Source organism: Podarcis tiliguerta, assembly GCF_965153285.1.
Source record: "Podarcis tiliguerta genome assembly, chromosome: 17".
Classification (NCBI taxonomy): Eukaryota; Metazoa; Chordata; class Lepidosauria; order Squamata; family Lacertidae; genus Podarcis; species Podarcis tiliguerta.
The window spans coordinates 29127010-29251694 of record NC_139550.1 but is presented as its reverse complement, the minus strand read 5'-3'; the positions used below and the strand labels follow the sequence as shown (position 1 = coordinate 29251694).

General features: G+C 42.6%; 11 protein-coding genes and 2 long non-coding RNA genes across 18 annotated transcripts; 11 read left to right on the top strand and 2 right to left on the bottom strand.

Moving 5' to 3' along the window:
* Positions 1 to 4047: 4047 nt before the first annotated feature.
* On the bottom strand, positions 4048 to 77534 carry LOC310667948. 5 transcript variants are annotated; one of them, XR_014506464.1, is made up of 3 exons: positions 77414 to 77534; positions 76243 to 76329; positions 4048 to 4122 (listed from the first exon to the last, which is right to left on the bottom strand). It is a non-coding gene; the product is annotated as an uncharacterized lncRNA (long non-coding RNA). The 5 variants fall into 5 exon arrangements; XR_014506467.1 differs by having other exon boundaries at positions 77419 to 77527; XR_014506465.1 differs by lacking the exon at positions 4048 to 4122 and adding an exon at positions 52675 to 52731.
* LOC310668193 (olfactory receptor 10T2-like) lies at positions 20900 to 21896 on the top strand (the record flags this gene model as incomplete). Its single annotated transcript, XM_083421215.1, has 1 exon — positions 20900 to 21896. The coding sequence occupies one exon, from the start codon at positions 20900 to 20902 to the stop codon at positions 21842 to 21844; it is 945 nt and encodes a 314-aa protein (XP_083277341.1). The 3' UTR covers positions 21845 to 21896.
* Positions 25120 to 26461, top strand: LOC310668180 (olfactory receptor 10R2-like). Its single transcript, XM_083421197.1, has one exon. The coding sequence runs from the start codon at positions 25198 to 25200 to the stop codon at positions 26140 to 26142; it is 945 nt and encodes a 314-aa protein (XP_083277323.1). The 5' UTR covers positions 25120 to 25197; the 3' UTR covers positions 26143 to 26461.
* LOC310668181 (olfactory receptor 10T2-like) lies at positions 29106 to 30050 on the top strand (the record flags this gene model as incomplete). Its single annotated transcript, XM_083421198.1, has 1 exon — positions 29106 to 30050. One exon carries the CDS (start codon positions 29106 to 29108, stop codon positions 30048 to 30050), a length of 945 nt encoding a protein of 314 aa, XP_083277324.1.
* Positions 33821 to 35726, top strand: LOC310668224 (olfactory receptor 10T2-like). Its single transcript, XM_083421246.1, has one exon. The coding sequence runs from the start codon at positions 34654 to 34656 to the stop codon at positions 35596 to 35598; it is 945 nt and encodes a 314-aa protein (XP_083277372.1). The 5' UTR covers positions 33821 to 34653; the 3' UTR covers positions 35599 to 35726.
* LOC310668201 lies at positions 38035 to 39487 on the bottom strand. The gene is made up of 2 exons (XR_014506656.1): positions 38899 to 39487; positions 38035 to 38186 (listed from the first exon to the last, which is right to left on the bottom strand). It is a non-coding gene; the product is annotated as an uncharacterized lncRNA (long non-coding RNA).
* LOC310668185 (olfactory receptor 10R2-like) lies at positions 41316 to 42528 on the top strand. The gene has a single exon (XM_083421200.1). The coding sequence runs from the start codon at positions 41525 to 41527 to the stop codon at positions 42467 to 42469; it is 945 nt and encodes a 314-aa protein (XP_083277326.1). The 5' UTR covers positions 41316 to 41524; the 3' UTR covers positions 42470 to 42528.
* LOC310667291 (olfactory receptor 10R2-like) lies at positions 45504 to 47180 on the top strand. Its single transcript, XM_083419128.1, has one exon. The coding sequence runs from the start codon at positions 45906 to 45908 to the stop codon at positions 46848 to 46850; it is 945 nt and encodes a 314-aa protein (XP_083275254.1). The 5' UTR covers positions 45504 to 45905; the 3' UTR covers positions 46851 to 47180.
* Positions 58228 to 60489, top strand: LOC310667703 (olfactory receptor 10T2-like). The gene has a single exon (XM_083420562.1). The coding sequence runs from the start codon at positions 58812 to 58814 to the stop codon at positions 59754 to 59756; it is 945 nt and encodes a 314-aa protein (XP_083276688.1). The 5' UTR covers positions 58228 to 58811; the 3' UTR covers positions 59757 to 60489.
* Positions 64662 to 73981, top strand: LOC310667702 (olfactory receptor 10T2-like). The gene is made up of 3 exons (XM_083420561.1): positions 64662 to 65874; positions 72108 to 73271; positions 73641 to 73981. The coding sequence occupies exon 1, from the start codon at positions 64735 to 64737 to the stop codon at positions 65677 to 65679; it is 945 nt and encodes a 314-aa protein (XP_083276687.1). The 5' UTR covers positions 64662 to 64734; the 3' UTR covers positions 65680 to 65874; positions 72108 to 73271; positions 73641 to 73981.
* A 1458-nt stretch (positions 77535 to 78992) lies between the features above and the next one.
* On the top strand, positions 78993 to 81634 carry LOC310667678 (olfactory receptor 10T2-like). Of its 2 annotated transcripts, none has more exons than XM_083420519.1 (2): positions 78993 to 79065; positions 80473 to 81634. In XM_083420519.1, exon 2 carries the CDS (start codon positions 80495 to 80497, stop codon positions 81437 to 81439), a length of 945 nt encoding a protein of 314 aa, XP_083276645.1. In that variant the 5' UTR covers positions 78993 to 79065; positions 80473 to 80494; the 3' UTR covers positions 81440 to 81634. The 2 variants fall into 2 exon arrangements, with proteins under 2 accessions (XP_083276645.1, XP_083276644.1); XM_083420518.1 differs by lacking the exon at positions 78993 to 79065 and adding an exon at positions 79555 to 80257 and having other exon boundaries at positions 80484 to 81634.
* Positions 81635 to 83701: 2067 nt separating this feature from the next.
* On the top strand, positions 83702 to 93334 carry TMEM52B (transmembrane protein 52B). The gene is made up of 6 exons (XM_083420932.1): positions 83702 to 84390; positions 84755 to 85143; positions 85521 to 85564; positions 87649 to 87699; positions 91438 to 91607; positions 92509 to 93334. The coding sequence occupies exons 2-6, from the start codon at positions 85090 to 85092 to the stop codon at positions 92757 to 92759; spliced, it is 570 nt and encodes a 189-aa protein (XP_083277058.1). The 5' UTR covers positions 83702 to 84390; positions 84755 to 85089; the 3' UTR covers positions 92760 to 93334.
* A 10403-nt stretch (positions 93335 to 103737) lies between these two features.
* GABARAPL1 (GABA type A receptor associated protein like 1) lies at positions 103738 to 122001 on the top strand. Its single transcript, XM_083420904.1, has 4 exons — positions 103738 to 105833; positions 109218 to 109296; positions 113659 to 113777; positions 119828 to 122001. The coding sequence occupies exons 1-4, from the start codon at positions 105744 to 105746 to the stop codon at positions 119891 to 119893; spliced, it is 354 nt and encodes a 117-aa protein (XP_083277030.1). The 5' UTR covers positions 103738 to 105743; the 3' UTR covers positions 119894 to 122001.
* The last annotated feature ends 2684 nt before the right edge of the window (positions 122002 to 124685 follow it).

Genomic DNA, 124685 nt, shown 5'->3' with positions numbered 1-124685 from the left:
TCCCCCCTATTCACCTACATAACAATACCCCTACCAATGCCTAACTGCCAAACCGAGGAAGTTGTGGCGATTTGCTATGAGGTAGGCGAAAAAATCAAGTGTCTGGTGCCAATTTGCCAAGTGGAAAAATTCCTACCCAGGCCACTTAACGGCGACCAACCGAGGTCCATAACAAGGTCCAAGGAGAAACCTTGAAGGGTGGGTGGGTGGTAAATTCACCCAGCTGAGCGGCGTCCAAAGAGGAAGCTCCTCTGCCACGCCTGCCTTAAATGCGGCAAGCCACACACCCTGAGCTAGCCAATTGGCTGGCCAGGGGGATGACGCAGCAGAGGATTCCCCTGATCGCGCGGGGCTGGGAGCCAGCCTCCGTGCGGGTGTTGGGGGCATGAAGGCTACAACACCACCTCCTCCCGAGATCGGAAGTGGCTTTATCAAACATTGGGAAATTGTAAACATCTGTTAAATAAACTAACTACTTGGCTTAACTCTGGACATCATAGGTCCACAGCAGGCAAGGTTTAGGCCAGGGAAATCCACTTTACGCAATTGCATGGTGTTATCCCATTTAGCTGCTAAGTACATGCGGCTCCACAAAGAACGTCTCTTTGTGGCCTTCCTAGATATTATGGCTGCTTTTGACACTGTTGACAGGAGGCTGTCATGGACCAAACTGGAGACAATGGGCCTAGAACCCAGATTACTTTACTTGATCAAAAAGCTTTAGTTCTAAATATTCTAGAGGCAGCCTGCGCTACAGATGCGGTGTGGAGAGTTCAGAGAGCAAATGCATCATCTTTGAGTCTATATCCTCCTACAAGTGTCATGGAGTGAACTATAGAGGATTGCTTAAATCAGTTGTACATAAATAAAGCAAGAACAGGCATGTGAAGAACCTCTGCAGAAATCTGCCTTTAACAAGAACGAATGGATTCTTGCCCAGTGTTGCATCAGAACTGACCCGTGAGTGAGTCACAGACAGACTTTAATAGCCTTCCAGTAACGGCCTATTGACATCTAGATGCGACCAGAGATAAATGAATAGTTGGAAGTACCTTTTCTTATTGACCATGCAAACACTTTTGTTGCAACCATTTCACTCCTGGCAAAATATGTTCTGTTCCTATTGTTCTTGCTATCTGTTTGTCTCAAGAGACAGTTGACTGTGCCTCTGGGGATGAAGTCAAACTGCTGCATTAATAGCACCAAAAGTGACCTCCTGGGCAGTGTATATGGAGGTGCTGGGATGCCCAGATGACAAGACCCCCTCTCTCACCCTCACTGATGTGGTCCAAAGGAAAGCAGAGCAATACATTTGGCACCAGCTTGGAGGCAGGAGTTGCCAGAAGTAGGCATACAAGGCGCCTTCCAATTGTCTTAGGGACTCCACTCTTGACATAGGAGTCAACTCCTAGGGGCCCAGGGACCCAATAAAATATTTGATGGGCCCACGTCCCCCCAAAGCCATTGCCATTCAAATGGTTTGTGTGTACCATGCCTTGTGATCGATTATGTGGGAGACAGCTTACCTGCGGCCCTCCCCATATTTTATTCAAGTTGGCACTCCAACTTTTAATTTGTGTAGAATCATAGAATCATAGAGTTGGAAGAGACCACAAGGGCCATTGAGTCCAACCCCCTAACAAGCAGGAAACACCATCAGAGCACTCCTGACATATGGTTGTCAAGCCTCTGCTTAAAGACCTCCAAAGAAGGAGACTCCACCACACTCCTTGGCAGCAAATTCCACTGTCGAACAGCTCTTACTGTCAGGAAGTTCTTCCTAATGTTTAGGTGAAATCTTTCTTGTAGTTTGGATCCATTGCTCCGTGTCCGCTTCTTTGGAGCAGCAGAAAACAACCCTAGAGTTCAGTCCCTAGCCTTTTCCCAAATATCCTGCAAGGTAGCGGAGGTTTAGGATCAGAGCATTCCTTCTCCTAGATGGGCTACCTTCCCAGGTTGACAAGCCCCATCTGCTTTTTTGATGGCTGGAATCACTAGTGGTCTCATCTGCTCAATCCACAGAATCCCGTCTCTGCATGTAGGGAAAGTCTCTAACTCACCAAGAGTCTGAGACCCATTGATTACCCTCACCTGGTTTAGCCAGCCAGTCAAATCCATTCCTGGGATGTGGCCCCTGTTGAATGCTGACAGCTTCTAGGATGCACAGGTGAGAGCTGAGTGCAAGATGGGGACAAAGGTGGACAGACTATTTCAGAAGGAGCATGACATGCCCCCCACCAGAGGTACTACCTCTCCCCTAGCGACCCATACATCCATTTGTTTTTACAGGAGTTGACATATTAACAGTAACCTTCAACATCAGTAATGATTACAGCATACATGCTGCTGCTGTTATGTAAATGAGCTGTTTTTAAAAATAGAAATACCTAGATTGTGTGTTCAGCAACAACTAGTGGAAATGGGCAGGCTGCATTTTTTTCATCTGGACACAATGGATGGAAACAAAATGGAAGGGTTGTGGTGAAGGATAGCACCAAGAAAAATGTAGCAACATGCACTTTAAAAAACCCCCAACAAGCACACAATTTTTATTTATGTATTCATTAAAATGTATATACCACTTCAGTGTGTGTGTGTGTGTGTGTGTGTGTGTGTTGGATTTTCTCCCCGTAATGAATCAGCCACAGATTGATAAAATCTACATTTAGCTGGGGTGTGTGAGAGAGCTGCCACTTGGGTGAAGAGGACATCATAAGGACACCACACACACAAATGAAGACACAAGCTTCTTCAAATCTACATTAAACTCCGGTGTGGATGAGCCCTCTGTCATCCCAGGTTTCCTTTTCAGATGCGAGTTGGAGCAAATTGGCGGTTTGTGTTTCAGAAACAATTATTACAACAGTCACGATGACTGTTACATTATTCCTGACCACTGTAATTTACATGCATTTGTTAACATCTATTTTGATGAGATACAAGAGGCAGTTAATAAATGTTTTAAAAGGTCATTCAGAGGACTCGCCAAGCAAGTCTTCCTATAAATACTGAAATTACTTCTGAGTTAACATGCAGTGAAATCGTCAAAGAACAGACAAGGAGGCAGAACTCTCCAGTGAAGTCAAAGGGAATCTGACCAAACCTGAATCAGCACGTGATTGGATTCAGCACGTGATCGGATACAGGCCTCTCCCCACTTATGTGAGGGTTATGTTCTGGGCCCCTGCGCACATAAGTGAAATTGCGTAAACTGGGGAGGGGGGCACCCTCTAAACACCTTTAAACACCCCCCCTTGCTGCTTTCTCTCCAATCCAGACCAAAAATATAATATCCAAAAGTATCCACAACTAGAATTGAAGCGCTGGGGCCAGCTGGAGACTGGAGGACATGCAGGAAAGTGGCTGCTGCTGCTGCGCTACCTCACACCTCAGCTGTTAGGTGGGGAGGCTGAGCAGCATCTACAAAGCTCTGCTGCATCTCCAGTCTCTTCGGGGCTTCCTTCACCCTCACTGATGTTCTCTTCAGGCTCCAGGGAGGGTCCTTTCATCAGCCACAAGGACTCTCCAGCTCCTTCCTGCCATTTCCGGGTTTGGATGGATGGTTGGATTTCCCAGTGCCACACATATATGTGGCTGCATGTGAGTTGATCGTCTGTATAGATCACTCAGTATTTAAATTGCCCTTTGAGCCTGGACTGGAAGAGGGAAATAGCTACTGCACACTACGTATTGCAGAATTAAAATTAAGCACATTGAACACTCTTTGTCTCATGCCCAAATATTTGCTAATTTATCATCAGTGTTGTTGCTGCTGCTGTTGTTTTTATCCCACCCTTTTTGCAAGGCAGCTTTCACAAATTAAAATAACACAGATAAAATACTAAAAGCTAAAAACACATAAAATATAACAGTCAAGGAGTATTTGAAGTCCAGTAGAACTAAAGCAATACACACACACACCCACACACACACACACACCAGCCAGCTCCAAAAAGCCTGCTGGAACAAGGAAGCCTTCATCTGCTGGTAGGACAACAAGGAGGGAGACACTGTAGCCTAGAAAATAGGGATTTTCCCAGATGTCCCGGGGAATTTCCAAAAGGCGGCGCTTTGTCCTGGATCTTAGGCAAGTCAATTGAAAAATAGTGTTTGTTGGCGTTTCTGTAAAAAACAAAAACAAAACAAAACTCTATTTTTTGTGTGTGGCTTCCTTAAAAGCTCACTTTCAGGGGGTCTTTCCTGGTTTCTACTTTTTGAAATATGGCAGCCCCAATTGTGCCTGGAAACAGACTGGTAGCCGGTGGAGTTCTTGTAACAAGGGAGTCATGTACACTCTATAACTAGCCCTGGTCAACAATCTGCCTGTAGCTTTTTGGGCCAGCTGAAGTTTTCAAACACTTTTCAAAGGCAGCTTTATGATTATCATCTGCAGATTTTGCATGCTGAAAGGTACATTTTGTAGCTTCTGTTATTGTGAGGATACCTGCAGTTATGAGCTATTATCTTACAAACTGCAGTTTTTATTCAGACCAGTTGTGCAGATATGGACAAATATCATGTGGAATGACTTTTTTATCTGCAAGGAAACTCATAGTTGTGGGTTACAAACAACTTTTATTCTAATATATTTTTGCACTGATTATGTTGCTAGGTTGATACTCTAAATTGCATTCCACAAAAGGTGTGTCTGGGAACTGGGTAATTCTTGAATTTCAAAACAATATATACCTGCACGTCATACTGCTGCTTGTGCCCTTCAAACTTGCTCTGCAGGCTACTGAATGCAAAGACACCTATTGCCTTGTTCATTCTTCTCTGAAATGTCAGCAGTTCTTGCCTACTTACTTTAGACAGAGTTAAGTGTTCTCAGCAGATTCATTAGGCCAGCTTAGCATGTAATCATTTCCAGGGATGCATAATGGTTTGCCCTTGTCCAGCATTTGCTACATAGAATTAGAGAGCATGAAGGTCCTGTGATAAATTTATTCTTGGACCACAAAAAATAAGATTTTTCTTTCTGCCCACAGAAGTAAGTACGGTCAAACCTCGGCTCCTGAACACCTCTGTTTTGGAACGTTTCAGCTCCTGAATGCTGAAAACCGAGGAGGAAATGCTCCGTTTTTCAAATGTTTTTCGGAAGCCAAACGTCCAACGCGGCTTCCGCTTGAGTGCAGGAAGCTCCTGCTACCAATCGGAAGTGGCGCCTCAGTTGTCGAACGTTTCGGAAGCCAAAATGCAGGGTAATACACTTGTTCCTTTAAAAGTAAAGCTATCAATACCACCACCTCCTCCTTCTTTTTGGCAATACAGTGGCACCTCGGGTTAAGTATTTAATTCGTTCCGGAGGTCCGTTCTTAACCTGAAACTGTTCTTAACCTGAAGCACCACTTTAGCTAATGGGGCCTCCTGCTGCTGCTGCCCTGCCGGAGCACGATTTCTGTTCTCATCCTGAAGCAAAGTTCTTAACCTGAAGCACTATTTCTGGGTTAGCGGAGTCTGTATGCTGAAGCGTATGTAACCTGAGGTACCACTGTACCTTCTTCTAACTGTGTATGCAAGCATTCTTCCTATTCCCACCATTGCTTATCCAAGTCAGAGCTACTGAGAGATGGTGGAGGAAGAGTATAAGCCAAAACTGCAAAGTGTCATGAACTGGCAGGACTGCAGTGTCAGGCGTCAGAGGATCCAACCCTCAGGGTAGTTTGCCAGGAATAGATAAGACAAGGAAATAATATTATTAATAATAATTTATTTATACCCCGCCCATCTGGTTGGATTTCCCCAGCCACTCTTGGTGGCTCCCAACAGAATTAATGATAATAATAATAATTAAAAAATGATAAAACATCAGACGTTAAAAACTTCCCTAAACAGGGCTGCCTTCAGATGTCTTCCAAAAGTCAGGTAGTTGTTTATTTCCTTTTCATTTGATGGGAGGGCATCCCACAGGGCGGGTGCCACTACCGAAAAGACCCTCTGCCTGGTTCCCTGTAACCTCACTTCTCGCAGGGAGGGAACTGCCAGAAGGCCCTCAGAGCTGGACCTCAGTGTCCGGGCTGAATGATGGGGGTGGAGACACTCCTTCAGGTATACTGGGCTGAGGCTGACATGCAGGGAGGAGGAAGAAGATCCCAGCAAGGTGTAGCCATGAGTGGGGCACACCGGGGCAGACTAGGGGTGAAGAAGGAGAGGTTGGGGCAGAAAGTCTTCACAGGATGATGGAGGATAGGGAGGAAATGGAGGTCAGTGCCCAGGAACCAGAGCAGCAGGACCCATCGCCAGAAGGGCCGCTGTCTCCCTGAACACGATGGGCTCTGAGGGGTAAGGAACAGCAGGAGGAACGCTCTAGGAGGCTGAGTAGGCAAGGGCCCACAAAGGCATGTCAATGTGACACCTGCAGGCCTCGCATTAGTCTGGTCCACCCTGTGCTGGGCCCAGGGGTAACCCGTAAAATGCAGTCCAGGACTGGTCCAGAATCCGAAGGTTCCACTGGGAGTCAGTTAGACAGGGCCAAGGCAGGACACAAGGCAGGAAACCAGGCAAGGACAGGCACAGGATCTAGCATTCAGCAATGTTGCTCCCGCAACCTGGGGCGGGTCCAACAGCCTTTTATCTTTGTCGGGGTAGCGGCCAGTCTCACCTCCCTGTTTCACCCAAAGGTGAGCACTCCTCCTGCGAGTACTCAGGTCTCTCCTTCTCTCAGACCTTAGTCTCTGCAGCTCGGGAGATGTCAGTGGGCTACTAGACCCAGGGGCTGCCTCAGCATCCCTTAACCAAACCAGTAGTGGAGCAGCTGTAAGTGATGGCCCAGCTGAAGGCAACGAGGTAATCCCTGCATCTGGAGCCAGGGCAGGCTCAGGCCCCTGACTCGGCCCAGCTGGTGTTTGCTGCAGGGAAACCTGTACAGACTGGGACTCTTCAGGATCAGGCCCCAGACTGGGTTCAGATGATGCCTCAGGCAAAGGATCCAGTGCAGACTGAGGCTTCTCGAGTCCAAGCCTGAGTCCCAGGCCATCACACCCACCCACACCTCTTTCAGACACATCCATGGGGTGTAGAAGCTCTGGGCTGGAAGATGAGAAATGAATCTGGGGGAGGAGAGCATTTCTGCACTTCCTGATCACTAAGTAGCATGGAAGTAAGCCAGAGGAGTTGTTCAGGGAAGACAAGAAGAAGATCCTTTGCCTCCACCAAGAGCAGATAGCAGCCTTTCTTCTGCTGCAACACACACAAGCTGTCCATAGTTTGCTTTTTCTCCTCCTATGGTGTGCAAAAATAAACACAAATAGCTTAAGAGTTGTAAAATAGATACATGTTTATTATAGAAAGAAATTCACACTATCCCCTGTTCCACGCTCTCTCTCATGTGGCGAATACAATTTGCTCATACTAAGAACCACTCCTTTCTCCTGCCTCCTTGTGAAAGATGTGAAGAGAACAGCTCTGAGCATGCGCCAAACAGCCCCTGGACAAACCCAAAAGCCAGTTAATGTTAGACATGTTAGCTGGGTTGAGATAATAAAAATGAGAGGGAAGCTGCACATCAAGGTAAAATGAAAATTGGCTTTTTTCTGCTTGGAGACAGATGGGTGGGACCTCCTGGCCATAGATATACTTTGGATTGAGACTGGCTGAGTGGTGCAGAGAACTGATTGGCCAGAGAATGGAAGATTGACAGGAAAGTATCCAGAGTGCTCTCTACATCAAAATGGGTGATGGAAGGATGTGTGAGAATAGAAAAAAAATGTGGCTTTGAGATTTTGCAGGGTACTTATTTTTTAAAAAATGCAGGCCATTTCACTTGGTAGAGCTGAGCACCACTGGATCATAACAGAAGCCAAGTCATGTTTATAGTAATGGGTCCATGCCCAAGATGACATTTCAAAATATTTAAAAGCCGTAAGGAAGTGGAAGCTGAACTCTAAATCAACTCACAGTACTGCAAAAGCACAGAATTTTTGAAAAACCGAAGACATATTGTGAGAGAGCAAATTGTGCAATTGTCTCTAGGCCGCAGGCATGTTTGCAATGAGAGATTTCATATTTATATTTTCTGAGTTTTGGGATTGCTCCATCCCTAGTACACCTGTGGAGGTGACCTGCCCTTCACCAGCCTGCTGTGACCAGTTTGCAAAGCATTTTGAAGATAAAATCAGTCACTTCCGATCCAACTTGCACATGGCTGTTGTAGCAGTTCCTGAAGAGCAGGAGTGGGGAATCTTTGGCCTCCAGAGGTTGATGAACTAAAATTCCAACCAACCCTAGACACCATGCCCAATGACCATGGATGATGGGAGTTGTAGTTCAGCAAGGTTTGGAGGGCAAAAGGTTCCTCACACCTGCTGCAGATGTCCCTGAATCTTCTGCTCATCTGGTTAGTTTGGATTCTTTCCAATAGTACCTCCCAGGGAGGCAGCCAAATGGACTGGAAACTCAAATCCATGTGACCCTTACCAAATATTAGAGAGGTTTTGTTTATTGCTTAGAGTAATGATTAACTCTTCTTTTATAGATGTCTTTGACCTTAATTCCAATACCCAAATCAAACAAAAGCAACCGTATAATTGGCCTGGGCTGATGTGATTAAGCACAGGCCAGGTTTGAATGTTCCATGTTGAGGAATAGCGATCCAATGGACACAGATATTCTAACTTAGCCTTTACTAAGAAAGATTAACCAGAGTCATCCCTCTCTAGTTTCAGACAGGGTTTTGGGTTGGAGAATGTTTTTGTGGTCCTGATCAATTTTCTGTATCTAGAGGTTGGCAGAAAGTATGTGACCTGTGTTGTAACACCTTGAAAGAGAATTTTATGAAGATGATTTATAGATGGTACCTAATGCCAAGTAAATTAGCAAAAATGTATAAATCAGATTCAGGTACGTGTTGGAAGTCTCAAGAAATGGAGGGTATGTTTTATCATATGTGGTGTAAATTAGTGAAGGATTTCTGGAAGATGATATATAATGAAATGAAGAAAATGTTTTAAAATACTTTTATTAAAAGACCAGAACCCTTCTTATTAGGAATATTAGGTATAGATGTCCCCACAGATCAAAAAATCTATTTCCCTACGCAACCACGGCAGCCTGAGTGGTTTATGCTCAAAAATGGTGGGAGAAAATGACACCAACAAAAGAGGAGTGGCAGGTGAAATTGATGGAATATATGGAATTAGCAAATCTAAATAATAGAATAAGAGACCAGTCTTTAAGGAAGAATGGAAAAGTTTGCAGAATATCTGAAGAATTATGTTAAACAAGTTAAAATGTTAGCAGAGTTGGAGTAAATCTAACAGTTTCAAGTGCTGAAGAAAATAAAACATATGGAATAAATAGAATATGCAGTTGAAATGGAGAAATAAACGGAACCATGGAAGGGGGGAGGGAAGTCGATCATTATGAATGTATGGTTATATTGATTGAAATGCGAAAAGTATCCTTTTTTTATTTTTTAAGAAAGTGTGTGACCTGCTCATGATTCGTTTAACCTCTCAGCAGCTTTTGATATAATTGGTCATCAGATTCTTATGGGGCAGTTGGACAGGTTGGGAGTAAAGGGTACTGCTTTGCAGTTATTCCACCCCTTTCTGATTAAACTTGGTAGTACTGGGTGAGTTCTGCTTACTCTGTAGAACCTGACCTGGGCAGAGTGCAAGATTCAGTTTTGTTACCCCAGAGCTTAAAATGCAGCCCGTTAAGGAAGATCATCTGACATTTGGGTGTGTAGTGTCATCAGTATACTGAATCTTTTTCATCTGTTCCAAGTGCTGCAATCGGTTTCTTGTGCCAGTGTTTGGGCTCAGCTGTGGGCTAAGTGAGGCACATGAACTCAAGGTGGTGTGTTTGGCTCTTCTAGATGGAGTCATAGTTCTCCTAAAAGAGCTGACTCACAGTTTGGGTGTGTTCCTAGATTGCCTTTTGGCTGAATCACCGGTAGAAGGAAATTTTGTCATTTGTTACTGGCCATTTGCAACCTATCTTTTCAGAGATGGATGCCGTCTGTACCTAGTGACTTGCTCATTTTCAATTTCTCAGTAGCAACTTGAATTTGTCTCTTGTCTAGGGTTGGAGGAGAAATTTGATCTTCTTTGCATTTTAAGAAGAAGTCACCTAATTCACACTTCTCAAAGGTATCCTTTGAATTTTGCACTTCTCTGAATTTTGTGGTGCAGTTCTCCAGTCAAACAATATGAACAAATACTGCATATGTTCTGGGGACATGTGATTAAAAATGTATACACTGGTGAAAATAACATACAAAAATGTCTACTAAGGGAAACTGCTTGCAAAAATGTGTTAATAGGTACAAAAATGTGTTGGCTAGGAGGAATTTGCATTAGAAATCCCGATGAATATTCATGAGAACAAAGTGAAGATTACCGTATTTTTCGCTCTATAAGACGCACCAGACCACAAGACGCACCTAGTTTTTGGAGGAGGAAAACAAGAAAAAAAATATTCTGAATCTTAGAAGCCAGAACAGCAAGAGGGATCGCTGTGCAGTGAAAGCAGCAATCCCTCTTGCTGTTCTGGCTTCTGGGATAGCTGTACAGCCTGCATTCGCTCCATAAGACGCACACACATTCCCCCTTACTTTTTAGGAGGGAAAAAGTGAGTCTTATAGAGCAAAAAATACGGTATTTTAGAAGTCCATAGAACTGTAAAACTGCAGTATTCTAACCTCATTGAACTCAACAGCATTTGCTTCTGAGCAGGCATGTACAGGATTGCATTATTAATTTGCCTACATCTATCTCAATGCAAGGGAGCAATGAGATAAAACAAAACAAAAATTAAATGGCATGAAGATGATTAAGAGGGAGAGACCTGAAATGCAAAATTTCCACATTTCATTTTCTTCTGACTTAAATGTTTACAATAAGCACCTAGTAATAATTTTGGGATAACAAAATTTTTAATGGCCACCCAACATTTATAAACCAGGGCAAAGGTAAAGGTAAAGGGACCCCTGACCATTAGGTCCAGTCATGACCAACTCTGGGGTTGCGGCGCTCATCTCGCTTTATTGGCCGAGGGAGCCGGCGTACAGCTTCTGGGTCATGTGGCCAGCAGGACTAAGTCGCATCTGGTGAACCAGAGCAGTGCCTGGAAACTCTGTTTACCTTCCTGCCGAAGCGGTACCTATTTATCTACTTGCACTTTGACGTGCTTTCAAACTGCTAGGTTGGCAGGAGCAGGGACCGAGCAATTGATGCCTAAATCAGAAATAAACCTCACTGAGTTCGAAAGGACTTACCCCCAAGTAAATCTTATTGGAGGTCTTATTTTATAGATCATAAGGTAGAGAATCACCTCATGATGAGAATTATGAATGAAGGACTTTAAGAAAGTGATGCCTCTCAGTGCGATGACTAGGAGGCAGCCAAAACGGGGGGAAAGTCAGCCCTGGGCATGGGTGGAACAAATGTTTGTGAAATCTCCCTCTCTTTCTGCCATCTCTCCCCACTCGTAGAACAGGAAGCAGATTAAGACTCTGTACACACTGCAAGCTTAAAATACACAGAGGTTGTTCTTTTTCTCAATTCAGATCGAAGCCAGTTTGAGGACTAATGGGTCCAAGTACAGTATTCCCTAAAAAAACAGCAGTATAGATTTGGATTCTGGTTAACTTCATTTGCACACCATTTCTCAAACCAGCACTGGGACTGCACGTGATGCAAAGTAAACAGGAGTGTGTACACAGCCAAAAGGGACGTTTTAGTTGGTGGCAATGTGCCACGGCAGATAGGTTTTGGACGGCTGTCTTTAAAGAAACAATCTGTCAGATGATAGTTGTACATTATCCTCTCTCAGCCATGTTTGGGATTACAGATGAGTTGAGTGAACAATTGTGTTATAAAGAACTGCTTGTTTGCAAGTCGCTTTGGGTTGCCTTGGGCAAGATAAAGTGACTGAGAACTTTAGTAAATAATAAATAGTCAGAATTAATGTTTCTTCTGGTGCCAGCTCACCTAGAAATGGCCCAGCATTGGCACTCCGCTACAGGAGTCTTGATATGCTAAAGTTTGGTCTGTTGCTGTGGCTGAAAAGTTAACTTGTCAAGTACAGTGGTACCTCAGGTTAAGTACTTAATTCGTTTTGGAGGTCCATTCTTAACCTGAAACTGTTCTTAACCTGAAGCACCACTTTAGCTAATGGGGCCTCCTGCTGCCGCCGCGCCGCCAGAGCACAATTTCTGTTCTCATCCTGAAGCAAAGTTCTTATCCTGAGGTAATATTTCTGGGTTAGCGGAGTCTGTAACCTGAAGCGTATGCAACCTGAAGCGTATGTAACCCGAGGTACCACTGTAGAAGCAAATCACATCAAATCCTTTGACTTTCTATGTTGAATGGCATTTATTTTTTTTTCATATACGTACTACAAAGACAAAACAAGGAGGCTCCCTTATGGAAACCTGAGAAGAGATCTACTGGATTATGGACAGGAGTTATTACTGTGCCTCACATATGCCTATGCAAATACCCAGTTGTCCATTGTAATTCTCTAAACAAAGTGACTAATGAGCTGCTTTTGCATTGGTTCATGGTTATTTGTTGTCACATGTTTGTTACAATTTGTGATTCTTTTTTTTAAAGCGCTAGTGTTGTACATGTAGATGGAACATTCTTTCACCTTTTTGACTCTGGGTGTGGCTTATCCCTGTACTGTACACTTTTTTGATTTATTTAACAAGTTTAAATGCCACTTAATCAGAAAAACCTAATTGCAGTTTACAGAAAAACAATCTCATTGTGACATAATAAAGCCTTAACATTACATGTCTGACTATAAATCACATGTATTGCTAATTATTACTTGTAGATGTTAATAACTCCCGTTGATAATAGGATGGCTGATTTATGCTTTGAAACACCACCATCCGGGGGGGGGAGTTATAAATTTGTTTACATTGTTTCCTCCTCAACAAAAACATCATAAAAAGGACCAGGTGAGTGAATCAGAGGGAAGCCTCCAGCAACACAGTCTACTCACTGGCCCCTCCCCCAGGTTGCCACGGATTGGCCAGAATTCACGGATTGGCAGGAACCCAGCCAATGGCTGGGACAAAATGGCGGGGCTCCATGCCAGGTCACAACCGCTGCCCACCCTTGTACCGGGTAAGCGTCCATTTCCTCTTCAATAAAAACATCATAAAAAGGATATTGTGGCAAGTTGCTGTCATTTTTGGAACAGTTCAGAAATCAACCTGCTTCCATGTAGGAATTGATGTATATTTCTTCTTGGTAGAGGACTGGAAAACTTTATTTTGGCTTGAGGTTCCGCAGGTTTTAGATGCTCTTTTCTATGCAACTTTGGAGAGTTTCAAAGTACAGTACCTGACTCCTTTTGTCGTGGATACACATTTCAGATTCAGTGGTAGATTTGAAAGCAGCTACAAGTTTGAATAAACACTGAACTTATGACTTATTTAAAAGGCAGGTTAAGACTTGATCCTCAAGAAAAGATTCTGGTGGTGTTCTTTGACATGCCCTTTTCAATGTGTTTGTGGGAGGCGGGGGTTATTGCTTTGTTTTGCTTTTGCTCTTTTTATGTATTTTGTGTTTGTATTTTGTATTTTGATGCTGTGAACTGCCCTGAGATCTCTGGATGAAGGTAAATGGATGGATGGATGGGTGAATAGACCCCACCTCCTAGACATGCTTTAGGAACCAGAGCTTCCAGTAATTCTGAAGCAGAGCTGCTGTCTATGGCCTGGGCAGGCCGGGTCGTCCTCTTATATACCTGCTGGGATTGACAAAGCTGCCTCTGATTGGTTATCATTTAACACTCACAGGAAATAATTAGCATCACACGTCATGTGCATGGAAGGTGCCGAACCAATTAACCAACCAGAAGGACTACTGTTAATAGCACCAGTTTTCCTATACTGTAACTTGATATTGCTGAATATGGACAGGCCTATGGCAGCCCACAAGGCAAACACTTACGAAAACCTTCCAAATTTAATTCCTTTGTATTCTGTAGAGAAAACAGTTTTGACATTTAGATACATTTCCAATTTCTTTTAGGTGTGGGGTGGTGAGACTAAAGGGTGCATCTCAAATGTGTGTGGTGGGGCTGGCAGCCTGCTAAGTACCGTTGGTCTGAACATGATGCTTCAAAACCAATTTGGCTCTTTTTGTGTCTTATCCATACTTGCTTCTTTTTGCCCGTGAACCTAAATGAAGAAGTCATGATTTTTGCACATGTTGTAATGGACACCATCTCCCATCCTTCAGCTGGCATGATGCTGAATCCACGTTGGAATGCATTCCCCTCAAAAAAATTTGCAACGCAGTCAAGTTGTTCTGTGCTTTGATTATGCAGTCTTGCAAGTTCCATAACAAAGAAAGTAAAGGTGTTCAGAACATGGAGCTTGTGCCATGAAGAATCTAGTGATACCTCACTGTCTTATTCTTCTTTGGCGATCACTTGTAGCTGTGTAAGATTGTCTTACATGAACACGGTCTTAACATTGAGTCAGTAAGCGACTGTGGAGGCCAATTCTGGATCCACACGTCCTTCCACAGTGGGGACATAGGTTTCTGGGCAGGAGTTCATCATGGTGAGGGTTTGCCAAACATGTCTTCCTCTTAGCACATTTCTGCTTTTTGTCCTGAGTTTGAGCGTCTTCAAATTCCATGACACCTTTGGTAAAGGCTCTTCTCCAGCTGGAGCACTCACAGGCCAGTGTTTCCCAGTTGTTGGTGTTTATACCACATTTTTAAAGATTTGCCTTGAGTCTTTAAACTTCTTTTGTTGACCACCAGCATTACACTTTCCATTTTTAAGTTTGGAATAGATCATAGCTGTCAACGTTTTCCCCCTTTTAAGGGAAATTCCCTTATTCCGAATAGGATTCCTCACAAGAAAAGGGAAAAGTTGACAGCTATGGAATAGAGTAGTTGCTTTTGAAGACGATAATCGGGCATCCGAACAACACGACCAGTCCAACGAAGTTGATGTTGAAGAACCATTGCTTCAACACTGGTGATCTTTGCTTCTTCCAGTACACTGGCATTAGTTTGCTTGTCTTCCCAAGTGATGTGTACAATTTTTTGGAGACACTGTTGATGGAATCTTTTGAGGAGTTGGAGATGGCGTTTATAAGTGGTCCATGTTTCACAAGCATACTGTAAGGTTGGTAATACAACAGCTTTGTAAGCAAGCATTTTGGTTTCCCTGCAAATGTCTACCCTGCTGTCCAAGGCACAAAACCCCTGCAGGAATGACTGGGTCTCAACCACACCCTAGTGCCTTTCCCTTTTCAGATCTTTTCCATCCCAAACGTTGTGCAATGGTTTTGGCACAGTGTTGTTCCTTTGTTGCTAGGGAGGGGCAGGCAGGCAGGCAGGCATCCCTTTCCCACGCCCTAGAATGATCTGGCTTCAGAAGGCCTCAGGATAGGACCGTGAGGCGAAGCTAGCAGGGAAGTTGATGAGCCAGCAGCCTCTGTCCTCTCTTTCCGCTCAGTAAACAGGAAGGCCTCTATCTCAGGGTGCACAAATATAAAGGATACTGCTGCCAAGGGTGTATGAGGTACCGTATTTTTCGCTCTGTAAGACGCACCAGACCACAAGATGCACCTAGTTGTCGGAGGTGGAAAACAAGAAAAAAAAAATATTCTGAATCTCAGAAACCAGAACAGCAAGAGGTGAAAGCAGCAATCCCTCTTGCTGTTCTGGCTTCTGGGACAGTTGCGCAGCCTGCATTCGCTCCATAAGACGCACACACATTTCTCCTTACTTTTTAGGAGGGAAAAAGAGAGTCTTATAGAGCAAAAAATACAATAGTCAGTTGGGGGTGGGCAAAGAGGGGTAGGACCAAAGAGTGTTGTGGAGGGTGGGAGAGAATTGAGCTGCCAATTGGAGGAGACTGCCCTAAATTGCTGACATGCCCATGCAGATGTCATGCTACTGGTACTCTTCCTCACTGCTTCAAATCTTTTCTGGTGTTGGAGGTTGAACTCTGAATTTTGTTAAAGGACCACTGCTATAGCTCAAGGAACTCATGATCCTGTGGGGTCTGCTTGTTGGTTACAGTAAAGCAAGAAGCTGCAACCAGGTGTATAAAAAGCAATGCAGCTCGTAAGCCTGATCTTTAGTTTGTTGCAACAAGGTTTCTACGACTAAAATAACATCAGAAGAAGAAGCCCCAAGGAAAGGATGCAACTTCTTTAAAAGCTGTCCCCCCACTCCCTGATCCCACCTCTAAAAGTGTAATACAAACTTCACAACGTGTCACAGAAAGAGGTGGTGTTTTATGGAAATGTGAATCCTTCACAGGTCACCTGGTGTGTGTGTGTTTGTCTATATCTATATCTATATATCAGGTTTATACATTTCGATAATTTTAAAGTCATTTTAACATTTCAAAACCTGACTTCCTTCCCCCTCTTTCTGCGGTTCCTTAAATTTATTTTTAATATTTTCGGCATATCCAAATTAACTCAATTTGTTCATTTATTAATCTAAATATATACTGTTATGAAACTGCAGGTTACAGTGGTACCTCGAGTTACATACGCTTCAGGTTACAGACTCCGCCAACCCAGAAATAGTACCTCAGGTTAAGAACTTTGCTTCAGGATGAGAACAGAAATCGTGCTCCAGCAGCGCGTCAGCAGCAGGAGGCCCATTAGCTAAAGTGGTGCTTCAGGTTAAGAACAGTTTCAGGTTAAGAACGGACCTCCGGAACAAATTAAGTACTTAACACGAGGTACCACTGTATTACAATAATCCTGTCAATGTTCTTATCTGTTTACAATTTGTTTGCAAATATTCAATAAACCATTTCCATTCTTTTATAAAAAGTTTGTTATCTTGATTTCTTATTTTTCTGGTAAGTTTCGCCATTGATAGGTCACCTGTCAATCAAGATATCTGAAACTTGACAGGCCAGCTGTCAATCAAGATATCTGGCGAGTCTCCACTCATATTTCACCTTTCAGGCGTACATTAACATTTGCTTTCACATTCAATCACAGTCATTGTCATACGCTATTCACCTTATCTGTGTCAAACATTTCTTTATTTGTGCATTGATAGCTGCCCTTTTCTCCTAATAACAGTTCTGATAGCCTGTTTGGCAACTTCCCAAGACCGGATTCTGCCCACGTTATCCTGCGCCTTGGAGATCGTGGCAGTTCATGGTTTGGTCTGATCCCTGGAACCCCTTTGGTTTAGGTAGTGATCTTCGGCTTGACTTTTATTTACAATTAAACCCATGTTCATACAGTTTCCAGAGTTCCTTCATGTTTTTCCTGAGCTTTCATTCATAAAATTGGCCAAGATTAATAACTAGTACTAAACTTATTTCACGCACACGGTTTGACAGGCAGGTCTCTGCACTGGCGGAGGAAGAGGGGGCACCACAATCCTGGTGGGGTGCCATTGTGGCTGTCCCCCTGCGCGGGGCGCCACTCCCCCACATGTGACACGCCACGCCCCTGAGACACATGCGATGCCCCCTGGGATGCGCGCCAGCCACGCCCCCGCCTGCTCTCCGCCCCCGGTGCCAGAGCATGAAGCTCTGCCACTGGGTCTCTGTAGTTCTCCATTGATTTTAATAATAATAATAATAATAATAATAATAATAATAATAATAATAATAATTTTATTTATACCCCACCCTCGCCAGCCAGAGCTGGGCTCAGGAATGGGATAAATATATAATGTACTTGAAAGACCACTGTAAATACTCGAAATCTTTGGCAGGCTTTAAATAACTCTTGCAATGACACATAGACTTTGGATACAATGGAGGATGATAAACTAGACAGATTTATAATATGCAGTTTAAAAAGTTAGTTAAAGAATCCACAGAGGGGAGTAGGGGAGTCTTGAGATTCAAAAGAATATTGAGTAAAGTTTGATAATACTATTTGTGTGAAGGAATTTGTAAAAATCAAATGACAATTATTTTTTTAAATCATAGACACCACAATAAAACCTACTATTCTTCTGGTGGTAATAATTCTTATGCTTAAATAAGGAGGAAGAACCACCAATAAGAGGAAGGGAAAAGGTTAAAGGGAACAATTTATATCAAAGTTCAGTCAGGTCTGGGGGAGAAGGTTCCCCCCCTAGCGGATAGTTAAGAGAACAGCAACAAACCGGTGTAATTTTAAGAGAACAGGAAAGGGGTCCAAGCACTGTGCCCCATGCCAGGAGCAGGGCCAAAAGTGCAGCCCTACGCTTTGAAAATTGTAATATACATGGAACTCTGGTTTTGTTAGATACCAAGAGAAACAAAGCTGAATATTGCATCATTTTCCCGTCTCAAATCATCCTTCCAATTCCCCGGCACAGCAGAGAAGAGATAAGTCACCGAGGGCATCATTAGGAAATTGGCACTTTTCAAATAAGTGATTTCTGAGGGACACCTGAACTTATAATTGCATTTATCATTTTTAATTCCCTTCTGTTGTTCTCTTAGACAAACAAGACCCTTGGGGGATGGTTATTTTCTTCTGCTAAAATATGAACTTCAGGGACAGTTAGAGAGCTTGTTGCTATTAGATTCTTTTTAAAAATATACCAGTTTCATAGCAGAAATAAGAAATAAGAGGAGTGGTCCTTTTGTGGATCAGTAACTGGTTAAGTAAGAGGAAGCAGAGGGTAGGAATAAGTGGACAGTAAGACCAAGTTTAGATTCATTAAGCATAATTTTGAGGTACCAGAGGAGGTTTTCTGCCTGTTGGTCATCACTAATTACCCAGAATTTGCCATTATCTTGCACTAGCAATTTGCAGGATCCACTGATAAGGATCCCGATGGTTTTGAAAGCCAGAGTGTATTGACTGAAAGCTTTGTGGCAGGAAAGGATCCGTGGATAGAGAACCTCGAATATTTCTATTAAATCCAACCCACATTTCAGTTCATGGAAATGGAGCAATGCTTTGAAGATAGCTTCTTTAGCTTGATATCTCTAGAATCAGATGACTATGTCCCTAGGGCGGTCTGATGTGTGAGGTCCTCATACTCAACCAGCTACAAATCCACCTGACAGATACCTCATCCACCCACATTCTACCTGTTTCTCCACAAGAATATAAATGGGGGACAGAAGCCTTACTGAAATCAAGATACACTACATTCATAGCATTCTCCTGATCCACCATGCTTCTAACTCTATCAAAAAGTTAAATGGGATTCGTCTGGCATGAAACCCATGCTGGGTCTTAGTAATCACAGAATCTTTTCTATGTGCTCACAGACAAATGATTTTATTATCTGTTCTAAGACCTTTCCTGGTATCGATGTCAAGCTCACAGGTCAGTAGTTACCTGGGTCTTCTCCCCCACCATGTTTTGAAGATCGGGACAACATTTGCCTGCCTAAAGTGCACGGGGACCTCATCTGTTCTTCAATAATTCTCAAAGATTATAGATTATAGATATACAGAGGCTCTGAAATTAAATCTTTTAGTACCTTCGGGAGGAGCTCATCAGGCCCTGTAATTTTGAATGAGGTGTTCCACCTTTTCTCTGTCACTCAATAGCATTTCTCCATCATCTCCATACAGAGGACGTCCTACTTGCTTGTTCCTCCTCATGCTTTGAACATAGCCAAAGAAACCTTTATGATTTTTATATTTAATCTCTTGCAAGTAGCAGTTCATCCAGAGCTTGGGCTACCTGATCTTCTCCCTGCAACTGTCGGCTGTTCATGTACACTTTTTATTCATGATTTCTCCTTCCTTCCATTTCTTACGTATGCTCTGTTTACACCTGGGCTCATCTGTAAGCACCCTGTGCAACCAAATCCGATTCTTTAGATGATTTTGGTTCTTTAGTAGATTTTCAGTTTTCCCATACTTCGTGGAAATCATTCTGAAATCTCTCATTAATGAACCAGCCCCAAATCTTCACAATGCTTCTGAGGATATTAGAAAGTGCTAGCATTGTGCTTATGGAATGAACTTTCCTCACCTTTTAGACTTTGGGTTTTTTATTTATTAAACAATATTCACATTACCTGTGCATTTTAAGAAATCCTATTGGTAACATGATGGTTGACTTTTTCTGGTGGGATTTAGAAACTTGTTTACATTATTCCATGCTCAGAAAAAACATAGTAAAAAGGATAGTGTGGCAAACTGCTGTCATTTGGAACACCAAACCTTCTTCCTTGTAAGAATTATTTGGTATATATATATATATATATATATATATATATATATATATATATATATATTCGGGTTGATAACTGAAGAGGTTTATTGTGTTTTGAGGTTCTGCAGGTTTGATTTGAACTGCAGAATGGTTTAGTCATTCAAATGCTCTTGTCTATAACACTTTAAAGGGACAGTTTCAAAGCACCTGACTTTTTTATCTTGGGCACAAGCTTCATACTCAATGGTAGGGTTACTGCTTTGCATGCAGAAGGCTCCAGATCCAATATTTTTCTAAAAGTGTATGAGGTAGCTTAGCAGGATTAGTGAAGACTTCAACCTGAGACCCTGGAGAGCTGCTACAATTTGTAATAGACAGTGACTGCATGAAAAGGCAGGTTGGGATAGGCATGATCCCCAGGAAAAGATTCTAGTGGTGTTGAGAGTTATGTTTTGTGATGCTGTTGATTTTGCAATTGACAGGAATATGGTGAAGTCTCAAAATCTTCAGCTCACTTGCCTCTGTGTTCCTTCATCAGTTTATGGGCTGTAGCCAGACATTCATTCACAGTAGAGCTTCTCCAATTATAAGAATCCAAAATTTTAATTTACGGTGATGAACTATGCCAAGGTGTTTTCTGATTGCCAAAATTTTATTTCTCAAAGAAATGCGGTTTTGTAAACTGAAACTAATACCTCACCAACTTGAAGGCAGACATTTTATGAGTGCATTTCCCCCAAGTATTTTTTTTATAAAACATCAGCTGATAAGCACTGTTGCAATCTGTAACCCCTTTAAAGTTTATTTTCAGATGCAGCAACAATGGGAAGAGAGAATCAAACAGTGGTGACAGAATTTATCCTTGCTGGGTTTTCCAATTTCCCAGACCTGAAGATTCCATTATTTCTGGTGTTCTCTCTAATCTACCTGATAACTTTGATGGGGAATATAATCATCATCACTGCGATACGGCTTAACCGCAGCCTCCACATCCCCATGTACTTCTTCCTCTCCGTCCTCTCCTTTTCAGAAATCTGCTACACACTCGTCATTATCCCCAATATGCTTGCAAATCTTCTAAGAGAAAAGAAGACCATTTCCTTCATTGGCTGTGCTACTCAGATGTGCATTTTCCTGGGCTTTGGGTGCACAGATTGTTTTCTTCTAGCAGTGATGGGGTATGACCGATATGTCTCCATATGCAAACCTTTACGTTATCAGATTCTGATGAATCAAAGACTCTGCACCAAGCTGGTGGCTTGTTCAATATCACTTGCATTTATTTTTTCTACATCAGAGACTATAATCATATTTACCTTGCCTTTCTGTGGGCCAAATGAACTTAAGCACTACTTGTGTGATTTAGCACCATTGCTTGAATTAGCCTGTGGCCATAACTACATAGGAGAAATTGTTATTTTCATTATTTCATTTTTGGTTGTAATTTGTTCATTCTTGTTCATCATTCTCTCGTACATTTTAATTGCAAACACTGTCTTGAAAATCCCCACAATGGCTGGGAAGCGTAAAGCCTTTTCCACTTGTGCCTCCCATCTTATCGTGGTCGTAGTGCACTTTGGGTGTGCTGGCATTATCTATTTAGGGCCCAAATCCAGTTACACACTAGATGAGACGACTTTTATTTCTGTCTCTTACACAATGGTGACTCCGTTGTTGAACCCTTTAGTGTACAGCCTGAGAAACAAAGATGTTCAAATAGCACTTAAGAAATCGCTTGGCAAAAGCTCCTGCACCCAAAGAATGTGAAAATTAAGCGTTATCCACTTTGAAGAGGAATTATGAAACCCAACAAATACTGTATCTGCTGTTTAACGTACAAAGAACGCCTCAAATAGTATTGTAGCTTTTCCTCATCTTTTGAAAAAGTCATCTGTATATGGAATATTCACTTGGAAAAATGTGGCCTTGCTTCAGCATTTACAAACAACTTTGATTTTCTCTTTAGTGCATTACTGGAAAATAAATCAGGTTGTGGGAATTTTCTCATAAATGAACCTGTAATCATTCAGCCCTGCAACAAAGGAAACGTTTCTAAAGATTACTGTTGTTTTCTCCTAAATCCTAGCCCTCATTTTCACTACCAAACATTCACACAGAAATATTTCAAGGTCATAAAATGGTGAGACTGAAGTGTCAAAAATGTTCTTGTTGGGGTCAGTTTGGTGTCCATTTCTGCTTATTTGGTACATAATTATTTCTGCCCTTCTTTGTGCCCAGTAATGGCTATTTTTAAAGAGGGGATCATATATGTTGCATTTTCAAAGGTTGGAATTCATGTAACTGCTGGCTATTTGCAGTTTAGCAGCGTTGCAGAGAGCTTGCTGTGGAGACCATGCATTAAAAAGGGACTCAAAAAATAACTTAAACAAGGTTTTAATAACAAAAACAAAAACTCCTTTTACACTAAAGATAACAACAACAAACATGACCCAACCACCAACCCATCCCCCAGGGTAATGGGAGAGCTAGGTGCTGCTCCTTAGATACTATACCCAATTGCTGACAGAGGTTGATTAACACAACTCAGCAGCTATGTTTCACAGCTGTAAGACTGGGTCTCGTTATTTGCCCTGGCCCTGGCCCTTAAAGACATACACAACTTGTGAAGCAATAATGAATCTTCACATTTCAAAGTGACCATTCAACAGTAACCAGACATGAATTAGATTGAGCTAATGAGATCAATAGTGGGTCCAACAGTGAAGAAAGCAGTTTCTGCCAGAGGAGTCTACAGCTGGAAGTGTGAGGGCATGGGCCTTGCCCCCTAGGCCAGCTGGTAAAGGCTTTGTAAGGAAGCAGGCCTTGCACTCCTCACCACAGCCGACGGTGACCCTTGGGTCCTTTTCAACTCTACGATTCTATGGTTCCAACAACAACAATGGGAAAAAAGAAGCATTCATGAAATGCTGCTAAAAACGTAGATTCCCAAGACAGCTGTTTACCATATAATATCAACTATGAGTGACATAACTTCTCCATATGTTTATTTGGGCTATGGGACGGTTGATGCTTGTTAGGCTCAGCATTGGCAAAAGATAGAAAGAGCTACCAAATGGAATAGAAAAGGCCTGTTTTTGTCTCCCCGCTGCTAAGCCCTCTCTGGCATTTTAGATGTTTAGAGAGAGCAATTTCCCATAACCTTCCAAACCAACAATCCCAGGATGGGGATCTGGATTTCCAGTGACTAGCGATGGAGATTTTAGCTGCTGCTTAGAACATAAATACAAGAGGATAGCGGTCAATGGTTGGGTTGCATTGCTTTCTAGAGAAAGTAGTGCCAAATCTGGATCCATTGCCAAGGGTTGACACACAATAATTGGAATTAGATTGAACACTTGGGTCCAGAAGTCATTGAGAATGCAGACACTGCCATGAAATTATTTTGTATCCTCTGCAAAGGAAAAGGGGCTTAGCTTGGATTGTGGAGCATCAGTAATATATAGTCTGTGAAAATATTCAGTTTATGTTCATCTCCTTGAACCCTGGTGTCTTCAGTACCCTTGTGAGAACAACACCATTGTTAGGTGTTGTTCTAGCATTGTACTTGTAGATGGAAATTTCCCTGCCTATATGACGATGGGTGTGACGTACCCCAGAGCCATTTGTCCTGTACGTTATTTTTATTTATTAAACAATATTCACACACCACTTAATCAGAAAGACCTACGTGCACCTTACACAGAAACAATCTGTAATATTCATCATGATAAAATAAAAAAATGGAAAACAGGTAGATGTAACAAAATGTATCGATATAGAGATGAAGTCAACAGTTTTAGGTAAAAATACATCCAATAAAATTACATGTATTATTAATTATTACTTGTAGCTTTTAACAACTCCCTTTGATAATAAGATGGTTGATTTATTTTACGTTTTGAAACACCGTGGAGATAATATCTGGTGGGATTCATAAACTTGTTTACATTCCATGCTCAATAAAAACATCATAAAAAGGATATTGTGGCAAATTGGTGTCATTTGGAAGAGCTCAACATCCATCGTGCTTCCTTGTAAGTCTGTTGTGGTTGGAGGTTCTGCAGCTTTGGTTTGAATTCATTCATTCAGCCCTTCAGATGCTCTTGTCTTGGCCAATTTAAAGGGAAATAAGAACAATTTGAAAGCACCTGACTCTTTTTTATCTTGGCCACAAGATTTGTACTCAATAGCAGAGTTATGTTTTTCATACAGAAGGCTCCAGATCCAATATTTTTCCAAAAGGGTATGAGGTAGCTTAGCAGGACTAGTGAAGACATCAACCTGAGACCCTGGAGAGGTGCTACAATTTGGAATAGACACCGACTGCATGACTCTTTAAAAGGCAGGGTAAGATAGGCATGCTCCTCAATAAAATATTCTAGTGGTGTTCAGAGTTATGCCTTGTGATGCTATTAATTTTTCAATTGAAAGGAATATTGTGAAGCCTCAAACTCTTCAGCTCACTTGCCTCTGTGCTCCTTCATCAGTTTGTGGGCTGTAGCCAGACATTCAATCACAGTGGAATTACATCCATTAAAAGAATACAGAATTTTAATCTACGGTGATGAACTATGCCAAGATGTTGTATGATTGGTAAAATTTTAGTTCTGTGGAAAATGCAGTTTTGTAAACGCCTCACTAACTTGGGAGCAGATATTCCCAGGATTCCTTGAAAGGGAGCTATCAGACATTCAACTCTGCAGTGTAGACGTGTTGGTCAAGTGAATGTAATAATATGGCTATGGGGTGACACAACTATTTTGCTGTTGCACAATTGTTGTGCCAGCCTCTATCTACTGTGGCTCTACCATTGGGCAAATGGAGGCGGCCTTTTCTCAGGCAGCTGTATGGAGTGATTTTTAAAGCTCATAAAATCATTTGTTCTTTAATTTGATACTGTCACATTTTGCATTTTTACGGTCCTTTTATGCATTTTCTGTTTTTATATTGTAAACTGGCCTGTGATATTCAGTTGAAGGACATAAATTTAATAAATAAGAAAAATAAATAATAATTTTATGAACAAGCATTTCCCCCCAGTATTTTTGTATAAAACATCAGCTGACGAGGACTGTGGCAATCTGTAACGCTTTCAAAGTTTATTTTCAGATGCTGCATCAATGGGAAGAGAAAATCAAACAGTGGTGACAGAATTTATCCTTGCTGGATTTTCCAATTTCCCAGACCTGCAGATTCCGTTGTTTCTGGTGTTCTCGCTAATTTACCTGGTTACTTTGATGGCAAATATAATCATCATCACTACGATATGTCTTAACCGCAGCCTCCACACCCCCATGTACTTCTTCCTCTCCATCCTCTCCTTCTCAGAAATCTGCTACTCACTCGCCATTATCCCCAGTATGCTTGCAAATCTTCTAAGAGAAAAGAAGACCATTTCCTTCATTGGCTGTGCTACTCAGATGTACATTTTCCTGGGCTTTGCATTCACAAATTGTTTTCTTCTAGCAGTGATGGGGTATGACCGATATGTCTCCATATGCAAACCTTTACGTTATCAGATTCTGATGAATCAAAGACTCTGCACCAAGCTGGTGGCTTGTTCAGCAACAACTGGATTTCTTTTTTCCACCTCAGAGACTATAATCATATTTACCTTGCCTTTCTGTGGGCCAAATAAAGTTAAGCACTTCTTTTGTGAAATAGAACCTTTGCTTGAATTAGCCTGCAGCCGAAACTACATAGGTGAAATCGTCATTTTCATTATTTGTGCTTTGGTTATCATTTGTGCATTCCTGTTCATCCTTCTCTCATACATTTTAATTGCAAACACTGTCTTGAAAATCCCCACAACGGTTGGGAAGCGTAAAGCCTTTTCCACTTGTGCCTCCCATCTTATCGTGGTCGTGGTGCACTTTGGGTGTGCTGGCATTATCCATTTTGGGCCCCAAAACAGTTACACGCTAGATCAGACTATTTTTATTTCTGTCTCTTACACAATGGTGACTCCCTTGTTGAACCCCTTGGTGTACAGCCTGAGAAACAAAGATGTCCAAATAGCGCTTAAGAAATCGCTTGGCAAAAGCTCCTGCACCCAAAGAATGTGAAAATTAAGCGTTATCCAGATTGAAGAGGAATTATGAAACCCAACAAATGCTGTATCTGTAGTTTAATGGACAAAGAACGCCTCAAATAGTATTGTAGCTTTTTCTCATCTTTTAAAAAATTCATCTGTATATGGAATGTTCACTTGGAAAAATGTGGCCTTGCTTTAGCATTTACAGACAAGTTTGATTTTCTCTTTAGTACATCACTGGAAAATAAATCGGGTTGTGGGAATTTTCTCATAAATGAACCTGTAATCATTCAGCCCTGCAACAAAGGAAATGTTTCCAAAGATTACTGTTGTTTTCTCTCAAATCCTAGCCCTCATTTTCTCTACCAATCATTCACGCAGAACTGTTTCAAGCTCATATAGTGCTGAGACTGAAGTGTCAAAATTGTTCCTGTTGAATGGCTGGTACCAGTACATACCATGGCTGAGGCCACCTATTCTCCACACTTACTGGCTTAGCTCAGTCTCTTCCTTTTCTGATGAACTACCCATGTTTCTGTTCACTCCTATTTGAAACTCCTGACAGCTTTGGCTAGGTTTCCTGCTCGCGTGCAACATTATCAGTTGTCATTCCAACGGGCGGAGGAGTTGACCCTGGCCAAGGCTCCTCTTGTCTGCCATTTAACCCTCTCTCTTCGTAACTGCTTTCTTCACTGGGAGCTGGCTCATTCATGACACATCCCTTCCAACTCTAAGATTCTATGATTCCAACAACAGCAATGGAAAAAAGAACCATTCATGCAATTCTGCTGAAAACGTAGGTGCCCAAGCCAGGTGTTTACTATATAATATCAACTATATAATACCATATAATATCAACTAAACATATGGAGAAGTGACATAACTTCTATATATGTTTATTTGGGCTATGGGACGGTTGATGCTTGTTAGGCTCAGCATTGTCAAAAGATAGAAAGAGCTACCAAATGGAATAGAAACATTCTGTTTTTGTCTCCCTGCGGCTAAATCCTCTCTGGCATGTTAGGTATTCAGAGAGTGCAATTTTCCATAACCTTCCAAACCAACAATTGGGATCTCGATTTCCAGTGACTAGCAATGGAGATTTTAGCTGCTGCTAAGAAATTATATACTAGAGGTTAGTGGTGAATGGTTGGGTTGTATTGCTTTCTAGAGAAAGTAATGCCAAATCTGGATCCATTGCCGAGGTTTAATCCACAATAATAGAGATTAGATTGAACACTTGGGTCCAGAAGTCATTGAAAATGCAGATATTGCCATGAAATTATTTAGTATCCTCTGCAAAGGATAAGGGGCTTAGCTTGGATTGTGGAGCATCAGTAATATATAATCTGTGAAAATATTCAGTTTATGCTCATCTCCTTGAACCCTGATGTCTTCAGTACCCTTGTGAGATGTTAGGTTTTGTGAGATGGAACTTTCCCTGCCTTTTTTACACTGGGTGTGGCTTACCCCAGAGCCATTTGTCCTGTATGCTATTTTTATTTATTAAACAATATTAACACACCACTTAATCAGAGAGACCACACTGCTCTTTACACAGAAAAAATCTGTAATATTCATCATATAAAATAAAAAAATTGAAAACAAGTAGACATAATAAAATGTATTGCTATAGAGATGAAGTCAACAGTTTTAGGAAAAAATACACCCAATAAAATTACATGTATTGTTAATTATTACTTGTAGCTTTTAACAACTCCCTTTGATAATAAGATGGTTGATTTATTTTACGTTTTGAAACACCATGGAGATAATATCTGGTGGGATTCATAAACTTGTTTACATCATTCCATGCTCAATAAAAACATCATAAAAAGGATATTGTGGCAAATTGGTGTCATTTGGAAGAGCTCAACATCCATTGTGCTTCCTTGTAAGTCTATTGTGGTTGGAGGTTCTGCAGCTTTGATTTGAATTCATTCATTCAGTCCTTCTGATGCTCTTGTCCTTGCCACTTTGAAGGGATATAAGAACAATTTCAAAGCACCTGACTCTTTTTTATCTTGGCCACAAGATTCATACTCAATAGCAGAGTTATGTTTTTCATACAGAAGGCTCCAGATCCAATATTTTTCCAAAAGGGTATGAGGTAGCTTAGCAGGACTAGTGAAGATATCAACCTGAGACCCTGGAGAGCTGCTACAATTTGGAATAGACACCAATTATATGACTCTTTAAAAGGCAGGGTAAGATAGGCATGCTCCTCAAAAAAATATTCTAGTGGTGTTCAGAGTTATGCCTTGTGATGCTGCTAATTTTTCAATTGACAGGAATATTGTGAAGCCTCAAACTCTTCAGCTCACTTGCCTCTGTACTCCTTCATCAGTTTGTGGTCTGTAGCCAGACATTCATTCACAGTGGAATTACATCAATTAAAAGAATACAGAATTTTAATCTATGGTGATGAACTATGCCAAGATGTTGTATGATTGGTAAAATTTTAGTTCTGTGGAAAATGCAGATTTGTAAACTGGCTCTAATGCCTCACTAACTTGGGAGCAGACATTCCCAGGATTTGTCGAAAGGGAGATATCAGACATTCAACTCTGCAGTGTAGACTTGTTGGTCAAGTGAATGTAATAATATGTCTATGGGGTGACACAATTATGTTGCTGGTTGCTCAACTGTTGTGCCAGGCTCTATCTACTGAGGCCGGCTCTACCATTGGGCAAATGGAGGTGGCCTTTTCTCAGGCAGCTGTATGGAGTGATGTTTAAGGCACATCAAATGGCTTGTTTTTAAATTTATTATTATGGCATTTTTACGATCACTTTATGCATTTTCTGTTTTTATGTTGTAAAGTGGCCTGTGATAGTCAACCGAAGGGCAGTACATCAATTTAATAAAGAGCAAAACATTAAAAAATCATTTTATGAACAAGACTCTCCCCCAGTATTTTTATATTAAATATCAGCAGACTAACACTGTTGAAATCTGTAATACGTTTAAAGTTTATTTTCAGATGCTGCATCAATGGCAAGAGAAAATCAAACGGCGGTGACAGAATTTATCCTTTATGGGTTTTCCAATTTCCCAGAACTGCAGATTCCCTTGTTTCTGGTGTTCTCTCTAATTTACCTGGTTACTTTGATAGCAAATATAATCATCATCACTGCGATACGGCTTGATCGCAGCCTCCACACCCCCATGTACTTCTTCCTCTCCATCCTCTCCTTCTCAGAAATCTGCTACTCACTTGTCATTATCCCCAATATGCTTGCAAATCTTCTAAGAGAAAAGAAGACCATTTCCTTCATTGGCTGTGCTACTCAGATGTGCATTTTCCTGGGCTTTGGGTGCACTGATTGTATGCTTCTAGCAGTGATGGGGTATGACCGATATGTCTCCATATGCAAACCTTTACGTTATCAGATTCTGATGAATCAAAGACTCTGCACCAAGCTGGTGGCTTGTTCAGTATCACTTGCATTTATTTTTTCTACATCAGAGACCATTATCATATTTACCTTGCCTTTCTGTGGGCCAAATAAAGTTAAGCAATTTTTTTGCGATATGGCACCTTTGCTTCAATTAGCCTGTGGCCGAAACTACATCGGAGAAATTGTCATTTTCATTCTATGTGTTTTGGTTGTCTTTTGCTCATTCCTGTTCATCCTTCTCTCATACTTTTTAATTGTTAACACTGTCTTGAAAATCCCCACAACGGCTGGGAAGCGAAAAGCCTTTTCCACTTGTGCCTCCCATCTTATCGTGGTCGTAGTGCACTTTGGTTGTGCTTCTATTATCTACTTAAGGCCCAAATCTAGTTACACGCTAGATGAGGACACTTTTATTTCCGTCTCTTACACAATGGTGACTCCATTGTTGAACCCCTTGGTGTACAGCCTGAGAAATAAAGATGTTCAAATAGCACTAAAGAAATCGCTTAGCAAAAGCTCCTGCACCCAAAGAATGTGAAAATTAAGCATTATGCACCTTGAAGAGGAATTATGATACCCCAAAATACTGTATCTGTAGTTTAATGGACAAAGAGCACCTCAGATAGTATTGTAGCTTTGTCTCATCTTTTGAAAAAGTCATCTGTATATGGAATATTCACTTGGAAAAATGTGGCCTTGCTTCAGCATTTACAAACAACTTTGATTTTCTCTTTAGTACATCACTGGAAAATAAATCAGGTTGTGGGAATTTTCTCATAAATGAATCTGTAATCATTCAGCCCTGCAACAAAGGAAACTTTTCTAAAGATTACTATTGTTTTCTCCCAAATCCTAGCCCTCATTTTCACTACCAAACATTCACGCAGAACTATTTCAAGCTCATAAAATGCTGAGACAGAAGTGTGAAAATAGTTCTTGTTGGGGTCAGTTTGGTGTCCATTTCTGCTTATCTTTGGTACATAATTATTTCTGCCCTTGCTTGTCCCCAGTAATGGCTATTTTTAAAGAGGGGATCATATATGTTGTGTTTTCAAAGGTTGGAATTCATGTAACCAGACACTTAATTTCTGCTCTTTTGCTTTCATGTGATTTATTCTGACATTTGCTTTCTGTAACGTGTTGTCAAGGACGTAACAATATATTGTATACAAAATGGAGCATTGCAATTTTTCGATATGCATTTATCTTAGCATTCATATTTATATAATTTAAACCTTACGCTTTAATTACTTTCAGAAACATGCCGAAAGAAAGGTTATAACATTCTATTTGCCCATTACTTAATTAGATGTGTAGTTTGATATGTAATTTGCAGTGTTATCATGTCTGAGTGGACCTCTCACCCCATCAGTATATGGAAACATCAAAGCTGCAGACACCCAGATTGTTGACATCACATGATGTGCCTATCTGTGGCAAAGAAGAATTTCCCAGGACGTTCACAGGCTGGATAAGTCTTTGTGAAGAGTGTAATTTGAAACCTTCCATTTGCGCATGTTCAGGAAGTTTGTCAGACTTGCTACAAGAACTGAACTGAAAGGACGTGTTTTTTCTCTAGTGCTGTAATGTCAGAAATAAACATCATGTAAATAGATTTCTGACTTATTTTCTTTCCCCTGCCGAAGCAGGAGAGAGGGGTTGTGCATTTTACCCATGCTTGGGAAAATGTCGCCTATCAAAATCTCCCTGGTCTGTCTGAGATATCAGTCAGAGGAGGTTACCGGTAAGCAAGCTCCGAGGACAGTGAGAGGGGCCAGCCTCTATGGAGGGGGCTTGCAAACCGACACTCTCACCCCCTGATTTTCCTGCATTGGACCACAGGAGGTTGTTGTCCTTCAGCTGGCATTCTGGAATAATGTAGCTGCCAGGCTGGTTTTCCTTCTCTCAGAAAATATGCAATATCTGAAACAAGATCCAGCATGATCCAGTAGTGTGGAAGGGGTGCAACTCTACTGTATGGTGTGGTTGGGATAGGATGGTCTGAATGGTGTCCATTCTTTAGCACCTTTTCCGCAGTGAGTCTGAGCAGAGCAAGCAAGCTGTTATCTGGGGAGAATGGGAATGGCAGGCAGTATTGAAAGAAGTTACTGGATTAATTGGGGTGTGTGTGTGTGTGTGTGTGTGTGTGTGTGTAAGAGGAATTCTCCCGTATGCGAAGACAGGCTCTGGCAGATTGAGCTAATGAGATCAATAGTGGGTTCAGCAGCCAAGAAGGCAGTTTCTGCCACAGGAGTCCCTTTATAGCAGGAAGTGTGAGGGCCTGGGTCTCGCCCCCTAGGCCAGCTGGAAAGGCCTTGTAAGGTAGTAGGCCCTGTATTTATTTTATGTATGTATTTATGTATTTTAAGAGAGCCAGTGTGGTGTAGTGGTTAAGAGTGGTGGACTTGTAATCTTGTGAACCGGGTTCGATTCCCCGTTCCTTCACATGCAGCTGATGGGTGACCTTGGGCTAGTCACACTTCTTTGAAGTCTCTCAGCCCCAATCAGAGCACAGAGTGTTTGTTGTGAGGGAGGAAGGGAAGGAGATTGTTAGCCGCTTTGTAACTCCTTCGGGCAGTGATAAAGCAGGATATCAAATCCAAACTCCTCCTCCTCCTCCCCCTCCTCCTCCTCCTCCTCCTCCTCCTCTTCTTCTTCTTCTTCTTCTTCTTCTTCTTCTTCTTCTTCTTCTTCTTCTTCTTCGTCTTCTATCCTCCCCACAGCCGATGGTGACCCTTGGGTCCCTTACAAATTTATGATTCTATGATTCCAACAACAACCATGGGGGAAAAAAAACATTAATGCAATGCAGCTCAAAATGTAGATTACCAAGACAGGTGTTTACCATATAATATCAACTGTGACTGACAGAACTTCACCATAGGTTTATTTGGGCTATGGGACGGTTGATGCTTGTTAGGCTCAGCATTGCCAAAAGATGGAAAGACCTACCAAATGGAATAGAAACACTGTTTTTGTTCTCCCTGCCGCTAAGCCCTCTCTGGCATGTTAGATGTTCAGAGAGCGGAGTGTCCCATAACCTTCCTTAACCAACAATCTTGGGATGGGGATCTGGATTTCCAGTGACTAGCAATGGAGATTTTAGCTGCTGCTTAGAACATAAATACAGTGGTACCTCAGGTTAATCATGTGCCGCTGGAGCACAATTTCTGTTCTCATCCTGAAGCAAAGTTCTTAACCTGATACACTATTTCTGGGTTAGCTGACTCTGTAACCTGAAGCGTATGTAACCTGAAGTACCACTGTACAAGAGGATAGTGGTCTATGGTTGGGTTGTATTACTTTCAAGAGAAAGTGATGCCAAATCTGGATCCATTGCAGAGGTTTGATGCACGATAATAGAAATTAGATTGAACACCTGGGTCCAGAAGTCATTTAGAATGCAGATACTGCCATGAAATCATTTAGCATCCTCTGCAAAGGGAAAGGGGCTTAGCTTGGATTATGGAGCATCAGTAAAATATAGTCTGTGAAAATATTCAGTTTATGTTCATCTCCTTGAACCCTGATGTCTTCAGTGCCTTGTGAGATGTTAGGTGTTGTGCTAGCATTGTACTTGTAGATGGAAATTTCCCTGCCTTTTTGACGATGGGTGTGGCTTATCCCAGAGCCATTTGTCCTGTACGCTATTTTTATTTATTAAACAATATTCACACACCACTTAATCATAAAGATCTAACTGCGCTTTACACAGAAACAATCTGTAAATTCATCATGATAAAATAAAAAATGGAAAACAGGTAGATGTAACAAAATGTATCGATATAGAGATGAAGTCAACAGCTTTAGAAAAAAAATACACCCAATAAAATTACATGTATTGTTAATTATTACTTGTAGATTCTAACAACTCCCATTGATAATAAGAAGGTTGATTTATTTTACGTTTTGAAACACCGTGGAGAGAATATCTGGTGGGATTTACAAACTTGTTTACATCATTCCATGCTCAATAAAAACATCATAAAAAGGATATTGTGGCAAATTGGTGTCATTTGGAAGAGCTCAACATCCATCGTGCTTCCTTGTAAGTCTATTGTGGTTGGAGGTTCTGCAGCTTTGATTTGAATTCATTCATTCAGCCCTTCTGATGCTCTTGTCCTTGCCAATTTAAAGGGAAATAAGAACAATTTGAAAGAACCTGACTCTTTTTTATCTTGGCCACAAGATTCATACTCAATGGCAGAGTTACTGTTTTTCATACAGAAGGCTCCAGATCCAATATTTTTCCAAAAGGGTATGAGGTAGCAGGACTTAGCAGGACTAGTGAAGACATCAACCTGAGACCCTGGAGAGGTGCTACAATTTGGAACAGACACTGACTGTATGACTCTATAAAGGGCAGCTTAAGATAGGCATGCTCCTCAGTTTTCTAGTGGTGTTCAGAGTTATGCCTTGTGATGCTGTTAATTTTGCAATTGACAGGAATATTTTGAAGCCTCAAACTCTTCAGCTCAGTTGCCTCTGTGCTCCTTCATCAGTTTGTGGGCTGTAGCCAGACATTCATTCACAGTGGAATTACATCCATTAAAAGAATACAGAATTTTAATCTATGGTGATGAACTATGCCAAGATGTTGTCTGATTGCTAAAATTTTAGTTTGATGCAAAATGCAGTTTTGTAAACTGGCCTCACTAAGTTGGGAGCAGACATTCCCAGGATTCCTTGAAAGGGAGATATCAGACATTCAACTCTGCAGTGTAGACTTGTTGGTCAAGTGAATGTAATAATATGTCTATGGGGTGACACAATTATGTTGCTGGTTGCTCAACTGTTGTGCTAGGCTCAGTCTACTGAGGCCGACTCTACCATTGGGCAAATGGAGGAGGCCTTTTCTCAGGCAGCTGTATGGAGTGATGTTTAAGGCACATCAAATGGCGTGTTCTTTAATTTGTTATTATTGCATTTTTACGATCACGTTATGCATTTTCTGTTTTTATGTTTTAAACTGGCCTATGATAGTCAGCTGAAGGGCAGTACATAAATTTAATAAAGAAGAAAAAACAAAAAAATCATTTTATGAACAAGCATCTCCCCCAGCATTTTTGTATTAAACATCAGCTGACGAGCACTGTTGCAATCTGTAACATCTTTAAAGTTCATTTTCAGATTCTACATCAATGGGAAGAGAAAATCATACAATAGTGACAGAATTTATCCTTGTTGGGTTTTCCAATTTCCCAGACCTGCAGGTTATGTTGTTTCTGGTGTTCTCTCTTATGTTCCTGGTTACTTTGATGGCAAATATAATCATCATCACTACGATACGGCTTGACCGCAGCCTCCACACCCCCATGTACTTCTTCCTCTCCATCCTCTCATTCTCAGAAATTTGCTACTCACTGGTCATTATCCCCAATATGCTTGCAAATCTTCTAAGAGAGAAGACGACCATTTCCTTCATTGGCTGTGTTACTCAAATGTTCCTTTTCCTGGGCTTTGCATGCACAAATTGTATGCTTCTAGCAGTGATGGGGTATGACCGATATGTCTCCATATGCAAACCTTTACGTTATCAGATTCTGATGAATCAAAGACTCTGCACCAAACTGGTGGCTTGTTCAGCAACAACTGGATTTCTTTTTTCCACCTCAGAGACTGTAATCGTATTTATCTTGCCTTTCTGTGGACCAAATAAACTTAAGCACTTCTTTTGCGATTTATCACCTTTGCTTGAATTAGCCTGTGGCCGAAACTACATAGGTGAAATTGTCATTACCATTATTTGTGTTTTGGTTGTAATTTGTTCATTCTTGTTCATCCTTCTCTCATACGTTTTAATTGCAAACACTGTCTTGAAAATCCCCACAACGGCTGGGAAGCGTAAAGCCTTTTCCACTTGTGCCTCCCATCTTATCGTGGTCGTAGTGCACTTTGGGTGTGCTTCCATTATCTACTTAAGGCCCAAATCCAGTTACACGCTAGATCAGACTATTTTTATTTCTGTCTCTTACACAATGGTGACTCCCTTGTTGAACCCCTTGGTGTACAGCCTGAGAAATAAAGATGTCCAAATAGCGCTTAGGAAATCACTTGGCAAAAGCTCCTGCACCCAAAGAATGTGAAAATTAAGCGCTATCCACTTTGAAGAGCAATTATGAAACCCAACAAATATGTGTAGTTTGATGGACAAAGAACGCCTCAAATAGTATTGTAACTCTTTCTCATCTTTTTAAAAATTCATTTGTATATAGAATATTCACTTGGAAAAATGTGGCCTTGCTTTAGCAGTTACAAACAACTTTGATTTTCTCTTTAGTACTTCACTGGAAAATAAATTGGGTTGTGGGAATTTTCTCATAAATGAACCTGTAATCGTTCAGCCCTGCAACAAAGGAAACTTTTCTAAAGATTACTGTTGTTTTCTCCCAAATCCTAGCCAACATTTTCTCTACCAATCATTCACGCAGAACTATTTCAAGCTCATATAGTGCTGAAACTGAAGTGTCAAAATCTTTCTTGTTGAATAGCTGCCACCCGTATATTTTGGTTGGGTTCAGTTTGGGGTACATTTCTGTTTATCTTTGTGGAGGTGGCTTTTTCTGCCCCTCCTTGTCCCCAGTAATGGCTATTTTCAAGGAGGGAATCTGTTTTTTCAAAGTTGGAATTCTTGTAACCAAACACACTTAATTTCTGCTCTTTTGCTTTCATGTAGTATGTTCTAATATTTGCTTTCTGTAACATGTTGGCAAGGACATAACAATATATTGTATACCAAATACAGCATTGTAATTTTTTGATATGCATTTCTTTTAGCATTCATATGTGTATATATATATTATTTAAACCTGACACTTTAATTACGTTCAAACCATGCCCAAAGAAAGGCTATATCATATTATATTCCCATTACATAATCAGACATGTATTTGGATCGTTAATTTGCAGTGCTATCATGTCTGAGTGGACCCCTCACCCCCCCGATTTTCCTGCATTGGACCACATAATGTTTTTGTCCTTCAGTTGGCATTCTAGAATAATGTAGCTGCCAGTCGCAGCAGAGCAAGCAAGCTGTTACCTGGGGAGAATGGGAATGGCAGGCAGTATTGAAAGAAGTTACTGGATTAGCTCTAGTGCCTGTGTGTATCTGTGTGTCAAGGAGGAATTCTCCCGTATGCGAAGACAGGCTCTGGTGGATTGAGCTGATGAGACCAATAGTGGGTTCAGCAGCCAAGAAGGCAGTTTCTGCCACAGGAGTCCCTTTATAGCTGGAAGTGTGAGGGCCTGGTCCTTGCTCCCTAGGTCAGCTGGAAAGGCCTTTAAGGGAGCAGGCCCTGCAGTCCTCACCGCAGCCGATGGTAGCCCTTGGGTCCTGTCAGGAGTCCCAGTTTCCGACTTGATAACGCAGCCAGCGTGGTTAATTAAAAAGGAAGATTTATTGCAATAACAGTGTTCTCCAGATGACTCTACAGTGCCACCATTCTCCACTAATCATGATGACCCTTCTGACTCCTTCCTGTGAAGATATTGAACTTACTAACCCTAATTCTCTTGTTTTTCTTCCTAACAACCGCCCCTTCACCTATTCTCCACACTTATTGGCTTAGCTCAGTCTCTTCCTTTTCTGATGAACTACCCATGTTTCTGTTTGCTCCTGTTTGAAACTCCTGACAGCTTTGGCTAGGTTCCTGCTCGCATGCAACATTATCAGTTGTCATTCCAACGGGCGGAGGAGTTGACCCTGGCCAAGGCTCCTCTTGTCTGCCATTTAACCCTCTCTCTTCGTAACTGTTTCCTTCACTGGGAGCTGGCTCATTCATGACATGTCCCTTCCAACTCTAAGATTCTATGATTCCAACAACAACAATGGAAAAAAGAACCATTCATGCAATAGTCCATGAAACTTTAATTAGTTTAATGTTAAGTAAACGTCCAGTGCGCTTCCAACGCCATAAATCTTATCTCAGCAGAGAATTTCGTGCAGCGGTTGAAGAATGCAGGAGAGTCAGTACCTTTCAATGAAGAATCCTGGAGCATGCTCTTTGGAACTCAAAAAAACCCTTTATTTACAAAAGAAAAACCCTGGCGATAAAGCACACATGCTTTATCTCCCGCATAAAGAAAACTTTACTCTAAACTTAACTCGTATCAGCAAACACGCCCATGGCCACAAACTGAGTCTGCAAGTCAGGTCAAAAAGAGGGTGGGGGGAAACACACGGGTGAACTGACTATTTATACAAACAAGCTCACATTCCTGGATGCTTAATGACTTCCAGCTGCTCAGTGATTAGAGCGACTTGTTACCTCTTAACCCTCTAGTACCAACAGCAATGCTGCTAAAAACGTAGATGCCCAAGACAGGTGTTTACTATATAATATCAACTATATAATACCATATAATATCAACTAAACATACGGAGAACTTCTCCATAGGTTTATTTGGGCTATGGGACAGTTGGTGCTTGTTTGGCTCAGTATTGCCAAAGGATAGAAAGAGCTACCAAATGGAATAGAAACCGCCTGTTTTCGTCTCCCTGCCGCTAAGCCCTCTCTGGCATGTTTTTTTAAAAAAAGTTTTTTATTTATACAACAAGAAAAACACACACACACACAAATACCAAATTACACACAAATTACAAAAATAACCATAGGCACATAATTTTCTTAGCAAACAATAAAACATCTATTGGTCTTAACACTAAAGACCCAACCTCCCACCTTCTGGGAAATGATTTATAATGAAATGAAAAAGGTGTTTAAATACACCTTCCCGAAGAAACCAGAGGCCTTTCTCCTGGGCATGGTTGGCCAATTAGTGTTAAAGAAGGACAGAACTTTCTTTATGTATGCTACAACAGCAGCAAGAATACTCATCGCAAAGTATTGGAGGACACAAGAACTACCCACTCTGGAAGAATGGCAGATGAAGGTGATGGACTATATGGAACTGGCCCAAATGACTGGCAGAATCAGAGACCAGGGAGAAGAGATGGTGGAGGAAGATTGGAAGAAATTTAAAGACTACCTACAGAAATATTATAAAATTAATGAATGTTAGAATGACGTCGGATTGAGGTTAAGGGGTTATTAGCAATAATGTGGTGAAGGAGTACAGAGAATTAGAAGGTTAAAAATGAAGAATTAAAAATATGACATATTAAGTTAAAGGAAAAGATAAGACAGAGGGAAGGGATTTGCTGAATAAATATTTGATTTGGAATACAGAGAGGGGAGGGGAGGGGAAGTCGGGGAAACAAGCAAATATAAGAAACATCATGAAAGTGGAATTGTTTTTATCTGTTTTTCTTTTTCTTTTTGTATTTTTGTCTGTTTTTCTTTTTCTTTTTGTATTTTCCTTCTTTTTTTCTTATGTGAAACCCTTAATAATATATTATATAAAAAAAATAAAAATAAAGACCCAACCTCCCGTCTATTCCATATTTCAAATTCATATTACTTTTTGCCAGTACACGCTTTTATCATAATTAAACTTATTCTCAATAAATCTAATTTCTTATATCTACCTTGCAAGTATTACTGAAGTTCCTCGAATGCTGCAACAGAATTTAAACTACTATATTTATTTTTCAGATAATCCTTGAAAACCTCCCATTTTGAAACAAATTCCTGTTTTGATTTATTCTTTATTTTTTCTGATAAGCCATCTAATTCGGCATATTCTGTCAGCTTTTGGATCCAATCTTCTATAGAGGGGATTTCATTACTCTTCCATTTTGCTGCGATCAAAACTCTTGCTGCCGCCGTCGCATATAAAAAGATACCCTTCCTCTTTTGTGGAATATCCAAATCTGTTATTCCCAGGAGGTAGGCCTCTGTTTTTTTATTGTAAGAGATCTTTAGAATTTTTTGCAGTTCTACATGGATACTCTCCCAGAATACCTGTATTTTCCTACATATCCACCACATATGGTAGAATGTTCCTGAGTCTCCGCATCTCCAACAATTACTTGACACATTTTTATACCTTTTTGAAAGTTTCCATGGTGTTAGATACCATCGATGTTGCATTTTATGGAAGTTCTCTCTAATCAGGTAACAATTTGTGAACTTCCAATTGATCTTCCATAAATTTCCCCATTGGGCCATGCTTATTGAATGGCCAAAATCCTGGGACCACCTCACCATTGCCACTGTTGCCTCCTCCTCCTTGACTGTCCAGTCAAGAAGGAGTCGATAAGTTTTGGATTTTTCAAATAACTGATGGTATTGGAACCAGTCTGAGATGTGTTCTCTCATTTCATCAAAGTTTTTTAATGCCCTCTCTGGCATGTTAGATGTTTAGAGAGAGCAATGTCCCATAACCTTCCAAACCAACAATACCGGGATGGGGATCTGGATTTCCAGTGACTAGCAATGGAGATTTTAGCTGCTACTTAGAACATAAATACAAGAGGATAGTGGTCAATGGTTGGGTTGTATTGCTTTCTAGAGAAAGTAATGCCAAAGCTGGATCCATTGCCAAGGGTTGACCCACAATAATAGGAATTAAATTGAACACTTGGGTCCAGAAGTCATTGAGAATGCAGATACTGCCATGAAATAATTTAGTACCCTCTGCAAAGGAAAAGGGCTTACCTTGGATTGTGGAGCATCAGTAATATATAATCTGTGAAAATATTCAGTTTATGATCATCTCCTTGAACCCTGATGTCTTCAGTACCCTTGTGAGATGTTAGGTTTTGTGAGATGGAACTTTCCCTGCCTTTTTGACAATTGGTGTGGCTTACCCCAGAGCCATTTGTCCTGTACATTATTTTTATTTATTAAACAATATTCACAAACCACTTAATCAAAAAGACCGAAACAATCTGTAATATGCATCCTGATAAAAGAAAAAAATGGAAAACAAGTAGACATAATAAAATGTATCGCTATAGAGATGAAGTCAACAGTTTTAGAAAAATTACACCCAATAAAATTACATGTATTGTTAATTATTTCTTGTAGATTTTAACAACTCCCTTTGATAATAAGATGGTTGATTTATTTTATGTTTTGAAACACCGTGGAGATAATATCTGATGGGATTTACAAACATGTTTACATTGTTCCATGCTCAGTAGAAACATCATAAAAAGGATATTGTGGCAAATTGGTGTCATTTGGAAGAGCTCAACATCCATCGTGCTTCCTTGTAAGTCTATTGTGGTTTGAGGTTTTGCAGCTTTGGTTTGAATTCATTCATTCAGCCCTTCAGATGCTCTTGTTTTTGCCACTTTGAAGGGATATAAGAACAATTTCAAAGCACCTGACTCTTTTTGTCTTGGGAACAAGATTCATACTCAATGGTTACTGTTTTCCATACAGAAGGCAGCAGATCCAATATTTTCCTGAAGGAGTATGAGGTAGCTTAGCAGGACTGGTGAAGACATCAACCTGAGACCCTGGAGAGGTGCTACAATTGTATGACTCTTTAAAAGGCAGCTGAAGGAAAGCATGCTCCTCAATAAAATATTCTAGTGGTGTTCAGAGTTATGCCTTGTGATGCTGTTAATTTTGAAATTGAGAGGAATATTGTGAAGCCTCAAACTCTTCAGCTCACTTGCCTCTGTGCTCCTTCACCAGTTTGTGGTCTTTAGCCAGACATTCATTCACAGTGGATTTCCATCAATTAAAAGAATACAGAATTTTAATCTATGGTGATGAACTATGCCAAAATGTTGTCTGATTGCTAAAATTTTAGTTCTGTGGAAAATGCAGTTTTGTAAACTGGCTCTTATGCCTCACTAAATTGAGAGCAGACATTCCCAGGATTCCTCGAAAGGGAGATATCAGACATTCAACTCTGCAGTGTAGACTTATTGGTCAAGTGAATTTTTAGGGTCACATTATGCATTTTGTGTTTTTATGTTGTAAAGTGGCCTGTGATAGTCAGCTGAAGGGCGGTACATAAATCTAATAAAGAACAAAAAATACATAATCATTTTATGAACAAGCCTCTCCCCCAGTATTTTTGTATAAAGCATCAGCTGATGAGCACTGTTGAAATTTGTAACAGATTTAAAGTTTATTTTCAGATGCTGCATCAATGGGAAGAGAAAATCAAACAGCGGTGACAGAATTTATCCTTTCTGGGTTTTCCAATTTCCCAGACCTGCAGATTCCCTTGTTTCTGGTGTTCTCTCTAATTTACCTGATAACTTTGTTCGCAAATATAATCATCATCACTGCGATACGGCTTGACCGCAGCCTCCACATCCCCATGTACTTCTTCCTCTCCATCCTCTCCTTCTCAGAAATCTGCTACTCACTTGTCGTTATCCCCAATATGCTTGCAAATTTTCTGAGAGAGAAGAAGACTATTTCCTTCATTGGCTGTGCTACTCAGATGTGCTTTTTCCTGGGCTTTGGGTGCACTGATTGTATGCTTCTAGCAGTGATGGGGTATGACCGATATGTCTCCATATGCAAACCTTTACATTATCAGATTCTGATGAATCAAAGACTCTGCACCAAGCTGGTGGCTTGTTCAGTATCACTTGCATTTATTTTTTCTACATCAGAGACCATTATCATATTTACCTTGCCTTTCTGTGGACCAAATAAAGTTAAGCACTTTTTGTGTGATTTAACACCTTTGCTTGAATTAGCCTGTGGCCGAAACTACATAGGAGAAATTGTCATTTTCATTATTTGTGTTTTGGTTGTAATTTGTGCATTCCTGTTCATCCTTCTCTCATACATTTTAATTGCAAACACTGTCTTGAAAATCCCCACAACGGCTGGGAAGCGTAAAGCCTTTTCCACTTGTGCCTCCCATCTTATCGTGGTCGTAGTGCACTTTGGGTGTGCTGGCATTATCTATTTAGGGCCCAAATCCAGTTACACACTAGATCAGACTACTTTTATTACTGTCTCTTACACAATGGTGACTCCCTTGTTGAACCCCTTGGTGTACAGCCTGAGAAACAAAGATGTTCAAATAGCACTTAAGAAATCGCTTGGCAAAAGCTCCTGCACCCAAAGAATGTGAAAATTAAGCGTTATCCACTTTGAAGAGGAATTATGAAACCCAACAAATATCTGTTGTTTAATGGACAAAGAATGGCTCAAGTAGTATTGAAGCTTTTCCTCATCTTTTGAAAAATTCATCTGTATATGGGATATTCACTTGGAAAAATGTGGCATTTACAAACAACTTTGATTTTCTCTTTAGTACATCACTGGAAAATAAATTGGGTTGTGGGAATTTTCTCATAAATGAACCTGTAATCATTCAGCCCTGCAACAAAGGAAACTTTTCTAAAGATTACTGTTGTTTTCTCCCAAATCCTAGCCCTCATTTTCTCTACCAATCATTCACGCAGAACTATTTCAAGCTCATGTAGTGCTGAGACTGAAGTGTCAAAATTGTTCTTGTTGAATAGCTGCCACCCGTATATTTTGGTTGGGTTCAGTTTGGGGTACATTTCTGTTTATCTTTGTGGAGGTAGCTTTTTCTGCCCCTCCTTGTCCCCACTTTAGGCACTATAGCTAATCCAGTAGCTTCTTTCAATACTGCCTGCCATTCCCATTCTCCCCAGGTAACAGCTTGCTTGCTCTGCTGAGACTCTGTGCAGAAAAGGTGCTGAAGAATCGACACCATTCAGACCATTCTATCCCAACCACACCATACAGTAGAATTGCACCCAACCCCTTCCACACTACTGAATTATGCTGGACCTTTCTTGATATATTGTGTGTTTTACGGTAGAAGGAAAATCAGCCTGGCAGCTACATCATTCTAGAATGCCAACTGAAGGACAAAAACATTATGTGCTCCAATGCAGGAAAATCGGGGGGTGAGGGGTCCACTCAGACATGATAGCACTGCAAATTAACAATGCAATTGCATATCTGATTATGTAATGGGGATATAATATGATATAGCCTTTCTTTGGGCATTTATAAAAAGCAAATGTCAGAACATACTACATGAAAGCAAAAGAGCAGAAATTAAGTGTGTTTGGTTACAAGAATTCCAACTTAGAAAAAAGATTCCTTCCTTAAAAATAGCCATTACTGGGGACAAGGAGGTAGGCCTCTGGTTTTTAATTGTAAGAGATCTTTAGCATTTTTTGCAGTTCTACATGGATACTCTCCCAGAATACCTGTATTTTCCTACATATCCACCACATATGGTAGAATGTTCCTGATTCACCACATCTCCAACAATTACTTGACACATTTTTATACATTTTTGAAAGTTTCCATGGTGTTAGATACCATTGATGTTGCATTTTTTGAAAGTTCTCTCTAATCGGGTAACAATTTGTGAATTTCCAATTGATCTTCCATAAATTTCCCCATTGGGCCATGGTTATTGAATGGCCAAAATCCTGGGACCACCTCACCATTGCCACTGTTGCCTCCTCCTCCTTGACTGTCCAGTCAAGAAGGAGTCGATAAGTTTTGGAAAGAGTTTTTCTTTTAGAATTTACAAGATCAGATTCGAATCGGGAAATTTCTGTTGAGAACCCCTTTAAATTTAAATTTGAGATTTAAATTTTTCAAATAACTGATGGTATTGGAACCAGTCTGAGATGTGTTCTCTTATTTCCTCAAAGTTTTTTAATGCCCTCTCTGGCATGTTAGATGTTTAGAGAGAGCAATGTCCCATAACCTTCCAAACCAACAATACCGGGATGGGGATCTGGATTTCCAGTGACTAGCAATGGAGATTTTAGCTGCTGCTTAGAACATAAATACAAGAGGATAGCGGTCAATGGTTGGGTTGTATTGCTTTCTAGAGAAAGTAATGCCAAATCTGGATCCATTGCCAAGGGTTGACCCACAATAATAGGAATTAGATTGAACACTTGGGTCCAGAAGTCATTGAGAATGCAGATACTGCCATGAAATAATTTAGTACCCTCTGCAAAGGAAAAGGGGCTTAGCTTGGATTGTGGAGCATCAGTAATATATAATCTGTGAAAATATTCAGTTTATGCTCATCTCCTTGAACCCTGATGTCTTCAGTACCCTTGTGAGATGTTAGTATTTTGAGATGGAACTTGCCCTGCTTTTTTGACAATTGGTGTGGCTTACCCCAGAGCCATTTGTCCTGTACGCTATTTTTATTTATTAAACAATATTCAAAACCACTTAATCAAAAAGACCGAAACAATCTGTAATATGCATCCTGATAAAAGAAAAAAATGGAAAACAAGTAGAGATAATAAAATGTATCGATATAGAGATGAAGTCAACAGTTCTAGGAAAAAATGCACCCAATAAAATTACATGTATTGTTAATTATTTCTTGTAGATTTTAACAACTCCCTTTGATAATAAGATGGTTGATTTATTTTATGTTTTGAAACACCGTGGAGATAATATCTAGTGGGATTTATAAACTTGTTTACATCATTCCATGCTCAATAAAAACATCATAAAAAGGATATTGTGGCAAATTGGTGTCATTTGGAAGAGCTCAACATCCATCGTGCTTCCGTGTAAGTCTATTGTGGTTTGAGGTTCTGCAGCTTTGGTTTGAATTCATTCATTCAGCCCTTCTGATGCTCTTTTTTTTTTTTTTTTTTTTTGCCAATTTAAAGCGAAATAAGAACAATTTCAAAGCCCCCTGACTCCTTTTTGTCTTGGGAACAAGATTCATACTCAATGACAGAGTTACTGTTTTCCATACCGAAGGCTCCAGTTACAATATTTTTCCAAAAGGGTATGAGGTAGCTTAGAAGGACTTGTGAAGACATCAACCTGAGACCCTGGAGAGGTGCTACAATTTGGAATAGACTCCAAATGTATGACTCTTTAAAAGGCAGCTTAAGATAGGCATGCTCCTCAATAAAATATTCTAGTGGTGTTCAGAGTTATGCCTTGTGATGCTATTAATTTTGCAATTGAGAGGAATATTGTGAAGCCTCAAACTCTTCAGCTCAGTTGCCTCTGTGCTCCTTCACCAGTTTGTGGTCTGTAGCCAGACATTCATTCACAGTGGAATTCCATCAATTAAAAGAATACAGAATTTTATCAGACATTAAACTCGGCAGTGTAGACTTATTGGTCAAGTGAATGTAATAATTGGTCTAACGGGTGACACAATTAGGTTGCTGGTTGCTCAACTGTTGTGCTAGGCTCTGTCTACTGAGGCCGGCTCTACCATTGGGCAAATGGAGATGGCCTTTCCTCAGACAGCTGTATAGAGTGATATTTTAGGCACATCAAATGGCTTGTTCTTTAATTTGTTATTATGGCATTTTTACGGTCACGTTATGCATTTTGTGCTTTGATGTTGTAAAGTGGCCTGTGATAGTCAGCTGAAGGGCGGTACATAAATCTAATAAAGAACAAAAAATAAATAATCATTTTATGAACAAGCCTCGCCCCCAGTATTTTTGTATAAAGCATCAGCGGACAAGCACTGTTGAAATTGGTAACAGATTTAAAGTTTATTTTCAGATGCTGCATCAATGGGAAGAGAAAATCAAACAGCGGTGACAGAATTTATCTTCGCTGGATTTTCCAATTTCCCAGACCTGCAGGTTCCCTTCTTTCTGGTGTTCTCTCTAATCTACCTGGTAACTTTGATTGCAAATATAATCATCATCACTACGATACAGCTTGACCGCAGCCTCCACACCCCCATGTACTTCTTCCTCTCCATCCTCTCCTTCTCAGAAATCTGCTATTCACTTGTCATTATCCCCAATATGCTTGCAAATTTTCTGAGAGAGAAGAAGAACATTTCCTTCATTGGCTGTGCCACTCAGATGTGCATTTTCCTGGGCTTTGCCTGCACAAATTGTATGCTTCTAGCAGTGATGGGGTATGACCGATATGTCTCCATATGCAAACCTTTACGTTATCAGATTCTGATGAATCAAAGTCTCTGCACCAAACTGGTGGCTTGTTCAGCAACAACTGGATTTCTTTTTTCCACCACAGAGACTATAATCGTATTTACCTTGCCTTTCTGTGGGCCAAATGAACTTAAGCACTTTTTGTGTGATTTAGCACCTTTGCTTGAATTAGCCTGTGGCCGAAACTACATAGGAGAAATTGTCATTTTCATTATATGTGTTTTGGTTGTAATTTGTGCATTCCTGTTCATCCTTCTCTCATACATTTTAATTGCAAACACTGTCTTGAAAATCCCCACAACGGCTGGGAAGCGTAAAGCCTTTTCCACTTGTGCCTCCCATCTTATCGTGGTCGTAGTGCACTTTGGGTGTGCTGGCATTATCTATTTAGGGCCCACATCCAGTTACACGCTAGATCAGACTACGTTTATTACTGTCTCTTACACAATGGTGACTCCATTGTTGAACCCTTTAGTGTACAGCCTGAGAAACAAAGATGTCCAGATAGCACTTAAGAAATCGCTTGGCAAAAGCTCCTGCACCCAAAGAATGTGAAAATTAAGCGTTATCCAGTTTGAAGAGGAATTATGAAAGCCAACAAATACTGTATCTGTAGTTTAATGGACAAAGAACGCCTCAAATAGTATTGTAGCTTTTTCTCATCTTTTAAAAAATTCATTTGTATATGAAATATTCACTTGGAAAAATGTGGCCTTGCTTTAGCATTTACAAACAACTTTGATTTTCTCTTTAGTACATCACTGGAAAATAAATTGGGTTGTGGGAATTTTCTCATAAATGAACCTGTAATCATTCAGCCCTGCAACAAAGGAAACTTTTCTAAAGATTACTTTTGTTTTCTCCCAAATCCTAGCCCACATTTTCTCTACCAATCATTCACGCAGAAGCTCATATAGTGCTGAGACTGAAGTGTCAAAATTGTTCTTGTTGAATAGCTGCCACCCGTATATTTTGGTTGTGTTCAGTTTAGGGTACATTTCTGTTTATCTTTGTGGAGGTAGCTTTTTCTGCCCCTCCTTGTCCCCAGTAATGGCTATTTTCAAGGAGGGAATCTGTTTTTTCAAAGTTGGAATTCTTGTAACCAAACACACTTAATTTCTGCTCTTTTGCTTTCATGTAGTATGTTCTGACATTTGCTTTCTGTAACATGTTGGCAAGGACGTAACAATATATTGTATACAAAATACAGCATTGTAATTTTTTGATATGCATTTATTTTAGCATTCATATATATATATATATATAATTTAAACCTGACACTTTAATTACTTTCAAAGCCATGCCCAAAGAAAGGCTCTATCATAGTATATTCCAATTACATAATCAGATATGCAATTGGATCGTTAATTTGCAGTGCTATCATGTCTGAGGGGACCCCTCACCCCCCGATTTTCCTGCATTGGATCACATAATGTTTTTGTCCTCCACTTGGCATTCTAGAATAATGTAGCTGCCAGGCTGATTTTCCTTCTACCATAAAATACACAATATATCAAGAAAGGTCCAGCATAATTCAGTAGTGTGGAAGGGGTTGGGTGCAATTCTACTGTATGGTGTGGTTGGGATAGAATGGTCTGAATGGTGTCCATGTCGCGAATTGCTCGCAGCGCTTTTAGCAGAAACGCTCTGAGTCCCAGGTTTTTCCAGTGCAGTCTTTTTAATGGGAGCTATATACAGGTATTTACAAAAACAGTCCATACAGAGTACCTGCTCCTTAAGGCAAACAAATACTCTCCACCACAGCAGCACCACCATACCACAGCACAACCACCACACTTACTGTTAAACAGGCTTTCCTTTTAAAACAGGTGATAGCCAATCACATTAACCACATTCCTGCTGAGTCACTCTGACCCAGCACTTTACAGAGTATTGCATCAGCCTGTTGAAGCCTGCAGACTTACTCAGTATCCTGCGAATCCCAACACTCCTCCTTAAGTCAAAGGCTTGAGACCTAATAATTCTCTTAAGTCTCGAAATTTAGGAGCATCCAAACATTTTGTATACAAATCCGCCACATTACATTTTGTGTTACAGTGCTGTACCTTTAACATATTTCTTTCCAAAGCATTTTTCACATTTCCGTATCTTATAGCAATATGTTTACTCTTGCTCTTAAAGTTCTGTTGGTTAGCAAGCTGTTGTGCAGCCATGTTGTCACTTAGCACAGTGATTGGCATTTCAGAAGGTATTCCAAGTTCTTTTGTTAGACAAGCAAACCACTCTATTTGTGACACATATTTGCTTATGGCTGAGTACTCTGCTTCACAAGTACTTGTGGCAACAAATGTTTGTTTCTGGGATTTCCACTGAACCAGGGCATTTCCAATATATATGGCTTAGCCAGTGGTAGACTTTCCATTTTCTCTGTCCCCCCCCCCCACCCCCGCTGGCATCAGCGTATGCATACACTTGCTGATCATATCCTGTATCCAGCATCAGTTTGTAATCTTTTGTGCCTTTCAGATACCTTAGGACTCTTTTAAGTGCTACCCAATCACTCTGAGCCGGGTCTGCACTTCTTTGGCTTAACATGTGCACTGCCAATGTTATGTCGGGTCTTGTCCAACAACTTAAATATAACAGAGAACCCAACAGAGAATGAAACGCTGTTGCATTCTCACATTTTTGCCCTTCTGGTTCATTTTTGTACTGGGTAGTTATGGGAGTGTCAACCTCATTTGCCCTCTCCATTCCATATATCTTCAGTAACTTTTCGATTTTTTCCTTCTGACTCAGAGAGTAGACGCCCTCTTCATTTCTCTGAACCTCTACTCCTAAGTAATTCTGAATCTCTCCCAAATACTTCAGTTTGTATTTGTTACCTAGGCTGTTTATAAACCAAGACACTTGCTTTTGTGCAGTTGTTATTAGACAGATATCGTCAACATACAAAAGTAAATAACAAACACTTCCTTGCACCATTGCTGAATATAAACAGCAATCAGCCAGGCTTTGTTTGAATCCCATCTTTTTCAAAGTTGTGTCTATGCATTCATGCCATAGACGTGCACTTTGGTGTAAACCGTATAGTGTCCTTTGCAGCTTTAACACCATGCTGTCTTTTTCCAGCTCATAACCTGGTATTTGCTGTAAATACACCTCGGCGTCGATAGGAGCATTTAAATATCCTGAGGCAACATCAAAATGATTAACTTTTAACCCTCTCAGACTTGCCATTGCTAAAACTGATTTTACTGTTTCAGCCTTTGCTGTTGGGGCAAACACTTCATCATAATGTATCATTTTTCTTTGTGTAAAGCCTCTTGCCACCAACCTGGCTTTCCTCTGACAACTACCATCAGCCAGCTTTTTCACTTTAAAAACCCACTTACAGCTTATGGGCTTTTTACCTTCAGGCAATTCTGTAGGTACAAACACATTGTTGTTCAGCAGAGAGTTATACTCTGCCTGCATTGCCTTTAACCACGCCTCTTTCTCTAGAGTAGGTAACTCTTGCACTTCTTCAAAGTTTTCTGGCTCAGTTACACAAACCTGGTTTATGGTGGCTGGGAACCCATAACGGTCTGGAGGTTGACCTTTATTACTTCTTGCAGACCTCCTTGGTTCATTAATCTCACCCCCTGGGCTACCTTCAGGACTGCTTTTGGGGTGGATTGACTCTGTAGATTTACCTCCTCCTGTCCCTGTTGCACTTTCTTCTCTCCCCTGCTCCATACTAGCAGCTGGAGAAAAATGCTCAACCTTTACCTCCTCCCTTTCAGTTTCTCTGGGAGAGCTGCCAATTCTTAGCTTTGTTTCAACTGCCTTATCAGGTACACTCGGCAGTAAAACTTTTTCTGGCAGGAGGTTTGCATGTATCTTGGGCCAATTTCTTTGCTCATTAAAGCTGGCTGATCGACTATAACTCAAAAGATTTTTATCATCTTCAAACCTGTAGGCTTTCGTACCACTTTCATACCCAAGAAATAGCAACTGCTGTGCCCTTTTCCCACCTTTTCTTCGGTTCTTTACAGGTATGTCAACCCATGCCTTTGTCCCAAAGATTCTCAAATGTTGCAAACTGGGACTTTTGTTATAGAGAATTTTATAGGGTATGTCATCTAGTACCCTTGACCACAAGCGATTCCCAATATAATTCGCGGTCTTAATACTCTCAGCCCAGTATTTAATTGGAAGATTTGCATCTGCTAACAATGCTTTCATTTGTGTCTGCAAGACGCCTCCACTGCGCTCTGCTACTCCGTTCTCCTGAGGCGTTGCCACATTGGTAAGCCTATGTTTAATCCCTTGGGAACGCAACCAGTTTCTTAGGGAGCTTGTCATAAACTCTCCTCCCCTGTCAGTCTGAATAGAGCACACCTTTTCGCCAAGCTGCCTTTCTACCCTTCTTACCCAGAACTTCAAAGTTTGGGCAACGTCAGACTTTTGCTTTAATGGATAGACCCAGCCAAATCTAGAATAGTCATCCACTAGGATCAAACAGTACTTGTTATGGGAGACACTTGGTGGAAAAGGACCAGTTACATCAGCATGAATCAACTCCAGTGGTTTTTTGGTTTTTCTCTGGCTTGCTCTTGCTACTGGGCAAGCCCTGCTTTTAACCACCTTGCAGATATTACAGTCTAAGTAATTATCACAACTTTTAATGTTTTTCATCCCCCCCCCCCCACAACTCCAATGTTTTGTTTAGCACCTTATAGCTAGCATGAGCCAGATGCCTGTGCAGGAGATGAATACACATATCATGGGTTGGGACATTTTGCACATTCGCAACCTTAGATTCACACTGCAGTACATACATATTAGTTCTAAGGTTAGCATTTGCCAACACTGCCCCATTTTGCTTTATCTGGCACTGATCTCCCACAAAGTTAACTTCAAAGCCTGCTTTTGCCAAGTCTGGAATACTCAGGAGATTGTTTTGCAAACTAGGCGCACACAACACATTCCTGAATATGTGTCCCAGCTGTGGGAACACCTCCCCCTCACAAACCACATTAGCTTTCTGGCCCGTAGCAAGACTTACATGTTTTTTGTTTGAAGCCCTAGCATCAGTTAGCAGTCCTTTTCTTTTACAAAAGGTTTGAGAAGCTCCACTGTCCAGAACCCACAGCTCTTCATTTTCTTGACCATCTGCAGACACCCAAGTGGTAGACTCTCTCTGCTGCCTCCTGTGCTTCTGCTGTTTTTGTTGTTTTCTCGGGAAGTCTCGCAGCAGATGTCCACTGGACTTGCAGCAAAAACACCTTTTTACTTTGTTGACCACCGGCTGGTCTGCAGCAGCTCCTCCTGGCTGTTTCTCCGGCTCTCGACACCTCTGCTCTTCCCGGCTGTTGTTCCCTCTGGGATGCTCCAACAGCTGGGCTGAGGTCATCTTTCGCTCTGCACGCCTGTCCTCCTCTGCATACAACCGTCCAGTAACTTATTCCAAAGTCAGCTTATCAGTCTCTACCGACTCGAGGGAATTGACCAGCATATCATAGCTGTCATCAAGGGAACTCAGGACTATAAAGACTGTCCTCTTCCCTCACAAGCCTCCCTCTTAAGGCTAGCTCCTGGAAACAGCCTGTTAGGAATTTTAGGTGGTTTACCAGGGAGTCCCCCGGTTTCTTCCGACACTGGTACAGTCTCCTAGTCAGTGTTATCAGTGAGCCAGCTGTCTCTTGTACATGGACAGCCTTGAGCGCATTCCACGCCTCACCTGCCGTCACCTTATCAGCTACGTAGACTAGCTGGCTGTCGTCCACTCCAAGAATGATCATAGCCAAAGCTTTCTCATCCTTTTCTAGCTGGGCCTCTGCTAGTGCCAGATTTTCATCGTCGTCCTCATCCTCCTCAGGGGGCTGCGGTGGAGTTTCCACCACCTTCCACAGACCCTCACGCTTGAGGAAGTGTTGCATGCGGACTGACCAGATGCTGTAGTTTGTGGCCGTCAGCTTCTCCAGCAACACGCCAGTTCTGGACTGCTCCATCCCTGCAGCTCACCTCCAGCACCCACGGCTAGATAACTGCCACCTGTACTCTTGCGCAGCGGAAGCGTGCTGGGCCATAACCCTGTCGCGAATTCCTCGCGGCGCTTTTAGCAGAAACGCTCTGAGTCCCAGGTTTTTCCAGTGCAGTCTTTTTAATGGGAGCTATATACAGGTATTTACAAAAACAGTCCATACAGAGTACCTGCTCCTTAAGGCAAACAAATACTCTCCACCACAGCAGCACCACCATACCACAGCACAACCACCACAGTTACTGTTAAACAGGCTTTCCTTTTAAAACAGGTGATAGCCAATCACATTAACCACATTCCTGCTGAGTCACTCTGACTCAGCACTTTACAGAGTATTGCATCAACCTGTTGAAGCCTGCAGACTTACTCATTATCCTGTGAATCCCAACAGTCCATTCTTCAGCACCTTTTCCGCACAGAGTCTCAGCAGAGCAAGCAAGCTGTTACCTGGGGAGAATGGGAATGGCAGGCAGTATTGAAAGAAGTTACTGGATTAGCTCTAGTGTCTGTGTGTGTCTGTGTGTCAAGGAGGAATTCTCCCGTATGCGAAGACAGGCTCTGGTGGATTGAGCTGATGAGACCAATAGTGGGTTCAGCAGCCAAGAAGGCAGTTTCTGCCACAGGAGTCCCTTTATAGCTGGAAGTGTGAGGGCCTGGTCCTTGCTCCCTAGGTCAGCTGGAAAGGCCTTTAAGGGAGCAGGCCCTGCAGTCCTCACCGCAGCCGATGGTGGCCCTTGGGACCTGTCAGGAGTCCCAGTTTCTGACTTGATAACACAGCCAGCGTGGTTAATTAAAAAGGAAGATTTATTGCAATAACAGTGTTCTCCAGATGACTCTACAGTGCCGCCATTCTCCACTAATCATGATGACCCTTCTGACTCCTTGCTGTGATGACGGAAGATATTGAACTTACTAACCCTAATTCTCTTGTTTTTCTTCCTAACAACCGCCCCTTCACCTATTCTCCACACTTATTGGCTTAGCTCAGTCTCTTCCTTTTCTGATGAACTACCCATGTTTCTGTTTGCTCCTGTTTGAAACTCCGGACAGCTTTGGCTAGGTTCCTGCTCGCGTGCAACATTATCAGTTGTCATTCCAACGGGCGGAGGAGTTGACCCTGGCCAAGGCTCCTCTTGTCTGCCATTTAACCCTTTCTCTTTGTAACTGCTTCCTTCACTGGGAGCTGGCTCATTCATGACACGTCCCTTCCAACTCTAAGATTCTATTATTCCAACAACAACAATGAAAAAAAGAACCATTCATGCAATGCTGCTAAAAACGTAGATGCCCAAGCCAGGTGTTTACTATATAATATCAACTATATAATACCATATAATATCAACTAAACATACGGAGAACTTCTCCATAGGTTTATTTGGGCTATGGGACAGTTGGTGTTTGTTTGGCTCAGCATTGCCAAAGGATAGAAAGAGCTACCAAGTGGAATAGAAATAGCCTGTTTTCGTCTCCCTGCCGCTAAGCCCTCTCTGGCATGTTTTTTTTAAAGTTTTTTATTTATACAACAAGAAAAACACACACACACAAATACCAAACTACACACAAATTACAAAAATAACCATAGACACATAATTTTCTTAGCATACAATAAAACATCTATTGGTCTTAACATTAAAGACCCAACCTCCTGTCTATTCCATATTTCAAATTAATATTACTTTTTGCCAGTACAAGCTTTTATCATAATTAAACTTATTCTCAATAAATCTAATTTCTTATATCTACCTTGCAAGTATTACTGAAGTTCCTCGAATGCTGCAACAGAATTTAAACTACTATATTTATTTTTCAGATAATCTTTGAAAACCTCCCATTTTGAAACAAATTCCTGTTTTGATTTATTCTTTATTTTTTCTGATAAGCCATCTAATTCGGCATATTCTGTCAGCTTTTGGATCCAAACTTGAACAGAGGGAATTTTATTACTTTTCCATTTTGCTGCGATCAAAACTCTTGCTGCCGCCGTCGCATATAAAAAGATACCCTTCCTCTTTTGTGGAATATCCAAATCTGTTATTCCCATGAGGTAGGCCTCTGTTTTTTTATTGTAAGAGATCTTTAGCATTTTTTGCAGTTCTACATGGATACTCTCCCAGAATACCTGTATTTTCCTACATATCCACCACATATGGTAGAATGTTCCTGATTCACCACATCTCCAACAATTACTTGACACATTTTTATACCTTTTTGAAAGTTTCCATGGTGTTAGATACCATCAATGTTGCATTTTTTGAAAGTTCTCTCTAATCGGGTAACAATTTGTGAATTTCCAATTGATCTTCCATAAATTTCCCCATTGGGCCATGGTTATTGAATGGCCAAAATCCTGGGACCACCTCACCATTGCCACTGTTGCCTCCTCCTCCTTGACTGTCCGGTCAAGAAGGAGTCAATAAGTTTTGGAAAGAGTTTTTCTTTTAGAATTTACAAGATCAGATTCGAATTGGGAAATTTCTGTTGAGAACCCCTTTTGTTTGTCAGATTTAAATTTTTCAAATAACTGAGGGTATTGGAACCAGTCTGAGATGTGTTCTCTTATTTCATCAAAGTTTTTTAATGCCCTCTCTGGTATGTTAGATGTTTAGAGAGAGCAATGTCCCATAACCTTCCAAACCAACAATACCGGGATGGGGATCTGGATTTCCAGTGACTAGCAATGGAGATTTTAGCTGCTGCTTAGAACATAAATACAAGAGGATAGCGGTCAATGGTTGGGTTGTATTGCTTTCTAGAGAAAGTAATGCCAAATCTGGATCCATTGCCAAGGGTTGACCCACAATAATAGGAATTAGATTGAACACTTGCGTCCAAAAGTCATTGAGAATGCAGATACTGCCATGAAATTATTTAGTACCCTCTGCAAAGGAAAAGGGGCTTAGCTTGGATTGTGGAGCATCAGTAATATATAATCTGTGAAAATATTCAGTTTATGCTCATCTCCTTGAACCCTGATGTCTTCAGTACCCTTGTGAGATGTTAGGTTTTGTGAGACGGAACTTGCCTTGCCTTTTGACAATTGAGTGGCTTACCCCAGAGCCACTTGTCCTGTATGCTATTTTTATTTATTAAACAATATTCACAAACCACTTAATCATAAAGACCAAAACAATCTGTAATATGCATCATGATAAAGGAAAAAAATGGAAAACAAGTAGACATAATAAAATGTATCAATATAGAGATGAAGTCAACAGTTTTAGGAAAAAATGCACCCAATAAAATTACATGTATTGTTAAGTATTTCTTGTAGATTTTAACAACTCCCATTGATAATAAAATGGTTGGTTTATTTTATGTTTTGAAATACCGTGGAGATAATATCTGGTGGGATTTATAATCATGTTTACATTGTTCCATGCTCAGTAGAAACATCATAAAAAGGATATTGTGGCAAATTGGTGTCATTTGGAAGAACTCAACATCCATCGTGCTTCCTTGTAAGTCTATTGTGGTTTGAGGTTCTGCAGCTTTGGTTTGAATTCATTCATTCAGTCCTTCTGATGCTCTTGTTTTTGCCACTTTAGGGGAAATAAGAGCAATTTCAAAGCCCCTGAATCTTTTTTATCTTGGGAACAAGATTCATACTCAATGGCAGATTTACTACTTTTCATGCAGAAGGCCCCAGATCCAATATTTTTCCAAAAGGGTATGAGGTAGCTTAGCAGGACTGGTGAAGACATCAACCTGAGACCCTGGAGAGGTGCTACAATTTGGAATAGACACCAAATGTATGACTCTTTAAATGGCAGCTTAAGATAGGCATTCTCCTCAATAAAATATTCTAGTGGTGTTCAGAGTTATGCCTTGTGATGCTGTTAATTTTTCAATTGACAGGAATATTGTGAAGCCTCAAACTCTTCAGCTCACTTGCCTCTGTGCTCCTTCATCAGTTTGTGGTCTTTAGCCAGACATTCATTCACAGCGGAATTCCATCAATTAAAAGAATACAGAATTTTAATCTATGGTGATGAACTATGCCAAGATGTTGTTTGATTGCAAAAATTTTAGTTCGATGGAAAATGCAGTTTTGTAAACAGGCTCTAATGCCTCACTAACTTGGGAGCAGACATTCCCAGGATTCGTCGAAAGGGAGATATCAGACATTCAACTCTGCATTGTAGATTTATTGGTCAAGTGAATGTAATAATATGTCTATAGTGTGGCACAATTATGTTCTTGGTTGCACAACTGTTGTGCTAGGTTATGTCTACTGAGGCTGGTTCTACCATTGGGCAAATGGAGGCGGCCTTTGCTCAGGTAGCTGTATGGAGTGATGTTTGTTGTTGTTGTTGTTTAGTCGTTTAGTCGTGTCCGACTCTTCGTGACCCCATGGACCAGAGCACGCCAGGCACTCCTGTCTTCCACTGCCTCCCGCAGTTTGGTCACACCCATGCTGATAGCTTCGAGAACACTATCCAACCATCTTGTCCTCTGTCATCCCCTTCTCCTTGTGCCCTCAATCTTCCCCAACATCAGGGTCTTTTCCAGGGAGTCTTCTCTTCTCATGAGGTTGCCAAAGTACTGGAGCCTCAGCTTCACGATCTGTCCTTCCAGTGAGCACTCAGGGCTGATTTCCTTCAGAATGGATAGGTTTGATCTTCTTGCAGTCCATGGGACTCTCAAGAGTCTCCTCCAGCACCAGAATTCAAAAGCATCAATTCTTCGGCGATCAGCCTTCTTTATGGTCCAGCTCTCACTTCCATACATCACTACTGGGAAAACCATAGCTTTTACTATACGGACCTTTGTTGGCAAGGTGATGTCTCTGCTTTTTAAGATGCTGTCTAGGTTTGTCACTGTTTTTCTCCCAAGAAGCAGGCGTCTTTTAATTTCGTGGCTGCTGTCACCACTGTCACCATCTGCAGTGATCATGGAGCCCAAGAAAGTAAAATCTCTCACTGCCTCCATTTCTTCCCCTTCTATTTGCCAGGAGGTGATGGAACCAGTGGCCATGATCTTCGTTTTTTTGATGTTGAGCTTCAAGACCATATTTTGCGCTCTCCTCTTTCACCTTCATTAAAAGGTTCTTTAATTTCTCCTCACTTTCTGCCACCAAGGTTGTGTCATCTGCATATCCTTTCGCATGATGAATTCTGCATATAAGTTAAATAAGCAGGGAGACAATATGCAGCCTTGTCGTACTCCTTTCCCAATTTTGAACCATCCAGTTGTTCCATATCCAGTTCTAACTGCAGCTTCTTGTCCCACACAGAGATTTCTCAGGAGACAGATGAGGTGATCAGCCACTCCCATTTCTTAAAGAACTTGCCATAGTTTGCTGTGGTCGACACAGTCAAAGGCTTTTGCATAGTCAATGAAGAAGAAGTAGATGTCTTTCTGGAACTCTCTAGCTTTCTCCATAATCCAGTGCATGTTTGCAATTTGGTCTCTGGTTCCTCTGCCTCTTCTAAATCCAGCTTGCACTTCTGGAAGTTCTCGGTCCACATACTGCTTGAGCCTCCCTTGTAGAATTTTAAGCATAACCTTGCTAGCGTGTGAAATGAGTGCAATTGTGCGGTAGTTGGAGCATTCTTTGGCACTGCCCTTCTTTGGGATTGGGATGTAGACTGATCTTCTCCAATCTTCTGGCCACTGCTGAGTTTTCCAAATTTGCTGGCATATTGGGTGTAGCACCTTAACAGCATCATCTTTTAAAATTTTAAATAGTTCAGCTGGAATATCATCACTTCCACTGGCCTTGTTATTAGCAGTGCTTTCTAAAGCCCATTTGACTTCACTCTCCAGGATGTCTGGCTCAAGGTCAACAACCACACTACCTGGGGTGTACGAGCCATCCATACCTTTCTGGCATAATTCCTCCGTGTATTCTTGCCACCTCTTCTTGATGTCTTCTGCTTCTGTTACCACTTTTGTCCTTCATTATGGTAATCTTTGTATAAAATGTTCCTTTCATATCTCCAATTCTCTTGAACAGATCTCTGGTTCTTCCCATTCTGTTGTTTTCCTCTATTTCTTTGCATTGCTCGTTTTAGAAGGCCTTCATGTCTCTCCTTGCTATTTTTTGGAAATCTGCATTCAATTTCCTGTATCTTTCACTGTCTCCCTCGCATTTTGCTTGCCTTCTCTCCCCCGCTATTTGTAAGGGCTCGTTAGACAGCCACTTTGCTTTTTTGCATTTCCTTTTCATTGGGATGGTTTTAGCTGCTGCCTCCTGTATAATGTTACGAGCCTCCGTCCATAGTTCTTCAGGCACTCTGCCCACCAAATCTAAATCCTTAAACCTGTTTAAGTCATGTTTAAGGCACATCAAATGGTTTTTATTGCTATTGCATTTTTACGGTCACATTATGCATTTTGTGTTTTTATGTTGTAAAGTGGCCTGTGATAGTCAGCTGAAGGGCGGTACATAAATTTAATAAAGAACAAAAAATAAATAATTATTTTATGAACAAGCCTCTCCCCAAGTATTTTTGTATAAAACATCAGCTGATGAGCACTGTTGAAATCTGTAATACCTTTAAAGTTTATTTTCAGATGCAGCATCAATGGGAAGAGAAAATCAAACAGTGGTGACAGAATTTATCCTTGCTGGATTTTCTAATTTCCCAGACCTGAAGATTCCCTTGTTTCTGGTGTTCTCTCTAATCTACCTGGTTACTTTGATAGCAAATATAATCATCATCACTACGATACGGCTTAACCGCAGCCTCCACATCCCCATGTACTTCTTCCTCTCCGTCCTCTCCTTTTCAGAAATCTGCTACTCACTGGTCATTATCCCCAATATGCTTGCAAATCTTCTAAGAGAAAAGAAGACCATTTCCTTCATTGGCTGTGCTACTCAGATGTTCCTTTTCCTGGGCTTGGCAGGCACAAATTGTATGCTTCTAGCAGTGATGGGGTATGACCGATATGTCTCCATATGCAAACCTTTACGTTATCAGATTTTGATGAATCAAAGACTCTGTACCAAGCTGGTGGCTTGTTCAATATCACTTGCATTTATTTTTTCTATATCAGAGACCATTATCATATTTACCTTGCCTTTCTGTGGACCAAATAAAGTCAAGCACTTCTTTTGCGATATGGCACCTTTGCTTGAATTAGCCTGCGGCCGAAACTACATAGGTGAAATTGTCATTTTCATTATTTGTGTTTTGGTTGTGATTTCTTCATTCTTGTTCATCCTTCTCTCGTACATTTTAATTGCAAACACTGTCTTGAAAATCCCCACAATGGCTGGGAAACGAAAAGCCTTTTCCACTTGTGCCTCCCATCTTATCGTGGTCGTGGTGCACTTTGGGTGTGCTGGCATTATCTACTTAGGGCCCAAATCCAGTTACACACCAGATGAGACGACATTTATTTCTGTCTCTTACACAATGGTGACTCCCTTGTTGAACCCTTTAGTGTACAGCCTGAGAAACAAAGATGTCCAAACAGCGCTCAAGAAATCACTTGGCAAAAGCTCCTGCACCCAAAGAATGTGAAAATTAAGCGTTATCCACTTTGAAGAGGAATTATGAAACCCAACAAATACTGTATCTGTTGTTTAATGGACAAAGAACGCCTCAAATAGTATTGTAGCTTTTTCTCATCTTTTTAAAAATTCATTTGTATGTGGAATATTCACTTGGAAAAATGTGGCCTTGCTTTAGCATTTACAAACAACTTTGATTTTCTCTTTAGTAAATCACTGGAAAATAAATTGGGTTGTGGGAATTTTCTCATAAATGAACCTGTAATCATTCAGCCCTGCAACAAAAGAAACTTTTCTAAAGATTATTGTTGTTTTTTCCCAAATCCTAGCCCACATTTTCTCTACCAATCATTCACGCAGAACTATTTCAAGCTCATATAGTGCTGAGACTGAAGTGTCAAAATTGTTCTTGTTGAATGGCTGGTACCCATATACAGTGGTACCTCGGCTTACATACGCTTCAGGTTACATACGCTTCAGGTTACAGACTCCGCTGATCCAGAAATAGTACCCCGGGTTAAGAACTTTGCTTCAGGATGAGAACTGAATCGCGTGGCAGCGGCGCGGCAGCCCCATTTGCTAAAGTGGTGCTTCAGGATAAGAACAGTTTCAGGTTAAGAACCTACCTCCGGAACGAATTAAGTACTGTATTTTTCGCTCTATAAGACACACCAGACCATAAGACGCACCTAGTTTTTGGAGGAGGAAAACAAGAAAAAAAAATATTCTGAATCCCAGAAGCCAGGACAGCTAGTGGGATCACAGCTTGCTGTCCTGGCTTATGGGATAGCAGCGCACAGCGGCATGAATTCTCCCCCTGCCCAGGTCCCTGGCTGGTACCTGTATATTTCTTTTGGGGTCAGTTTGGGGTACGTATCTGTTTATCTTTGTGGATGTGGCTTTTTCTGCCCTTCCTTGTCCCCTGTGATGGTATTTTTTAAGGAGGGAATCTGCTTTTTCATCATCATCAAATCTTTTACTGGCATCACATTCATAGCTAATCAATACAGAATTCCCGCCATCCCAGTGACACAAAACATTTGGAGTCTGCTTTTTCAATGTTGGAATTCTTGTAACCAAACACACTTAATTTCTGCTCTTTTGCTTTCATGTGATTTGTTCTGACATTTGCTTTCTGTACAGTGTTGGCAAGAATGCAATAATATATTGTACACAAAATGGAGCATTGCTCTTTTTCAATATGCATTTATTTTAGCATTCATATATATATATATATATATATATATGTGTGTGTGTGTGTGTGTGTGTGTGTGTAATTTGCAGTGCTATCATGTCTGAGTAGTCCCCTCACCCCCTGATTTTCTTGCAGTGGACCATATGAGGTTGTTGCGTGGCGATTTCCTGCCTCCCACCAGTAGGAATAATGACACGTGACACAAATATTTAGGTTAATGGGCTAAAATAGGGCACAACTTTATTGGTTACAGGTAAAGAGCGGTATTGGCTTAGGCATTGGTCCTATCCGACTATCCGGCTTCAGCCTGTTTGCTTGAAGACCGGGAAGGGTTAACACCAGTGGGGGAGCCCTGCTGATGCACATCAACTAGGGACTCCCCCGGGATCACCGCTCGGGGGGATGCTTTAGGCCCTGACCTCCATAGGCTTCAGACGAGGCCACGCTCCCCGGAAGACTTTACCGGACTACCCTTCAAAATTTGGGGGAGGTGATGGCGCTCCCCCCCCCAACACATCTACATAACAGTACCCCTACCAATGCCTAACCACCAAAACCAAAGAAGTTGTGACGAGAGGGAGATCCCGGGCTGTGCTTGCCTTCAATGAGGCAAGCCACACACCCTGAGCCAGCCGATTGGCTGGCCAGGGGATGATGCGGCCCGAGGATTCCCCTGATTGCGTGGGGCTGGAGGCCAGCCTCCACGCATGTTTGGGGGCGTGAAACGCACCACCACCACCACCACCACCACAACAACAACATCAATACCACCACCTCCTCCTGAGGTCGGAAGTGGCTTTGTCCTTCACTTAGTATTCCAGAACAATGTAGCTGCCAGGCTGATTTTCCATCTCTCAAAAATATGAAATATCTGAAGAAAGGTCCAACCTGATTCAGTAGTGTGGAAGAGGGTTGGCTGCAACTCTACTGTGTGGTGTGGTTGGGAGGCAATGGTCTGAATGGTGTCCATTTTTCAGCAACTTTTCCTCACTTCAGTCTGAGCAGAGCAAGCAAGTTGTTATCTGGGGAGAATGGGAATGACAGGCAGTATTGAAAGAAGTTGCTGGATTAATTGGTGTGTGTGTTTGTGTCTTTGTGTGTCAAGGAGGACTTCCCCTGTATGCGAAGACAGGCTCTGGTGGATTGAGCTGATGAGACCAATAGTGGCTTCAATAGCCAAGAAGGCAGTTTCTGCCAGGGGAGTCTATAGCTGGAAGTGTGAGGGCATGGGCCTTGCCCCCTAGGCCAGCTGGTAAAGGCTTTGTAAGGAAGCAGGCCTTGCACTCCTCACCACAGCCGACGGTGACCCTTGGGTCCTTTTCAACTCTAAGATTCTATGGTTCCAACAACAACAATGGGAAAAAAGAACCATTCATGCAATGCAGCTCAAAATGTAGATTCCCAAGACAGGTGTTTACCATATATCATCAACTGTGAGTGACAAAACCTATCCATATGTTTATTTGGGCTATGGGACAGTTGATGCTTGTTAGGCTCAGCATTGCCAAAGGATAGAAAAAGCTACCAAATGGAATAGAAACAGCCTGTTTTCGTCTCCCTGCCGCTAAGCCCTCTCTGACATGTTAGATGTTCAGAAAGCACAATGTCCCATAACCTTCCTTAACCAATGATCACAGGATGGGGATCTGGATTTCCAGTGACCAGCAATGGAGATTTTAGCTGCTGCTTAGAACATAAATACAAGAGGATAGTGGTCAATGGTTGGGTTGTATTGCTTTCTAGAGAAAGTAATGCCAAATCTGGATCCATTCCCAAGGGTTGACCCACAATAATAGGAATTAGATTGAACACTTGGGTCCAGAAGTCATTGAGAATGCAGATACTGCCATGAAATTATTTAGTACCCTCTGCAAAGGAAAAGGGGCTTAGCTTGGATTGTGGAGCATCAGTAATATATAGTCTGTGAAAATAGTCAGTTTACGCTCATCTCCTTGAACCCTGATGTCTTCAGTACCCTTGTGAGATGTTAAATTTCATGAGATAGAACTTTCCCTGCCTTTTTGACGATGGGTGTGGCTTACCCCCAGAGCCATTTGTCCTGTACGCTATTTTCATCTATTAAACAATATTCACAAACCACTTAATCAGAAAGACCGAAAGAATCTGTAATATGCATCATGATAAAAGAAAAAATGGAAAACAAGTAGACATAATAAAATGTATCGATATAGAGATGAAGTCAACAGTTTTAGGAAAAAATGCACCCAATAAAATTACATGTATTGTTAATTATTTCTTGTAGATTTTAACAACTCCCATTGATAATAAGATGGTTGGTTTATTTTATGTTTTGAAATACCGTGGAGATAATATCTGGTGGGATTTATAATCATGTTTACATTGTTCCATGCTCAGTAGAAACATCATAAAAAGGATATTGTGGCAAACTGCTGTCATTTGGAAGAGCTCAACATCCATCGTGCTTCCTTGTAAGTCTATTGTTGTTTGAGCTTCTGAAGCTTTGTTTTGAATTCATTCATTCAGACCTTCAGATGCTCTTGTCCAGGGATCAGCAATCATTTTCATCAGGGTGCCAGGCCACTGTCCATCAGACCTTGTGGTGGGCCGGACTATATTTTTTTTTTGGGGGGGGGGGATGAACGAATTCCTATGCCACACATATAATCCAGAGATGCATTTTAAATAAAAGCATACATTCTGCTCCTGTAAAAACATGCTGATTCCCAGACTGTCTAAGGGCCAGATTTAGAAGGCAATTGGGCTGGATCTGGCCCCTGGGCCTTAGTCTGCCTACCCATGCTCTTCTCTATGCCACTTTAAAGGTAAATAAGAACAATTTCAAAGAACCTGACTCTTTTTTATCTTGGCCACAAGATTCATACTCAATGGCAGAGTTACTGTTTTTCATGCACAACGCTCCAGATCCAATATTTTCCTAAAGGAGTATGAGGTAGCTTAGCAGGACTTGTGAAGACTGCAACCTGAGATGCTGCAGAGGTGCTACAATTTGGAATAGACACTGACTGCATGACTGTTTAAAAGGCAGGTTAAGATAGGCATGCTCCTCAATAAAATATTCTAGTGGTGTTCAGAGTTATGCCTTGTGATGCTGTTAATTTTTCAATTGACGGGAATATTGTGAAGCCTCAAACTCTTCAGCTCACGTGCCTCTGTGCTCCTTCATCAGTTTGTGGGCTGTAGCTAGACATTCATTCACAGTGGAATTACATCAATTATAAGAATACAGAATTGTAATCAATGGTGATGAGCTATGCCAAGATGTTGTTTGATTGCTAAAATTTTAGTTCGATGAAAAATACAGTTTTGTAAACTGGCTCTATTGCCTCACAAAGTTGGGAGCAGACATTCCCAGGATTCCTTGAAAGGGAGATATCAGACATTCAACTCTGCAGTGTAGACGTGTTGGTAAAGTGAATGTCATAAAAGGTCTAAGGGGTGACACAATTATTTTGCTGGTTGCACAACTGTTGTGCTAGGTTCGGTCTACTGAGGCCGGTTCTACCATTGGGCAAATGGAGGCAGCCTTTTCTCAGGCAGCTGTATAGCGTGCTGTTTAAGGCACATCAAATGTTTGTTATTGGTATTGCATTTTTACTGTCACATTATGCATTTTGTGTTTTTATGTTGTGATAGTCAGCTGAAGGGCAATACATAAATTTAATAAAGAACAAAAAATAAATAATCATTTTATGAACAAGCCTGTCCCAAAGCATTTTTGTATAAAGCGTCAGCTGACGAGCACTGTTGAAATCGGTAACATCTTTAAAGTTCATTTTCAGATTCTACATCAATGGGAAGAAAAAATCAAACAATAGTGACAGAATTTATCCTTGTTGGGTTTTCCAATTTCCCAGACCTGCAGATTATGTTGTTTCTGGTGTTCTCTCTTATGTACCTGGTAACTTTGATGGGAAACATTATCATCATCACTACGATACGGCTTAACCGCAGCCTCCACATCCCCATGTACTTTTTCCTCTCCATCCTCTCATTCTCAGAAATCTGCTACTCACTTGTCATTATCCCCAATATGCTTGCAAATCTTCTAAGAGAGAAGAAGACCATTTCCTTCATTGGCTGTGTTACTCAGATGTTCCTTTTCCTCGGCTTTGGGTGTACAAATTGTATGCTTCTAGCAGTGATGGGGTATGACCGATATGTGTCCATATGCAAACCTTTACGTTATCAGATTCTGATGAATCAAAGACTCTGCACCAAACTGGTGGCTTGTTCAGCAACAACTGGATTTCTTTTTTCCACCTCAGAGACTATAATCATATTTACCTTGCCTTTCTGTGGACCAAATAAGCTTAAGCACTTCTTTTGTGATTTATCACCTTTGCTTGAATTAGCCTGTGGCCGAAACTACATCGGGGAAATTGTCATTACCATTATTTCTTTTTTGGTTGTAATTTGTTCATTCCTGTTCATCCTTCTCTCATACATTTCAATTGCAAACACTGTCTTGAAAATTCCCACAACGGCTGGGAAACGTAAAGCCTTTTCCACTTGTGCCTCCCATCTTATCGTGGTCGTAGTGCACTTTGGGTGTGCTTCCATTATCTACTTAAGGCCCAAATCTAGTTACACGCTAGATGAGACTACTTTTATTTCTGTCTCTTACACAATGGTGACTCCCTTGTTGAACCCCTTGGTGTACAGCCTGAGAAACAAAGATGTTCAAATAGCACTTAAGAAATCCCTTGGCAAAAGCTCCTGCACCCAAAGAATGTGAAAATTAAGCGTTATCCACTTTGAAGAGGAATTATGAAACCCAACAAATACTGTATCTGTTGTTTAATGGACAAAGAACACCTCAAATAGTATTGTAGCTTTTTCTCATCTTTTTAAAAATTCATTTGTATATGAAATATTCACTTGGAAAAATGTGGCCTTGCTTTAGCATTTACAAACAACTTTGATTTTCTCTGTAGTAAATCACTGGAAAATATTTTTTTTTTTTTATAAATTTTTTTATTGCGTTTCTTTCCATAATTTTATAGGTTTATAAACAAATAAAGTAGTTACAAGAAACAAATTTTCTCTTTTTTAACAACAAAAACAAAATAAAACTTGGACTTCCCCACCCCTTCCGATTCTGCGTTCTTTGCATTAACAATGTCAGCATTTTGTTACCTTATTTCATACCTTGTTGTAACTTTCGAATGTTATGTATCCTAATACAATATATTATATCTCAATTTCAATACCTTTAAAATAAACATAACATATTCAATTTAAATTGTCTCCTTTTCTCTTTTGTCACTAATTTTACCATTTACTTAATCATATTCGCAGAAGCTTAACGTTTCCTAATCATGCACTTTCTTAGGATTCATACAGCTTATAATATTTTTTCAGATAATCTTTAAATTTTCCCCAGTCCTCCTCAATTGTTTCTTTATCCAAATCTCGGATTCTGCCGGTCAGTTCAGCTATCTCCATGTAGTCCATCAACTGCGTCTGCCAGTCCTCCAGCGTGGGCAAATCTTGTGTCTTCCAACTCTTTGCAATGAGTATTCTTGCTGCTGTGCTAGCGTACATAAACAAAGTTCTATCTTTCTTTGACATTTTCTGGTCCACCATGCCCAACAGGAAGGCCTCTGGTTTCTTAGGAAAGGTATACCTAAATACCTTTTTCAATTCATTATAAATCATTTCCCAGAAGGCCTTCACTTTTGGGCAGGTCCACCAGAGATGGAAGAAAGTCCCCTCTGCTTCCTTACACTTCCAACATTTGTTGTCAGACAGGTGATGCATCTTGGCTAGCCTGACTGGGGTCATGTACCACCGGTATATCATTTTCATAATGTTTTCCTTCAAGGCACTAGATGCCGTGAATTTCATTCCGGTGTTCCATAACCTTTCCCAGTCTTCAAACATAATATTATGTCCAACATCCTGTGCCCATTTTATCATAGCAGATTTAACTGTCTCATCCTGTGTGTTCCACATAAGCAGCAAGTTATACATTCTAGATAAAATCTTGGTCTTTGGTTCTAACAATTCTGTCTCTAGTTTCGATTTCCCCTCCTGGAAACCAACCTTTTTATCCATTTTAAAAACCTCTTGAATTTGAGCATAATGTAACCAATCTCGCACCTTGTTTTTTAATTTGTCCTGGCTCTGCAACTTCCAACCGTCTCCAATTTTTTCAATTAATTCCCAATATTTCGGCCAATAGGCCTCCATATTGGGTCTTTTTCGAGCTTTGGCCTCCACCGGTGATAGCCACCTCGGTGTTTTACTCTCTAATAAGTCTTTATATTTCATCCAGACTGCAAAAATCGCTTTTCTGACAATATGGCTTTTAAACAATTTGTGAACTTTAACCTTGTCATACCATAGATATGCATGCCAACCAAATGCATTATCAAAACCTTCCAGATCTAGGACGTCGGTGTTTTCTAGCAAAAACCAATCTTTCAGCCAGCAGAAGGCTGCAGCTTCATAGTACAACCTCAAATCCGGCAGGGCAAACCCCCCTCTTTCTTTTGAATCAGTTAATATTTTATACTTTATTCGGGGCTTTTTGCCCTGCCAGACAAACTTAGATATATCCTTCTGCCATTTTCCAAAACATTCCTCTCTGTCCACGATCTGTAGGGTTTGAAACAAGAATAACATTTTCGGCAATACATTCATTTTAATTGCTGCAATCCTTCCCAACAAGGAAAGTTTCAATCTTGACCAAATTTCTAAATCCTTCTTTACTTCCAACCAGCATTTTTCATAATTGTCCTTAAATAAATTCAAATTTTTGGAAGACAAATAGATCCCTAGGTATTTCACTTTCTTTACCACATTTAATTCTGTTTCTCTCTGAAACCCCTCTGTTTCTGTAAGTGTCAAATTCTTGGTCAAAACCTTGGTTTTTTGTTTGTTCAACTTAAACCCCGCCACCTGACCAAACTCAGATATAAGTTCAAGAACTCTTTTTGTACTGGATTCTGGCTCCTGCAATGTCAAAACTAGGTCATCTGCAAAAGCTTTAAGTTTATATTGTTTCACTCCGACCTCTATCCCTTGTACCAGCCGGTCCTCCCTTATCATGTTCAATAGCACCTCCAGGACTGAAATGAATAAAAGAGGGGATAGAGGGCACCCTTGTCGTGTCCCTTTTTCAATTTTGAACTCCTCCGTCACCACATTGTTCACTATTAATTTGGCCTTTTGCTCTGAATAAATTGCTCGTAACCCATTTTCAAACCCCCGCCCCACTCCCATCCCTTCCAAGTTTTTCTTCATGAACATCCAAGATATATTGTCAAATGCTTTCTCCGCATCAACAAAAATTAACACCGCCCTTGTGTTCCTGTTAGTTTGTAAAAGTTCCAAAATATCGATGATGTTTCTGGTATTCTCATATAAATGTCTACCAGGGAGAAAGCCTGCTTGGTCTTTGTGAATTACTTCAATTAAAACTTTTTTAAGTCTACTTGCCAAAATGTCTGCAAATATTTTGTAATCCACATTCAGGAGTGAGATGGGGCGGTAGTTCTTGAGTTGAGTCTTTTCAGATTCTATCTTAGGTATCAATGTGATGAACGCTTCTTTCCACGTTTCTGGTGCCCTCTTCCCATCCATGATCTGGTTGCATACCTCCAACAAGGGTTGTGTTAAATAGTCTTTCAAAGTCTTGTAGTATTTGGAGGTAAGCCCATCCGGGCCTGGAGATTTGCCTAGTTGCATGTTCTGAATGGCACTTTCAATTTCCTGGGTGGTTATTGTAGAGTTCAAGATTGATCTTTTATCTTGAGTTATTTTTGATAGTCCATTTGTCTTTAAAAAATGATCTATCTCTGATTCTTTCTGAGGCCCCTGTACATAAAGTTCTTTAAAATATCTGTGGAAGCACTTCCTAATTTCCTCTGGTTTCTGCACCGTTCTTCCTTCAATCTCTAGATTTGTAACTGTATTCAACTTTTGTCTTTTTTTCAGCTGCCAAGCTAGCAGCTTTCCACATTTATTTGCTGATTCAAAGGATCTTTGCTTCATCTGTTTTATTTTCCATTCAATCTCCTGATTAATCAATTTTGAATATTCTACTTGATGGAATTTAATTTCTCTCAACAGATCCTTTGACTTTGGTTTAGTTCTCAATTTTTTCTCTCCTTGATGTATTTTCTCCAGTATTTTATCTTTCTTTCCATTCCAGAGCTTCTTCTTAATTGTATTCTGTTGTATCAGAAACCCCCTCATGACAGCTTTGCTTGCGTCCCAGATCGTTCTTTTTTCTACTGTAGTATTCAAATTTATCTCAAAATAGTCCTTTAATGTTTTTTGGGCCTTTTTCACAATCTCTTGATCTCTTAAAAGAGTGTCATTCATTCTCCATCTGAAGGAACCGGTTTGAGTAAGTCTGAGATCTAATTTCAGAGCGTTGTGGTCGGAGCATGTTTTTGGGCAGATTTCCACCTTTTTAGTCTTGGGTGCCAGCCCCCTGGAGGTCCAGATTTGGTCGATCCTTGACCAGGACAGGTGGGCCTCAGAGAAGAAAGTTCCTTCTTTACCTAGGGGGTTCTTTGTCCTCCATATATCAATCAAATCCAGATTGTCAGTCATTTCAAAAAAAGTTTTAGGCAGTCTGCCGTCTGATGTTAGATTTTGGTTATAAGACTTATCCATATGTGTAGACACCACTCCATTCATGTCTCCCATCATTATGATGTTAGCATAGTCCAGATAGTCCAGCAGCGTCTCATGCAGCTTCTTGAAAAATTCTGATTTCCCGTCGTTTGGAGCATAAATTCCTAGTATCAATATTTTTTCTCCTTGGGTCTGGATTTCAATTGCCAGAATTCTTCCATATTCATCTTTGAATAAAAATTTAGGTATCAGGCTCTCCTTAGCATAAATCACCACTCCTCTTTTCTTTACCTTGTCTGAGGAAATAAACTCTTGGCCTAGTCTTTTGTTGACCAAAACTTTCCTGTGGAGCCTGGTCACATGGGTTTCTTGTAAACAAATAATATCCAATTGTTCTTTCTTCAATATATGAAACAGTTTCCTTCTTTTCTCCGGGGAATTTCCGCCATTTATATTCCAACTGAGTAGCTGCAGAGACATCCTGAACTATTCTGTTACACCTAGAGCGGTGTATCTTCTTTTTCCTCTAATTCCGAGGGTTTAGGCGTCCCTCCGCCTGCTGGCAGAGTGGGTCCTGGTTTAAGTATAGGCCAAAGGGCTGCTGCTTCTTTTTGGAGATCTTCTCCGTGGTCGTGCTGGAACTTTTGTAGATCCTCTGGTAATCTTATTTTAACCTTCTTCTGTTTGTAAGTAAATGATAGTCCTTGTGGGAACTCCCACCTATAAGGGATTGAGTTAAATCTCAACAACTTAGCCAATTCTGAATAGGTGGCTCTCAGATCCAATAGCTGTTTAGGAATATCTCGGTAGATTTCCACCCTTTTCTCTTGTATCTCAATTGAGTTTTTGAAGTGTAGGCCTAATATTTTGTCTCTCTCCTCTCTTGATCTCAAAGCTATTAGACAGTCTCTAGATCTATCTTTTCTTACCTATCTTCCCAGTCGAAAAGCCGATACTATTTTAAAATCACTTTCTTCTTTTAAGCCCCAGAACTTTGAAAATTCTGTTGTCAAAAATCCAATCAAATCTTCTTGTTCGATTTCTGGGACCGCCCTAAGCCTAAGATTAGTCTCCCGGTTTTTCAGTTCCACCAAAGAGAGATAGGTTTGTTGGTCCCCTATCTGTTTATGCAGAGGCTTGACTTCTGCTTTAACTTCCTCAACCTCTTTTTTAGCTGATGTTGCAATTTCAACGGCTTCCCCTGCCAATTTACGGTTCTCTTCCGTTGCTCCTTGCAATTTTTCAATTGCTTGGGTGTGTTGGGAAACCTGATCTGTCAATTTCTGGATCGAGGATGTAGCTTGGTCAATTTTTGTTGATTGGTTATCAATTTTTTGATTTAATGTTGACAATTGTTCCAAAACTTGTTTCAGTGCTGCCTCTGCTCCTCCTGATGCCATATCTTCCTCTTCAGATTTTTCAGGCTTTTCACTTTCTACTTTTTGTGTTGCAAGCACAGCAGGCACTGATAGTCTACGTCCCTGAGTTAAAGTTGTTTGCAAAAGCTGTGCCTGCTTTTTTGCTTTTTCTTTTTCCTTAGCTTCCTTAGCTTTGGCTGCTCTTGTCTTTCCTGTACCACTCATCAGTCAATGTTCAAGGTCAGATGTTGTAATCCCATGGGAAAGACAAGTCCAAATTTATAAACAGTCTGGAGAAAGAAAGTAAGCAAAAAAACTTTTCCCAGGCCTTTGTTATCCCATGTCCTCTAGGGGGAGTGCCACCAAAAGTTAGTAAGAAGAAGGTAACTTTTCCGCCATTAAAGTTTCCGTTTTCAAAAACAATTTTAAAAGCAAGTTAGTTCCAAAACACTAAGAAAAAAGTCCTGCAGAGCACTTTAAAACGTTTAACAATGTTCCAGCAAGGTGCCTGCAATTGTATCCACTCAAACTAAGTAAGCCCAAAAGTTGCACTTCAGTTACAAAAGTATCTGGAAGTTTGTAACAGTTCCGCAGTCAAGCAACTTCACCCGGCCACCCGAAGATTTGGGGTTAGAGTCTTCCCTCGCCCCATGGGGGACCGCTCCAAGTCCAATTTAAACTGTATTTTTTCTTCCTTTAAGAATAGAATTTCAAGTGTGCACGAAAGTCCCACTTTAAAGCCTTAAAGCTTCCCTGTTCACAGCGCTTTCCGCTCTTTAAACAGTCTGCTTTGATCTTATAAGCAGTGCCGGAAGACGGACTTCCTCTTTCTCGTCTCCCGGTTTCAGCCAAATTTCTTCAAGTTATTGTAACAAATCTTAAGTCCTTACTCACGGGTTTGCTGTTTCAGAGTAGTATTTTTTGGAAGAAAGGTCAGCGCTCATCCGTGACAGCCGCGCGGCTTCGCCTCCGCAGAAAGAGCGATGAACTCACAGCACCGCTCCCCCTCCTTCACTCCGGAGCCCCTTACGGGGTCCCTTCCGCGAATTTGGGGTCGCTCCAGGTGCCCGCCGAGTCCCACGGCCACGGACTCTCTCTGTCCGTGGTTTTTCTTGATGGGTTGCCGCTGCGCCGTAGCGAAACAACCCTTTTCTGCGGTGCCCCTCTTCAGAGCTCGAAGAGGTCCGCCATCACGGTTTCGCGCCGCCTCCGGAAGTCCGTAAATCACTGGAAAATAAATTGGGTTGTGGGAATTTTCTCATAAATGAACCTGTAATCATTCAGCTCTGCAACAAAGGAAACATTTCTAAAGATGACTGTTGTTTTCTCCCAAATCTTAGCCCTCATTTTCACTACCAAACATTCAGGCAGAACTATTTCAAGTTCATATAGTGCTGAGACTGAAGTGTCAAAATTGTTCTTGTTGAATGGCTGGTACCCGTATATTTCGGTTGGGTTCCATTTCTGCCTATCTTTGTGGAGGTAGCTTTTTCTGCCCTTCCTTGTCCCCAGTAATTGCTATTTTTAAAGAGGGGATCATATCTGTTGCTTTTTCAAAGGTTGGAATTTATGTAACCAAACACACTTGATTTCTGCTCTTTTGCCTTCATGTGGTTTTTTTCTGACATTTGCTTTCTGTAACATGTTGGCAAGGACGTAACAATATATTGTATACAAAATAGAGCATTGTAATTTCTCAATATGCATTTATTTAGCATTCATGTTCATATAATTTAAACCTCACACTTTCAGAACCATGCCCAAAGAAAGGCTATACCAATGGTGGCGAACCCATTGCACCCCATGCGAGGGAGGGGGGTGGGCAGTTCAGCTTAGGCGCACTTTGCTGCCTTCAGGTGGTGCAGGCGCTCTCAGGTGCAGCTTTTGGGCTGCCTCCACCTTCCCCAACCTCAGCAACTATTAGCCTGGCTGCCTTCAGGTTGCAGAGGATCTGATGCAGAGGTGGGAGCTCGTTAAACGACTCCCTTGAGGGGAGTGCAGCCACAAACCCCTCAATGGAAAGTGTGATGGAGCCTGCACCTCCCCAGCTGAGCAGCCCCGATCCAGCTCCTGTTCCCGTGCAAGCAGCAACGCTCCTTAGCAGAGCAGCCTGATCCCACTTGCACTTGCCTGCAAGCAGGAGCAGGCTGGAGTGGGTGTGGCACCAACATCCCTTGCCTGCTCGCTTGCCGCCCTGGCCCAGCCTTCCCTCACTCAGCACCGGGGCTGCAGGAGTTGGAGGGGGTAGTTGCTGTTGTGGCGGCGGTGGCGGAGGGACCCAGCGCTGGAGGGTGGCAGAGGCCTACTTGCTTGCTGCCCAGCCCGCCTTCCCTCACTCTCATAACAGAAGTGTGGCACTCAAAGTGGAAGTTATACAGTGGTGCCCCGCAAGACGAATGCCTCGCAAGACGGAAAACCCGCAAGACGAAAGGGTTTTCCGTTTTCAGAGGCGCTTCACAGGACGAATTTCTCTATGGGCTTGCTTCGGAAGACGAAAATGTCTTGCGATTCTTGAGGTTTTTTCCTGCTCCCCAACCCCTTTTTCTAAAGCGCTAAGCTGCTAATAGCCTTTTAGCAGCTAATCCACTAATCCCTTAAGCCTTTAATAGCCGTTAATAGCCCTTAAACTGCTAATAGCGCTAATAGCGCTAATCCGCTAATGGGCTTGCTTCGCAAGACGAAAAAACCGCAAGACGAAGAGACTCGCGTAACGGATTCTTTTCGTCTTGCGAGGCACCACTGTACTCAGAACAGAGCATGTTCCGCTTCCGAAAAAGGTTAGAAAACCAGAACACTCATTTCCGGGTTTGAGGTGTTCGGGTTCCAAGTAGTTTGAGAACTAAGCTGTTCGAAAGCTGAGGCACCACTGTATTGCTCCACTCTCTCTCTCCACACAGATGCGCCACCCTTCCCTTCTAAACTAAAACCTCAGTATTCAGGTTAAATTGCCGTGTTGGCACTTTGCGATAAATAAGTGTGTTTGGGGTTGCAGTTTGGGCACCCGGACTCTAAAAGGTTCACCATCACTGCCATATGGAATTGAACTTCTGCATGCAGAGCATGTGCTCCACCAAAGAGTTATGACCCAGAGCTACAGGGTGAGGGCGGCTAGCCAGGTTTTTTTGCCCTGGGTGAGGCCTCCAGGGGAGCGCCATTAAGACTCCCAACATATTTGTATGTGTGCGCGCAAATGTTCATGGGAAGGTGCCAAACTGGGTCTTTGACCCAGGAGAAATAAAGCCTAGTTTCTCCCATGCTTAAACATAAAGTAAGATTCCAGTCCTCACAGTCCCAAAGGGTTGATTTAAATGAGAACACAGGATGCTGTCTTCTACTGACTCAACCACATTGGCTCATCTAGCTCAGTATGGTCAACACTGACTGTCACGGTCTGGTTTACAGGCGGTCAAAGGATGTCGGGGCCAGGGGCAAGATGGCGGTGTGGGAGCAGGAACGGGAGTCCGGAAGCCAGGAGTCAGGAAGCCAAGGGTCTGAGGATCAGAGAGCTGGGAGTCCAGAAGCCAAGGCTCCGAGGGTCAGGAAACCAGGAGTCAAGGAGCCAAGGGTCTGAGGATCAGGAAGCAAGGAGTCAAGAAGCCAAATGTAGCAAGGCAGGAAGCATGTTGCTGTGGCAAAGAGCCAAAGGGAAATGCTGACCTTATATCCCTTCCCGGCTCTTGCCACCAGGTGCTGTGAGTTACCAATAGGCCTCACCTGCGCGGACCTGCCTTGCCTCTTCAGAACAAACTTAGGAAAGTCCCAGTCCTGCGAAGCCCTACCGGTCACAGGGCCTGGCTCCTGCAGGCACTCCTGACACTGACTGGCAGAAGCAGTTCTCTAGAGGGATTCTATCAGGGGGCAGCCCCGCCTGCAGATCCTATTGGGGATTTCACATGCAAAAACACATGCTCTACAACTGAGCAATGGTCCTTTGCCAACCTGGACAGCAGTATGCAGCTGGTGGTTCTGGTTACCAGTGCAACATGCAAACATGCATACCTCGTTCATCTAGGGAATTCTCTTCTTCCTTGAAGACATTACAGCACCCCTCAGGGACAGGAAGCCCCACTCCCTTTATGCTCCCATGGCCCTGCATCAGAATGCTAGAGAGGTCCCACTTTACAAACTATTCTGGTCTTGGCTGGAGGGAAATTCACTCATGGCCATTTTTGAGAATTCAAAAGTTGCAGTCTACACTTACAAGGGCAAAGAACCAACTTCCCAGCAAATAACTCACCAGGTGCTCCCCCATCCTTCTGAAGGTATGAGCCACAGAATGACCCTGTTCCCTGTGAATGGCTTCCTGATGGTGGACCTTCCATGGAGACATGATGAAGTGTCATCACGACCAATAGTGTCTTTCCACTTCTGCAAGCTCAGGTCCGCGAAATCGAAGAGGTTGTCCTGCAGCAAGGAGGGGTCTGCCTTGGACCACAGATCCAGGGACTTGGTTCTTATGCAGAGGAGAGGACAAGCTGAGGTGTCATAAAAGAGTCTGTGCTAAACATCTCTAGCCTCCTAAATTGATTATAGGCCTCTATTGGGGTTCAGCTTTTTAGCAGGGGAAGGAAGGAGATATGTATTTCCCTCATTACACATTGCCAGTGGATAAACACTTTGAGGATTTTGTGTATTTTACTGTCTGCTTTTATGGCATCTTGGCCTTTTAAATCTTTACAAGTTGTTTTGAAACTCTCTAGTAAAAATCAATTCATAAATTCAATTAATATCAATAATTATAAATCAATGGGGCTCAAGGGAGTGCTATTATACATGAGGTTTTAAAAATCTATCTTTCAGTCCCTCTGGGGTGCTTCCATGAGCTCAACCAGCAGTGGACATGGTGGATGTGAAAAAGAGATAAAAACAAATAAATGAGAATAAGCTCTCCAAATCCAGGGCTGCCTCCTCCTCCATTTTCCTTGCAGATGGTGCCCATCAGCCACATATTTTGAGGAGATTTTGGCATCTCTCTGTTGGAAAGCCTCTCTTACCTATGTGTCAAGTCACCACATTTTTTTAAACAGACAAAGGTTGCAGCCGGTTACATCTCTTTGCACACAGTGACACAATTTTTCATTTTGAGTGCAGAACTGATCCTCCCAAAAAGGTCCTTTGCTCCACTTTCCACACTAGACAGTAAGTAGCTAGCTAGTTACCCAGTGTTATGATGCTAAATCGACCCCTATGGTTGTAATTTCATGGGCAGTCATTTAATTTTATCCTGATTCTAATTTTTAAGCTGTATTTTAATCAATTGTTTGTGTTTTAATGTATTTGATGTTCAATGTTAGCTGCCCTGAGCCCGATCTAGGCCGGGAAGGGCGGGGTATAAATAAAAATTTACTTACTGGACTCCGAAGAAGACAGATGTCTCCGATGTAAACTGATCCAAAAAAAGACAGTTCTCTAAAGCAGCAAGACATCTCTGGTGTCAACTGAAGAAGACAGTTGAATGAGCTTTTAAGATCCTTTCAAACAACTCACCTGGTTTCCTGGGAAGCAAAACATTCTGCAGCCCATTGTGAAGTCAGATCTTGGCAAAGGCCTCACCCTATGGACTGTGGGCTCTCTCTGTCTCTCTCTCCATTTCAAGCCCATGTCAACACTTGGTATCTTCATCCAGCTTCCAAGCACCTGCCCTGCCCCTTAATTTACTCCTCACCTGAAGGGCCAGGGCAGCTGGAAAAGAAAATATTGCCCCTCATTTAACAAATATTGAACTGAAACTTTATAAAAGGAAATGAAATGCAAATTCATCTGGAAAAAGTGGTCTAAAGCATAAAGGGAATTTAAGATTCTCAATCTCCTTGGCAAGAAGCAGAACTCTTTCTTTCAGACAAATTATTCTCTGGCAATCACCACAAATAGAAAAGGCTTCACAATTGTACAGTTGCACTGGCGCTATCACAATATGTTTTTAGGCACCACGCTGCCAGATGGTTTGCCCCACCCCCGCATTTGGTGCTGGTTCTTCTTCCATCACCCCTGCTTCTGCATGAAGAGCATGTGCTCCACCGAAGAGATATGACCCTTCCCTTCCAGAGCTAAATCACCCTGTTTTATGTGTCTAGATCCCAACTGCCCCCCACTACTCCATGACATCTGACACCCTGGATCTGCTGTCTAGGGCTGATAGGAGTTGGGAGTTGAGAAACCAATTCAAGATGCTGGAAATGCACCTGAGGGAAGGAGTACTTAAGGGTGCAGGTGTGAGCCCTGCAGAGGTGGAGTGTGTATTTTAGGGCTGAGTGAAAAATGAGCTCCTAGAAATTCCTATTTGTGGGTGGTAGAATTGGGGGAGGGGGGAGAGCATTTTACTGATTTGGGGGGAACGGGGAGGTGGTAATTCTCCTGCCATTTGGATGGAGACAAACCCAAAAAACTCAGAAAATTAACCAGAACACTCCCTGTGAGCATCGGATTTATGAAGGTCGAATAACCAAGGAGCATCTTTAAAAACTGCCGATGGGGGTGGGGGGAGAACAAGGCTTCAGAATGTCTCCCCTCTTCCCCGCTTACCTTACCTTCTGTGGCAGTAGGGGAGGCAGAAGACCATTCTCTGGGCTTTCAATTGAGCCAAAGATAGTTGTCCGAAGGAGACAGATGTTTCCGATGTCAACTGATCCAAAAAAGACAGTTCTCTGAAGCAGACAGACATCTGCAGTGTCAACTGATCTGAAGGAGACAGTTGAATGAGCTTTTAACTGATCTCAGGATTCTTTCAAACAACTCACTTGGTTTCCTGGGAAACAAAACATTCTGCAGCCCATTGTGAAGTCAGCTCTTGGCCAAGGCCTTGCCCAATGGACTGGGGGCTCTCTCTCTCCATCTCAGGCCCATGTCAACACTTGGTATCCTCATCCAACTTCCATGCACCTGCCCTGCCCCTTAATTTACCCCTCACCAGGAGGACCAGGGCATCTGGATCTGGGCTTCCCTTATAGTTTTCCCCAAACACCCCCTGCCTCGCATCCCTATGGGAATCGAAGAAAAAAAAATGGGCCCTGACTGTGATCCGGTTTCCAACACCTCATAAAAACTCATCTGTCTCCCCAAGGTGTTGGCTGGCCGGCTCTTCCTCATTTAGTCATTGTGTATTATCTGTTCCAGTGGTTTGAAAGTTCTTGCCTTTTCATTTTAGGGTGGGGACTTCTCTCTCCACCTGGCTAACTCACCACCTCTAGGCAGCTTTCAAAAAGCACATTTGTACTCTCAGGGGATCTTCCTTGGTGCTTTATTTTCACTTGAACACCCCACCTTTCCTCCAAGGAACTCAAGGTGGTATACATGATGTGCTATCCCTGTCCAAATTATCCTGGCAATAACCCTCTGAGGTAAGCTAGGCTGCCTCCAAGACTGGAAGGAGTATGAGGCTATGGTGGCTTTGAATGATGCCCCCCACACCCTGGGGTGGGGAATGAGAGCTGGGGATTTCACCCTGAGGGAGCCCCAACCCCACCATTCAAAATGGTGTCACAGAACTTTAAATGTGTAGCATGGATACAGCCAAAGTTTAACAATACAAAAGTAAGACAAGCAGAAACAGAGGTTACCTCAGACCCAGATAAACGACACCACAAACCAACTTATGATGCTGAATCCCCCTTGAAAAGGAAATATAGCCCCTTATTTAACTAATATTAAACTGAAATGTTAAAAAAAGGAACGAATCTGAAAAAAGTGATCTAAAACAAAAAATGGATAAAAGCATAAGAGGAACTTAAGATTCTCAATCTCCCTGGCAAGATGCAGAACTCTTTCACAGACAAATTTACCACACATAGAATAGGCTTCACAGTTGTATAGTTGCACTGGGACTACCATCATATATTTTTAGGCACCAGGCAATAAGGTTTCTTCTATAACCAGGCCTTTGGCCTTTAACTCTCTCTGCCCCCTGCCTGCTCCCCAACACACATACACAGAGAGATTCAGAGCAGAAGACATTACCCTCTCTCCCTCTTTCTTGCAGTGCCCTGCCTGCATTTCCAAGAAAAGGGCTGAAGGAAGAGGTGACATGTTTCTGGGTCCACAAGCGGGCACCAAGAACGAGGAGGAATTTTTATAAAAGGAGTTTTATTTTCTCAAGTGAGGCTCACCTGGTGCTTTCATTATACTACCTATAGGTACCAAGCAAAAACATTCCTTGTCAACTGAGGCCTTGGGCTGAAGTAACATCTTATATTCTTTTAAATGTGTTTGTGGGAGAGGGGGGTGGTTTTTGTTTGTTTATGTTTCTCTTCTGTATTTTGCGTTTCTATCTTGCATTTTTATGCCCTGAGATTTTCAGATGAGGGGGAAATCAATCAATTAAATTTCAGAGAAGCCTCTGAGATCCTTCACGTGAAATGAAAACGACAGCCCCAAGGAACTGTGCAGGTCCCTCAACTTCCCATTATTGCTCCACCCCCGCTGAAAAAAAGTTATCAAATGCGGATAAATATGAGATAATTAAAATAAAACACTTAATATTTGTTATGTACTGAAGTTCTCACCCTGGGCCAGCAGGGGGATACTGTAGATAGTTCAGGTCCACATATGCAAATAAGGGATCGAAAGTGACGTTCAGTGATTGGATAGTTACAGAAAGTGGTTACTGTGACGCTATATATAAGCAGGCTGGTTGAACCCTTCAGTTCAGTTCTGTTCCAGCTTACAAATAAAGAGCTGCTTTGGAGAAATCGCTGCGTCGTCTGCTATGTCTACCCACTATTCAACACTGTTCATAACTGAAGCAGACAGACTCTCACATATTACAGAGAGCACAAAAGAGAAACTGTCTACTAAGTCACATGTCAGGGTGACTCAACAGTTAGCAGTTAGGCCTGAATAACTTTAGTAGGCCCAAATGGCTGTGCAGTCCCAGCACTTCCCAGCCTGCTTTGCTGCTTCTGCTCTCATGTGTCTTTGTCACATGACATGTATCTCCATACACACTGCCCACACTTGTATCCGGAGAAGGTCACTTTGATGCAGTTAACCCAGCTGTTTTATTTATTAAACAATATTCGCAAACCACTTAATCAGAAAGACCGGAACAAACTGTAATATTAATCATGATAAAATAAAAATTGAAAATCAAGTAGACATACTAAAATGTATCGATATAGATTAAGTCAACAGTTTTAGGGGGGGAAATACACCCAATAAAATTACATGTATTTTTACATTACTTGTAGATTTTAACAACTCCCACTGATAATAAGATGGTTGATTATTTTACGTTTTGAAACACCGTGGAGAGAATATCAGGTGGGATTTCTAAGTGTTTACATCGTTCCATGCTAAATAAAAACATCATAAAAAGGATATTGTGGCAAATTGCTGTCACTTGGAAGAGCTCAACATCCAACCTGCTTCCTTGTAAGTTATTATTATTATTGCATTTTTACAGTCACGTTATGCATTTTGTGTTTTTATGTTGTAAACTGGCTTGTGATATTCACTTGAAGGGCAGTACGTAAATTTACTAAATAACAAAAAATAAAAAATAATTTTGTGAACAAGCATTTCCCCCCAGTATTTTTGTATAAAACATCAGCTGATGAGCACTGTGGCAATCTGTAACGCTTTTAAAGTTTATTTTCAGATGCTGCATCAATGGGAAGAGAGAATCAAACAGTGGTGACAGAATTTATCCTTGCTGGATTTTCCAATTTCCCAGACCTGCAGATTCCCTTGTTTCTGGTGTTCTCTCTAATTTACCTGGTTACTTTGATGGCAAATATAATCATCATCACTGCGATACGGCTTGACCGCAGCCTCCACATCCCCATGTACTTCTTCCTCTCCATCCTTTCCTTCTCAGAAATCTGCTATTCACTTGTCATTATCCCCAATATGCTTGCAAATCTTCTAAGAGAAAAGAAGACCATTTCCTTCATTGGCTGTGCTACTCAGATGTGCATTTTCCTGGGCTTTGGGTGCACAAATTGTATGCTTCTAGCAGTGATGGGGTATGACCGATATGTCTCCATATGCAAACCTTTACGTTATCAGATTCTGATGAATCAAAGTCTCTGCACCAAACTGGTGGCTTGTTCAGCAACAACTGGATTTCTTTTTTCTACCTCAGAGACTATAATCATATTTACTTTGCCTTTCTGTGGACCAAATAAACTTAAGCACTTCTTTTGCGATTTAGCACCTTTGCTTGAATTAGCCTGTGGCCGAAACTACATAGGAGAAATTGTCATTTTCATTATTTGTATTTTGGTTGTATTTTGCTCATTCCTGTTCATCCTTCTCTCATACTTTTTAATTGTTAACACTGTCTTGAAAATCCCCACAACGGCTGGGAAACAAAAAGCCTTTTCCACTTGTGCCTCCCATCTTATCGTGGTCGTGGTGCACTTTGGTTGTGCTTCTATTATCTATTTAAGGCCCAAATCCAGATACACGCTAGATGAGGACACTTTTATTTCTGTCTCTTACACAATGGTGACTCCCTTGTTGAACCCTTTAGTGTACAGCCTGAGAAACAAAGATGTTCAAATAGCGCTTAAGAAATCGCTTGGCAAAAGCTCCTGCACCCAAAGAATCTGAAAATCCAGAGGGAAATAGTTGTCACCTTGGAATCATGAAACACAACAAATTTTCTATAACTCTCTGGACAAAGAATATCTCTGATAGTTCTGCGGCTGTTCCTTATCTTTCTACTCATCTGGATATAGAATATTCATTTGGAAAATGGTGGGCTTGATTTAGTAGTTACAACTCTGATTTTCTGTTTAGTAAAATGCTGGAAAAGCCCCTGCTGCACCCAACAAATCTGAGAAGTTTTCACCTTGAAGAGGAATCATCAAACACAACAAATTCTGTATAACATTCTGGAGAAAGCTCCAGTACTGCAGCATTATCTTTCCACTCCATCTAGATATGGAATATTCATTTGGAAAATGGTGGGCTTGATTTAGTAGTTATAACTTTGATTATCTGTTTAGTAAAATGCTGGAAAGGCGCGGGTGGCACTGTGGTCCTTTTGAGTGCATCTGAGCAACGGAGTGAGCTCTCCTTGCTCAGTCCCAGCTCCTGCCAACCTAGCAGTTTGAAAGCACGTCAAAGTGCAAGTAGATTAATAGGTACCGCTCCGGCGGGAAGGTAAACGGTGTTTCCGTGTGCTGCTCTGGTTCGCCAGAAGTGGCTTAGTCAATCTGGCCACATGACCCAGAAGCTGTACGCCGGCTCCCTCGGCCAATAAAGCGAGATGAGCGCCGCAACCCCAGAGTTGTCCGCGACTGGACCTAATGGTCAGGGATGCCTTTACCTTTACCTTTTAAAATGCTGGGAAATATATTGGTTTGAAAGGGGATTGTCTCATAAAGGAAGCTCTAGAACAAAAGACATGTTTCAAAAGATCACTCTTGTTTCTTCCCAAATCTTAACCCCAATTTCCTGACTAAACATTCATGCAGAGTCATTAAGTGCTGAAACTTAACCAAGGCATCAAGATTGTTCTTTGTGTTGAAAAATCTTCTTGATGTCAGTGAGATAAGTCACTATGCAACGTTTAGAATACATCTGAAGGCAGTCTTGTTTCAGGAAGTTTTTTTAATGTTTAATGTTTTATTATGTTTTATATAATGTTTTAATGTTTTATTGTATGCTGGAAGCCACCCTATCTGGCTGGGGCAACCCAGCCAGATAGGCAGGGTACAAATAATAAAATCATCATCATCATCATCATCATCATGTACTGTATATTTGGGCTGGGGGCAGTTGGGTATGCTGGAAAAACTCAACTTTGCTGCTTATCTTTGTGGAGGTGGCTTCTTCTGCTATTGCTTCTACCCAGTAAAGACTATTTTTAAACAGGGAATCATGTGAAAACATGTCTGTTGTTTTTCAGAAATTTGAATTGATGTGGAATGGACCTAATTTCTGCTCTTTGGCTTTCTCAAAGAACAATTAATATGGCATATGTTCCTTTTCCTTAATTCTCACATCTCATTAGGTTGAATTCAGTGAGGAGACCTTCGGAGCAAACAAATACAGTGGTACCTCAGGTTACATTCGCTTTAGGTTACAGACGCTTCAGGTTACAGACTCCACTAACCCAGAAATAGTACCTCGGGTTAAGAACTTTGCTTCAGGATGAGAACAGAAATCTCGTGGCTGCAGTGTAGCGGCAGTGGGAGGCCCCATTAACGAAAGTGGTACCTCAGGTTAAGAACAATTCCAGGTTAAGAACGGACCTCCAGAACGAATTAAGTTCTTAACCTGAGGTACCACTGCGCAGAATTAGTTTGCCTGTTCTGACAATTGCTTTTTGAAAATTGTTGGCTGACACATATACAGCACACGCAAAACGGAGCTTTGCCATTTTTACAGCGTAAATTTGTCTTAGCATTAATATTTATATAATTTAAACCTGCAGAGCAACATATGGGGAAAAAAGCTTATAATTTTTATTTGCCCATTAGATTATTAGATATAGGGCCCTTTGCAAAGATCCCCTTCTGCATTTATGTGCTTATGGCTTTGCAGTGAAGAAGAGGTGGTGCTTGAAAAATGAATGGAAAAGTATTTCTCAGTATTCCACTCAGGACCTTTACCTTGAAGGTCAAAATATTTAGGGGAAAATATTCAGTTCTGATTGGGGCTCAGGTGCTCCTGAACCCAGCACCAAACAGAGTCAGTTTCTGGATCCAGCATCCGTGTCAACATGCTGCTGTCTGTATTTCTGCACTTTTATATGCATGCTGTTCTCCTTGGAGCATATACCCCTGACATGCCTGTTTAAATTCTAGTTGCGTGACTTCTATTTATTTATTTTTAAATCCATCGGTTCTGCTCACTGCCTCAGAAAATTATGCCAGAGTAATGATTCACTAGCTTAATTGTTGTCACGGTTGTAGCAGAGGGTAAAATACCTGCCAGACTTTTTCAGATGCAATACAGCCCCAGAGCAGAAGGATTTTTAAGCGCAAAAACCGATTGTGTTATGACCAACTGAAATTTGAATTATGGATTATTCAGAAATGTTTACCATTTCTCCCCTACTGCTATATACAAATCTGCATGCTCAGCTCATGTATTTATATGCGGAACATGCAGGAATGTAATAGTGGTTATTATACAAGGGGGAAACAGGCCGTTAAGAGACTGTTTAATGTAACTGCTTGAGGGAGAATTGAGAGAAGAAAGCCGCACTAAAGTAAAAAGCGTGGAAAGCATGTGGGTCTAAACAGGGAAGTAGCAATCATTTGCTACAGATTAATGTTTATACCTTTGGTGCTTTATTGAAACTTTGGAGCAAGGGAGGCCATGGGGGATTAGTGGAACGCATGGGTGGAATACTGGGAAATGCTTTTTCCGTCGTTTTTCAAGTATCCCCTCTTGTTCATTGCAAAGCGATAAGGACATAGATGCAGGAGGCAGAGGAACAGACCTCTCAACCTAGGTAAAGCAGAAGGTCAGTTGCTTCATCCTGAACTAGGTTCTGGGGGTTGGGGTGGTGAAGGCAAGGGGACAGGTAACACTACAGAGTGATAAAGGTAAAGGGGCCCCTGACCATTAGGTCCAGTCGCGGCCGACTCTGGGGTTGTGGCGCTCATCTCGCTTTATTGGCCGAGGGAGCCGGCGTACAGCTTCCGGGTCATGTGGCCAGCATGACTAAGCCACTTCTGGCGAACCAGAGCAGCGCATGGAAACGCCGTTTATCTTCCCACCAGAGTGGTACCTATTTATCTACTTGCACTTTGACGTGCTTTCAAACTGCTAGGTTGGCAGGAGCTGGGACCAAGCAACGGGAGCTCACCCCATTGCGGGGATTAGAACCGCCGACCTTCTGATCGGCAAGTCCTAGACTCTGTGGTTTAACCCACAGTGCCACCCGCGTCCCTATACAGAGTGATACAGGAGCGCTTTTCACAGGGCACCAGGACAAGACTCTCCTCAGCTTTCTTTGACTTTCTGAGGTATATGCTACTGAGATTATGAATGTACAATTTGCCTATATTTCTGTGTGTGTCCATACAGAAGATCGATCAGAGCTAAAAGAGAGGAAGTGTGAATTTCTAAGAAAGGCTACGGGATGGGGGCAAAAGTATAAGGAATAAAAGCTGTGAGATGTGGCGCCCCCAGGCAATTTCAATGTCTCTTATGCCGGCTTGAAGATAGCGCATGATGAACGTGAGGTTGCAAGGAGGTCCCTGCTTTGGACGACAGAAGACTGAGCAACAGAAGATTCACTGATGGGGAAGACGAGCCGAGTTGTGACCATCTCTGCTCTGACATGTCTGTCTCAGGTAAGGCACCTTGGATTTTGGTTTGGCCAGAAAGGAAAGCCAGCAGGGAATTAGAATTCAAATAGGGTTCTGTATTGTAAAATGTAGAAAGCATCTCTAAGTCATGCAGTGGAGAGAGAGAGAAGAATGAAATATCTCGCTGGGGTGTAGAACAAAAATTAATATTTTATCCCTTGAGGAAGAGGGCAAAGATAGCTCACTTGGTTAGAATGTGGTGCTGATAACACCAGGGTTGCAGTTTTGATCCCTGTATGTCACGGCTCCATATTCAGGTTTGATTAGATGACCCTCAGAGTCCCTTCCGATTCTATGATTTAAAAATAGAATGGATGTAGAGGAAAGAATAAAAGCCACTTTGACTTTTTCATCTCTTGAAGGTACCTCAGGTGACACTGCAGGAGAGCTGTTCAAGCACTGACCAGTGAGTATGTTCATGGAATTAACCGCTTCTTGAAGTTGATTGAAATTTTGAGTGAAATTAAGTGAAATTTTGCCTCAGTTTTCAGGTGGAAGATTGAGGGAGGGGGAGACACAAACACTTTGGCAATGGCCTCCATCATGGGTAGGCAAACGAAGGTCCGGGGGCCGGATCCGGCCCAATCACCTTCTAAATCCAACCTGCGGACGGTCCGGGAATCAGAGTGTTTTTACATGAGTAGAATGTTTCCTTTTATTTAAAATGCAGCTCTGGGTTATTTGTGGGGCATAGGAATTTGTTTATCACCCCCCCCCCCCAATATAGTCCGGCCCCCCACAAGGTCTGAGGGACAGTGGACCGGCCCCTGCTGGAAAAGTTTGCTGACCCCTGTAAGGAAAGCTTGGTTCCTCGAGAAAGTGTATTTAGTCATGATACAAACGCCATCATTTCCTAACTAGTTTCATTGTACAGGGGGCTGCAACAGCCATTTTAAAGAGTCTGACCAGAAGTTACAGACTCGCAATAAATTTTGGGGAACTTGGCATCCAACTTCCAACATCCAAAATAAGAGGGGGACCTGGGGGCCACCTATCTGAATCCCCTTCGGTAACAAGGCCATAGCTGTCAACTTTTCCCTTTTCTTGCAAGGAATCCTATTCGGAATAAGGGAATTTCCCTTAAAAAAAGGAAAACGTTGACAGCTATGAACAAGGCAGGGAAACGGATATTGTATTAAGTCACTTTGAACTTGTTGGTGTGGGTTTCCCTGTGTTCTTGTGTCAATTTCTCCTAAAGGGCCAGTTGCCATAGCCTAGTTTAACCATTTTTCATGGAATTGTGTTCAGATGTTTCCCACTTCTGGGAAAATTTGAGTCACTCTGCCACTAAGAGTTTTGTCATTGTGGATTTGTAATATCTGGGAATTGCCATTCTTCCCCAGAAAAGGGAGATGTATGCCAATGCTGGCTCTGGGGTGATCTTGGGCTTGGTTACTTGCCCAGTTTGCAAATATTTTAAGCCAGAACCCCTGCACTTTCTCACAATCTCACCATAGGTGTGGGATTATCGGGGGGGGGGGGGTGTCACACCCTCTCCAGCAAAGTGAGCTTTCCAGAATTAGTCTTAAGGTGAGCCCTAGACCACATGCTTCAAACGTGAATCCATGCTTGATGCACAGAGTCAGAACTTTTGAAGGCCACTAGACTTCTTTGCTTCTTAGGGCCAGGTTTAGAGAGATCCTTAAATAATGTCAGTGAGCGCTGTGGAAATTGTGTGTGCAGAAGAGGAGTTCTGAGCTACTTGGAACCAGCTGAACGTAGTCTTGAAAGGAACAGTCTCACTTTAAAAGCTTATATTGCCCGCCTTCTTTCAAATAAGCATCTCATTGTCAGCCCTCTGTTATCACCCAGTAAATTTACTGTGTTTCTCTGCACTTGGGATGTTCAAAGAAAAGAAGTATTAGAGATGGCTGAGGCTTAAGATGTTTGAAGTAACTGTGCAGATTACAAAACCAAATCATTTATTGATTTAATCTAATATATTCGTATCCTGCCTTTCTCCCAAGGTGGTCTTCAGCTAAATACAGGTGAAACTCAGAAAATTAGAATAATGTGGAAAAGTTCATTTATTTCAGTAATTCAACTTAAAAGGTGAAACTAATATATGAGATAGACTCATGACATGCAAAGCGAGATATGTCAAGCCTTTATTTGTTATAATTGTGATGATCATGGCGTACAGCTGATGAAAACCCCAAATTAGCAATCTCAGTAAATTAGAATATTCAATGAAATCAGCAAAACAAGGACTGCAAATAGAGCAATACTGGACCTCTGAGAAGTAGAAGCATGCATATGTACTCAGTACTTGGTTTGGGCCCCTTTTGCATCAATTACTGCCTCAATTAGTACCACGAAACAGATGAATGTTAAGCATTGATCAAACAGTCTTGTCTCCTCTGATCACTTTAAATGCACAGATGCTGCTTAGCAAATCTCGAGAAACCAAGCAAAGGGAAATAGGGGTGTTCATGGATGTGCAAACCTGGCTTTTATTTCTATGATATTAACATTTTCTTGAATCGCCAATTCTCCCCAAAGCTGCTCAAGCCAAAACTGGGTCCATCTCTGGTACATCTGGTAAGTTTCTTTTTTGGGGAAAAAATGTTGTAACTGTGTCAGTTGTGTGGTGTTTGTGATGATGAATGATGCCACCAGCTGCACACTGTCCTGGAATGTGCATTGTGACAGCCTGGGGTTTCTGTGCAGTGCTGAGTTCTGTTTCCATTGAAGCCTAATTTTCACTGAAGACCCAAACCTGTGCTAGGTCTGTGCCACATCAATCTGTAGGTTGTATCCAACTGATTTCTGCTCAGAGGAGAGCCATTGAAATTAATGTGCCTAAATGACCATTAATTTTAAAAAGATCCACTTTGAATAGGGCTAGAACACCTCTGTTTAAAATATTAACATACCCCAGCATAGAAAACTACCGTTACAGAGAGATGAATAGCCATAATATTATCATTGTACTAGTTTTCTACATAGATGGTTTGTTAATGCAGAGGACGTGTGATTCCTGTTAAGCCTGCAGATTAAAATGCTATGGTGCACATCCAGGTCTACTACCTCAGCCAGCAGCCCTAATATTATATCCCCCTGGATTCAGGCACTAGATGAGGAGGAAGTGTCCCCTCGCATCCAGTGTCCTTCCAAAATGATACAGTCGTACCTTGGTTCTTGAATTTAATCCGTTCCGGGAATCCATTTGAATCCTAAAATGGTTCAAAAACCAAGGTGCAGATTCTGATTGGCTGCAGGAACTTCTTGCAGCCAATCAGAAGCTGCAGAAGCATCATCAGATGTTCGGCTTCCAAAAATGTTCACAAACCGGAACACTCACTTCTGGGTTTGTGACACTCGGGAGTTGAGTTGTTCAACAACTAAGGCATTTGACTACCAAAATACCACTGTACTGGTAAATTAGAAATTCTTCATTGTTTGATGTCCTGCTTCTAAATTTTGCAAGACCAACATGCACATGTGGTTTACAGTAGGTTCCAACAGTAGTTCATATATTTTTTCTTCTCAGTTACCAGATCTGCACGTGTGCACTGATAAAACACCACACAGAAACAAAGTTCAAGAGTGCCTTTGGGTAGTGTTTTGTCATTCTAGATGTGGGGCAGGGGGAGTGGGGCAGGGAAGGCAAATCTAGTCGTACCTTGGATCTCAAATGCCCTGGCTTCCAAACAAATCGGCTCCCAAATGATCAAAACCCAGAAGTGAGTGTTCCAGTTTTCAAACGTTCTTTAGGAAGCCGATCATTTGATGGGGCTTCTGCAGCTTCTGATTGGCTGCAGGGGCTTCCTGCAGCCAATCAGAAGTTGTGCTTTGGTTTCCAAATGTTTTGGAAGTTGAACGGACTTCTGCAAAGGATTCCGTTTGACTTCCAAGGTACGACTGTAAACTGAAGGAACAAATTGAATTACTCTGCTTCTGGAACAAACTGCAGACATAGGAACCAACTCCTATGTACTCCAAAGTATTTGAGGGGGCCGAGCCCCTCAGAAGTTGATGGGCATTGCCATTCAAATGGTGAGTGTGCACCATCGCGGCGAGAGAGACGCCAAAATGCCCAGCAGGCCAGGAATTTATCCTTGCTCTGGGCATGGGGCCAAGCCTCGCTATTGTCTAGTTGTTCCCGCGTCCAGGAGAATGCCCTCTAATTCTTTCCGCCATTGGCCAATTTGGTGGCAGGAGGACGATAGGACGATTCACAGAGGAGGCCCGGGGGGCCGCCGACAAAGCTGCCAACCCGAGAAGGGGCAAACAGACTTATTTTGGAACAAAAGGATGGCGTGCTGGGAAATCTGCTCATCACTTGATTCATGATGTTTGGGTTCCTACACATGGGCTTAACCGGGGGGGGGGGGGAGGACGACAGGGAGCAGCTTCCCCCCTAAATCAAATACCGTATTTTTTCGCTCTATAGGACGCACTTTTTCCCCTTCAAAAATGAAGGGGAAATGTGTGTGCGTCCTATGGAGCGAAGACGCTATAGCCCCGCGACCCGCGACCCGCGACCCTCTCCCGGCTGGAGAGGTGACACGCGGCTATGGCAGGAGCCTCTATAGCTGCGCGTCACCTCTCTAGCTGGGAGAGCGCGCACGGGGCTAAAGAAGCCATAGCCCCGCGATCCTCTCCCAGCTGGAGAAGTGACATGCGACTATGGCAGCAGCCTCTCCACTGCGCCTTTCCACTGGTCCCTGACCTGCTCTTTGGGGCTGTTGGTGGGCTTCCCCCCACCAGCCCCAAAGAGCAGGTTGAAAGGAACCAAGGTAGCCGCCTGAACGCACCTTAAACGGCACCTTGTTTTAGAGCGGGAAAACAAGAGGGGGGAAATTCTCCCTCTCTCTGCGCAGCGCCTCCTGCCGCTTCGCTGAAGGGGCACTGGGCAGAGAGGGGGAGAATTTTTTTTTCTTGTTCTCCCCCCTCTAAAACAAGGTGCGTCCTATGGTGTGAAAAATACGGTAAATCAATGAAAATACTTAACTAACTGAGGTTCTGCCCCCCCCCTAACATGAAGCCTGCCCCCCCAACATAAAGCCTGGCTATGCTAAGGTTACCAGATTTTTTTCAAAGAATCCGGGGACACTTTTTCTAAAAAAAAAAAAAAGAGGTGAAAAAATTATTTTTAAAAAGTTATTTAAAAAAATTAAGAAGTAATATCGTCTCTTCTGTGGTCTCCTCTGTCATGTGGTCTTCCGCTGGGCTCCGGCCTGCTGTCTTGGAGCGCTAGCCACCGTGGAGTAGGCTCGGGTCAGTCCTGGGCTCAGCCACGTGTCCTTGCCCTCCCGGTGCTCTCCTACCTCTTCTCCTGAGTGGCAGCAGCGGTGTGGCAAGGTCGGGGCTCCCCTCTTTTTTCTCCATCCTTTTTCTCTCTCTGCCTTCTCCTTTCCTCCTTCTCCCTGCGTCGGCTCCAGGGTTTTCCTGGCCCCAGAGCACTGCTGGGCAGTTGGCCGTGTGCTCTTGCACCTGGCTCGATTTGGGTTGTGTGTGTGTGTGTCAGCAGTTCCCCCAGTTGACGCGCCGGCGTCCCCGGTTCCCCCTCAGCAGTGGTGGCGGCAGTGGCAGTCTCAGCAACCCGGAGCCAGCCTGGTAGCTCAGTTGTCTCTGGCTGGCTTCAGGAGCTGCTCGCTGCCGTGGCGCCCACCATTTTGTGTCGCTGGAAGTCCCCATATGATGTGCCTTGTGCCGTTGAACCAATCATGCAACATTCAAATTAATGAATGATAGAATGATGTTGGATTGAGGTTAAGTGGTTTTTAGTAATAATGTTATGAAGGAATATGTAAAAACGGATTGTTAACAGGTGAAAAGTTAAAGTTATAATATATTAAGATCAAAGATAATGATAGAGGTAAAGAGGGAAAGGATTTGCTGAATAAATAAATCGAACTGGAATACAAAGAGGGGAGGTGTGGGGAGGTCCGGGAAACAAGCGAATGCAAAATAAGTCATGAAAGTCAATTGTTTTTAATTGTTTTTTATTTTTGTACTTTTTTTCTTTTTCTTTTTTCTTTGTAATGTTTTGAAAATTTTAATAAAATACTATGTAAAAAAAAATAAAAAATCATGCAACATTCATCCCCTACGAATAAATCTACAACACTTAAAATATAAATCCGGGGGCATTAAATGAAATCTGGGGACATTCCGGGGACGGATTTTGTCCAGGGACAGATTTGTCAATCCGGGGACTGTCCCCGGGAAACGGGGACGTCTGGTAACCATAGGCCATGTCCACGCTCCTACTTAGTATGAGCAATAAACAGCAGTGGTTCTGACTCTCCCCTTCTTTCCCCCCACTTCTGGGCTTGTGGTTGTGATGGTTGGGCTCCTCCTCCTCTGCGGCCTCGTCTCTGTCTGTGTGAGGTACTGCTGCCTTCACTGCCACCCAGCCGGGGAAGACGACAACTCCCAGCCCTATGAAGTCACAGTCATCGCATTTGATCATGACAGCACTCTTCAAAGCACCATCACTTGTGAGTTGAGCAACCATACTAGTCCCATGATAGCTGCTTAAAATCTATAAAAGGTTCCTACTAGAGAAAAATGGCAGATAGAGTTAAAGGACTACAGTGGTACCTCGGGTTACAGACACCTCACGTTACAGACACTTCAGGTTACAGACTCCGCTAAGCCAGAAATAGTACCTCAGGTTAAGAACTTTGCTTCAGGATGAGAACAGAAATCGTGCTCCGGCAGCAGCGGAAGGCCCCATTGGCTAAAATGGTACCTCAGGTTTCAGATTAAGACCAGACCTCCACAACAAATTAAGTTCTTAACCCGAGGTACCGCTGTATGCTGAAATGGCTAAAATGACCAGAAAGATCAGAAATCAGGAAGACCGAAATTTTAATAAGGAATGGGGAGAATTTACAACTTATGTTAAAGACCATTGTAAACAGTTAAAATCGTTAGTAGAATTGGAATATCACTTGTTGTTGAAGGTTGATTCTGGACATAATGGAAGAGGTAAAAGTTTTGGAGTACAGTGGTTGGGGGGGTGGGGGGGAATGGGGGAAAATATTGAAGATGATGTGTTTTGATAATTTGTTATGTTGAAATTGTCAATAAAATTAAAAAACAACCCTCAGCTGCCAGGACTCCTTGCCCATTGTCGGGCACCTGATTTCAACCCCTCAAAAATGAGCGCCCAGGGCCATGGCCCCCCTGCCCCCTCCCACTACGTCTCTTCTGTGTTATCTTGGACAATAAATTCTGTGTGCACTCTGTGTGCATTCTGCAGTGTGCATTCCTTTGGTGGAAACCCCCTCGACCATCGATCAATCACAGCATTAGGGTCATTCTTATCCTCGCTCATTCCTGATATTTAAGGTCCTGGAAGTAACCTGAAGAGTTGTGTGTTCTTCTCATTTTCAGCCTTCCATTCCGTGTTTGGTCCAGCTGCTAGAAGAATGCTTGCAGTAGCTCATTCCCACAGCGTTCTCCCAGCCATACATTACCCTGCTGGGATGGAGACACCCCCCATTTACGAGGAGGCTGTGCACATGAGTAGATTCAGAGTGGCTAGAAGTGGAGAACCAGCCCCAGAGCCACAGCCGGAGGAGAAACAGTCGGCGGATGCCGAGAAAGGACAACAAATAGATCAACCATCAAGCCAAGGCTCCTGAACCAGATCATCATCAAGTACTGCCAAGACTACTTCAAATTATGTTCCTTTGGTAGCTGTAGTGTTTTCTAATGCTACAATTCTCAAATTCCCCAGAGAGGCCTGGGAAACCCAGGCAGATGGGCAGGGTATAAATATTATTATTATTATTATTATTATTATTATTATTATTATTATTATTGGCACGATGCATTAAATAAATTGCATACAACCTGTAGCAATGTGGCAATACATTGTATGCAAGAGCAGAGATTTTACACGCGTTTCCAAAGTTTGTATTTCTCTTGGACTCTTAAATCGATCACTAGCGCTGTAAAATATAACCTGGAAGCACAACACAAATGTTTGCAGTGAATTTCAGTTCATTATCTATGTTTAATCACTGACCATCCGTTGCTGCCTTGAGTTTTTGTGTGGTGTTTTCTTCTTAATGATGTCCATAATAGGTTGCCTGCCTTTGAGTCCTTAATGCTTAAACTATCACTAGTTATCATTACATGATTAATGAGAATGGTGATTAATTGAAGGAGGCCATTAAAGTATTTGAGTGGGGGAAATACTGTTTTGTTTTGTTTTGTTTTTTAAAAAAAGATGTGAGTTAAGGTGGTACCTAACACCAAGGAAACTAGCACTAATACACCCAGGAACCTCACCAAAATGCTGGAGAGGGTGCTCCTCCACAGGCACATACCTCCACATGTGGTGGGAGTGTCCCAAAATCCAACTATTCTGGACAACAGCCATACAATAAATATGTAAAATAACTAAGCAAGTAATAGACATCACCCCAGAATTGGCCCTACTAAACATTTTCCAAGACAGCAATGCCCATTTACACCACAAAGAACTCATAACCCACCTACTCTCAGCAGCCAGAAGCATCATAACCAGACACTGGAGAGACCTGTCAGGAGTAAGTATGGACCAATGGTACCAAATAGTATGGGAAACAGCCCTACTAGAAAAATTAACTAATAAACTGAAACTGACACGGGGACAAACAGAAGAAGACGCCTTCACCCCGGTATGGCTCCCCTTTATCACACACACAGCCCAACAGGACAATGACAATAATCCACCAACAGCATACAAATCAATATGGCTAACCTGATCCAAAACACCCACCCACCTCACTCACACACGAAAACAAAGATCACCACAGCCAATCACAAGCAAACAATCACACCCTAGGCCAACCCCAACCTCTCTCACCACCAAAGGAACACAAGTGAACAACACAAACAACGCTGACCCCAAACTCTACATACATTAAACATAATAGAAACACCGCCACCCGACCCCACCCCCTTCCATCTTCCCTCTCCCCACCCCCCCTTTCTTTTTTCTTTTCTTCTCCCCCTAATGCCTCAACAAATGAAATGGATTTGTAAAAATGTTACATGGAAAAACAACAACGAGGCATTACACCTACTTCTGTAAAACAAGAAAATCCTTAATAAAATATCAAGGTTAAAGCAAAAAAAGAAAAGAAAAAAAGATGTGAGTTAAGATGTGGTGTGCGATTAATTCTTTGGGTCTCTTTTTCCATGCCTGAGGACCTGGGCGAAGCGTGATGGCTGAATTGCAAACTGTTAACGCTGCAGGAAGTAAACAAACCTGGGGTCTTTCCATTCCTTGATTCAGCCATCAAATTCAGTGCCAGGTGGCCTGATGGCAGATTAGAAAAGGGAGCTGAATAGTCGCATACATCTGAGCCAGTGGTACTGGAAGCTGTTCTTTCTTGCAGCTAGGTTACATTTATTCCAACAAAAGCTTGTTGTTTTTTCTGGCATGTACCTCCCTCCCTCTGTCACAAACATGTTTCATCTACAGATTTGTGCTGGCATTGCAGTGAAGCCAGGACAGCACTCAAAACTTATGATCTAGCCTTGTCCTGTATTACCATATTTTTTGCTCTATAAGACTCACTTTTTCCCTCCTAAAAAGTAAGGGGAAATTTGTGTGCGTCTTATGGAGCAAATGCAGGCTGCGCAGCTATCCCAGAAGCCAGAACAGCAAGAGGGATCGCTGCTTTCACTGTGCAGCGATCCCTCTTGCTGTTCTGGCTTCTGAGATTCAGAATATTTTTTTTCTTGTTTTCCTCCTCCAAAAACTAGGTGCATCTTGTGGTCTGGTGCATCTTATAGAGCAAAAAATATGGTAATTCAAATGTTGATGCTGTACACCATTACTTCCTGGTGTCCTCTGCCTTGATGGAGGGCAATGAGATTGGTCCCTGCAAATCCTATTAGCTAAGCAGCTACAATCAAATACTGGAAGGATTGGACAGTCCCCCTGATTGCATTATGTTTGGGAGACCTTTTTTCTTTTGCAGCAAAAGAAAAGGCCACCTTTAGCTGGAAGCACAAAGAACATAAAACATCCTGAGACCTGGGACTCCTATTTAGAGTTCCGCATGATCTATATGCCAAATGGGTTCTGCTGGAGTCTATCTTTATTCCATCTGACCTCTTCTCTCTCCCCCCCCCCCCATATTGCTCTTGGGTGGAATCTACACACATATAAAAACCGTTCTGAAAGTATTTTTTTTATTTTTAAAAAAAGCATTTTGAAAAATACATTGAATTTTCCATGAGTCTCACCATTGCCATCTAGTGTCACATTGTATATTGCACTTAAAACACACAACACAATTAAAATGTTTTATTTGCAGCTGAAGAGCCGAGTCCTTGTTTATGAATACAGTATATCGTTCTGACTTTGTATAGCACTAACCCATCCAAGAAAACAGACTTGCTTTGCTGGTATCTTTCTACTGGTTGTTTTTTTTTTTTTTGCTTTGTTTCTTGTTTGTACTGCTATAAAATACTTTAAATCAATAAACTATTGTAGAAGCTATTAATAAATAACATAAATATGATGCCAGTATCTGTGCCATTTGCTAATTTAACGAGTTTAAGCTAAATCAACTGGTTATGGAATTATTTGTCCAATTTTTGAACTGGAAACAGATTTTATTCGCCAGCACTAATTTTGTTTTGTGTGTGCTGTTATTATAATTGTTTGATCTACACTTCATTGCACTTATTAGTTGTGCCAAAACAAATTCTGGAAAATTCAGCTTGTGTTACCTGGGGTGTTGGAAATGCCATTTAAATCAGTCAAAGCTGTTTAACTTGTTTTGTGGCTGGCGCATGCCTGGCAATCGTTCAGACATAGATAAACCTACAAGACCTTACACAGATTGTGCTGTACAAATGTTTGGAAGTTGACAATTGCCAAGAAGACATTCACAACACCAGGGCCTCCTAAGGGAAGGAGAAACCAGACACTTGATTTGCAACTACATTACACATAACTTGGATGTCATGACGGAAAGATCAAATGCTCAATCTTCTGGTAGCTCCACTATTTCCTCAGACTACGGCTCCCATTCTTCGTCATTGGTCAGTCAGTCAGCTTTATTGCACATAGCCAAAGGCTGCCGCAATGTACGCAGAATCATTCAACAATTAAAAGAAAATATTCTGGATTGATACAAAAAAACTTAAAACACTTATATTATCAAGGCATTGCCTACTCTAAACAGAGCTATAAAAGTACCTTAATATACAACTTAAGACATTAAACAATAAAATTTATAAGCTAAAATTATCACATGGCCACTAATATATTAAAAAATAATGTTAATTAATACAATGTGCAATTATATTCAGAGTTTGGTGATAAAGATAGAATATAGCTTGATGTAGATAGGGTCAAATAAATTCATCTCCTTTAGAGTTGGTGGCTACCTTGGCTATATAATTTGCTCTAATTTTCCTAGCGGCAGTTGCAAAGAGTGCTACACGCCAGGTCACATACTTATCTGTGTCTGCAAGGAGATATAAAATCATGTCAGAGGGGTTCTGGCCAGGGGACCTTGTCATTATAGGTGCTAAAAATCTTTGTCGTTTGAAATGTGAGCACTGAACATCACTCGATCTTTGACTTTGGCAAACGATGTCTTCCATCACTGCAAAGCTATTGTTGTAGGAAGAAATAAGGAGGGTGTGAGGGAAGGGGTGGCTACTATATTTGTATTATTTCTGTGTTTTATACACCCAATAAAATCCCTTTCCCCCCCCCTCCTTTTGGAAACATGGCTAGCTAAAATCCTCCTTTGGTTGAGCACTCTCTGGAAAACATTGGCCCAAAAACATAGCAGGTGTGATAAGCAATTGGGTGAGGACCACAGTTGAAAGGGGGCCAAGATAGCTGTTTTGTCTGACTCCCCAATGGGCTCCTCTGATGTGGGCATCAGGGCTACCCATTCACAGCGTTCGTCTTCTTTTGCAGCTATTGCCACATAGCAACCTATTCTTCACCAGCAGTTTCCAGGCTCCCTCTGCTGAACTTCCTCTGTCACAGCAGGCGGGATGCATTGCAACGGCACAGAGGGCCTTCTGCCACTCCCCCTGCTGGCCAGGTGACGCCATGGCAGCCCCTATTTGGCCAATATGCTCAGCACCAGCCTCTGGTGCCACCTGCCGGTCTACTTCATCAACAGCAGGTTCTGCACTCTCAACCGGGAAAAGGGTGGCACTGTGGTCTAAACCACTGAGCCTCCTGGGCTTGCCGATCAGAAGGTTGGCAGTTCAAATCCCCGCAACGGTGTGAGCTCCCATAGCTGTCCCAGCTCCTGCCAACCTAGCAGTTTGAAAGCACACCAGTGCAAGTAGATAAATAGGTACCACTGCGGCAGGAAGGTAAACGGTGTTTCTGTGTGCTCTGGTTTCCATCACGGTGTCCCGTTGTGCCAGAAGCGGTTTAGTTATGCTGCCCACATGATGCGGAAAGCTCTCTATGGACAAACACCGGCTCCCTTGGCCTGAAAGCAAGATGAGCGCCGCTACCCCATAGTCGCCTTTGACAGGACTTAGCCGTCCAGGGGTCCTTTACCTTTACCTTTCTGCACTCTCAATCTTTCCTGCTGATCATTGTAGTCCGCAAGTGCTGCCTCTGTCTTCTGTTCAAATTAAGGAGGCATTTCTGGAGTCTATTGAGCAAGGAGTGCTGTCTCCCTCTGTTTCCTCAGACAAGGAGGAAATGGGTTCTCCTTATTGACATTTCCATTCCACTTTAAGGAGCAGACGTGTGGAATTGTTGCGGGTCACATGTCTGTTTACATTCCAGCACAGCTTGCTGGGAACTTCCGTTGTGTATAGCTTTTCCTTTTTCTGTTCTTTCTGAGACAACATGAGAGAGAGAGATGACATGTTTCTTTGTTCTGATTTATGATTAATAAATCTGTAGTTGTAGTATGCTTCCACAAGCCTCATGCCTATTCTGTGTACGCAGTTTGATCTGCTGATAGTGTGCCCTGGCTCAGAAGCCCAGGTCGCTGATTTACGTCAGAGCAGAGGTGATGGTCTTCGCAGCGGGACAGCTGGAAGGAGACTGCCCAGCCGGGGCTAGCCAGCTAGCCTCCCGGCCCTCTGCATGTCAACACTCCTAACCTTTATTGCATACCCTCCAAGTGTCCCAATTTTCCAGGGACAGTCCCAGAATTACGGAGGCCACCCCGGCTTCTGATTTGATCCTGGGATGCCCTATTTGCCCCACCAGCACCAACGCTGAGCTCAGGGAGGAGGAGGAGTTTGCATTTGTCCAGAGTGGTGGCAGCTAGAAGCAAACATCCCGTTGCCTCTCCCTGGCTTCTCCACGGCCATCACTGCTAGCATCCTCCCTTGGGCAGCTCATAGTGGCTGTTGAAGAGCAGGTGAGGAGGAGGAGAGGCTGTTGCCACTGGGACGCAGCCCGGTGTGATGTGCCTCCTCTGAGATGCAGGCAGAGGAAGAAGGGGGGAGCCGAGCGCAAGGAGTCTTGATTGCGTTAAAAAAAATGCTTTGCGCACCTGTGTCTAATCCTGCCTCTTTCTAAAATTTATTTTTTGATGTGTGTTTTTCTTTTCATAAATTCATCAAAGAATGAAATAAAATAACATAGGGATTAAAGGCTTTTCTCCGGACATTGGAGGGTATGTGTGCTGTGTCCCTTTGGTGTCATGGTGGGGGCGCTCACCTTTCTTCAGATAGGGAATGCTCTGAACGGGGGCACACACACAAAATGCAGGCGTCATGGAGGGTCAGTTGTGGGGGAGCAAGAAATGTCCTTCTTTTCATCTGAGGAATGTTGGAGGATATGCTTCTGACGTTCCCAGGAACAGGCTTGCAGTCGTTCTCCACATCCTGCTGATCTAGGCAAAAATGCACCCATTTATTAAACCTGAGTGTTCTGAGTGGGTGTTTTTAGGGTGCTGTAACAATCATAAAAGTTATTACAGTCATACCTTGGGTTGAATGTGCTTCAGGTTGAGCGCTTTCAGGTTCTGCTCCACGGCAACCCAGAAGTAACGGAGCGAGTTACTTCCGGGCTTCGCTGCTTGCGCATGCGCAGATGCTCAAAATGACGTCACGTGCATGCGTGGAAGCAGCAAAATGCGACCCACGCACATGCAGACGTGCCGTCACATCTTATGTTCTGTTCAGGATGCGAACTGGGCTCCGGAACGGATCCCGTTTGCATCCCGAGGTACCACTGTATTCTTTTATTATCAAGCACCAGTGTGTTTTCTTATTGGTTGCACTGATTTTTCTCTGCCTCCCCTCCCCCTTTCTGTTTGTCTGTGCTGCACTTGTACTGATCGCAGGTATCCTGGGTTTGTCTCATCATGAAATGAACTTGTCAGAACTCCAAGCACCATAGTTAAGCCAAATTTCCAGTGCATTTTATGATTTCAGACAATAGGTGGCAGTATAACCCACTTGATGGACAAACTCCCAGGAAATCCACCTTTCAGGTGATCCAACCTCACATTCCCCCCCCCTCCTCTTTTGTTATTGCAACCCAGCTAATGTAAGGTCAATTGGGTTAGCTTTTAGGTAGATGTGGGAGCTGTTCTGAGCATGCTCAGAAGCACACTCTACAGGGCAGATGTTAAAGAAGGGAATGGTTGTTAGTTTGGCAGCTTGGTTCTTTAATTAATATTTCCTAACAGAGAGAGGGGGGGGACGTAGGTGGCATTGTGGTCTAAACCACTGAGCCTCTTGGGCTTGCCGATCAGAAGATCGGCGGTTCGAATCCCTGGGACAGGGTGAGCTCCTGTTGCTCGGTCCCAGCTCCTGCCAACCTAGCAGTTCGAAAGCACGCTAAAAAGTGCAAGTAGATAAATAGGTACCGCTCTGGCAGGAAGGTAAACGGCGTTTCCGTGCGCTGCTCTGGTTTTGGTGTTCCATTGCACCAGAAGCAGTTTAGTCATGTTGGCCACATGACCTGGAAAAACTATCTGCGGACAAATGCCGGCTCCCTCAGCCTGTAAAGCAAGATGAGCGCTGCAACCCCAGAGTCGTCTGCAACTGGACTTAACTGTCAGGGGTCCTTTACCTTTACCTTTAACAGAGAGGGTGGGGGGAAGAGAGCAACAGTGGACATTGCAAATCTCTTTCTATAGTTTTGTTTATGCATTTATCTATTTTTACTTCCTGAAATATCTCCATTTATTTTTCAATCTTGGCCAGAGTCTACTGTAAAGCCTTATATAGACATTTTAAATTCCCTGCCCTGGAGCTCAAGACCACCCCTCCATACATCATACATATATCACAGAAGGGGTGTAACCTAAGACCACCCCCCAGAGACATCATACCTACATCACAGAAAAGGTGGTCTAAAACAGAAATCTGAGTGACTTGTTTATCTCCTCTGACAGGTTACCTGTTCAATGGTCACTTGATTGGATTGCCTGCTTACTTGATTGGATACCCTGGGGAGCCTGGCCAGTCTTTTGTAATGATAAATTCCTGGGCCATGTCACAGGCTCACACCCTATTCAAACACAGACATACCCTTAAGACAGGATTTGTGAAGGAAAAGACAATGGGGAGGCTTTTCCATTTTCCTTTGACCTTGCAGAGAAAACATTTGGTCAATTTGGGACAGTTTGGGAATCAAAAATGGTTCCAGGTCAGTCTTCCTGTGCTGATCTATGTAGGTGCTTGGTTGGTACACTTATGAACATTTAACATATATCTAAGACCTCAAAATTCCTATCGCAGTGCTTCTTTCCATTTTGGGGTGGGTTGCGTTCTTGCTGCTGTAGCAGCATACATGAATAAGTTTCTATACATTTTAGGTAGTTCTGACCCTATAATTCCACAAAGAACGGCTTACTCTTAATGTTAATTACAGTGGTACCTCAGGTTAAGTACTTAATTCGTTCTGGAGGTCCGTTCTTAACCTGAAACTGTTCTTAACCTGAAGCACCACTTTAGCTAATGGGGCCTCCTGCTGCCGCCGGAGCACGACTTCTGTTCTCATCCTGAAGCAAAGTTCTTAACCTGAAGCACTATTTCTGGGTTAGCGGAGTCTGTAACCTGAAGTGTATGTAACCTGAGGTACCACTGTAGGCTCAAGCATACTGGTCAAATGAGGCTGGTTATCCCACATTCTGAACCAAAGTAAGATGTTTTTCCATTTAGTGAGGTGCAAACTATTTGCAAAACAGCAATGCTTAAATGTCTGCAATATCTTTGCAAGGGTGGACGATGGGGAGAAAACCATGCCCCCTGTGAGCTCTCATTGGCCACATCCCCATGACTTCTTGGGAGCCCCATCGGGTCTAGTGGGCACCAGCTGCTTCTGGTTCTCCCTCTGCTGTACGTACCTTCTGCTCACAATTCTGACTTTGCTTTGGAGGTCATCTGACGCAGTTGTTTACACCAGGACTCAGCCTCAGGCAGGTGATCACAAGACCTGGAAATGCTAAGAATTAGCTGGGCCAGCTCATGTCCAGGACAGGAGGAGAGAAGGGGGTGGCGGCAGCGACGGCAGCAGAAAGTTACGAAACAGGAATATCCAGCAGGAGAAGAGGGCACTTTCCTGAGTCATGCTGCTGTTGTCTATTCCTCCTCCTCCTCCTCCCTTCCTCTTGCAGAGTTGCTAGGATTTCTCTTCGCACAGCACAGCAGCATTCATTCCACAAGCTCCTGAGTCACAGCAGGACTGTGCACAACGCCGTGTGCCCTGCAAAAGGGACACTGCCTTGCGCTGATTCACCCCCACCAGCCACATCAGTGTGACTGTAGCGAATTCCCAGCTGTGTAGGGAAGAGACAGTTCTGTGCTGCATGTGATAGTTAGATCAGCGCTGCAAATTATAAGCCAAGCTGGAGGTGTTTATCTGCAGTGCTATGGCACGGAGATAACAAAGATCCCTTTTTATCTTTTTTTATTATTATAATTTTTTGCGGAAATAGCGAGGCTAACTGGAAGAATCCGACAGCAGGGCGATGAGAAATTCCAAAAAGAACAGTCCAAATTTATGGTATACTTAGAGAAAACTACATAAATAAAGACACTCACAGGATTGAAATTAAACTCATAATGTTTTATTGTAAACACTTGGTTAGACCACATGATGTAATGCTGTAATATAATAAGGAAGGTATGTCTAAAGTATAATACACAAATTTATTAAGGGATTCTAGACATTTATAGAATGTATACGTAGTAATCATGCTTAAGTAAGTGCCATGTAGAGAAGCCAGGAATGGAGGGAAGTTAATTCGGATAAGATATAGATTGAAAGGAGAATAATATTGTTAAGCTGTATTGTGTTTAAGATATTTGGAAAAAAATTAATAAAAAATTATTGGGGGGGGGGGAGGAAATAATAAAGATCTCAGACAATTTCAGCTGGTGAGTGTTAGGTGATGGTGTCCAACTGAAAACCACATGTGCTTCTGTAATCTGGTGGTTCCCAAATTCTCTCCCCCCCCCACATGGATCACTTGAAAATTGCTAATGGTATTGGTGGATCACTTAATTATTTTTCCTCCCTGCTGTAGCAATTGTGTTGCCCTGTGCTAGACAGTTTTTTCTTTGTAGCTGTATTTTTAATGCCCGTTTTATTTCTTATACCATATTTGATTGTATTATCATTTGCCTTCCGTAAAATTCAAATGGCAATAAAAGAAAACACAATATAAGGAATAGCAGCAAAAATACAATTAAAAATCAATGTTAATTTTTAATGCTTATGTGCTGTGGACCAGCTAGTCCATGGACCAAAATCTGGGAACCCATGCTTTAAGGCAAGGAAACACTGGTCAATAATCCTTGCATCGTTTATGTGTTTGTTCCATTTCTATCCCACCTTTCCTCCAAGGCTGATGTTTATGGTTCTCCTCCTCCCTAACAACGCTGAGAGGTAGGTAAGGCTGAGATACCATGACCGGCCCAAGGTCACCCATTGAGCTTGATGGCTGAGTGAACCCTGGCCTCCTGTGTCCTAGTCCAACACTCTAAGCAAGGCCCCTGTCATGGACTTGGTTTGGTGCAGAAGTGTAGAGGGAGCCACCAGCTGGGGAACCCCCAAGGTTAAGAAGACTCGGAGCCTGGGGATTGGTGGTGGGACTACAATGAGTGGTCAGGGGGAGAAGAGGGAGCAGTCTGGGAGGAAGTGTCTGAAGCTGAAGAGGTAACAGAGAGAGTCTGCGACAGAGAGATGTCCGGAACCAGAGGCAGAAGCGGAAGCTGGAGAGGAGGGTGTTCAAAAGGCAGGGATGAGTCAGGCTGGTGAAGAAGGCAGTGTGCCTCCTCCTCCTGCAGCGACCAGCTCCCTTCTCTACTGTTCTCCCAGAACCAGAAGAGGTATGAAGAGAGAGGAGCAAAGACAGGCATGACCACTGTCTCAGATTGCTTGGGAAGGATCTGGGAGAGGAGGAGAATTCAGTAACTGTGGAAAGGCCTTTAGTCTCATGGGGCAAGATTGACCAGGGCAAGTTCCTGTGCTCACTGGGCCTGGCCTCCTTGAGCCGCCATTGTTTCCTTGAGTAAGGGGTTAACAAGGTATCATTGGAACCTGGAAGCCACCGTAGGTGCTTCTGTGGCAGAGAGGGTAGTGGTGAGGAGGGCACACCAATGGAGGCGCCCCATGGATTCCTCTGCCTAAGGTGGCTGTCTCTTTGCCTCATGGATGGGCTACCCTGAGCAGCAAGGATGGCTGCTTCTGACCGCCATGCCCACTTAGAATAACAGAACCACAGAATCATAGAATTGTAGAGTTGGAAGGGAACCCGAGGGTCATCTAGTCCAACCCCGTGCAATGTAGGAATCTCAACTAAAGCATCCATGACAGGTGGCCATCTCGCCATAGAATTGGCCCCATAGGCATGAGAAGCATTTGGAAAACCTGCTAGGCTTGCATGGCCTATCTTTTGCCCAGTCTGAGCAAATGATTAACAGAGGCTGTAGCTAGATTGCTCTTTCTGGCTACAAAAACACGGAAGGAAATATCCCCCGTTTAAACCTATCCTGCTGTTCTCATAGGTCACAATTTTTAAACTGGGTAATGTACATGCTTGCTTGTATACAAATGACAGCGACTAGGAGCAGCTACCTGCACGGCTTGCCCACCTGCCCTCTCCCTCTTGGAAAGAACAGCCCGGAGGTCAGATCACCGCGGTGGAGGGAATTCCCATTGCTCTGTCCAAGCTCCTGCCAACCTAGCTGTTTGAAAGCATCCCTGTGCAAGCAGATAAATAGGTACCACTGCGACGGGAAGGTAAACAACATTTTCATGCACTCTGGCACTTGTCGAATACATGCCTATCCAAATTAACTTACCGGTAACTTATTCTTTTATTTATCACACACACACACACTTATGTAACTGCAGGTTATTACAATAATCCTGCCACTGTCTTTATCTGTTTACAATTATCTGCAAATATTCAATAAACCATTTCCATTCTTTTATAAAAAGTTTGTTATCTTAATTTCTTATTTTTCCGATAAGTTTCACCATTCCTGCATATTCCGTATGTCTTTGTATCCATTCTTCCTTTGCTGGGACTTCTGCTTCTATCCATTTTGGGGCAAGTAGCGTTCTTGCTGCTGTAGTCGTATACATGGATAAATTTCTATACAATTTAGGTAGTTCTATCCCTATAATTAAGGGACACGGGTGGAGCTCTGGGTTAAACCACAGAGCCTAGGATTTGCCAGTCAGAAGGTTTGTTGTTCAAATCCCCACGACGGAGTGAGCTCCCATTGCTCAGTCCCTGCTCCTGCCAACCTGGCAGTTCAAAAGCACGTCAAAGTGCAGGAAGGTAAACGGCGTTTCTGTGCGCTGCTCTGATTCGCCAGAAGCGGCTTAGTCATGCTGGCCACATGACCCGGAAGCTGCACGCCGGCTCCCTCGGCCAATAAAGCGAGATGAGCGCCGCAACCCCAGAGTCGGCCACGACTGGACCTAATGGTCAGGGGTCCCTTTACCTTTATTATAAACATGTCAATAATTTTTTCAAAAGCAAGGTTGATATCTATTTATATCCACATGCCCAGATTTATATCTATACTATAGCATGCAAAACACCTGTGAGTGTGTATACTTATCACCATCAATTTACTGTTTTACATCCTATGGTATAACTTTCCCACCAGCCAAGACGGGACTTCGCAGCTCCTTTAATGGGGGGCAGTGGGAGCTCTCCACTGACCACCCCGAGGGTTGCTGGCCCAGGAAATGTGACGCTTTTGCCACCCTTCCCCGTTAGCAGCCAGCAGAACTGCAAGGCACTTGGTTGTGGCACCAGGACGGCGATCTTCTCGAGGACGGTGCAGCCGGAGCTTCAGCCGAGAGACTCGGCGTGCGTTTTTGCAGGCGGGCGGCCCTCCCAGCCCTTGCGATGGTGCAATCTAAGAGGCGGGCCGGCGGGAGGCCGATGCAGATTCGGCGCCGGCGACGTCACAATGCCCGGGCTCGGAAGGCGCGCGCGTGCGCACTGAGTCGCCTTTGATCAGCTGCTTGGAGAAACAAGCGAGCTAGAGGATCGCGCGCGGGGCTGCAGCGTCGGGATCGCTTTTCGTCCGCCAGATCCTTGCAGGCATTGCGAGCTGCCGGTTCGGAGGGAAGAGGAGAGAAAAGGAGGAAAAGAGGGGGTGGGAAAGAAAAGAAGAAACTTGGCGTCTTGGGACAAGCCATGAAGTTCCAATACAAGGAAGACCACCCTTTCGAGTACAGGAAAAAAGAAGGAGAGAAAATCCGGAAGAAATATCCAGATCGGGTGCCTGTGAGTGGCGCAATCATTTGTGCCTTTTTTGTGTGTGCATGATCTTGGCTGGGGGTTTGTTTGGAGGCGGGGGAAGCAGGCTTAAAGGTTTAAGGGAGGGAGGAGACGGGTGCCTTTGGCCTGCCAGGTTCCCAATATTAGAGGGCCGGAATGCAAAGGCTCCTGCGCTTTCCTGGACTTGAGGTCTGGTGGAGAGGAAGGAGTTAAATCCCCTGTGCCACCTCCCTCGTCACCCCCCCCCCCCCCGACGCGCCGCCAAGCAAACATGGAGGCAGAAGGACAATGGATGTGTTAATGATGTCACCTTCAGAAGGAGATTCAGGAGCTCTCTCCCCCCTCCGCCATCCCAAATGTTGAGATGCATCTCTTTCCCCCTCCCCTAGATTCTGGCCTGCTTTTGGAGCCTCTCCATCTCCTGGTCCTTCAGTGCCAGAGGAATAAGCAGGCGACTGGAGCGGGGAGGACGCAGGAAAAGCAAAGTCATGGTCTCACAAGCGCCTCACATTTGCCCCATCTTTTTCTGGCCCTTCAAAGCAATCCGTGATTGCGGTAGTGCGCACCTTGCTTCACAATGTTTCCATGACTCGGGATATTTGTGTAAGCCGGAACGAAATGAGCGTCAATTCAGAATATCATAGCGTATTATTTTCCTCCTTCGTCATGTGCCCCTTGCCGCCAAGATAGTTTCGTTTCATTAATGTTGTTTCCCCCCTTCCCCCGGTTGGCAGATGGGCAAGCTGAGGTTGCCTTATAGGAGCGGTTGGGTACTTGTGTCGAAATATTCACAACCTGTCAGATGTTCTTGGCAACAACTTAGCCTGGTTAGTGGGGGTGTTCCCACATTGAAGGGAGATGACACAGGATCAGATCAGTGCAGCAATTTCGGAGGCACTTGCAGTACATCAGCCCAAGGGGAATTCCTGGGGATGAATGTCTGGCATGATGATGGTGATGATAAAGCGGTAAACAATCTCAGAACTGGAAGAACAGACTGTGTAACTGAGGGCTGGAAGAGTAGGGGATTTAGGCCAAGGCTGGAATAGGGCTGTGTGGGGAAAGCATAAGGCAGCCCGAGTTTGTGGCTAGTGCTTTTGGCCTAGTATGGCGCTTCATTTCCAGGAAGAATGGAAGACGATCCCGTCTGAGGCCTTTGTTTTTGTTGTTGTGTGACTGTTCAGGGCGTTTCTCAGCTTCATGCAGGAGGTGTCTGGTGAGGCTCCCTCTGGCCTGTACCAGAAATAAAATCCACAGTGGCAAAGGACAGGCTTCGTGTACCAAAAGCTACAATAGTCTGTGTGGGAAGATCCTTTGAAACGACTGGCAAGGGTCGGCCAGAGCATCCTTGCGTTTCCTCTCTTCTGAAGGCTGGTTTCAGTTCCACCGGCTTTTCCACTGCAGTGCACCCAGCATGCCCCCTTTTCCTTTCTATAACAGATCTGTGGCCACAGCAGATGCTACCTAATGCCAGACATATCTGCCAAGAGCCTGCGTTAGCTTTGTTTTCTGCAAAACAAGTAGGGCCTGCAACAAAATGATTGTGGAAGGTTCCTGTTCAGGAGGAGCCAGCCAGCCAGCCATGCTTCCTAAACATTCTGTTTCTTTCCATTCCACTTCCTCTCCTGTTTCCTATTCTGCATCCTTGGTCATCATTCTGTGCCCTTTGCACATGCTCAGTTCTCACTACACTGAGTCCCCCCCCCCGCTACTTTTACAGCTCTTGGGGTTCCCCCAAGTCTCCCTCCTGTGCATGGCTACATAATGATCCCCCCCAGTGAACTGAGTTTGCTATTCTGTTTATGAGATCTTTGCTTTCTGCAGCTATATTTTTTAAAAAAAACAAAACAAAACATTGCAGAGTTTTAAATTAGGCATAAGAGAGGACAAGGGATGAGAAAGAGGTGGCGATAGCTGAGATGATACCTTTCAGCTCAAATGTATTTGTGATCTTCTTACGTTTTACTAACGCAAGAAGGCTGCAACCTTAACCACCTAGTTTGTTTTCGTACTGCATAGTGCATGTCCTCTTGGACTGGTGGTTCAGGATTTTGCAGGGTCCCTGTGCAAGATACCTTCAGTGGTCCTCCTTAATTTCAGAAGAAATAACGCAAACAAACAGGATTATCTCATTGTGCCTCAAAGCACCTTCTTTGGTGGTCTTTGCCATGTGAAAAATACATGTGCAGAGCCTTAGCTCCCACTGGATCCAGCCCTGCTCCCCTGCCCCCCCCCCATCCTTTGTCTCTTAACTCATTGGTTTCCTACCCCCTGTAACACACCCACACTCTCTCTCTCTCTCTCTCTCTCTCTCTCTCTCTGTGCACCAGTTAGGTCTATAAAATTCAATATATATGTCTTGTTATATGAACTAGGGGAAACTAATGAAATGGACAGGTTTTCATGCAGTGACCAACCTGACCCCATGGAATGCTTGCTGTGGAAAATTAGGAAAGCTAACAATTCAACAGTTGTTGGGTTGTTGTTTTTAAATTTGACTAATTCATGGAGTCGGGGGAATTTAAACTTATTCAGTGGAGGTAAATAAATATTCCATGGCCATGTTATTGAGACAAAGATTTGAGACTTGTTTTGATATAAAAGGTAAAGGATAAAAGTAGGCTCAAGTGAGAAAATTTGCTAGGCGAAAGATGCAGTGTGCCTGCACCACATAGTAATTTCAACAAGCTTTCCCTTAGAGGCAGCCCAAGGAAAGTTTTTTTTAAAAATGGTGTCTAGATAGAGATATATTGGGTCAAGGATAGCACATTTTGGGTGAAGGACAACACATTTTGCCACCAGCGTATCTGAAAGCAGTTGTTTTGAAGTTTTACAGGCAAATGTAAAGTTGTTTAAGTAATTTCTTTTGCAATATATTCAGAGTCACTCTGTACTAACACAAAATTAGAAACATTTCTGAGGGGAAAAAAATGTATAATAATTAAAGTTCAAAACTGATTTTGAGGTTTAGACCCACTAGCAGCACTGTGTGTGTGTGTGTGTGTGTATATATATATATAATGCACATTCAAAACAGCAGCTTTAACAGACTGAATGAAGTTGCGTATGAATAACTCAGATTTATATATGTGTAAGTATCAGGTAGCCTTAGAAACTATGGAGTCAAAAGTTTGTGGATGTAAACAATCATTGCTTGTTGCTATTTTTCTTGTTATGCGACTTGTGTTCCTACTGTGGAAAGTTCATGGGATATTTTCTTTCTAATCCAACTGCGGACCCTCACATTTCTGTTTTACATAGCTTGAATTTTGACATGCATCCTTTCCTTATTAAGCTCTACAGGGAGAATTTGCAGGCACAGGGAAAGGTGGCATAGCTTCTCTTGTTCTCTTTGTTCTTATTTTTCTTCCTGCTCCTTTTTTTGTCCAGGTTATTGTGGAGAAGGCACCTAAAGCCAGAGTACCCGATCTGGACAAGAGGAAGTACCTTGTCCCATCTGATCTCACAGGTAAACAAGTCACATCCCATAATCTATTTTTGCATTGGTATTTAAGGGAGGTTTTTCAACAAGTGATAAGAGTTGGTGGCCTCCTCTTTCTCTCGGTCTCATTGCCTTTGGGAAAACGTTTTGTTATCTTCATAGCACAGCGTGAGAAACTCTGGTGAATGCAGTTTCATGGAATTTTAACTCAGTGGTTATCCGCACCTTGGGTGAACGTATCCAACCGTTCTTGAAAACAACCTTAACAGGTTGTGTGATAGGAATTTTATGGTCTTAGATATATGGTAATGTTCATAAGTGTACCAACTATGCACATACATAGATCAGCACAGGAAGACCGACCTGGAACCATTTTGATTCCTAAACTGACCAAATGTTTTCTCTGCAAGGTCAAAGTGGGAAACCTCCCCATTGTCTCTTTCCTCACAAATCCTGTCTTAAGGACACATTTAAGATATGAATAGGGTGTGAGCCTGAGACCTGGCCCAGGAACTAAGTATTTATCACTACAAAAGAATGGCCAGGCTCCCCAGGCAATCCAATCAAGTAACCTGCCAGACAGGAGATAAACAACAACAGGAGAAAAACAACATTCAAATTTCTGTTTTAGACCCCCTTTTCTGTGATGTAGGTATGATGTATCTGGGGGGTGGTCTTGATCTACAGGGTGGCAATTTCAAAAGTCTTTATAAGGCCTTGTGCACCATTTTTCTGGATCCCTCCTCTCTCCTGAGGGTGAGGGGAGCACCCTTTTGCAACAGAACAATAAAGATCAGGCTTACTAGCTGCTTTGCTTCTCAGCATTCTCTGGTTGGCCTCTGTTATTTTTCTCCTACCAATGGGGAACCTATGTAAGGACTCTATATGGGCTCTTGGATACCCCATAAGGGAAAAGGGCAATTTTTGTTTATAACAGTTGCCAGCGTTCAGATTTCTCAGCTGCTAAGCATCCAGAATAGAGATTACAGGCCATCCATCTGCTAGTTGTCATCCCCCAATTAGGACCAAAATAACAAAACAAAGCTAACCTTGTGGTTACTTTGCCCTCCCCCCCCCCCCCCAGCAGAGAATTGTGTCCTGGCCATTTATCCTCTTGCATACTAAGTATTTATTCTTTTATGGTTCTGTAAAACAAATCTAAGTAAGATTGATCAGTGGGGAAATTGCAGTTCTGAATTTAAATTTCACCATGATGGCACTTATAACTTCCCTAGGTTGCATTACAGTGGTGCCTCGCAAGACGGAAAACCCGCTAGACGAAAGGGTTTTCTGTTTTTCGATGCGCTTCGCAGGACGAATTTCCCTATGGGCTTGCTTCGCAAGACGAAAATGTCTTGCGAGTCTTGAGATTTTTTCCCGCTCCCCACTCCCTTTTTCTAAGCCGCTAAACCGCTAATTGCCTTTTAGAAGCTAATCCGCTAAGCCTTTAATAGCTGCTAAACTGCTAATAGCGCTAAGCCGCTAATAGGGTTGCTTCGCAAGACGAAAAAACCGCTAGACGAAGAGACTCGCGGAACGAATTAATTTCGTCTTGCGAGGCACCACTGTATATGGGAACCATATATTTTTTAAAACTAGCAAGGTACGTTGTGTGGGTGAAGTTAACAGGAGACACACCAGCGGGTGAACTTAGCTCTCATTTCCGCACTTTCTATATCACTTCCCCGCACAATACAGCAGGATATTTTTTCTTGGGCAGAGGTGACTGACAGATCAAGAGTAGGAGTCATTGGCCTGGTCCAGTGCCCCCCCCAGTAATTGTAGCTGCCTCTGGGAGTGCATATATCGAAAGAGCAGAGCACTGGGTGGTTTGAACAGAATCCGCAGAAGTGTTGCAAGCCATCCGTCCAAAGAGTGCTACAGCACAAGTTGGAGGGATTTTGGCACTACAAAATAACAACAACAGTGCTAAAAAGGGGGGGCAGGGGTACTCTCATTTTGACTCAAGAAAATCACCATTTTATAATTTTTTTTTTAAATTTTTTTTAAAATTTTCCATTTGCACATATATAATCACATTATTATCCATTCAGTGGCGTAGCGTGGGGGGTGCAGGGGGGGCCGGCTGCACCGGGTGCAAAATCTGGGGGGGGGGGGCGCTCGCACTCGCAGCTCTCTGCCCCTACCTGGCTCACTCACTCTCTCTCACTGCAGTGCTGGCTGTGCGAATCCGATCCGAGCCGCCGGGTCGCCGCCCACTGTGGAGGGGAGGGTGCCAGGCGTGCGGTGCGGAGAGAGAGCGAGGGACTATCTGGGGGAGGGACAGTGCAGTGGGGGGGGGGTGCAAATTACTTGCCTTGCCCCGGGTGCTGACAACCCACGCTATGCCACTGTATCCATTTTACTTCTTTGGCTCTTTAGAGCCTGTCAATTTAATAGTCATATCAAAAAATTGCAAAGCACAGTTCCTGATGGCAATAATATATCATATTACCATTAAGCTCCTGTATGTTTTTGTTGTCGTAAAGTCCAAGGATGGTCAGGTCCAAAGATTGCCAAGTCCAATGATTACAATGTACAGTTCCTGTTGGCAATGCCATTTCATACTGATATCTTCCTTCTGCATCGTCCTATGTCTTAAAAGTGTAACAAATGAACTTGCCTTCTGCACAGTCCTATGTCTCGAGAGTGTAACAAACAGAGCTACTTAGGAACAATAAGGCAGCTGATGATAGACCAGTTCTCAGGACATATACAGTGGTGCCCCGCAAGACGAAATTAATTCATTCTGCGAGTTTTTTCGTTCTACGAGTTTTTTCGTCTTGCGAAGCACCAATGTGTATTGACGGTTTCCCATAGGAATGCATTGGCGGTTTAAAAAAAAAAAGGCGCAAGACGTTTCGTCTTGCGAAGCAAGCCCATAGGGAAATCCATCTTGCGAAGCAACTCAGAAAACGGAAAACTCTTTTGTCTTGCAAGTTTTTCGTCTTCCAAGGCATTCTTCTTGCGGGGCACCACTGTACCCCTGTTTTGCCCATTGGGCTTCTTCAGCGACAAGGTTTCCAGGAGATTTTTCAGTAGGTTTTTTCAGCTGAAATAGTCCACAGAAATGCAGAAGTTGCCAGTCAGAGACTTGACTATCCTTGGACTTCACGACAACAAAAACATATAGAAGGTTAATAGTAATATGATACGTTATTGCCATCAGGAACTGTGGTTTGCAATATTTTGATATGACGATTAAATTACAATTTTATTATATATAATGCTATGTTACTTTACAGCCAGTTTACGTGTGCGTTGTGGAATCTTTTGCCCAACATGTGTCTTGAACCTTGAGATTAAGAGTCTCACTTAGTACTTGTGTATCTCTCCCCTCAGCGATGATCTCAGGGCAGCTAGCAATAAGAATTTCAGTAAGAAACTAAAAGTATACATAATAAAACAGGAGTCAGGTAACACAAAACTAGAGCAATGTAGCAGGAGGATAGAACAATGGTTGTTGTTTTTTTTAAAAAAAGGTTAATGTTTCAGAAGCACTGGGCAAATCAAGTCTTGTTATCACAAAGCGTGGGAGTAGATGCCAGATTAATCTTCTGAGAGGAGAGTGTTCCAGAACTGGGGGGCCACAACTGAGAAGGACCTCTCTTGTCACCCTCCACCTCACTTGAGAAGTCCGGGGTTACCAGAATAGGGCCTCCAAGAAAGATCTCGGCATCTGGACACGTATATGTGGGGAAATGTTGTCCCTCAGCTATTTATCTCTGAAACTGTACATCAGGGGTCAGCAAATTTATTCAGCAGGGGGCCGGTCCACTGTCCTTCAGACTTTGTGGGGGGCCGGACTATATTTTGAAGGGGGAAAAATGAACAAATTCCTATACCCCACAAATAACCCAGAGTTGCGTTTTAAATACAGTGGTACCTTGGGTTAAGAACTTAATTCGTTCCGGAGGTCTGTTCTTAACCTGAAACTGTTCTTAACCTGAAGCACCACTTTAGCTAATGGGGCCTCCCACTGCCGCTGCGCCACTGCTGCATGATTTCTGTTCTCATCCTGAAACAAAGTTCTTAACCTGAGGTACTATTCCTGGGTTAGTGGAGTCCGTAACCAGAAGCGTCTGTAACCTGAAGCATATGTAACCTGAAGTACCCCTGTAAAAGCACACAGTCTACTCATATAAAAACACCAGGCAGGCCCCACAAATAAACCAGAGTTGCGTTTTAAATAAAAGGACACATTCTACTCATGTAAAAACTACGCTGATTCCCAGACCATCCGCAGGCCGGATTTAGAAGGCGATTGGGCTGGATCCGGCCCCTGGGCCTTAGTTTGCCTACCCATGCTGTGCTGGGTTTTGAAATTTGAGTGATTGCCAATATAGCTTTTTTTTTTTTTTTTACTCTTCCTCTCCCCACCAACTGTAGTTGGCCAGTTCTACTTCTTGATCCGAAAGCGAATCCACCTGAGGCCAGAGGACGCCCTGTTCTTCTTTGTCAACAACACCATTCCTCCCACCAGCGCTACGATGGGCCAGCTGTACGAAGTAAGTAAGAGGATGTCATTCCATCCTAATGGTGGACTTCCTGGAGCTTAATAATAGCTTGTTGCGTGACACGTTCTGGTTCTGTGGGCAGTATGAAATGAAAGGCTCAGAACGTGCAAACTTGCAAGAGGCTGCAGACTCCTCCGAACTGACTTAGTTCAGAAGAATTTCCCAAGAATATGGTATGAAGGCACATGAAGCCACCACCTGGGTAAAACTCAACAGGTCTGGTCAGCTCCTGTCTGGAAAACACACGTACCACACTTTCTTCCAGGACAGGAGACGTGGCAGGACATAAATGTAAGAAAATGAATTAAAATAATTAAATAATGCAACAAACTCTCCATTAATCTGCAAAAAAAAAAAAAAAAACCACCCCAAAAACAGGAAAGAAAATATTCCCTCTGAGGGAGGAGAATTAGGAAACCTAGTTACTAATTAATTATCTTGCCTGCCTAAAGGACATTTTCTATTATTAACCAAACAGGGAGGTATCATCCTCCAGGGCAAGCTATTAAGGTCATATCCTGGAGATGCTTAGGCTAAACTTCTGAATTAATTCCTGGGCTGATCAGTAGCCAAATTCAGCTGAATAGCTTGTGTTGCTCGGAGCTTTCCTTGGAACGCAGTACGATCTGATATCTAGAGTGATGCTGGCCCGTCTGTAAGTAATTAAAATATATTTCAACATCAAGAGGAGGAGAAACTTTGTCAGTGTCAGAGAAATAAAGATGATGGTGATGATGATTTGTACCTTGCTGTCAGGGAACTGCCACCAGTGTCCGAGGGAGAGAGCAAGCTCCGAAGGGATCCCAGAGAGCGTCCCGGGAGTGGGAGGGGCAGCCCATCTTCTGGGGGACAGAATCAGCGTAGCTCCAGTGGAGAAGGGGGGGAGATGGGGGAATCGGTGAGGAGATCCCATGACTCCTTGCCGGGGACCAGCAGGGAGAGAAGGGGTCCTCCGCTGCCCACGCCCTCCTTGCGCAGAAGGCTTCCGCACAGGGAGAGTAGGCGGAGACTGGGTGTCAAAGAACTTCTTTGCTGGAAGAAGTTTAAGAAACGCCCACTGACGGATTCTGCCAGCGATTGAGACGGTCACGGGCGAGTGGCTGCCCGGACAGGAAAGGTTCACTCAGGCAACCCAGCCAGACGTTGGGACAAGCTTACGCATGAGCAACCCCTAGAACCATTACACCTGCTCGTCTGACTGGGTTGCCCCAGGCACTCTGGTGCCCATTAGTGTTCCCAGATGAACATTTAATTTAAAAAACAAACTTGGAGTACTATATTATCGTGTTACCTGTTTGGTGGAAGCTGTATGGAAGTATTTCAAGTTAGAAATCAAGTTACCACATAGGTCATTTGTGGAGAAGCGATGTTCTAGAGCAGAAGGGCACAACTCTGCATAGATACAGTAAGCTTGGGTGGCGTACTTTGCTTTAATAGAACTCATATTTTCTAAATCTAGAATAAGGCAGGGAGAGAGAGAGTTGTCCTACATTTCTCTATTGTACATTGTATTGTTTCATAAGCAAAGGAGCAAGCAGACAAGAAGTGCAAGTCTCCTTTGTGGAAAATAATTTATGTCACTTCCATGCCCTGCAAATTATTGAGAAGAATCTTATATTTTTCTTGTGCAGTTCAGTTGTTTTATGTGAGCATTTGGAAGAAGACCACACTGGGAAGGTGCTGTCATTAGAATTCTCATACTAGACAGATAGGGAGATTTATGGTTCCTGGTAGTTTTCTTCCTCTGTTGGATAAGGATAGATACTCTGGAAATGGAGGAAATACAGGTGAAACTCAGAAAATTAGAATATTGTGGAAAAGTTCATTTATTTCAGTAATTCAACTTAAAAGGTGAAACTAATATATGAGAGAAACTCATGACATGCAAAGCGAGATATGTCAAGCCTTTATTTGTTATAATTGTGATGTTTATGGCGTACAGCTGATGAAAATTAACAATCTCAGAAAATTAGAATATTAAAGGAAATCAGCAAAACAAGGACTGCAAATAGAGCAATATTGGACCTCTGAGAAGTAGAAGCATGCACCTGTACTCAGTACTTGGTTTGGGCCCCCTTTTTTGCTGATTTAATTTAATATTCTAATATTCAGTACTTGGTTTGGGCCCCTTTTTTGCTGATTTCATTTAATATTCTATTTTTTCTGAGATTGCTAATTTGGGGTTTTCATCAGCTGTACGCCATAAACATCACAATTATAACATATCTCACTTTGCATGTCATGAGTCTATCTCATATATTAGTTTCACCTTTTAAGTTGAATTACTGAAATAAATGATTTTTTCCACAATATTCTAATTTTCCGAGTTTCACCTGTATTATTAGCTATCATATAGTTTGGCAGCTACCAACTTTCCTCCTTGAGCGCATCATCTGTTTTAAAAACTCTTTCTTCTAGTGCCCATATCCTGAGCTCTCTCACTGGTAAAAGAAATAATACTAACTGTGGATTGCAGTATTTTGAATTCCTTCCTACTGCTGTAGATTTAAGCACCTCCTTCAGAAAAACAACCCAGCTCTGGCCGGCCAGCTCTTCTGTCAGTACAGTATGGCTTTTTCTCTAGCTGCATACACTACACTGCTTTTGTTTGGGCGTCTTACAATCCTTGTTAAATGATAATGAAACCGTTCTAGCAGGAGTGCTGCAACTTTATCTTACCTGGGTCAGGAACTAATCAATTTAATTGATCTTTAATTGATCAACATTATTTATTCATTTAGGGACGCGGGTGGCGCTGTGGGTTAAAGCCTCAGTGCCTAGGGCTTGCCAATCGAAAGGTCGGCGGTTCGAATCCCCGCAGCGGGGTGCGCTCCCGCTGTTCGGTCCCAGCGCCTGCCAACCTAGCAGTTCGAAAGCACCCCTGGGTGCAAGTAGATAAATAGGGACCGCTTACTAGCGGGAAGGTAAACTGTGTTTCCGTGTGCGGCACTGGCTCGCCAGAGCAGCGATGTCACGCTGGCCACGTGACCCGGAAGTGTCTTCGGACAGCCCTGGCCCTTGGCCTCTTTGAGTGAGATGGGCACACAACCCTAGAGTCTGTCAAGACTGGCCCGTACGGGCAGGGGTACCTTTACCTTTACCTATTTATTCATTTTATTGGGTTTTATAAACAACTGACCAACATTTTTGGAAGAACCAGCATAGCTGTAGTTTTGTCATTTTGCCTCAAGCTTCAAGCACGATACGCTGGTTCTCATGTAATCTGAAACCAAAGTTAAAAATAAATAATGGTTTACCGCAAATGGGCAATGTGCTGGTGCATCTTAAAATGCCATGGTGCTGTTCCACCACTTCTCCTTTTAAGTACTTGGGAGGAAACAAATAAGCTTTCTGGTTTAGCGTCATGTGCAAACCACAAGCAGTAAGCCAGGAACAAATCTCGGCTTCCTTTCATGGTTTGTTTGGAGATAAACAAATCAGACACTGGTCAGTGCTGTGACTTGTTTTCTTCTGGCTGCTGAAAAGGATGAGCGGGGTGAGGGGCAAAGCAGCCACAATATTAGAGTAGCATTCATCAACACACTGAAAATTGGTTTTAAACCATGGTTTATTTTTAACTATGGTTTCGCATTGCATGTGAACCAGCTCAGTATAAATCAGTTTCCCACACTTGGCACTCTGACCCAGGCTTTGTGGCTTCCTTTGGGGAATGAAGCAGTTTGGAAAGCTTCATTTATACCAGGGTTTCCCAAACTTGGGTCTCCAGCTGTTTTTGGACTACAATTCCCATCATCCCCTGACCACTGGTCCTGCTACCTAGGGATGATGGGAGTTGTAGCCTAATAACAGCTGGAGACCCAAGTTTGGGAAACCCTGGTATAAATGAAGGTTTCCAAACTGCTTCATTCCCCAAAGGAAACCACAAACCCTGGGTCAGAGTGCCTGGAGCCTCTGGAATCTCACACCGCTTGGAGATTGGGGAGGTCACCAAAAATATGCAAAGGTGTGGAAAGCATGCGAGCCTTTGTGCACAACTCAACTTACCTGAAGGCCTACCTTTAAAAAAACCCCAGGGTTTGTGGTTTCCTTTGGGGAATGAAGCACAGCAGAGACTGTGGTGTCTTTATGATAGATGGCTTATTTACAGATATCTACAGTATCCGTGGGGCGTGGGTGGTGCTGTGGGTTAAACCACAGAGCCTAGGACTTGCCGATCAGAAGGTCGGCGGTTCGAATCCCCGCGACGGGGTGAGCTCCCATTGCTCAGTCCCTGCTCCTGCCAACCTAGCAGTTTGAAAGCACGTCAAAGTGCAAGTAGATAAGTAGGTACTACTCCAGTGGGAAGGTAAACGGCGTTTCCATGCGCTGCTCTGGTTCGCCAGAAGTGGCTTAGTCATTCTGGCCACATGACCCAGAAGCTGTACACCGTCTCCCTCGGCCAATAAACTGAGATGAGCGCTGTAACCCCAGAGTCATCCGCAACTGGACCTAATGGTCAGGGGTCCCTTTACCTTTACCTTACAGCATCAGCACCCCAAGAGGGTCTTGTTTCTCCCAGACTTGGATTCAAACAGAAATCAAACATTGCTCTCAAGCGTTGCTCTGACTCTTTCTCTCTCCAGCTTGCTGCTTTACTTCTGAGTCACATCGCTGCCAAACTGCACTCCAAACTCTGGCTTTGTCTTCTAACTGACCATGAGCTTGGGTGTGTGTGTGTCATCCATTTAGTGGCTCATACAGAGCCTCTGTCCTTGGTTTCCATTAATGGCCCATCACAGAGCCTATCTCCCCCAACAGAGGAAGCTAGCCTGCCTTATCTTTAAACAGTTGCTGGATCCAAAGGTTAGAAGGATCTCTCCATACAGCCTATCTCCTCCTCCACACCAAGGAATAACATTGGCTCCCAGCACGTTTCCAAGCACAATTCAACGTGTTGACAGCAGGGGGAGAACTGGTGGCAGCTGGTGCCCACTAGACCCGATAGGGCTACCAAGAAGTCATAGGGATGTGGCCAATGAGAGTTCACAGGGGCATGGGCCGGTTTTGGTTTTCTCCCTATCATCCACCCTTGCAAAGATATTTCAGACATTTAAGCACTGCTGTTTTACAAATAGTTTGCACCTAGATAAATGGAAGAACATCTTACTGTGGGATAACCAGCCTCATTTGACCAGCATGCTTGAGCCTAATTCAAAGTGTTGGTGCTGACCTTTAAAACCCTAAACGGCCTTGGTCCAGTATACCTGAAAGAACGTCTCCACCCCCAACATTCAGCCCAGACACTGACGTCCAGCTCTGAGGGCATTCTGGTGGTTCCCTCGCTACGAGAAATGAGGTTACAGGGAATCAGGCAGAGGGCTGATCAGACATGATCTGACACCATCAGATGTCAAGGAAATAATCAACTATCTGACTTTTCTTTAGAAGACATCTGAAGGCAGCCCCGTTTAGGGAAGTTTTTAATGTTCGATTTTGTGTGTGTTTTTAATATTCTGTTGGGCGGGGTATAAATAAATTATCATTACAGTGGTACCTTGGGTTAAGTACTTAATTGTTCTGGAGGTCCGTTCTTAAACTGAAACTGTTCTTAACCTGATGCACCACTTTAGCTAATGGGGCCTCCTGCTGCTGCCATGCTGCCGGAGCACAATTTCTGTTCTCACCTTGAAGCACAGTTCTTAACCCGAGGTCCTATTTCTGGGTTAATGGAGTCCGTAACCTGAAGCGTATGTAACCTGAATTGTATGTAACCCGAGGTACTACTGTACAGTCATACAGTGTTACGGACGCTTCAGGTTACGTGTTTTCGGCTTGCGTACTGCGGGAAACCCGGAAGTACCGGAATGGGTTACTTCCGGGTTTCGCTGCTTGCGCATGCGCAGAAGACCAAATCACACCGGCACAGACGTGGCACTTAAGGATGCGAACACTGCAGGTTGCAGATGTGCCTCCGTCATGGATTACATCCGCAACCCAAGGTCCCACATCATCATTATTATTATTATTATTATTATTTAGATTACAATGATGTTGACTTCTGCTCCTCTCTTTCCTCCCACCCCACATTTTTATTTCCCCAGGATAATCACGAGGAGGATTATTTTCTGTATGTGGCTTACAGTGACGAAAGCGTGTACGGCAAATGAGCCCCTCGGCCGCTGTCCTCACAGTTGCGATGGCCTGAAATGACTGTTCTGGGAGGGCGTTTCTGCGTCAGACAGAAGCAAGAAGAGGGAGGAAGAACTGGACAACAAGCCACATAATCTCATGCCATCATTCCTTGCACCTTTATTTTAAATTAATTATTACTGTTGTTTTATTTAATCCGTTGGGGGGAAGAATCATTGGTGTTTTGCGGCGGTCAGGGCTTTGGGGTGGAGAGATCTGTTTGCCAAGTTCCCACCTTCCATTATACTACCTGTCTCTTCCATCAATGCCCAGTGAGAGGAGAGGATGCTATCTAGTGATCTTGTCGGAACTGCCAAAGGGAACTGTGGCTCTCCCCGTAGCAACTAATCTTAAATTTGCCTATTTTTTAAAGACGGCAGCCCCCTCTCCTGTGCATGAAGGAGATATTAATTTCTGTTAATTTGTGAGCCTTTTCTGCCCACCCTTTGCCCTCCTTTCCTTGGCCCCGATCCCAGCGGTACGTGTGCACCCCTCTCCCGTCTTCCTCATGCGTAGCATCTCTGATTTGAGTTCATCCATCACTCTAGCAGCATGTCAGCCTCCTATAAGCAGAACCATGCAGATGCCTTGCAGTATGGAGAAAACCAGCTTCCTAAGCAGTTTGGCTAACTTAAAACAATGAGAGCACGTCCCTTTCTTTCACGGTGTTACCAATGAATTGGACCTTGGGCGTCTATCCTATATTGCATTCTGCACGAGTGTTTTGTGATGTTCTGTGTCCTTGCTTGCCAGTGAAAGGCTGTTCTCTGCTAGGTCACCATCCTGATACCTGTCTTGTGTTTCCTTTGCTGCTATCAATTCAATATGGAAAGGGAAAAAAATATTGGGATTAACCTGCTCCCACAGCCTTGCCTCTAAGCATATATTCTGTAGTCCTTTTGTGAAAACAGTTGTGGTTTTTTTCCTAAGGAGAGCGGCACCACTCTCCCACATCCCTGACAATAGCCATCAATATTGAAAAAGAGTTCGCCCAGAGTAGGTATTTATGCTGCAGGGGCCACAGCAGTCTCTTTGTGACAATAGTATTGGTCTCCCTCTCTTTATACTGGTTGCTCCCCGTCGAGAAATCATGGTGAAATGTAGGATGTTTTGTGTTGTGGCTTATCTTTTTCTATGCTCCCGTTGGTTAGATTTTGTAGTTGTGTAGCAACTGAGCATATTTAGAAGAGAGGCTAAGCATGAACAAAGGATGGCAGCTACATAACCTTAGATTGGAGAAGAAAAATGATTGCCTCTGGAATCCTGAACTCTTTAGGTGACACCTATTCTTCAGAAGTGTCTGAGTTTATGGAAACTGGTGACATGGCAGCCTCTGCTTCTCTGTTTAACTCCTCCGCCTGCTCATAGCTTTATAGCATCATTCCTACAAGAGTATCGCCAGATGGCAAGGGGCCTAGTGGACCAGAACTCTCTTAGGCAGGGGCCAAGGATTTGAAGGGATGGTGAAGAATTGAAATTGAAATTGCACAGCTGGGGAGCGGAAGTGACCCAAATAGCTGGAGGGATACCTGTTAGTTTCGGTGTGTCTTGCCTGGACGCACTCCTTGTGGCAAGACTGGTTCTGCTTAGTATGCCAAGTTCCTTCCAGTACAAATTTCACTTGACTCCACTTCCGTTTCCTCAGCCTTCCTGTCTTTCAGGATGTCTTCAAGAATCACATTCCGAATTCTTACAGGTCAGGCAAGTCCGGTGTGAGTCAGGGCGTGCCTGTGTGTGCGATTGTGTACACCAGTGTATTCCCTCCCTCATCTCTGCTTGGGGAAATATAACAGATGTTGAAAGAGACTGTGATCTGCCCCCTTCCCCCAATGCTGCTGCTGGTCTTTAACCGACGTTCATGGGCTCTCAACATACCCATTTCTTACATATGAAGGATTACGTTTGAAGGTTTTTTATTTAAAAACGGATTGTGGCGTTTATTTTTCATTTTCGCTTTTCTCCAGTATGTAAAATGCAGTGTTGATTATACTTTTGTCATTAACTCCAACCAGCTTCAGATTCCTGTAAGATAAAATCCATGTCACATCGGCTCAAATCAATAAACACACATGTAAAGATCTGAGAACCAGAGTGGAATGGTAATTTTTGTTATGCATTTGACTTAGGTTGGGAACTCTTTATTTAAGTGTTAACAATTTGCCAAAGAACTTTGAATTCGCCACTTCTGCGCATGCGCGTGACGTAATTTTGCGCGTCTGCACATGCGCGGGTGGCGAAACCCAGAAGTAACCATTTCCGGTACTTCCAGGTTGCTTCGGGACGTAACCAGAAAGAACATAACATGAAGCGAATGTAACATGAGGTATGACTGTATTGGGGAGCACTGAGAATATCTGTAACAGATATTCTACCCTTGTTTTTGAGGCAGTGTGCTTCTGGATATCAGTTGCTGGAAGCAGCAAGAGAGGAGAGTGCTTCTGCACTCAGATCTCACTTGCAGGTGTTCTGAAGGCATATGCTTGGCCACTGGAGAACAGGATGCTTGACTAGTTGAGCCACTGGTCTGATGGAAAAGGTTCGTCATACATTCTTAAATACTGGAGTACTGCATCTTTATTTGCATCTGATCCGTTCAAAGGCGTGGCAATGGTATTGCTTCATTTTATCCTTGCAGCAATCCTGGAAGGAAGGTTAGGCTAAGGGAGAATGCAGCATATTCAGGATCACAAAAGAGTGAGCTTCATGGCCAAGTAAGGATTCAAACTTAGGTCTCCATGGATGAAGACCACCCTCTACACCACAGTGGCATTTTCAGAAGAACTGGGAAACCAACAGGTAAACTGATAACATTAGAAATCTTTGGCAATTTTGACTAAAGTGCCAGTTTTTAATGCAAAAACACATCGTTCTCGCCGATAGTATATTCTCAGGACATCAGAAATAATAAAAACACTTGGAATAAATATATTTTCTTCTTCTTTGACGATGACTCATAGCCAAGTAAGATTGTCTTCCATAAACACGTTTTTAACAATGAGTCCGTAAGTGACTCTGGAGGCCAATTCTGGACCCACACCTCCTTCCACAGTGGGGACATAGGTTTCCAGGCGGGAGTTGATCACGGTGTGGATTTGTCAAGCGTGCCTTCCTCTTAGCACGTTTCTCCCTTGCGTCCTGAGTTTGAGTGTCTTCAAAGCCCATGACACCTTGGGTAAAGGCTGTGCTCCTATTGGAGCACTCGCAGGCAACTGTTTCCCAATTGTTGGTGTTTATACTACATTTTTTAAGGTTTGCCTTGAGAGAGTCTTTAAACCTCTTTTGTTGACTACCAGCATTACGCTTTCCATTTTTAAGTTCAGGATAGAGTAGTTGCTTTGAAAGATGATAATCAGGCTTTCCCACAACACGACCAGTCCAACGAAGCTGATGTTGAAGAATCATTGCTTCAACATTGGTGATCTTTGCTTCTTCCAGTACACTGGTATTAGGTTGCCTGTCTTCCCAAGTGATGTGTACAATTTTTTGGAGACACTGTTGATGGCATCTTTCGAGGAGTTGGAGATGGCGTTTATAAGTGGTCCATGTTTCACAAGCAGACGGTAAGGTTGATAGTACAGTAGCTTTGTAAACAAGCATTTTGGTTTCCCTGAGAATGTCCCGGTCCTCAGACATTGCACTTATCGAAATACATATGCATACACACTGCTTCCGACTGCAGTATTCCAGATGTGTCCTGTAAATTCCGGATGTATGGCAACCATACTTTTAATCAGTGTATACATAAATATACATTGATTAGAAGTACGGTTGCCATACGTCCGGAATTTACAGGACACATCTGGAATACTGCAATCAGAAGCAGTGTCCGGATGGAAATCGCTAAAATGTCTGGAAAAATCATACGTATGGCAACCCATGTCATCAGTGTCAGTTCTGGCAATCCATGTGAGATGTAGTGCATATCCTAGATAGTATAGGATCCGGTTGAGTCCGCATTCTGATCTGGAATGGCTTCACGAATATCTGCTCCAAAGAGTTCTCGTAATTGTTCCTCATCATCCTGGGGAAAAGTGACTTGAGGGATGCCACAGGGTTCTGTCCTGGGCCCGTTGTTGTTCAACATCTTTATAAAGGACTTGGATGAAGGAATTGAGGGGATGCTCATCAAATTTGCAGATAACACACTGAAGGCAGAATTGAGATTCAATATGACCTTAATATATTGGAGAACTGGGCCTAAACTACAAAATGAATTTCAATAGGGTTCAATGTAGGGCTATAAACTTAGGCAGGAATAACCAGCTGCACAAATACAAGATGGAGGACATCTGGCTTGCCAGTAGTGCATGTGAAAAAAATCTAGGGGCCTTCGTAGACCTCAAGCTTAACATGAGTTAACAGAATGATGCAGCAGCAACAAAGCTAACGCTAGTCTAGATTGCATCAGCAGAAGTACAGTGGTACCTCGGGTTACAGACGCTTCAGGTTACAGACTCTGCTAACCCAGAAATAGTACCTCAGGCTAAGAACTTTGCTTTAGGATGAGAACAGAAATCGCGCAGCGGGGGTGCGGCGGCTGCGGGAGGCCCCATTAGCTAAAGTGGTGCTTCAGGTTAAGAACAGTTTCAGGTTAAGAACGGACCTCTGGAACGAATTAAGTTCTTAACCTGAGGTACCACTGTATAGTGTTCAGATCATGGGTAGGCAAACTAAGGCCTGGGGGCCGCATCCGGCCCAATCGCCTTCTAAATCCAGCCCACAGACGGTCCGGGAATCAGCGTGTTTTTACATGAGTAGAATGTGTCCTTT

Excerpts from the sequence above, each read along its gene's own strand:
- LOC310667291 (XM_083419128.1), top strand. The coding sequence starts at position 45,906 with ATGGGAAGAGAAAATCAAACAGCGGTGACAGAATTTATCTTCGCTGGA.
- LOC310668180 (XM_083421197.1), top strand. The coding sequence starts at position 25,198 with ATGGGAAGAGAAAATCAAACAGTGGTGACAGAATTTATCCTTGCTGGA.
- LOC310668224 (XM_083421246.1), top strand. The coding sequence starts at position 34,654 with ATGGGAAGAGAAAATCATACAATAGTGACAGAATTTATCCTTGTTGGG.
- LOC310668185 (XM_083421200.1), top strand. The coding sequence starts at position 41,525 with ATGGGAAGAGAAAATCAAACAGCGGTGACAGAATTTATCCTTTCTGGG.
- LOC310667702 (XM_083420561.1), top strand. The coding sequence starts at position 64,735 with ATGGGAAGAAAAAATCAAACAATAGTGACAGAATTTATCCTTGTTGGG.
- GABARAPL1 (XM_083420904.1), top strand. The coding sequence starts at position 105,744 with ATGAAGTTCCAATACAAGGAAGACCACCCTTTCGAGTACAGGAAAAAA. Across the intron at positions 105,834-109,217 it reads AATATCCAGATCGGGTGCCT|GTTATTGTGGAGAAGGCACC; the intron begins GTGAGTGGCGCA and ends TTTTTTGTCCAG. Across the intron at positions 109,297-113,658 it reads TGTCCCATCTGATCTCACAG|TTGGCCAGTTCTACTTCTTG; the intron begins GTAAACAAGTCA and ends CACCAACTGTAG.
- TMEM52B (XM_083420932.1), top strand. The coding sequence starts at position 85,090 with ATGGGGAAGACGAGCCGAGTTGTGACCATCTCTGCTCTGACATGTCTG. Across the intron at positions 85,565-87,648 it reads AGCTGTTCAAGCACTGACCA|TTCTCCCCAAAGCTGCTCAA; the intron begins GTGAGTATGTTC and ends TTGAATCGCCAA. Across the intron at positions 87,700-91,437 it reads GTCCATCTCTGGTACATCTG|GCTTGTGGTTGTGATGGTTG; the intron begins GTAAGTTTCTTT and ends CCCCACTTCTGG.
- LOC310667678 (XM_083420518.1), top strand. The coding sequence starts at position 80,176 with ATGCTAAATAAAAACATCATAAAAAGGATATTGTGGCAAATTGCTGTC. Across the intron at positions 80,258-80,483 it reads AACATCCAACCTGCTTCCTT|ATGCTGCATCAATGGGAAGA; the intron begins GTAAGTTATTAT and ends GTTTATTTTCAG.
- LOC310667703 (XM_083420562.1), top strand. The coding sequence starts at position 58,812 with ATGGGAAGAGAAAATCAAACAGTGGTGACAGAATTTATCCTTGCTGGA.